We start from the raw sequence: 144,179 nt of genomic DNA, 5'->3' as shown, positions 1-144,179 counted from the left end.
GTTTCTTTCTACCCCCTCAGAAGGAAACAATGCACAGGAATGGGCGTGCAGGGTGTAGAGTGGGGTAAAGTTACTTTTGAGAGATGTCAGGGACATCCTGTTCAAAGTACACACACACATGCACACGCACACACACGCATACACACACAAAGAGGATGTTGGCTGGACAATGGATAGGTCTCAGGAGTGCAAGTATGGAATGGGGCCCTTCCATACCTTGCCTCGCATTCCCTACACACTATTCCCTCAACTGTATTTAAAGCGTTTGTTTCCACCCTCAAAAGCAGTGCAGACATTATTATAACATATGCAGTAATAAAACCACACCAGCTCCCTTGGATTATGTATTTAAATGATTTCCAGATCTTCCAAATGTGTATCCAGCTGAGAACTAGACCTTTCCAGGACAGTTTGAACGCAAATTAGGTGTGCTAGTGTGTGAATGACTCCTTGTAATCTGCGTGGGGAAGCATTGTGGAGCTTGAGTCCAAGGTGCAACTCCGAGGTAAAAAAGTTAATATCAAGAGATCAAGAAAATGAAGAACTGAGGAGGATTAAAAGTAAAATTTAATAGACTGAAACGCTTTTGAAATGTTCAAAACAACAACTCTGTGCAACCTTAGTATCATCACACATAAAATAATATATTTCAATCCTGTTTTTCTTGTAATTTTGATGATTCTGACTCACAATTACAAATGATACAAACTTCAAATTTAGTCTCTGAAAATTAAAATAGTCTGCAATAGGAAACTCCTGGTGTCACACTAATCGGTTAATTAGTTGAAAACACCAACACATTAAAGAGGCCCAACTGAGTATTGAGTTCATAGAAATGTACATAGTGTTCTTAAACATCTGTTTTTGAATGGGATATCCTAATATTAAGAGAAACTGAAATAAGTAAATGAATAAATAAATTACGTTTTGGTCTAGTTACCTTTACTTTAAACATCCAATCCATTGAAGATGATTGACACAACACACACACCCACACACACACACACACAGAGAGAGAGAGAGTTGAGGAGAATGCAGTTTTTCTGAGGGGTGGAGTGATACAAAGAGAGAGAAGGAGCACTGCTCAGTGCTATTGTCCCGTCTGTCAATCTGGAGAAGCAGAACAAAGAAAACTGGTGGGCTGTGGCATATCACATGTCTGCCTCACTCTTTCTGACTCTCTGCTCTGTTATTCGCTCACACACTCAGCACATTTACTCCAGGAGATGTGTGACTCCTCTGCATCTTGTCTTGTCTCCCAACCCCCTTACCTCAGTTTTTCTTACTCTTTATCATTTGCCCGAATCAGCCCTCTCTAGATGCCTCCCGTGTTGACCATCTTCAGATCTGTGGCCCTCTTTCTTTTTTTTTTCAGAAGCAGATGTAGTTTGAGCAGGTGGAAGGTAGGCCAACAGGTAAGCGGAGGAACAAAAGAATGAGAACCCTGGCTATCCCCCGTCAGAGAGGAGGTCACTCTGAGGCCAGCACACCCCACACCTGTCCCTTGGCGCCAGGAGGGAGGATATGACCCACCTGTTCCCTGGGCAACTTGCTGCAGGCAAAAAAAAAAAAAAAAAAAAAAGGGATGAAGTGAAAAACAGGGAGACAAAGGTAAGGACACCCACTTATCCCCTGACCTTTATTGGTATTTGTTCTATTAATGACTATGAAGAATTGAGAAAAATGGAGATCCAGAAAAGGGAAAAACATTTTAAAGTAATTGGAATTCTCTTTGGAAGAGTCTCCCAACTTTTCTTTGCTTTCTTACATTTTCTTGATGAGACAAGTCCCTTACCTGCAGCAGCAGCATCAGTCCAGACACCCGACTGCAGGGAAAAATGAAATGTTTACCTAAATGACTCCATTGTTATGGTAACAGATTGGTGCTGAGAAATTGGACTCCACTAAGTTTATTTCCATGAAATATCCATTGGACTGCTATTATAGTCTTATTAGAATGGAAAAAAAAAAAAAAAACATTTGCTTGACTTTAGTGCCAACCCATTCTGGGGTTAGAGGTCTCTTCTGTGCTTTGCTTATTCTGGGCCATGCACTGAAAGATCTTTGTGGGAGAATTTTTTCCCTGGAAATGTGAGGGAACATTTGTCTCCTTCCAGTTGGAATCCAACAAAAACAGACCTCTGCTTGACTCCCTGCCGTTACATTCATTTGCTTCTCTTATTTCTGTCCATAAATGTCATCTGTCTGAAGAAACCTTTCCATTACAGTATAAAGTATATTTAATATTCAGCCAAAGATACAATAGATACATAGATTCAGCATGGATTTAGAAAATTGATAGAAAAAGAGCTAAAATCTGCTTTCTCTCTCACAAAGTGAGTCAATGTGCACAATGAGCTGCGAACAACAAATATCAAAGTGTGTTTACATCCAAATAAATTCACCAACATAGTTAATGATATGATCAATAAGATGTAAAGAGAAGATATAAGACAGTGGTTTAATTTTGAACAGTTTATTAAATATATCAGTATTTTTTCTCTTGTTTTATTCATAACTAAAGTAACATAGCTGCTGTAATGTTACTTTTTTAACCCTTAATTTGTATGTATGCTCCAGTTTGACATGCTCTGTTTGGATTATTTTCATTTATTTGTCATGAAACAGGAGCAAAATGTGACTTAGTACTACTAAATGTAGCATTGCAGTGCAAAACAAATACACTTTAGTACTCAAACCAAACCAAGATTGTTGTAAGCCACATTAAAAAATTAACACCAATCAATATTAATCAAATGATGGAATTTGTTAAATTCAGTTAAATCTAAAAAACTTCTATACATGTCATGGTGATACTGTACATTTTGACACCACAGGGACACAGGTTCTGCTTGAACGTTCTCTACCTGAGTTCCCTGACTCTTTGGACCATGGGTAAAATCTCCAAGGTGTGACGGAGCCTCATTAATACATTGAGCATCTATGAAGTAGCTCAATACTAGTCATGTGAGGGCTACAGGACTGGCCAAGTGCCAGCCTTACCCTACACAGACTCTGCCTGGTGTGCGTATGACAATGCAGTTGGTGCTGTCGCTGCAGTACAGGAAGCTCTTTCACCCCAACTCTGTAATGATGCTAAAAATAGTAAAGTTGTTTCTGCACAACAATGCTCAAAGCAATGGTCGAGATGCAAACCATGACGATATGGGGATATTTTATATTCAGTGATATGTAATGCATGTGAAGATAAGGTAGACTTGTGATGGGGTGATCAGGAAAGCAGCAAAAAATAATAGTAATAATAATTCAAAGCACCAAAAACTTTGACAAGTTTCAATACAGATGCTTAACTGACCACCAAGACTTCATCACAGGATGAAAAACTTGTAGGGCCACGACTGTTTTCATGCTAAATTCAGTTTATGCAGATCTGCTACATACTTAGTGGAACAACAGGTTTCTTCACTGTAGGGATTCAGGGCACAACTTTTTTTCCTACCATCCGTACATGACATCTCTCCAGGAACATGGGTGAGTTAATGTGAGCTGCTTGAGGATTACTACTCTACTATCTCATCTGTCTTTGAGGATCACAGCAGCTCTTTATCATGTTAATCCAGTAAGCTCTGGCACTCTATTACCAGGGCTGGATCAGAACATACACAAAGAGGGACATCAAGCTCTGCCTGGCTTTGTCAGGCCTTTTGTTAAGCTGACATGTCATGTATTTGATTTAAAAAAAAAAAAAAAAAAAAAAAGGTGCCCAGCAGAGAAATTTCCCTACAAGTCACTGCACACATACAGTATACACTAAATGTGAATAAACCAGGGAGGTATGTAAACAAGATATAGATAGATAGATAGATAGATAGATAGATAGATAGATAGATAGATAGATAGATAGATAGATAGATAGATAGATAGATAGATAGATAGATAGATAGATAGATAGATAGATAGATAGATAGATAGATAGATAGATAGATAGATAGATAGATAGGATTCAGAACAATTAACATTTAGCTTAAAATTAGTACAAGTTGTAATAAAACAGATGTTTCAGGATTATTAACTGTACAAAACATCTTAATTTATTTAACAGCTAGTGAGCCATTTGCTGATTACTTTCTTTTATTATGACTGCAAAATGATTATCGTCAAGAGGGGAATTTACACATTTTCATTATAGTAATTATTGAACGATACATAACAATAAAATTTGGCCTTTGGACGGTCAAGCATCTCTAAAATGGCTTAGAATATCTGTTAAGTATTTGCTTTATGTTATCTTGAAATATTATTATATTTTGAATCTTATTTATTTTTTCTTTATCGAATGACAATTCTTTTTTTATTCTCTTTTGCATTACACGAGTCCTTCAAGTTTTTTCCATGGTTTCTGACATGTTAAACATTTCTATTTGTTGCATATCTTTGTTTTCCAGTTAAAAGGTGAGAGAAAATGTGACTGAGAAATTTTTGTGTTTACCTTTCCTTTCCTCTGCCACAAACCACATGTTCCCACTGCGGTCCAGACACGGCCCGGTTCCATTTGTTCTGTTGTTAATCACATTCTGTTGCCGTTGTGAATGTCGGTTACTTGTCCTGCGGGTGCTTAGTCGACGATGATTTATGCCTGCTTGACACACAAATCCTGTAATGGTGTCAACTATCATAAAACATTCAGAAGTTTGTATAAACACTGTGAGACTTCGACATGTGCAGATGTGCGCTGGAAGGGTTTCACGAAGCCACACAATAAATGAGTATTCTTATTCACCCATCAACTTCATTGTATCTCATTTTTGCTCAAATTTATCTGTCTCGATTCTAATTTCTGCCACTGAAACAAGATGATTGAAGATTATGTCGATGCTCGCACACATAAGACGACTGTCAGAAGGGCTTTTGAGCTTAGTTTGGTAATCTTAGTTTGCAGCATCTTGTTTTTCAGTGTACTTCTTGCTTATATTTTGGATTTAAAAGCAGTACTCCCAAATATGCAGGGTCATGAGCATTGAAATCAGTGTGGATACATCCAGTAAACCATAGGAAGCATGAATGCGATGAATGTGGGAGTATATGATAAGCTGCATAATAAATCACAGAGCTGAAACAGCTCTCTTGAGATCAATGTGTGCCCCAGTATGGGTGCATGCAGGAAATATTAGTGCTCCAATTATTTCTGCTGGGAGTGATTAGCCTGGGAGTGAGACTACAGGAATCCAGGGGTCACATAGGTTAGCACTTCATATGCCCTTATCTCTCCCCAAGTCACCATCTCACACACTTCTGCAAACAAACCCTGTTCTCAACAACTCAAGAGTTTTGTAACTACAAAGTTCTGTTTGGGTTAAAGGAAAACAAAAGCAAAGGGATGAGAGACAGTGCTGTTTCCTGAGCAACTAATCCTCAAGCCTCACCTTGGTAATGTGACTTACGTTTGGGGGAGGTGGTCAGTGGAAGGGTCAACCTTCAGGTTAGCAGGTCCCTGTCCTGTGTGAAGGGATACTGTGAGAGAGGATGATTGAAGCATTGAAGGCATCTCAACTTCCACCAAGACACAGAGAACACTGGGTTGGCACTTTTACAATTACATGAGAAAAGAATCATAAAAGGTTCTGTAAGTGAAAAAAAAATAAATAAATCTAAGCAAACTTAACCAAAAAATGACCTAACCTCAAACATAATCCCAAGCCATCATAGGTCTAAACCAACTAACTTCTGCTCTATAAATTGAAGTGAATAAATCTTAAAATGTATTCACTTCCTGATGAGGGCTTCCCCATTCTGATTTATTTTGGTTTCTAACTAAACTAGCATTTAGACATAGTCTGATAAAGAATCCAAATTCAATGCCACATCGAAATGATTAAAATCAATGTAATGCATTTGCTTTCATATCAAATAGCTATACTGAAAGTGAAATACACTCTATTTCATTGGTATTACATCTCACCCATCTAAACCATTTTAATCAGGTTTATACCAAACTCCAACAAGACCACTCCCAAATCTTTGCTTTGTTTTTTTAACAGAGATTACAGTGAGCATATCTGATCAAACATCTCCATTTATGTGCAAAGACTAATGATTACAAAATTATTTGGAATAATTGAAATATTGGACCACATGACTTGTATTGGGGTGACTCTTTATGGACATGTACAAATATCTATTGACAAGAAATTATAGCAACTGTGAAAGTGAGGCGGGAAGTTTTGAAAAAGCCGGTCATAAATCCATTCTGTGATCTCCTGAGAACTTAATCTCACCTGGATAAAACGAGAGATTATTTACATCCACAGAGATGAACAAAGCTTAAAGCTCGTCTCACATGCATGATGTGATTCCCGGTGTGGAGGAGAAAAGTGGCCTTCCACACTTTACCTCCAGATTGTAGTTCCTTCTCCCTCTTCTTTTCAGTTCAGGCCTCATCTCTCCTGCTCTTTACCTGTAGTGAGAGAGGAGACGTCTCTGAGCCTGTCATGCTGCCATATTAGAAAGGAAAGAGGGGGGAATGTGTACCATAATCCATGAAGTATAGTACATGCGAACGTCATCACAGTTTATCTCATATATGTCGTTCTACAGGATCCAGAAGAAAAAAAATAGACTTCTTTCAAGGGAAAACGGAAAGAAATTCTACCAATCAGGCATCATGGAGGCATTAAAATGTAAGTGATCAGGTCTTTGCAGCAGCATCTTTTCACTACTAATGTTAGAAAAAATGTCCATCTTTCTATAAATATAGACAAAATGTATTATGCTTTCTATATGCCAACCGTTTGCTAGGACAGTAAGTGTCTTTGCTCTTTTACCATCACAAAAGCAAATCTGTAATTTTTGCTAAATGCTACTAAAATTAAAACTTGATTTTTTTTTTTTGGTATCAAACACTTCATTTGGGTTTGAAACCTTGGAAAAGGTTAATAAAATGGAAAAGATGCTGATGTTCACACTATATCAGCTGTTGTTATATTGTGTGATGCTTTTTGGAAATATTAAGATATCTAAAATATAATTTTGAATGGGATAATTATTTTGAATTAATGTCCAAAGCAACAAAGAAATGGTTCATCAGACACACAATAAACCATCTTTCATCTCCTTTTCCAGACCTAATGCTTACAGAACTATATGGTGAGCTGCAGACCAGGACATTTCTCACAAGATGGACAGAGCTAAAAAAAAATATGTCAACATTTAGTTTGTGGTCCAGCATCATTCTGAAATACTGACCGCCATCAGAAATATGAGTGGTGTTGTCCAGCACACCTTAGCTGTGCTCTGCATTAGAATGATGTACATCTCCGTTTTACTTTATAAAAGATTTCAGATGAAAACAAGGAAAAATATCATAATAATTTAAAAAAACATGCTTTGGCATGTTGTTTTTGTTCTACATATGCATTTTAATCTAAATCTCGAGTTCACAGGTGAACAAGCTTCCTGACCTGCTGCTCCAAAATGTCAATCCAAACAATAGACCTCCAGGCGTGTCAGTCAAGCTGTCGCAACCCCGCCCCGTTTCTGAAACCTGATATTTACCTAATTATAGGATCATTTGCAAGAAGACCACCAACACACTGATAAGAAGTTCATGACACCATGGGCAGCATTTCAGGATAAGCTAATTACAACTCAGATATATTTCTGATGTAATATTGTTAGTATTAATGAAATTCTAACTTCTACTCTGTTAGCTTTCATGTTAAAGACTTTTTAGCCCCTAATTGCTGCACCTACTCCACAAAGGGAAAGAAACTCAGTAAATCTGTGAAGAGATATGAGATTTCTACTCACAAAGATTAAAAAAAGGAAAAGTGCTTTGAATCTTATGCAGAAAATTGATTGATTTTCACAGCAGTTTGATGTTTTTTTATTTAAATTTATGCTTTACCGGCAAAAAAAGAACATTCGTCTAACGGTGTGACTCCTTTAGTTTCTTGCCATATCCAACTCCTGTTGGACTGCCAGATCTGAGCAAATAGTTTATTATTTGTTAACTTTTATTAGTGCTGCATGCCGTCATGACCTAATAAGGCCTGTATTGAATCAGGCATCTGGATTTAATCATGAAAGAAGCAGGAAAACAAAAAGTAAAAAGGCAGAGGAGACTTCAGTAGTTAGCCACTTGCAAGAAAACTCCAGGGAGCAGTGGATCAGAGATGAAAAAGAAAACAAACAGGAAAGTTTGAAAAAAAAATGCCAAGGGAAAAGACATAAACTGGTCAAGGTAGAGAAAGACGAGAGTAGCAGGAGAGTTCCCATGATTCAGAGAATGAACTGCTTGTCCTCACATTGTTCCATGTGTGCATTCATGTATTTGTGTGTGTGTGTCACTGGAGTCCCCCTTAGCGCTGAGACCAAAGGGGTCTCACTGTGACACCTATTATGCCCCGAAACATGACACACCACCAGGGAGAGACGCAGAGAAAGAGACGGAGGACTGGAGTCCACGTTTCGCCTGTGAGCCGGCATGCTCACAGGCGTGTGTGTGTGTGTGTGTGTGTGTGTGTGTGTGTGTGTGTGTGTGTGTGTGTGTGTGTGTGTGTGTGTGTGTGTGTGTGTGTGAGTGAGTGAGAGTCTGCTTCTGCATTTACCAGCATCTGCTGTGTGTGTTAATGTGTGCACACTGGCTGAAACTGAGACAGTACTGTATTATGAGTTTATGTCTGAGCATATGAACTCCCCCTGTGCATATTTCTGTGCTCGAAGGTGAAATGTAGCAAATCACTGTGCGCTGCCAGGTGTTTGCCTTGGCCACACTTCTGAGGCCCTGACACAAATTTTACAGAGTCAACGGGAAAATGGTGTAGTAGTTTGAAGGGTGCCTCAAGAGTCTCTCTATGCCGTGTGAGAGCAGTTTAAAGCATTTTTCCTTTGCATGCATTTTTCTTGAGTCATGAAGTCATTGCAAATACTCTAAGTCCCCATTTGCACTCCCATCTTGCTCATTATATGTAATTTCAAAAATTCCGGTACTATTTGAGTTGGCTTTTCCTCTCAGTTATATGAACTTTGCAGATCCGTTTCATGCACATCAGTCTCACCAATCATCCAACAGCTGCACAGAGACCTTTAATGAAGTTCGTACCACAAAATTGTAATGCTCCACGTCAATATGAGAAAAAAGCAACATACCGCTTTAGAAATGTTCAGCTGAAATCACGATCTACTGTAATGTAGCATTGTTTCATTGAGATGTCATTCCTTAAACTCATTGAATGACAACAGCCATATGTTGAACTGTACAGTATTGGTTTATCTGAGATGTGATCTGCTGTTTTTGTACAGTTTCACACAATGATGCATTTTTATTACAAAGTAAAAGAAAAGAAAAGGAAAAAAGATCAAGCAAAAAGTCAACGATTAATGCTCCCAGTGTCATTATTGTAAATATTTTTTTTCTTTTAACAATTTTATTTCATCATTTATCAAAACAGAAATGTTTGGACTATATAATCACTTGCAGCTAAATAATTTGCTATGAGTTTAAAAATAAAGAAAATCATTCAAAGTCAAGTTTAAAGTCATGACCATCCATGTTTTCTCATACAAATTTAGAATGACGGTAAATAAAGTTTGGATAGACATGGAGGGAGGGCAGACAAAGTGGCAGGTCAAGTATATTTCCAAATGCAGAAAGCTTTGGTGAAATATGCCTGAAACACATCCAACTTTAAAGAAACCATAACTAAGGAATGGAGTAATTTAGTCACTGTAGGAGCAGTGTTTCAGTACATAAAGATGCATGAACTGTGAGATCAACTTGCATTAGGGGAAAATGCGAAGCAGTGTTGTCTGGGTCAGGAGGAGGCAAGAGTTAGAGGGTGTTTAGGGTGTCAGAGTGCTCAACAGTTAGGGTAATGTGTGTATATATGTGTTTTGGCGGGATGGTTATAGGGTTGATATATAAGAGAGGGGGTGAGTGTTTTGGGGAAGGGCTACTTGAGACATTTTAAACCCTTGGTCCTTTCTTTCTATAGGCCTTATCAGGTTTCCAAAAAGGCTGCCAGCAACAAAGCAATGCAGAGCCAAAAAGAGATGGTGCGCCAGCAAGGGTGGGAGGGTTCAGAGTGGCTGAAGGGGTACGAGGAAAGGGACTGGAAGAAGGGGGACGAAAGAAAAAGACATTTGAGGTTTAGGAGGAGGGGGCATAAATGGGTGAAGAGCAGGAATCTGTATAGTCAAATAAAGTGAGCTAAGAATTGAGAAAATAAAAAAAAAATAAATGTGGACAATGTGGACACCAGAAACAACAAAGAGCATGAGAGAGAAATCTAAAAAAAAGAAAACAACTCCAAAATGGGGCCCACGACTGAAAGTCAAAGTATAGCCCATTTTTCTGTCTGGTTCTTTCTCTGGGAGCCGTCAAAATAATGGATTGTCACGCTAAATGGCCGGATACAAGAGGGCAAAGGAGCTGCGTGAGAGGAGGAGTTGGGGGAGGAGGGGTAATTGTAGGAGGCTTGTGGGAGGAGGGAAGTTTGGATAGACGTGGAGGGAGGGCAGACAGAGTGGCGAGTCGGGTATATTTCCAAGTCAATTCATTCCCTATTAAGAACCAATGCCAAAATCAACATGGAGAACTGATAATTATTCTGATTTGAGGAGGATTGGGCTTTATTAAATAAACTGTGAAAATGTGTGGTAACCCACACAAACCTCACAGCAGCATTTAGATAACTAGTGAAACCCCCTTTTTTGATTATTGGAAATTAAAATTTGATATATTGCTGCATGTTTTCAGATGTTTAGCAAAGGCTCAAAGTCATGCGATACATTCAGGCAGAGTGAGCATTTTTGTTTTAAATACAAATTCTAAGTAGACGTTTTGTTCATAGGAGTATAATTTGGCCATATTATTTGATGCTTTTGAACATGTAAAAATGTATCTTGGCTGTTGCTGGAGCTTGAGGAGATTTTTCCAGGCCAACCATCACATTGCTCACTTCAATGATTTATGTGGCATCTGGGTAAGAAAGGCTTTGGGGGTAAAGTGCAAAACAACCTTCACAATGCATGCCATCCCCATCAGTTAGAAATTAATCTTATTGTTAGAAAGACAAACAAGCAACTAATTGGTTGAAGATTATTCTCTATTCATTGGCAGTTTTGTGTAAAATTACCAAGGCCTTGCTGTCATTTGGCCAAAGAAAATAAGTATTGTTCACGTTTCAGCCAGTCGGCCATTTATTCATCCTTTCTCCTCTTGCAAGGCTTCTTGTTGGTTTGTCTCTTTGATGTATATTTAATGCTTGTCAATATCCAAACGTCAAAACATCTCTGCTGAAAGCTCACAGAGGGGTGTCTGTATGCATGTCTGCGTGCGTGCGTGTGTGTGGGTGTGTGTGTGTGTGTGTGTGTCACGTGGCTATTTGGGAGCATGCAACTTACAGTGCATTCAGGAGAGAAAGAAATTCAAGAACTGGGACTGTTGAATACCTGCAAACACGGGGAAAAAACACAAACTGCGAGGGTTAATCTATTCTGATGGCAAGTGAGAATATTAAGCTGAAGGGAGCGCTCTCTTGTTGGCCTCGATACTACTCAGTTGACGTTGTGGAAAGGTATGCGGTTAGTAGTTTCTCCTTTCTCCAGCTTCCTCTCATGTAAAAATTATGACCATTTTTGGGGACAGTGCAGGAAAGAAACATGAAATATAAGGGATTTGTGGGCTGAGAGTAGAGTTCTGACAAATTTTGTGTCTCATTGCAATGCCTGTTTATAGGAATCACTCTTGTTTAATTTGCTGTGCAGCAAAAATGACTTGCACAGCCTGAAAAAACAAACTGATCATTATGAACTGAGCAGTTTTTATCATTTGGATTCATGTTCCAGATTTTTTGCTTTCTTTTCTGTTGCCTGACTCTAAATTTTCTGTAATCTCCAACATCTCAGCGACTAAAATTATTTATATGTTGTGCATCGGGTGCAGTTAGAAACATTGGTCAGACATTTTATTTGCATGCACACTGTGAATATATGGCATTCAAAACAGCATTCAATCAAATATTAGTGGATTGCTGTGACTGTTGTACCATGCACGCGTAAAACAATTGGTGTTGTATAATAAACTGAACCTCACTGCATTTAAATGGATCTCAATCTATGATATGATTTTACTGAGATGGAATGAATTATAATACAGACATAAAGTAAAGATTTTTTAAAGGAATTGCATATTAATTAGTTGTGTCTTATAAAACATCATGAGATGACTGTTTGTGAACTGACAGGATGTAATTTATTTTAACTGAATTATCAAGTCAGACAGACTTCTGAGGATCTATTATGTTTTTTTACATTTTGCCAGAGACTTTGAGAGTTTTTATAGACTTCCGCGGTTGATAGAAAATGTTAGAAATGTTTCAGTAGTTGCAAAATCTGAAAAAACTTTTTTGTTTTTTTTTCCTGTTCCTCAATGTGTATTACTAAAAATTGTGCACAGTATGCAAATGTGTCCCCAACGCTTTGGTCAGCTTGACAATAAAGTTTTTATGAGATTTTTGAGCAAATTGTTAATATTTTGAACCCAACGTACGAGCTGCGTTGCCACCAAAAGACAAACTGTCAGAATGGAAAAACAACAGTGGTTTGCTGCAATTGCTGCCAACCTTTATGTCCGAGCATATCTTTGTGATCCTACACAGACACATGTAGGCTTTGTCAAGGAGAAAGGAGGAAACTTAAAGACAGCTTGAAGCTCTGCAGATTCAGTTGTTACACAGTTATGTATTCTATGTATCAGTGATTGACTGATATGTAAGTTCCTGTTGCAGCACAATGCACTGCTGGTGTTTACACACCTGCACTCGTGAATTTCTCTTTGTTTTACACACTGCTTCTCCTGTTCACCAACGTTGGAGGAAATATCTCACGGGAACAATAAAAAATTCTGTTTATAAGTAGACAAAGATCATCAATACTCCCTGGTCCATCGTTAAAAATTCTCTCACAATCTTCCTCCTCTTCCTCGGGGCTTCTGATTCCCCCCCCATCCTTTTGCATGCGATGTGCTTTCGATATACACCCAGTCCCTTGTGAACGTCAGTGTGCATTCTGTGTTTGTTTTTCCTCCGGCCTCAGAATCAATGCCTTCATGTTTGGGCGTATTTTTCTCTGTGCATGTACATTTCTCATCTATTTTCCTCTGGATTGTGAAACAGGAAGGTGAGCCTGACCACTTCTCATTGTGACATGCTTTAACAATGTCTCGTCTGCTTCCAGAAATTTGTCTCACTGGAACTGTTGGGAGGACTGACCAAAAGTGCATCCCATGACATCCTGATGCTCCCCCTCTGCTCAAATCTGAAATAAAAAAGATGCTGCAAGATTATCATACTGGATTGATAGCGCCTGTGGGCCTTTCGACAAACCAAACATGGTCTCTGTGAGGAGTTTCAGACAGAGATTCACTTTTATTTCTGGGCATTTTTTCAAACATGCACTGGCTTTTCCCAGGAAGGTTACAAAGCAGACCCTATTCCTCATCAAGTAAAGGTTAGCTATTATGAAAACCATGTGCAGTTAATAGTTTGCCCAAAGCGAGCCTCAGAGAGTGAACATACATCTCATGAAAAGTCTTACGGGAGGACTTTTTCACATTGTCTTGGAGCTCATCTGCTTTTACACCTGTGAGTTGTTTGCTTTAGAATTTTAGCGTGGCATATTTATTTGTTTTGCACCACCATTCATTTACACTTGCCAAGTTGGAGTATTCAGCAGAAAATAGAAATGTGATTATGTGGAAAATTCCTAAAGACCAAAAGCCAATTTAAAAAAACTGAAATCAAATAAACAAGTAAAACATATTCAAAATCTACTTCATTATATTAATAATATTCCCATTCAATTATTCTAATTAAAAATAACCATCCTTCACATCAGTCTTCAGGCAGTTGGAGCAACTTTTATAATTTTATGATAAGTTCAATTGTGACAAATGACTCAAGAAATTCTTCCCCTCATCAGTGTAAATTTCCGGTCCAAATGGTCGGTTATACAAGAAAGATTTTATACACCAAACTGGTTCATATCGGATTAAATTAAAATTTCTGGCACATGGCAATTAAAACATGACTGTACCTGTTACACTTCATATCATCCATGATTTCATGACCTCTGAGTTTTGATTTCTACTTTTACAATCTTTAGCTATAGTAATACAGACACTTGAACAATTACCTATGCTTTTATGTTGTTGCCATTTTTAGTTTGATGATGCACGACTGATCCCACAGATCTTTCTTCTTTTTAACAATCTTAACCCAAAAACATGTCAAACATAGCTCTATTGTGCAAAAATGTCTCTCGATTTTGCACATTGACTGTGACAAATTGTCTTAATGCAGTGTAGCTAATAAAGGTTTTATACATACAGTTTAGAAGTAAAGAAATACATGTATTATCAGTTTTTTTTTCATGGTTTCAAGTAATGACGAAAAATGTTCAGGTCTTTTGTTTATGTTGCAGTTTGCTTGATGAGTGGTTGTTCTTATCACGGTTTATTTTTTTATTTTTAATAGTTCATTCGCAAGTATGTTTTATGGTCCCTCTCTCTCCCTATTGCTATCCACCAACCAAACAAAGCAGATTTTTTTCCGTCCATGACGTCTACTGCTTCTCCTTGTAAACCTATTCTCCAAACAAACTCGTTAAACTGAAGAAATGACACACCCTATTAAAATGTCACGGTCAGACGGAGGAAAACTGATCAGTGGCTCCGTACTGTATCTAAGCATCTGAAGTATTGCTTTCAAAAATCTGATGGCAGGCAACCGGATTTTGACGTGTTACTTTTATCTGGTAATCTTGTCCAGTTCTCATGCGTGAATTCATTGTTTTCACCACATGGGAATTAAAATCACTAACCCCACTTTTACCCTCACATGCAATACACCTCCTGTTGCGCCAAAAAACACACACATACTCAAGCATTGGCATGTGAGCAAATGCATTAGTTTAGTCATGCAAACATAGGCTTGTGCAGTACAAACAAGTGCAGATCCCCTGTTGGGATAGCACTCTCCCTTGGTTTGGACAAGCACACACACACAGTAACACACGCCCACATGGAAAACATACACACGCATACATGGAGAGAGAGTATTTGTGCCAACCCTGTTCTCTCAGGTCTATTTCTGAGGCGACGAGAAAATGATCAAAGCTATGTGACCAGTCTGCAGGAATGACCTTCTGACTGTCTCAGGTGTCTCTTATTATATACATGCAAAAATATATATATATATATATACACACACACACGCAGCCTCACCATCTTTTACACACAGTCAGTCTTATGTGCAAGACTCATAAAAGTTGACAGAAGCCAATGGAATATCTAACATGCAAAACCAAAATTCTCATGTATCTGTTGACCCTGACTTTTCAAATCTCTCTGCATGTCTGTACAGTTGAGAGAAACTTGAGTGGAACTTGCTGTAGGGACTTGTGGTGTCACATACATCCTGAAAGTGCTCTGTGAAAGCTGTATCTCTTCATATATTTTGTTACTTTCATTCATTTACTTGTGACAGAAGTAAACAAAAATCTTTAAAATTGTTAACTTATCACATTAATTTGTTTTTGAGCATTTATAATTTTTGCAGTGAAAGTGAGTGATTTGAAATGACTAATCTCCAGTGGCAGTAAGTAAATGAAGGGCAACACAGAAAAAAAAAACTACACACAAACATTAACACCTACAGAGAATTTAGAGAAACAAATTAACCTAAGAGTATGATAAGAAAAATGCTGTAAAAATTCACCACACAGAGTTATTGACCATTCATTATTTACAAAGTAAAAGTGTTTTATTAAACAAATTTTGTTCACTGTTCTTTGTAAAGTGAAATTTACTCGCTGCCATATCATATTAGACCAATTTAAATGTTTATCGTGTTGCCAAGGAGCATCTTCTTGCAATTCAAAATATAATCAAGTTGAAAGGTTATGCATTTCATGGGGAGAATATCAGGCATTTCAAATATTTAATATTTGCTGTTTGTTTCGACCTGAGACTCCTGCACAATCTGCACAACACACACAACACACTGATAAATTCAGGTACATGAACTGAAGAGGAAGTAGTTGAGAAAGCAGCCAAGGTCCAAGTAAAATCCTTTGAAGTTCTTCTGAAAATCTGACAGATTGTTGCTAAAGACGGCTCTGCAATATTGCAAGAAATGTGGAATGAGAAATAGAAGTATGGTTTAAAACCTCTGGCCGATACTCTGCAGCAAACAAGAAGTAAAATGTTGCGGCAAACTGTAAACATGGTTACAGGTCGACGTATGAAGCGACCTTTGGTCCTCCTCAACATGTGTTGCAAATACATCTGAATGTCTTTGATGTTCAGCTTTTGAAGAAACTTGAGGCGGCCAAGTATCAGCGGCCAGCTGGGTATCTCACGCAGCAATCCGTCATTCCGATCTCTGTTTCCCGCTCTGTCTCCCCCTCATTCAATCCACCCCTGGGACAGTCAGCTATGATCACCTGTCTGAGCTTTTCAGGCAGCAAAGATGATGTTCAGAGCACAGGTCCCCTTGAATGTGTGCAAACTGAAAGGTCAAATCTTGAGCAGTTCTAAAAATATTCAAAGGAGATGAGATTCTTGTTCGTGTCTGCTCACATTTCGCTCATCTACACATGCACACCCAGCTTTAGATACTGGGTCACAGCCAGGTTTAAAAGACCCTGACCACTGGCATCTATGACAGGGAGGTGTTAATAGTTTAAATGGGCTCTGAGCCAAGTAACATCCCTCTCCCTCACTCTTGCAAAATGGTTCACGTTCTTTCAGGCCTCTGCTAATGGCTGGTGGGTCAGGAAAGCCAAGACCACACATTTACATCAGCAGCCTTTTCATTGTTTGACCATGTTTGGGTGTCTGGTCACAAAGCCAACACAGGATTTTAGCTGTTTCAAAACCCAAGCTGACCTTCTCAGAAATGGTAAATTCTTCTCATGAAAAGTAAATGAATTTTAAGAATCTCATTTGGAAAATATCTCCATATTTGATGGACTGTTAACTCTCAAGCATAAATCTTTCTTTATCTCCTTACTTCCCCCCCCCCCCTCCAACATTTTTTGCTATTTTTCCCTATCTTGTGTGGGAGGCCCGGGGTCAGAAAGCAGCGAGGTGATAAATGCTTCCAGGTCACCTCTCCTGTCTCTGGGGGTCAGGCAGAGGGTTTCTGCAGTGACAGCAACAACGTAATCATTCAGCTGCAGAAGCAGCAGAGCTGAGCCCTGCTGACCTGCCCGGTCCCTCTCTGTCTCCGCTCCATCAGCTCCATTCTGTTTCCTTAAAACAGCATTTGCAAAAAAAAAAAAAAGACATCTGCTGTTATCTAAACAAAGGGACTGCATGTTCTGGCACAGTTCAGATATCTAGAGTAGAACAGAATCTCCTGTCATGTTGGGACATACGGTACATGCAATATGTTGTTTATGTGTTATGAGATTACTGTTGACACCTATAACCTGACCTAAAGTTAAAGATGTTCTTCCCACTGCTCTTTTGTTAGGTATAAACTCTTGTTCCAAATGAACTGTGTTGAAATTGAAGTGAATACTGTTCTATTAAGTAAAACACGATTAGTGAAATTGGACTGAATTGAATCTTATTATTAGGTATTTGTCATAGTTTGAAAGATGAAACATTTTTTTTTGCAATGTTTAGGGATAAATAAGAAATGTGTGAATTAAAATTACAACTCTTAGTCATGTCAGTGGGCTGACCTTATTCTTGTACTTGGTTAAACTTTACGCACATTCATTGTGTAGCTTAGCAAATATTAGAGCCCAGTGGTCTTCAAGCGGATCAGCTCCAACTGTGAATTGATGCTTTGTGCTCCAGCTCCCTGCGCTAAAACTAATCTAGTTGACTTTCATAACTAGTGTAATCTGATTATAAATGCCACACCGAACAGTGTGGCAAAGATCACAAACGTCTTGCTGAGAGGTACCTACAGGACTCCTGTTCTGACTGGAAACATTCTCTCGATGAAGCAGGAGATTATACACCCTGCTACGTCACTGGAAAACACTAAAGTCTGCCAGGGTTGATGCTAATTATTGCAATTCTGACTAGAGTTTGACTGCTTATAAAACATGTGAGACCTCTTCAAGTTAATTACATGGTGTAATGAGTGTGTGTGTTTTAATGAATAAAAAAGGGATTTTTTTGTTTTTGTTCTCGTCCTTCTTTCTCCTGTAGCCCCAAAGTGTGGCTAAACACTTTGGAGATTAGCAGTTTAGACTTCCTCACAATAGCTCCATGTCACATTGAACTTAAAGTGGCTCATTTCCTTTTTCAGTTCCTCAAATTGACTAATGTTTATATTTAAACCAACTCTGACATGTGGTGTGTTTCTCCTGCAGTCACCGCAAAGGAAGGTCCTCCCTGGTTTGTTTGGGTTAGACAGCAGAGGAATGAGAGAGGAGGGAGGACGCAAAGAGGTGAGGGTATGGTGACGGGAGTTGAGGGGGGCGGGGGGGTGGGTGTTAGACAGCTTGGACAATACACTCTGAATATAAAAAGGGGAATAGCTAAAGGCCTGGAGGGGGTGGAGAATTGGAGAAAAGAAAAGAGAAAGGGTGGAAACAGGGGAAAAATATAGGAGCAGATGCGGGGGAGGGAAAGATAATTGACGGAAAGCTTAAACGTGACTTGTGATGAAGCAAGAGGATATTCAGAAGGGAACGGGTGAGTCTATGCAAAGGAAAGGATGGGAAAGATAAGGGGCAGTGGGAGTGAAAAATAAGGAGGAGGAGGGCAGGGACCCTGGGGTTAAATTCCTGAAGTGCAACCAACCTGGTACTGCTCTGCTGCCCAAATGTAAACATGGGACAGAGACATGGACTGACAGCCTGTCACAATGGCTAATGAGAGAAATTCAAACACATAGCTGCGTTCCAAAGAAGCAAAATGTGCAAAAACATATGATGCAACCAGGAAGATGACAAAGAATAAGAAGTCATTGATATGATGACTATCCCTAACTTCTTGTTTCTGCTTCTCCAGTCTCTTCCCTGTACTCAAATGCTTTTATTTCTTTCCTACCATAACTCTGTGACATTATTACCAGATATTATGAACTATGCAGAACTCTTGGTCTTTGAGTTTGTAGTTTCAACCCACTAAAGATTACTATCAATGTTGTCCCTAATGCTAAGGAGGACAAAACTGCTAAGGTATTTTATGCACTACCTTTGTAAAATATTTCCACAGTTCACTCCAACCTTCTGCTAAAGAAGAGTTCGATCGGTTTTCTGAAGCTCTTTTGCTACATCTAGTGGCTTTTGTGTGTCATTGCAGCTCATGAAAGCTCACCCTTCTAAGGCAGATGACACCAAATAAAGTTCTCTTTATTTATGCATTTGAAGTGCATTTCTGTTCTGAAATAATCAAGATTCCTCAAGTCGTCTGTAGCCTGTTTTTTTAGACAATGCTAAAAAAAATTGCAGAGCTGCCTTTTTTTTTTTTAGCATTGTCCTGCCCTTAGCTCCATCTATCTCTGTCTCATTTCCTTTCCCTGACAGACGAAAGCGTTATATACTGTTTCAGAGTAGGCGTTTAGGGAAATTTTCAGTGTTTGGTTTCGCCTGTCCATAGCATTTTTCATCCAGACCATGAGCTTAACTTTGGTGTCATCTGATCAGAGCACCTTCTTCTGCATGTTTGCTGTGGAAGAAGGTACAATTGTATGCAGGATTTTTTGTGAACGTGTGTGTGTGTGTATGTCTGTGATCTTTCAAAAATGGTTTCTCTTTAGTCAATCTTCCATGCAAGGACGATTAGTAGCTATGTGCCACTTCCCATAAGTTTGCCACTTTTTCCTCCTTAACAATTTTAATTGCTTGTCCTGTTTACATATCCAGCTGAGCAGTAAATCTCTGCAGCTCTTCCCAGGTCAGACCATTTGCCTGCTTCTCTGTTGCTCTCCTTGTCCAGCCAGTTAGATTGGGCAGACAATAATGTCATGGCGAATTTGTGGCTGTGACATTATTTTTACTTTTTACATTTTTATATGATAGATTGAGCAGAAGACAATTAAATTTGGAAATTGTTTAATGACTCAACTCACTATAAAACTGCTCTGCGGCTTTTTCCCCAGCCCATCTGCTGCGTTTCTTGGTCATGATGCTGTTGGTTCACTGAAAGGCTGACTATATAATACTTGCACACTGCACATTTCACATTTTTATTTGCTTTTTAATGATGTAATATGTTCATTATGCTTCACAGTTACGCTCTAAATCGTCTAGTTTGGTTACATAAAAATCACAGATTTTTTTTAATTGTGGCACCACAGTAACCTCTTTAGTGTCAGAACGGTGTGCACAAATTTTCTCTCAAAATTCAAAATGATTTCAATAGACATATGCAAATGAAGTACATTTGTTTCCGCAGCACTATTAAAATTTAAATACATAGTTTATTTGTTTCATTGCAAATGTCAATACAAAAAAAATCTCATCACATATAAAAAAAAAAAAAAAACAGAAGTGTCCCTGCAGAGAACTGTGATGCACATTTTAGGGAAATGAAAGCAGCTTTTTGAGGCTGTCTGGTAATTCAGAGCACAGGGGAAAACCAGACAGCTCCTCTCCCTAAACTGTGTAAACAGAGTAAACATTACATTGTATATCATAAAAAAGAGAGACACAATAACTTAAACATCTCATGATAGTCCAACATTAATGGTTACTTTCTTTTACATAAAAACGGGAAGCCAAGAAAATCTCCAAGTTTGTTTAAAAAGAAAAAATATTGCACTTCACTGGAACTGGTACGATAACGTCAAAGTGCACATGACTGTGCAAACGAAATACTGACATCAAGCCGTGAACAGTTCCTTCAGGCTACTAGTCTTGCTGGTACAAGCACACCCTTTTTATAAATAAAAAACTCTTTTTTTTTTCTTTTTGTAGAATGATTTATAAAAGTATAAAATCTTCACTTAAGAGTTCTAGGACATCAGTACATTCAAAACCAGATCTGCAAATGTGAATGTAGAGCAGTCATTCCAGCAAAACACAGTGCAACAAAGGAGTCTTCATGAGGTTTGGTTTTACTTCTCGTCTTTGGTAGAGGTTTCCATTCGGCAATCTTTCGTATTGCACGCTGAGAACACAATGAACCACGCCTCGTCGGAAATGTCATTTCTTTGGAAAGTTAACCACTTTTGTTTGATGACGCACAGTTTTACCAGTTAAATGTAAATACTTCCTTCTGCTGTGAGAGCATACTGTCACTCCCTTGTGCGTCAAAGCCTCGGTGGGCATTCATTCACCGGCTTTAAGTCACATGTGCGTTTGACTCACAAATAGCTTAGGTCCCAAATTCCAGGACATTTGAGCTGCAGTTCAAATGTTCTTAAAGGTATTCATGATCCCATTGGCTCTCCACTTATATTATTTAGAACTACGACCTCCCTGGATGGTAGAAAATACAGCAGAAAGAAAAGGAAGGAAACAAAGAAACATTAGTAAACAGTGAGTCCCATCCTGGCTGGTAGTCAGATCATGTTGCAAATAATGTCATAAGCTTTTTGTCATTAGTATGTCCACTTTGGTACAATTGTTACATATGACCAAATAATTGTATTATGGGTGTATTCAAATAAACCAATACTCACTCAACATTGTTTGGTTCTACTGATCCTAGGGGGGAAAAAACAACAAAAAACAGTAGAACAAACAATGAGTTTCCTTTTTGGATATCATAGCGGATCAAAGAGGTGTATGTACAAATATGTGTTAAACTTTCAAGATTTCATGAGAAATACCTTTGTAAGTACCTGTTGTTCTGTTCCTCAAACACCGAATCAAAACCAGGCCAAGCACCAAAACCAAACAAACAGTTGCACCTATCACAGCAAAACCGAATTTGTTGGGAGGGACCTTAGAAGAACCTTCAGAATAAAACAAACAAATAAATATTAGAGTCTGAAATGTCTTCTGAAAAGACATCTTTAAGTCCAAGTCTGGAACTTTTCTCTTTTTTTTGGCGAATTAGTCAGTTTCCACAAAAAGAGAAAAACATTCCCAGTGTGGGGTTTTTTATGCAAAATATGTCCTGCTTCAAAACCCAAATGTAGGGAGCTTCTATGCTTTTATACAAAACGTAGTGGCAAAAGGAGAGCAGGCCCCCTAATGAAATTAGGAAAGAAAGGATGAGTAAATTGTTGGGTTTCTCTGTGGTGTATTTTTACAGTTACTGGTCTGATACTCTTTTATATTCAGTAATGGTTTTGTCAACACTGAACAGCAGAATCAGTTCTCTGAAAAACCTGTCCATACTGAACTAAAACAAGATCCAATCATGACCTAAACTAGGCTTGCATAAATAAGATCCTTTAGGAGAGAAAGTGTTTTTGACATAGATATCCTAGCTAATCATTTATCTCTATTTTTAAAGAAGAAGGCATATCTTCTCCCAGGTCTGTGATCTGAGAGATCAAAAAACGAACCAGCAGTTTAAACTCAACCAAACTTTAATAAAATGTATAAGATATCTTTCGGAAATCAGACAGAAAAATTGCATACAAAGATTCAGTCAGACCTGGTAGACATTCTGATTTCTCACAATAATATGGATTTAAGCCACACCGTAAGCTGCAAACAAACTGTTCTGAAATATTACTGCTCCACCTGCTAGCATAACTAATGACAGGTTTAACAGTTTCTGTTTTATGAGTCATACTTCCTAATTATGAGTTATTTCAGAGAATTTGCAGCAGAACTTGGAATCGCATTATATCTGATAGCACATTCCTGCGCTGACCAGAGCAGGAATGTGCGCACACAAACCAGAAAAAACATTATATTATTATGACAGATAATACTTAGTTAATCAATATAAGCCTCAATATCTGCTGACCAACATATTGCAATAAAAGAATAAGTGTAATCCCATATAGAAATAAAAGACAAAATGCAATCCCATTGTATTTCTATTGAAGATCCAATTACATCTGAAACTGAAGTGTACTGCATTTATCATGATTATCCAGCATGTTAAACACATATTTGAGCTCTTTTAAGAAAATTTTGTACACTTCAATAGTTTCACACGTTATTCGTTCAAAACAGCTCAAACTCAGTCAGATTGTTTGAAAGTTGTCTGTTGCATCTATCAAGAAATTGATGATTGCATTTTTGACTGGATTTACGTCAGATTGCTGGCCAACCCACTCAATCATATGAGTGTATTTAATCTAAACAAGTCCATTGTATCCACTTTAAGAGTTTTTGTCCATCTCGTCATTTTTTCCTATAGGATGTCCTGAGTTAGGCTCATTCTCATAGTGGCTGATGGTTGTTTTTCATACTCTTACGGAAGCAGTTTTGTCTTGGTAGGGTTGCATTTGTGCCAGACATTTAGTGGGGAAATATTTGCTGGTTTTAGTTTTTGTCTTCAAAGCTGAAATATTCTGTGTTGCATCTATTTAGCATTCTCCAACATAAATCTGTACATATTAGGTTTCACTGCTGAGACAGTCAAACTACCTCCTCCCAGTCCAAAAGAAGACGCCTTTCCAGTAAGATTGTGCTAAAACCTCCTACACATATTCCATAAAAAGTAAAGAAATGTACAGAGGAATTTTTATTGGCTACTCACTTCCTAAAAATTATCAAGTGACTAAAAGTGGAAGACAGGGTAGAGAAAAGAACTCACTGTCCTGTTTCAATTGAGGACTTACACACTGAGACGCTCTCTGAGGTGAACTGGTCCACGGAGCAGGATACCTTCACTTCATCAGCAACGCAGTTAAAATTTGCAGTGCTGGAGATGCTAACCAGTTCTTCTCTCGAATAACTTTCATCATTAAGGAGAATCTTCCACGTTTCCATGCTGATGTTTCCAGGAACATTCCACTTCATCCGTTTTCCTGGTAACCCATTGTGTGAGCGACATGTCACGTTACATTCTGATGGGATGCCACTTTCTTCTTTACACTTGACCGTCATTTCAGGCTTACTGAAGTAAGCTGCAAGAATGGCAGATGATGAAAATGTGAGTTTGTCAAACAAATTAAACCACAGCTTTTGTTTTCTTATGATAAATGTACATTAATTATGAGGATGAAATGTCACAAAATGAAACATTGGAAACACTGGCTTATGTTTTTATGTGAAATGTTTCATAGAGTTTGCATTCAAAGAAAAAAAGAAAAGAAAAAACACAAAAGAAGAGAAAATGAAAGGAAAAGAAAACAAACGCAAGTCCTCTTTAAAACAGACAATTCTCATTTCTCACATAAAAACACATTCCCTACTCCTTTCTAAAGGATAGACAGTAAAATAAAGGCTCAACTATTGTTCCAGGGGTCTGTAGATAACAGTTCACCCATCCTGACACCTGAATGAAACATAATTACATAAAATAAGCAACAGTTGGACAGACATTAATGTTAAAAACTTGCCTACCTGTGACATTAAGATACATCTGGATCTCGTGAGGATCTTCACCTTCAGCATCTTGACACCTATAATAACATTTGTATTCCCCACTGTCAGATAGGTTTAGGTTGTAGATGTGCATACATTTGTGGGTTTGATCCATTTCTGTGTTTGGAAGTATATTTAGAAGAGGTTTTGAAAAATGATATCCATTACAGAAAATGGCTTTTCCATCAACAACTTTTTGAAAGTACAGAAACTCCAGTGCGGATTCCTTTGCTACTGGGCAGTAGAAGGTGATGTTTCCTCCAACCTCCCCAACATACATAGCAGGAGGAGAATGTCCTGAAAAATGAAACAAACAAAAAAGGAAATTATTAAACTTTTTTTTCATAAAACCTCTGCATTTAAAATGATCTGAAAATGTTAAACAATAAAAAGCATTGTCCTGTGAGTAAGCCCTTCTTCATTAAGGTTTTGTGTGGGTGTGGGACATTTTGTCAAAGTTTTGATGACTAATTAGATTAATCTCAGTTGTTCTTAAGTTATTTCTTTTTTTTTTTTTTTTTTAATTCCTGTCCCGGCATTGTCCTCAAAAAGTGTTTCACAAGCTAAAGCTTCCTGAATGGCAAATTGACACATTGTGTCATATGAATGAAAGTTTAAGAGCCATTTTAGATATATATAAAAAAAAACATGATGCTTTTCTCTCTTTAAGACGGTTAAGACATGCTCAACACAGTGTGTTTACAACACCAGTTTAGTATTGAGACTTCGGTTTTGAAAAAAAAAACCCATTGAAGTCGAGCACACTAAACTTCAGCTTCTTCTTGACTAAATCATAGTGAACAAAATGTCTATTGTCACCAGCTGCAGATAGGATTTTTACTCATTAACTCCATAGACCTCACTTCTGCACCCGGTCTATAGTTTCTGTTTAAATATTTTCCCTTTGTACAAATCAACATGCTCCAACTTGTCTGCCACTATTTTGCTGGCACACATGAATTTTCCTACTGATGAAAACTAAAGGTTGCTTCTTTTTTACCTTATGAAATTTTTTAACCAAAGCACCATGACTGTGTCTAATTAGTTTTCCATTTCAATTTATTTTTGGGCTAATCTATTCAAATTATGTCTTTAAAATTATTAACCCTTTTCAACAGTTTTGGAAAACTCTTTACTTATTCATTAACATGTAGTGCTAGTTATTTTGAACTGCCAAGCAACATGTTTTATTTAGATATCCTGAATAAAAAAAATTAATGTCCTAGAGATTAATTAGAATACTCACCACCATCAGCTGATCTGAGTCTGATTATCATCACAGCTAGATGAAGCAGAAGACTTTGTTTTCTAGATATGTACAGAAAATAGACATATGTATTAAAACATTGTAAATATCAAAAGGTAACAAAAAAAATCACAGCTATATTACACGTAAAAATCCTCCCCGTTTTGCAAACGCAAAGACATACAATAGAAGCAGTGAGTCATATTCTTAGAGGTTTCAGATTGTTTCACTACAGGTAACAATGCAAAGTCGTAGTTGGTGAGGCATGAGACAAACACATTAGAACAAGTAATGCATGAATATTTAAAACCACTATTTACTCCCTTGGGACACGTGGGGACTTTTAGTTGTATGTAATGTTATGATTCAGTATCACAAATTTATTTAATGAGGTTTCCCATATAAATGATTTTTCGATGGCCTGTGTTTGAACAATCTGTCAATATTTATATTGAAGTGGAAATTTCTTGAGAGATGTATAACCTTTTTCCATGATGACATAACTTTTGTGTTATACCTTGGTGATAAAAAAGCTTTCATTGGGAAATAATTAACCAGCTGACTTAACTTACACAAGAGGCTTTTCACGACTTCTAACAGCTTTTCTTTGTGTGTTCAGTTCTTATTCTCATTATTATTCTCATTAACAATTCATTTTTGGACTTATTTGCATTGATGTCTTTTTATGTGTTTATTAATTTGCTTATTATTACTAACAAATGGTGCGGATTTAATTTTAACAGGCCAGTTGGAAATGTATTCTCATCCAAAAACTTTTTAAAATACTTTTTCCACTAACAAATGGAACAACATTTATTCACATTACAGCCTCCCTGCCAAAACACTAATCTATACCTGCACATAATCTCTATTTGATTTAAGCCAGGACTCTGGTTGACCCACTTCAGCATGTTCATAATGCTTCAAACTTGAAGATATGTGGTAAATTAAAAGTATGCTTTAAATCTGAATACACCTGGGGTATAAATAATTTTGTGCTTGGATAAAAAGTTAAATGAAGTCAGCACACTAGTGCTTGGAACATAGTAATCCACCAATTAGATGACAAATGCACTGTATTATTAGATTTTAAGCAAACTACAAAAATATTGTGGTAATGAAAAAAACAATTCTACCTAGCTTATTAATTCTAATGTTTTATCACCTCAGCACATCGACAGGACGTTACTATATATTTTCACATGAAGTGATATTTATAGTGGTTTTCTGATCAGACTCTATATTTGCTGTAAATCAGCACTGCGTGTGAGCTTTCATTTACCAGAAACTCTCACTTCTGCGATGACAAATAGCCATTAAAAGTGTTACACCAGAGATCACATTATTTATGATCATTAAGCAATTGTCTGTGTCCGCAATTACATAATCACAGTGACATATTGGTGGAATGTGAGGATGACTTACAGAAGCATGTGCCAAATCCTTGACGCCTGTTGAAACAAAAACACAAGTTAACACCGCAAGATGATGGATTATCTTCTGGTTACAAGCATTTACACAGGACAAGCTGAATCTGGTTATGAACAAACAGGTTGTGTTTGTCTTTGAGCTTTTACAAATTACAATTACTTGAAGTAATGCAAAAATAAATATTGGTTTTTTTCAGGTACATTTATATAGTGATCAGATAGTAACACAAATATATATATATATATATATATATATATATATATATATATATATATATATATATATATATATATATATATATATATATATATATATATATATATATATTTCTGAAATGTATGATTTATCTCTGATGATGCTTATGTGGGAAATTCTGGGATTTTTTGTCTTAGCTGAGCACAAGCCAGCATGTCTTCTGCAAACAACACCCAAAGGGAAATCCCTGGAGTACAGTTTGTTTGAAAGTGCAAAGCCAGAATTACTGGAAATACTTAAGCTGTTGACAACAGTTCAGTGACTCTATTTAATATGCCTATTTTGGCATCTTGCTTCTCTGAAGGAGAAGCAGTGATGTGATCAAGCCTGTAGTTACTTGATAAACTTTCAGTAGAGCTGGAATGTAAAACCGTTGAAGAGGAAATTAAATTTTTCTCCAGCATTTTTCTGGTAGGCACGTTAGCTCAGAAAATTCCCAGGCAGAAAGAAACCTCCTGTTTATTTAGGGTTTAGATTATAAAAACCTGAAGCAGTACAAAAAGATATAAAGTTGAAATCAATTGCTCCCTCTGACATGCATTGAGAACAGATCTTTGTCTAACCACTCTGCTCCAAATGCTTCAAAATACTTACTACACCTGGCATAACAATGCAAAGATAAGCTCCTCGCCTGCTAAACAGAAACCAAGATAAGAGGGAATTCCCAGGTGCGAGATAATTACTCGGTGGGCAGCGTACAATAAATTTAGTATTGGTATAATTGATACCAATTGGAATGTGATAGCAATATTTATATCTAAATATATAACAGGTAAAATTGTTTACATGATTTCACCATGCTAGATATCTAATGTAATTCCAATGTTCTGTCTCTAGGTAGTCCTGGCTATAATGAACACTTTGGTTTCTTTCCAAATTGTATCAATTGTTGCCTTTGTGTTCTCGGTTTTTGATTACACTTTTTATATGGTTTGGTTATTGATTCACACAACTAAGAAATCTTTTTACATGGGCTTTATGTCTAGAGAAAACTGTTTGTTTCAGAAGTTGGTTTCGTTGTGGTTAGAAAAAAATACCTTATGCATTACTTGGCTTTGCCTAGAGATGTTCTCATTAAAGCCATATGAGACTGTGGGTTAAGGCGTGGAGCATGGGCCATATCCGAAAAGGGAAAATGAAACATTGAAGTACTTAAGATGTGATGGCTTTTGTAATAACACACCCCTTGCATTTCTTTTATTTAAAGGAGGTCTAAAGATGCATGTTTTAACGTACAATACAAACTATTGGGATACTTCTTCAAGTTTGTAATGAATCAGTTATGTTCCTACTTTCAGAATTATTATACTTATTTACAATATAAAAAGAAATATTGTTTTTCAACGGGACAGTAGCCATTTCATTTCTTTGTATTGGAAAACTAACTGGGTATGCTGAGTAATCTAACCTAACTCTTATTAAGCTCACTAACTATAGTTGGCAAAACAACAAACCTAATAAGCATCCAAATCAACAATATGGATAGAATATCTCTGAGTCTAACATTAACTATTTGGTCTCAGTGTATTTTCACTGTCATGGCATTTAGTCTTATTTAATGTTGTGATTTTGCCTAATGTTATTTGAGCAATGTGTTTCATGCATTAACTTGCTCTGAAATCCCTCAGCATCATTTGTGCTATTCTAGCTTTTGTGGAATATGAAAGTCAGTAAAGCAAAGAAAGGGTCTTGATCAGTTTTTACCAATTTTGTAAAACACTTTTTTTTATCACCAATAATCTGAAAATATGCAGGTTGAAGATTTTTGAATTGTGCAAGGGTTATAACTAACATATTCTAGTCTGACTCCCTATTCTCTATTGATGAAAACTTTCTCCTCGAGTAAGAGATTACTTATATAAATGTTTAATCAGAGGATAAAGAGTAGAACTGAAGATGAACAAATTAACATAAAGTTTAGGTATAAAGCAATATAATTATACAGTTGATCAACTATCATGGTTTTAAATCTGATAGTACTATTTAAGATTGTGGCTAGTGATCCCTAATAAAGATTAGGCCTAATTAATCTAATGTGTAAGAGAATATGTTTATGACTTCTGCTTTTTTTTGTTACAGAGGAATGACATCATAATGAAACTGTCTGGGAATTTCCACATGGTGCAGGACGTCACCTTGTGCTGAACTGCTTCAGGGTTGACCCTGAAACTGAATCCCACTCAACTAATTCAGTTGAGTGTATTCATGTATTTTTAAGAGGCAGTCAAGCATTTCTAGATAAATGTAAACAGAACAGCAAAAAGTGCAACTTAGTGACTCTGGTGGTTAAAAGTAACAGACTCTACAGGAAATGATCATTAAAATGAGAGTTTATTCTCTCATGTTGAGCAAGTAAAGCTTCATATTAATCACCAACACACATGGATACACACACCGGAAAAGATGAGAAGACACCTTTTTTTTTCTTTTCTCGTGTGTCTTCATCATAATGCAAATCATTCTAGTACAGAAAGTCTGTCAACCATAAAAGCGGCACTTTAGATGGAAGTAGGAGACTGAATCAGGCACAAAATACATTTCTATCAGACTTAATATAAACAGCACAGCTGAAAGATAATCTCTATATCTCCAACAGCTGCCAGTCCGACATGACGTATTTGTTTACAAAGAACTTTATGTTCCAGACTTCCTGTCTTACATCAACATGGAAGGAAGTAATAGTCCTTATCACTAAACACACTTTGTGAGATGCAAAATTAATAAAAGTTTCTCACATTCATTTCAGAGAAGAGAAGACAGACTTACCATGATTTGATCTTGTCTTGTTCGCTGCCTGCCGACGGTCTGTGTGAAGACTGACTCTTCTTCCTTTTATAACATAGCAGGGCGGGGTCAAAAGCTGACTGCTTCCTTTTTGTTGACATATTAACACTATACACATGTTGGAAAGGTTCTGATTTAGTTAGAAATGTGACAATGAATAGGTTTCTCTAGAAGGAATTAGCTATATTTTGAAAAAGATTGTCTATTAGAATAAAGTGTATCTCAATATCTGTATCTGCTTCACTTGCAACAAAGTTCATTGAAGTGAAAAAGATAGTTGAATTAACGCTTTATCAGACTGTGCAATCTTCTCTTTGGCAAAACCACCTTTTCAGTAAACCAGAAAATGAAAATCCAATAAGCCAGAAAATGTTTCTTATACTTTTAACATGCAATAAAATTTGAATTTACTGAAATATTTTTTTTTAAGATTCTTTACATAATCTGACTGTCGTTTATAAATAAACAACATATAATGTTGTCTATTGTTGCGATATTTTCAACAAACATTTCCAATCTTATTTGAAATGTTGAAATAACAACTCGACTCTCAGGGAAGATGAATCTGTGCTTATAAGAATTTGCTTATAAGCAATTTATAAGCAAATTCTTATAATTTGCTAATTATAAGCAGCTGATTAACAGAGATTAATGAGCTGTAATCTCAGTTGATTACAGTTGATCAACCGTAATTAACTGAGAGCTAATTGTAACTCTCAGTTGCAGTAATCAGAAAAACACTTGTTTACACCTCTTGAACATTTTATTAAGTTACACACAAGCTTACTTGTATTTTCTTGAAATTTTATGTGATAAATCAAAACAATGCACCACATAATTTTAAGGACTGAGAAAGCAAAACATGATTATTGCATTGCTTTATGATTAAAGACATGAAAACTGTGGCATGCATTTATATTCAGCTGTAATAATCTTAAATAAAATTCATTGCCATTTTTTCAGATGTCACCTTGCTCCAACAGTTATTTCACCTTTATGTAATTTAATTTTAGCTATTCTGTGAAGCCTGGAGAGGTTTGTTACAGCGCTTTAGTAAGAGTGCAGTTCTAATGGAGACCCACCAAACCATTTATGTCCATCTAAACTGAGAAGCCAGCAAAAAGACACATCATTAAAGCAGATGGGAGGCTCATCATAATGCTGGATGAGCCGTAAGTATCCAAAGCTTAGGTGGGATAGTCTGTCGACTTTAAAACTATTTAAACAAACTTTAAATAGTTTTTTGACTATTTGTGCACTTCAACAAGTCATTGTCAAAGCCTTATAAGAGGTCATCTTGGAGTTCGCTACAGACTGTCTAGGGAACAAAGCAAAACTTTGATCAGACAAGACAACAAAAAGGATCTTTCTTTTTGGTCTGTATGCAAACCACCATGTGTGATGGAAATCTAACTTTGGGAAATTAACCTGAAAACACCATCACCAAAGTTAAATATGTTTCCAGCCACACTGTGTTGTGGGGAGGATTTTCTTCTGCAGTGTTACATAAGTTGGCCTGAACCACTAAAACTGAAGTGGAGACTAGAGTGATGATTCACCATTCAGCAAGACAGTAATATTTAACGATCAGCCTGAACTACTATGAAAGGATTTACATTAAAAAAAAAAACATTCATGCATTAGAACAGATCAGTCAAAGTTCAGGCCTAAATCAAATTGAGAATCTGAAACTAGATAAAATATAAGTAGTATTTTTTAGACGTTACCAATAATATCTGTTTGTGCTTAATCTATTTTGCACAGAAACATTGTTTTTATTTTTAAAGTTGCGTAAATAGTTACAACTGGGATTCTGCAAAGTTCTGACTCCAGAGAGGAGAATATAAATTGCTTGTTTTTATTACACTTAAAATAACTTTCCATGTATTATTTCCCTCTTGCTTCATAATTTTTCCTGATAGTCCTAACACACAATGCAATGAGTTTTGTGACAGTAGCACAAAAATGGTTCAAGAAGATTTACAAGGCATTACATCTCAAACCTTATCGGTGTATTTATTATAAGACTAAATACTTAACTTTCACTTGCTTTATGCTTCCAGAAAGTGAAGGGGATTCTTCCAGTTGATGGTAAATCCTTAAACATTAGGGATGTGTGATTTAGTGTGTGTGTGTGGGGGTGTGTGTGCGTGAAACAGTGTGTAATTGTGTGATGTATTCCCTGAACTTTCGCCTTTACCGCCAGACTGGGATGCCTTTGACATTTACCTCAGTGGTTGAGCAGAAATACTAGATCCTCCCTCAGCTGCCCTGTCATAACTGACCTGTCATAAACCACAGAGTTTCATATTCAGGTCTTGTTCTTTGGTGATTTCTGTGCCATTGAAGAACTTACAACTGTCTTTTATGCAGCTTGCGGTTCTCCACCACCTTTTGTAAAGGGGGTACTTATGTTTAAGTTTGGTCCCCCATATTTAGCTCTGTAGGAATCTTATTGACCCATCTTAGTGTTTTCTTTTCTATTCCAAATTTCCTGTTGGACTAAGGAGGCAAAGGCTTGTCAGCACAAGGGGATTGCCTTGGGATGAGTAGTCACTCTCCTACAGGACCAAGTTGCTGCAGACAAACTTCCCGCAAGGAGTCACATGACCTTTCCAGCACTACTTTGTTTTCTGAAAACATCAGAATGAAGAAACAAGGAATTCCAGGGATTTTCCATAAATGAAAACTCTCTCCAGCACTCCCTGATGGAGAGTAATGGTATTCCTGATATCTCCAACAGCCTGATAACGTAAAAACATCGGAAACCCCTTTTTTTTCTCTTTAGATTATGCAATTCGTCATAAATGAATAAGAAATTTTGCATCCCTGACATTTATGCAGTTTCAAAACAACAACAAGATGACAGTGAGGGATAGCAGGTGAGGTCCTTTTGCTGCCTGCCTAGAGTCACACAATACTTCAAATGCAAGAAATGCATCTATCAGTTTCGCCTGGGTCACTACATACAAGAGGAAGAATTCATCTTAAACAAAATGTTGATGTGTCTCAAGATGGTCATGCAAACCAGCCCTCAATGTAATACAGAGAGGGCTCTGTTACCTTTGGACTTTAAGTACTATATTAAATAAGGGACAGTTAAAATCCAGGGTGAAAGTTAATGGGAAACTGTTTGCAAATGAAACATACCTTGCACAACATTTCTAAGGAGGATTAAATCAATGTTACTAAAACATATTCTGGTGATCATGTTTCTAATACAATGGCTCAGCAAATAGAAAGTAGAGAACTACAGACAGTGTGTGGGTGGAAAGGTCTGATTACATTTACTGTACTTGTACAAGGAAATAGATTCTCACCTTTGAGGAGGGTTTTTTTTGTAGTTGTTTAATTAAGCCCAAAGCCACTGTTCATTTTGTTTTAGTAATGTCCCTAAAATTAAAACCAGGGTTTAGGTGGAGTTTAAAGAAGCACTTGTTGGGGAGGAGGGGTGGAAGCTGCAAGTTCCCTTTTCTAAAACTACAGACACAGTAAATTCAGTAAATTCAATCTGCATGTGGACTTTTCCTACCTTTTATTTAAGATAGGAAACAGCCTTGAAATGCCCTTTAACAATATGTGTGTTTGTCCATTTTTCTTTTCAGAGCACAAATTGAACTTGCTTGCTGGTATAGGCAACATTCACATATGGAGGGATATGATGTTACTACATATCAGTAACTTAGTAAACTGGAGTTGGCTACACAGGCAAATGCATCTCTGTGTTAATGGTGAAATATTCATCTTTTGAGAACTGAAACTGAGTTTATTTTCTATGGAACTTTTTTGTGTACAGCTCAGCACATCCTTCGCATGAGTTTAAAAATAAAATAAACATTTTATTGCACTGACATAATCTAACACTGGACAGATTAGACACAGAAACTTTTAAGTAATTTACTCATTGGGGGTCATGCAGGGATCCAGAAATAAATATTTATAAAAAAAGTGACTGGTGACACAAATAATGGAAGCCAAAGAGTAAATCAAATAAGTGTTGCCTTTTAAAAGCTGATAAAAGTGTCTAGGATGAACACATGTAATAAGTAGTCCATAACATTTTGATTCAAGTGGTTATAAAGATGGATAAAATTAATTTCAACAACCTTATCTATTTCTTTGTTAAGATTAAATCGTGTTCTGTCCAGCCAAACAGAATGGTGAGTCTTTACCAAACCTTACAGCAGGGTTCACTGTAAGGTTTGATATAGACCGCATGTGAGGTGCATGTAGACACGTTATAGCTGCTATGCCAGGGAAGAAACCAAAGGTGCAGGGGAAGCCAGGGGACACCAACAATAGCGGAAAACTGAAAAGAAATGTTTATCTTGTCATTTTGCATGTTGAGGAAGACGGCAAGGGATAGATGACAGAAAACTAAAGTTAGTTTCTGTCCTGTCACCATGAATGTGAACATGTCAATTTTTCTAGAAGTACAGAGACTTTTACTTGTACTTCAGCTGATCAATCGAGGCTCATCAACTAAGTATTTTGGCAACAATTACCCCAGGTGTATCTGACATGAAACAATGAGTGATGCATGTGGAAAGCCCCACATGTCCTCTGTTGATTATGGTTGAAGATCATAGATGCATTGGACTCTTGCAAAGGCCCACAGGTATCTATATCCAACAGACCAATAATATAAAGCCTGATTTTCACTGGTGTTTTAAGAACAGAACATAAAATGGCTCACTATATGCAAAATTAACTGCCTTGAGTATAGTACATGATGCTTTGTCCTAGGTTGTTGGTAATCAAATGTAAAACAGAGAACAAACACTTATTAGCCATCATTAAGTCAATAATTAATTGCTTTGTACCACACATAGTGAATCAGGTGATCACGTGGCAGCAGATCAGTATATTTAGACGTTTGCACATCTCGACAACTTGATGAAATTCAAACAAAGCATCGTAAGGGTGAAGAAAGGAGATGTAAGGGACTTTGACTGTGATTTGATTGTTGGTGCCAGACAGTGTGGTCTGAGTAATACTCTGAAGTTTTTGTGTACAGGACTGCAGAGAGTTGTCCCAGCAGACACTGCTCTGTTTAGGAAAACTGCAACAAACCTCACTCCCTATCAGCAACCAAATAACAATCCAAAATTGTGGTAGAGTGTGTTGATGTAATGCGTAGCTGCATGTGAAGAGGTCCTGAAGAGGGTTAAGAGAAAATATATTTTTATTGTATACAAGACTTGTTCTGATTAAAGACTATAAAACTTCTCAAGCTGCTCCATTAAATTTTATAAACTGATGTCATCATTAAATTTTATAAACTGATGTCATCAGACCAAAAATCCAACTAATCCGACCAAGATTTCTGTTCTAAGCTAGAAAAATACTGAACTGCTGCTGAGACTATGCATTGTGTATTACTGCTTTAATTTGATGTTTTATCAGTTTATTATCCATCCATCCATCCATCCATCCATCCATCCATCCATCCATCCATCCATCCATCCATCCATCCATCCATCCATCCATCCATCCATCCATCCATCCATCCATCCATCCATCCATCCATCCATCCATCCATCCATCCATCCATCCATCCATCAATCCATCAACCAATAAATCATCTTACAAAATTGATGTTGACCAAACTGTTATGGATTGTGTGATCATAAAATGTTTACTTGCATCAAGGTAAATACATTATTGTACAAAAATGAATTGTGATTGTTTTGTTTTTTTACTGAAAAGAAAAAGAAAGCAAATAACCAATGCTGATCAACAAGATTCAGTTCTTCTACCTTTTTCCACATTATTCTCTGGAAATGAAAGTGATATTAAATTAACTACTTTTCTATTTGGTTAGACGAATGTTTGAATCCAATACAGCTTCAAACAAATACATCCTCTATTCACTATTTCTAATTTGTTCTAGAATAGAATGGAATATGTAATTGCAGGATTAAGGCATGTAGGTTTGTAAAAGAAAATAAGTATTTAAAAACAAAAAAACTTGAAACTAATACATTGTGTAGCAAGGACAAGACTATCACATTAAAATACTGCGTAGTGATCAGAATAGAATTTAAAATGTGCTACATGTGCATATTTATGCACTGAATGACAACATATGTGATGAATAAAAACTACAAATAACAGAGATGTCCAATGACAGAAATGCAGGGATCAATAAAACAGTTATTTATTAGAAGTTATAGAGTCACATGAATTATCTGTCTGTAGATGTTTCAATTGAGGAATCTTTTACCTATTTATGACGGCGTTAACTTTGTCCTTTTTGCTGTGCATATTCTGTAAACTCTGTGTTCTGCTGTCAGTCTTGGCCTGCATTCTCTTGCAAAAGAGATCTTTAATCTCAATGAGATTTTCCTGGTGAAATAAAGGTTAAGGATAAGAAGAACAGCTCCTGGAAGGAAGGATCTGCTATGACCTTTCTTTGTGCACTTAGGGTGCAGCGGTCTGTCACAGAAGGAGCTCCCCAGTTCATTAATTGCTTCATACCATGTTCTCCTGCAGAGATATTGGTCATATCAAATCCCATGTCTAATCAGCCATATGCAAGCTACCTCTTTCCCCTTTTCAATGAAGTGTTTCATTTCCTCTGTGAGGCATATCTGCCGTGTTGGCACTTTCCAGTGAACCATGAATATGAGTTGCTTGTTGACAACTTTGTTTTTTAAAGGCCAGGGTATTCCAAATAACCACAACATCCTGCTCAGATGGATTGTGTTACAGTTGAATCTGAATTAATAAAAAAAAAGGCAGCTTAATGAAATTATAATTAAGAAAAGCAGCTAAAGGTCATGCCAAAGCATGACCTTAAAAGTTAAAGTTAATAAATTGCCTATTAAAAGTTGGTCGATCTTAACTCAGATGTCAGAATGTAAATAACTCTCTCACAAGCGAGTGTTACTTTAACTTTTGTCTCTTGACAGAACTACAGATACATTCCATATAATTTGTGGTGCTGTCTGACTTGCCACAAGACACTCTCAAGTATTGTGAAACTTTATTTTATTTTATTTTTTACTTATTATTGTTCTTATCATCATCATATCAATGACTCTTGATTTCCACAACTCATTGTCTTTATTTATCAAGGAGTTTTCATGGGTGACATATCACATTTTACATAATATTAAAGAAATAAACAGCAATGGCCAATAAAACAAACATAAAATTTGGGTGCAAAGCAAATATGGATTAGTTATAAAGATCTACAGTAAACACATGTGACATTTGAAGGTATGAGGAAACACCTTGTTTAATAAAGTATTTTAACTGCAGAAGGGGATTTTACTAATATGTGTGAGTAAAATCACACGTGTGACTAAACAAGCACATGAAAATCACTAAAAACCTTTAGACCTGATTGTCATCATGATTAATTAGTTCCAGCAAATTGCATTGGTAATAATGAGAAGGCACTGAAGACAGGCATTATTATAAACTGCTTTCAATATCTTGAAAAGAATATTATGATTAATATACAAACCAAAAAAAAAGACAGCTAATATATAATAAGTTGCTTACTCGATGTAATAGTATAGAAAAAAATAAATGGGTAAAGCAAAAATGACAACCTTAACAAAGACACAACATCAAGGGTTTTTATTGCCTGCAGGTATGCTTGGAGGTTGTTCACCAGGTGAGAGCCATATGAAAAATATCAAACCAATAGATCTAAAGCAGATGCTTCAGAATTATAGAAATGTGAGTTGTTTTTCATCAAAAAACAACTCCAATTTTATGGATGACAAATAATACATTTCAAGATATGTGCCTAATTATTCATATCACATAAAAGGAGTAAATAAATACTCGGTGTAGATAGCACAGATTTATTACCCAAAGTTAAATAATTGCATACAGATTACAATGGACTGTTCTCATGGAGCTCTGTGGTTAAGTTTGCGGTTTATATTAACGTCTGTCTTTGGTTGGTATTGCCATTTGACCCCTTGTGACCTAATCTCACTTCCTCATTTGATGTGCAATTTAAGTCAGAGCCTGCGTCATAACGCCAGCCTACTGGTGCAGGAAGTTCAGTGAAGACTTTTGAGCCGTAAGTAAACATGGTGGAGTGGATTTGCCCACTGATATGAAACGTCCACAAAGAATGATCACATCCTGAAACAGAAAATAACAGACTACTATGAAACATGCACATTACTCCCACTGCCAGACAGTCAAACAGTGTTAAGAGTGTGAAGCTGATACACATGCATGGTCATTTAATTCATGTTAAATAAACCAGAGGTGAGCAACATATATGTATCTGTTAACCATCTCTAAGGCAGGCATGTGAAACTACTTTTCATTTCTGGCAACATCAAGATCTTGAATGTCCTAAAAAGAGCCAGTTGTGGCAGAATCTATTGATAAAACTACCCTTTAGCACACACATAAATGAATAACAGTCTCTGCATTTAATGAGAGGGCATTGAGTTGCCTTTAAAAGAAGAAAAAAAAAAAGATGGACTTCAACACCATATTTATTTTAAATAATGTCATTTTATGTGATGATTTTATGAATGAGTCTTCTCTAGTGAATGATGCTGAGGATTAGCACACATTTGGTCAGATTGTTAGGTATCATCAATTTAAGATAATTTTCTAATTTATGTTGCTACTGAAAACCAGTAGCAACATAAATTAGAACATACTATAAATAAGAACTACTAAATCAGTAGAGTATATGAAGTGCTTCAGGCTAAAACATCACTGACCTGAGCAATAAAATTTGTTTCAGAGCTTCACTTTGAAATAAATATGACATTCAGCAGTTGTCTGAGGCTGACATACAAGTGGTAGCATAAAAGATTCTGTAGCCAGCAGCTTGGTGACAAGTGAGATATGGCAAGTTAAGAAATTATTTAAATTAATGTGTTTTAACTGCAAACTAAGCTGAATCAGACATTCCAGAACAGCTTCAAGAATTACTAATGACATTCAGGGTCTTTTTCTATCACAGTATACCTGGAAACAGAATTGAGCTGGATTTTTTGAGTCAGTAGCCATTTATATCCCTCTTTTTTCAAATGCTAATCAGCAGGATATCATTAAATGAACAAAATGAATTGTGGCCTTTTGCAGCTCTTTCTGTTTGTTGAACACATAAATAACTTATTGCAAATATAGTAGTTTACGATTGGCTGGTGCCTTGAGATGGTGACTTACTCAGTTTCTATTGTCACTGTTAACTGATTAACTTGATACACCCTTTGTGGCCTTTATTCTACTCTAGCTTGACAGGAGAAGAGCAGAGCGAAAAGAGGAAGACATGCAGCAAGTGGCCCAGGGCCTGGAATCAAACCAGGGACAACTGCATTAAGATCTGTGCACCTGTTCTACCACTGAGCCATCTGGTGCCTCACTTGATTCTTTTTATGAGGACATGCATTTTATGTAACCAGAGTGAGCAATCTGCAGCATAGTGGTAATGCATCCTTTACATTATGTACAAAAGATATTAAGAGTACAGTTTTTGTTTGATTTCAGTGAATTCAGAAACATTAGTCACTCAGCCACATGTGGTTAGAATCTAAAGTCTATTATAGGTCACATCAACAGATCGGGTACAGATGAGGGAAAAACCCACTGTATTTGCCTTTTTTACTTTCTTATTAGTAAAACTCATAATATTGCTGGGAATCAAAATTTGCATCCATGTTTGGATGCCAACATATCACCAAATATGATTGATAACTTATTATTAAAATTAGTTTCTTTAGTTGAATTGGGACACTATTCTAGTTTCCTTGAATCATTAGCCAAACTTATCAGTTTCTTATGAAGGAGGAAATTCAAGGTTGAAAAGAACACATACATTTCTGGGAAAGTAACTTGTGAAGAAATTTAAGGCATAACAAACAAAATAATAATAATAATAATAATAATAATAATAATAATAATAATAATAATAATAATAGTTTGTCCATCTCAGAGAGCAATCCTTAATTTATCTTCCAAACATAATCTGCCAAGACATTATTGTCCACTAAAACTGACAGGGCTGAACTAGAAGAACATTAAAAAGCCCCATAGTAACTCCAGAGGAGTTGCACATCCTGGATTTAGAAGGGAAAATCTTTTGATATGATACCTGTAAATTAAGTACTTCCTAAATCTGACCTTCACAGAGGAAGAAATAATCTATTATTGAAAGAAAGACATGTTCAAAGTTACTAAAAAGATAATAGCATTAAAAGGAAGTCTAGAATATTGTCCGTGCTACTAAAATAAATTGCTCGGACTGCACCCGCAGGTCACGACCAGTAAATGAAAAGAAAAAAAAGGAAAAACAAACCGAAAACGTGCAAGCAGAAAAAGCTCGTATCCTCAGCTGCGCACCCACCCTACGTAAAGGATGTTAGTGAATTTGCTTAGTGTCACGTGGTACAACGTGTCGTAGTTGCTACCTAGCAACCACGCTCGCATTGAGAAAAGCTCCGTTGGCAACGTTGTAGCGCACAGCGTCAAACCAAGAACTGAATTCCCAAAAGCTGCGATAGCGCAACGGTTATAGGTAAAAGGTAAATACAAGTAAAACTTTCTCGTGTTGCTAACAAGTTGCAATTACCCTTGCTTATCGCTACGATGAATGTTTATTTCCTAGAGAACAGCTAACGTTAGCTAGTATTTTGGCGCTAGCTATCCACGCAGAACTATTGCTTTGCCTTAATAATAGCAAAGTGACTTCGTTACCATTTAAACCTTCGGGTGAAAAACATAAAAAAAATCACAGCTTTATAGTACATATTAAAGGTGGAAATTGATTTTCAAGTTGTTAAACAATAATATTTTTGTGCTTCTAATGAAATGAATCATGGTTACTGATTTAACGTATAGACCGTCAGTGCAGTTTGTTTATTTCGAGCTGTGTTTAACCTCGAAGGGTATTACGATGCTTGGACATCTGCTGCGAGATCCATTTTAGTAGTCAGTAGTGTACAGATTTTTAAAATACCCCGAGAAACCCTTGCCCTACATAAAGTGAGTGGATCTGGGATTGATCCTAGATCAATCTAGCAACATCTTTTGCTCTTTTGAACTGTGGTGCCTTTGATGATACCTGGACCAGTACACCATAAGCATGCTTAGATTGACATATTTAGCGACAATATTGGAGTTTTATGTTTTACTAATGTTCTGTTTCCCCTATATAATGTATTATATATTTCACAGGGGATTTCCTAACTAATCACAACCCTGTCTTTTAGATAGCGTGACTGTGTTGTGTTTTTGCGTTGTCTTTATTAGTTCGCAAAATTGAGCTGAAAAATGCACCATGGTCCAGAGGATCCTCGAAAAAAGTTTGTCCTGACCACAGCTGGAAACTTCTATGGTGTAAAACCTTCATCGTCCCTGGCTGACAACCAAGAGCTGAATAACTTCTTGGATGATGGAAATGAATTTATCTTGTCCTTCACCAGAAATAATAATGAGCTTCACTTGTCGAATAAGGTAACACACAAAATGTAGCAGAAAATGTCTACAGAAGTAAAATTTATAAAGCCAACATAGCAACAAACGTTTAATTTGATGTTAGTGAGAAATGCAAAAGTAATTCAGAGACCTCAGTTTTGTTTCATATCTATTTCACTACATGTCTATTCTGTACTTGAAAACGTTCAAATACATTTTTTTTACCAATTTTTTTTAAAATCAGATTGAGGCTTCGGGGAATAGCAAAGAGAAGGTGTTGGTATTCTTCAAATTGCATCCCACTGTGATCACAGAAGACAACCTTCACAGGAGCCTCTTGGTGTCCTCCATGTTGGAATCTCCCATCGCCACCCTCTATCAGGCTGTAAAGCAGGTTTTTGCACCTGTCCTGCTTCAGGTTAGCCTTTTTACATGCATCTTTCAATTAGAAAGATGCATAGACTGTTGCAGGGTAAATTCTTGTTGATGATGCAGTCAGGAAAAACAAATCTCAGCATGCAAAAAAATAATTGTTTGATTGCATTTTGAGACATTTACCATTTAAGAAAATCCTTCCTGGCTGAGCAAAAAATAATCTTTCTGAATGCAAGTACATATATGAGTAAATTTTCTTACATTTTGGTCTTCCGTAGGAGTAGAACTTGGCATGTTTTTTTTCTTACAAATCCTTGTATTCTTCAAGGATGAGCACTGGCGCTCAGCTTTTGACCCTAAGCTTGCAAGTCTGCTCAATGAGCTGGAAGAGGGCCTGGGCTCTGTGGTCCGCCAGTCTGGAGATAAACCTTCTGGCATGAAGGGCTGCACAGAAGATGATGTCCTAGGTATGTTCTCATATAAACTATTTAAAGAAATATAGTGATCAAGGTAACTTTATGGTTAAAGAAAATATCAATTTGTTAATATTAAATTGTTTTGATGATTATTTTTGTTTGATATTTTATTATTTTAACACTTAATGCAGGAATTCTGACCCCCAGTGATGAGTTCCAATTTTGGGCAAATCTTTCTGAGTCCGCAGAGAAGAGCAGTTTGAGAGAAAGGGCATCGTATTTCACAGAACAGTTCAAATCCATACAAAAGGTATGCAGGAGTTTTTTTGTTATCATGCAACATACTTTTTATTAAGGCAGTAAAACAAAACAATTTACAGTTTGCTACATAAAACCATTTTCTTTATGGTGAACATCTTAAAATGTGAATTGTCTGATTTTAGTACACATATATAAACACTGTCATTAATGACTGTTACTAAGATATTTCTTTTATTTACCATTTAAAACGCCAAATGGTATATGTGTGTGTGTCCACCAGGAATACGTGGGTCTTGACAGTTTGTCTATGTCAGATGTCATGGATCTAGTGGAACAGAGCAAAGATACTCTTGATGATGTTTGGAGACAGACAGATTTCCAGCCCTATCCAGAGCTGCGAATGATCCGGCTAATGGACATTATTGGTGGGAGTCTCCCTGACATACATGAACGAAAACAAGGAACTCAAAAAAAAATTTTTGCTGATGTATTATTTTTTTTTTTGTAAAGCATAATGATATCTTAGTGTGTTTATATTTAGTCAAGTGAACCACCCTATATTGTTGAAGTGGAGAGTTTGGAGAACCAAAACTGAGTTTGTTTCCATAAAACAGCTTCATGTACTTAACATTTAATACTGATACATATTTTTTCTTTAAGTATGAAAAGGCTATTATTTTAATAGTGTCATTTACTGTATGTATGTATTAAACTCATAGTGTGATATGCTTAAACGAGTCTTTTTTTTATCTTTGTGGTTGTACCTGTGAAAGGTGGAGCATTAGGAAGGTATGTCCAGAGGAAGTTGAGTGGTCTTAAAATTTTTGAAGAGCCATTTCTATCAGTGAGAGAGAATCTCAGAACAGGGGTCGCCATCTGTGAGCAGTGGGTGGTAGCCTGCGAGCATTTGACTGGACAGGTAGGACAGATCTGTACAAAGATTTTATTCAAATATACAAGTCTGACTCAGAAATATTGTTGGTCACTTTATCAAAAGAAATACAATGAAAGCCAAAATGATGTTTGCCTTTATGTTCTTTCGCAGGTGTGGAAAAGACATGCTCCACATCCTTGGAAAGGAAATAAACACTGTCCACAAACCCTGCACTGCCTTGCAAATCGGCTAAATGAGGTAACTGGTTCTAACATAATTTTGATGCAGGAACATGAAAGAATAAATTTTCAAATGTTTTAAAGCAATCACTGGGTGAAATAAAATGCTTTCACTTTTTTCCACATTTACATGGGATTTGACTTGTTTTTCTACACATAAAAGAGGAACCAACAATGCGCTATTATTGAGAAAAGATTTTCTTTTCTTATGTAGTGTTTTTGTTTTCTCAGAAGAATTTTCAGCCAAAGGGCCTTGTAAATTCCCACTTTTGTGGAATGTAAAACCTACAACTTTTTTTATAATAAAGGGGAATTCAAAAATCTGATCAAATGAACTATATTGTGAATTTGACTGGACATGTCTGAGGTATAGCAAAACACATACAACAGAGTAACTTGAGAAAACAGCAATGTATTGAATTGGAACAGGGATCTTCTTGTCCAATATTGGTGTTTTTTTATGGTTAAAACCATTCTTAACCATTAACATTCTCTCACTCTTGTGCAAAGCCTTCTTTGAAGACTGTAACTTGTTTGCAGTTCTAGGCCGACATAACAAACTGTAAGAGTTAAGGATCAGATGTCATTCAAGTTCATATGCGTCTTAAGACACGAGCAAATATGTTTTGACAATGTACTGAATAGGGTGCTTTTAAAATGTCATTGCTGTTAAATCTTTTTGAGTCTTTTAACAAATTGTGGAAAAGCACACAAACTGAGATACATTTCTTGGAAAATTTTCTCAGTATTTTCTTATCATGACTCCAAATGTTTTCAATCAGTACAACATAACTGAGCTTCTTTTCTCCATTTTGTGCTGCTTAATTTTGACAGGTGGTGACTGTCCGCATGGTTCATGAAAAACTGCTGTGTTTGCTACCAGGAGGAAAGCAGCAGGCCCTGTCTGCTGATCGTGTGTTTGAACCATTTTCTGGACTCAATCCTGTACATTACAATCCCTACACTGAGGTCAGATTTAGAGCACTCTGTCAAAAATTGGTTTCTATAGGCATTTAGTTTTTTTTTTTTTCAATTGCTCATATTAGAAGGTTAGCTAACTCAGTTTTCTGCAACATTTCCTTTTCAATGGACAAAGCAAAATAATTTACATGGCCTATTCTCTTCCATTGCCATAGTCAAATTTCAGATATTGTTTAAGTCTTCAAAAATTATATTGAGTATTTAAGAACTAAACATTATATATGAAAATACAAAACCAGTTCTACTCTAATTTTAAATTCCAGAAACTTAATGTATATTCAATTTAATCCAACTTATCTACAATTTAATTAATGGTAGACAACAAAGGCCTAATTATCTTATGACTCTGCACAGATTAAATTCATTGTCACTTTGCTGAAACTGCAGTCTGGACTTTTTGCTTATCTTGATTTGATGTGGTCATGTTATGATATGTCAGGGACTACAGCTCCTTAGACTCAGTCATTCATAGGCTATAGCAGTAAGATGTAACATGTAATCTCTCCAGTCAGGGAAACCCCCTGCCAAATGTGGAAATTCTATCTCAATCAATCTGTTGTTATTAGGTTATTAAGATGTGCTTAAATTGTTGTGACCAATAGAAGTATAAGTGAAAGTAATAGAAAATCTGAACTGAGTGATAGAGTTCTTTCAGAAAAGCCAATAATAATCCAAAAATTATAAGCCACTCATAATTTTGAGCTTAAATGAGTCTACTCTCTTTGGTATTTTTTATTAACATCCACCTTCTGGTGGTGTTCTCACATACCATTTGTGAGATGATCTCACTATTTCAGTTTTTCTGCAAATAAACTCATGACCCATTTCACACACCCTTCTGTAGTAACAGAATCAAAGAAATTTGGCTTACAAATATGTAAATACAAATATATCTACTTCCCCCATGGTACTGCTCTGTGTTGTACTCCTCATGTGTATTCTCCAAATGGATTCAGTACTTTAAAGACATAAAAAGTTGTGGCGCAGCATCCTCAGGTTTTTATCTGCATCTGATTCTGCTGAGTAACATATTTCTTGGATCAAGCAGCCATGAAAGCCAGTTCATCATGACTCTGTGTTTATTTCTACCGCCAGAGTTTGGTCAGGGTGTAATATTAGAGGTTCTGTTTTAATTGCCATTTCCATCTGGTCCTTTCAGTTGATCATGACGCAAGACATGCATATCATTGAATGAAAATATGTGAAAGCACTGACTTTTTCCTGTGCTCAAGTTGTGACTGTTTTATGTTTATTGTAGCCTCTTTGGCGAGCAGCAGTGGCTCAGTTCGAGCGAATAATAGCTCCATCGGAGCAGGAGGTTGCTTGCAGACTAAAGAGCCACATCGCTGATGTGCAGGACAATCCACAACAGGTATTGAAACTTAACACTTGAACAGATGATTTAAGTGAACATAGGGAGCTTATGTTGTGTGTTTGTTTATTCTGTAGCTTCTGCAGGTATTTCAGAAACATAAGGAGTTAATCAGACGCCCAACAATCAGCAAAGAGCTCCAGTCAGAGAGGGAGAAGCTACTGGCCAAGCTCCTTGACTACAACAAAGGTACATAATTATCATGTAAAATCACTGTTATGGTCTCAGATAAGATGTGATTGTGATTTATTGTGCTTATGCCAGGTAGAAAATCTTAAAAAATATATTCTAAATTTGATCATAATTATTGGATTGTTGGATCTTGTTACATAATTAAAACTATTGCTTCAACTTAAAATTTATGATTTAGTTAGTTAACTGTGTAACCACATATAATTGTGAAGGTTAGAGAACTTTTAGAAAGTTTTATTAGAAAGCAGGGTCAAAAAGAAGTCATATTTGAAAAGGAACATGTGTTAGAGATAATTTTGTGAGAAATACTGTTGTTCTAAATTTCGTTGTCAGACTTTAAACATCGTTTTTCACTAGTGGAACATGCTAATACACACACATTCCTGCCTACCTTGATCTAGAAATGAGTGAGCAAAAAATGAGTGATGGATTGAGACTTTTGTTTTTACAGTGAATACCTTTTACTGGGTCTTTTCTGAAATCCCTAATAAATCCACTCAATCAAAGTATCTGAGTCATAAAATAAGTTTTAGCCGAAAGCTACTCCTTAAAATGGACTAAGTAAAGTGCAGCTTTGCAGTCAGTATTGCTTGTTGTTATTGGCTCGATTCTATGCTATTGATTTTTTTAAGGCCTCAAGAATGATTTTGAGAGCCGTTGCCATGGAGACCCTGGAGACAAGACTGGCCCGCTTGTTGGCAGGAACCTCCCTGAGGTCGTCAACAAAATTGTCTGGGTGCGACATCTCTTACACAAGGTAAAGGAGGATGTTTTATATGAGTTAAGAAACTTCCAGTATTATAAACTAAGACATAAAGAACAGACTCTTTGGTTAAATGGAAAGCAAATAACCACAAGAAAACACCCAAGCCTTTTTTTATATGCTTGCTCTCTTGTGTCAGGTGGAAGACTCTGTCAAGATATCAGAGGCTCTGCTTTCAGACCTGTCTGGCTTCAAGAGTTTTCTGCAGTTCTGTGATGATCTTCTGGAAGTGTTGAGGGCATATGAACAGGAACATTTTGAGGACTGGTCCAGAGAGATACTTTTTGGATTGGCTGACCCAAAATCGGGGATCAGGTTAGAAATATAGAATTTCAAAAGAAGCTTTTAACCTAATTATGCAGAGTTTTGAAATACAGTTCTATTTAACCTACTTCATTTACTACAAGTCATTAAGCAGGGTATTATGGTAACGTATAATGCTTGTAATTTACACGAGTTCAACATTCATAAGTTCAAAGTTAAGTCTTAACTTTAACTCAGTAAAACTTACAGAAACCATGTTTTGTATGATTTTTATGTCACAGATACTAAATCCCAATAATGCTTTGCACATAATCAGCATTGGTATCAAAACGAGGCTTTATTCTATAAGCAATCTCATGTCTCAAAATTGATTCCCTCCATCTGTGTAGTCTTCAAGCCAGTAATCGGGTTATGGAACTGGACCATGTGGATGGCAGGCTGAAGATCCAGTACTCAGACAGGTTGGTCAGTTTGCTCAAGGAGGTCAGGCAGCTTTCAGCTCTGGGTTTTTCCATTCCAGCCAAAATACAGCAGGCTGCTAATACAGCAGACAAATTCTACAAGCAAGCCATCGTCCTAAAACAGGTGAGGCAGCAGGTTAGGATCCATAATCTCTCTTTTCTATGTAAAAATGTATTCTAAATGTAAATGTCCTGTGAACTGTGAACAATATCTCTGTGTTGTAGGTGGCCCATTTCTACAACACAATTGACCAACAAATGATTCCCTGTCAGAAGCCCATGATGCTCAATCTTGCATTGGCTTTTGAGCAGGTCATAAAGGTACAGAGACAAAACACGAGACAAAAGCTTTAAATGTGAAATGTAAAATTATAATATTGTCAGACAGAAGTACTTACTGTATCTTGAACAACAAAGCAGATTGACAGTTTTGAACAGTATCATACAATTTTGTGCTTTTAAATTTGATGTAATATTTTTTTGTCAGAATCATCGTTCCCAGTCAAAGGAGTCAGGTAATAAACTCCAGATCACCTGGGATAATCCCAAAGAGTTGGAGGTATACATCAGCAACCTGCAGTCTGCTGCGGAGAAGCTTTCCACTGAGAACAGAAAGCTACGAAAATGGCACACTGATTTCATCGACAAGGTGATAGCACTGAGATAGAGCAATAGCAATTTGAATTATTGCCGTAAGTCTTTGGAGCCTGATTCTTTCCTCGCTTGATCAGATAGTGATAACTTGAGGTTATGTTTCTGTCCATACCTCTGGGTATACTTTTCAGGTGGTGATGCTTATGAATGTGGACCTACTAAAACATCAGCAGCGATGGAAAGACGGCCTCCAGGATCTCCGCACTGGCTTTGCCACTCTGGAGGCTTTGGTATTTACAAAATTATAGAGTTGCATGTATTTATTTTTAATTTTTTTTATTACAGAACAGATTATATTAAAACAATGTTATTAACCTGATTTTAAATATTAATAGAAACTATAAAAGTACAGTACAAATTTAACTTTAAAGTAGGCAACAACACATTCCTGTTGGGACTTTCCCTCCATCACAGTACCTCCCCCTCCTACCTATATCTGTGCTTGATGAGATTTTCTTGTTTTTACATTTGACTACAGATGCTTTCCAAGCTTGGATACAAGCAGCAGAAATAGCTTTAAATCCTGACTCTATTAAAATAACATTCTTGTTGTACACATTCTTTCAAGGTACAACTGGTACCTTTGTCTCCTAATCTGGTGTACCCAACTTCAGTCATGCCCTGCAACTTCTAGATGAATCTCTTTTGTAACCCTCTTAAACAAATGGCACCTTGCCAGGCCTCTGCATAGCTAAATGACTGAGCTATGCAGTCATTTAGCTGCATAGCTGAATGATGAGGGAATTCAGTCATTTGATCATTCTGTGTTGGAGCAGGAATGAATCTCGAACATAAATGCTTAAGTTCAGTTCTTAAGAACTACCACTGTGCAAATTTTAACACAACACAATGACCTAGAAGTTACAGGATATTAGTTCTTGAGAACTGGATCAGAGCTGGTTAGCCAAAAATTGTAATGAAACTTTTACAAATTTTTACTGAAGTAGAAGTAAAATATCCAATCATTTACTCAAGTAAGAGTAAAAAAACTGTGGAATAACTGACATTAAAATGTGATTTAATATTTTACAATATTATCATCACACATGAAAAAATTAAAAAAAGTTTTGTGCATTCTCTGATATTTTGAAGACAAATAATAATATACATAAAGGACATAATTGCAAAATAAAAAATTCAGGCAAACACTTTAACAAATAACCTTTTTAGCAATAAACTATAAAACAGAAACAATAAACTATATGTATAAAAGACACATAACGAGCCAGGGGTGTATAGACTTCTTCCTCATTTGAGAGATAATAATGAATATATGTGTATTCGCATTTCTCTTTGTGTTTATTTAGGGGTTCAGTTGGGATGACATGCAGGCTTGGCGTCAGCACTGGAACTATCAGCTCTATAAGGCTCTTGAACACCAGTATCAGACTGGTCTGGAAGCTCTGAATAAGAACTTGCCTGACATACATGTTGACCTGATTTTCAAGTAAGTGTACTTTTAGCTAAGAAACAATTTTTCTCTGTTACTTTTGCCTGCCTGTGTTTTTTTTTTTTTTTTTTTTTCCCCACTCATTTTCGCCTTTATATGCAGATCACTAACAAGACTTGTTTGCCTCCCACCACTGAATTTTCACATGACTATCTCATAATTCTTCATTTCCTGTCCAACTCTTCCTCTTTTATGAAAACTTTTTTGTGCTGGTATTCATAATAAATTGTGAGCTCTTTTATATTATTGTGTCCTTCTCAACAGACAGGGCCGTTTACAGTTTCGTCCGCCGTTTGAGGAGGTGCGAGCTCGATATTTCAGGGAGATGAAGCGTTTCATCTCAATCCCAAACCAATTCAAAGGAGTCAGCATCCAGGGGGAGGAGGTTATCTTCAACATAATGATAAACAGAAATGCCTCTGGGTTCCTCACTATTTTCAGCAAAGCTGAGGACCTCTTTAGCCGCCTGCAGGCCACACAGGATAAGTTCAAGGTGAATTACCAGAACAGAATGTGACTTTGAAGACAAGCATAACAGAAAGCTATTGCAGAACATTTTGTCCAGATTGCCTGAATACAAGTGTTAGGACATTTTGTCATTCAGAAATTAGACCAGATTTGAATGTTTAAAAGAAGGTTAACTATTTACTTCCCTGCCACATTTTGCTAAGTGAGATTTTGCTCAGTTCTCTAATTTGTTTTCTTTGAAAGAATGAAACTTTGATCACTCATGCTTCTCCATTTATGTACTGTAGCTCTGTTGTTTTTACTGTCAGCATTTTCCCCCAGGACTACCCCCTAGAGAACATTAAGGAACAGTTTGCTATCTTGTCACTTCTGACACTTAGTCAAGCATATCTAACTCACAGGGGAGAAACCCTCAACCTCATACTTCTCTATTGTCGTCTAGTTTTGTTTTTATTTCGTCATTTGTGCTTCGTGGTAGGACGTTCAGTTTCTGTCACCTTTAACACAAAGCTATTTAAAAATGGGAAATATGCTCTGCGACTAACTGACATTTGTCTGGTTTGTCTAGGAGTGGGTGATGCTGGGCCAGGTGGATTTAGAGAAGTTGGTTGAAACGCATCTCACGTCTGTGCAGGACTGGGAGAGAAATTTCAAGGCCCTCAAAGCCAGAGGGAAAGAGTCAGAACGCCTCCCCAGGTACATGTAACAACAACAGATTTAATCAATTAATAACTCTGATCCAACCATATTAAACAGATACAAATACAACAAAAATGGAAATAGATTTAATAAATACATAGATTTAATCCTTGGTAAATTGTTTGGTGCAGTTCACATTGTTTTAACAGCAGATCTGGTTTTCTCCTCGTCAGCCAGGAGAAGGTAGACTGTATTACAGTCAACTGTGATCCAGTGAAAGCCACCATAGACGACCTGATCCAGAGATTGTTTGACTTGTTGCTCTTGTCACTTAAGAAATCAATACAAGGTAACCTCCTTCACATTTTTCCCTCCAGTCATTTCATTCTTTGCATTTTGTTAAGGCCTTTTTTGGTCTTTTTCTGCTCTAGTGTTAGGCCAAATGAAATCCCCTTTTACAGCCAGTTCATTTTTCAATGTTTATTTTTTTCCCTTAATTTCAGGTCATACACAGGCCATAGAGAGCTTTGTTTCAGAGTCAATGGAAGCACTGGTCACACGACCTGAAAGCATGGAGGAGATTGGTGCAGCTTCTGGAAAATACAACCAGATCGTTGCACGTAAGCCTGAAGTAAGACATAAATACACCTAAAACTTGCTTAACTGGGAAAATAGTGTTAATAAGTTCGACTGTGTAGGGTTTGCTACCTTACTTTACTCGCTTAAGACAGTATAACTATTAGAGACATTAGGTTTTGTCAATATTAAGTCAAATAAAATTTTTATAATTCTTTTTTTATAAATGTATCATATTTCAGACACTTGCATGGCAATTTAATGTAACTCAAATGTTTGCTATATAATATGAAAGATACTGTATTTGATGTCTGTTCCTAGATCTTGCCTCAGTTCCAGTTTGCTGAGGAGAAAAACTGCCTTCTGCGTGCTGTGGCTGGGGCAGGTCTGGACTCATTATCCTCACTGAGGGCCAAATGGGACAAACTGGAACTTGTCATGGAGAGCCATCAGCTAATGATCAAAGACCAGGTGAAGTCAACACATATTAACTTAGAATTACTATTCAGCCACTATTCAGCCAGTAGCAATGCACAATATATCAGCATTAACATCTGTATCGGCTGATGTTAGTGCTGGACCAATATATATTACATATATAACATTGGTAAACATCAAATTTCTGCCATAACAACAGTATTAGTATTGAGTGTTGACATCAGCCCAAATTTTAATATCGGTGCATCCATATCTGCAACCTGTTGCAGATACGGATCCAGAGAAGTATTCACATCTCTGACTTATTTATGTTTTACAACTGCAAACTTCACAAAGCAGTACTTTATGATGATTTGTCAAGGTAAAAACATATTGGAGTTTCATGAGTTCCAAGGACATGAGTGATTTGTTTAAGCTACTTTTTGTCCTAACAAGTGATGTTTTTGCTGCTTCTCTGTTCTTGCTTGTTTGGTTCTTAGGTAGAGGTGATGCGAAATCATGCAGCTGGTCGTATCAGTGCCTACAGAGCAGATTTGGAGCGCTTCAAAGCACGCTGGGACCAACTAAAACCTAAAGATGAGATTCTTGAGACTGGTGATCATGCCGCCCTGCTTGCTTGCCTTCAGATAATAAGAGACAAACAGCAGGAGTTCCAGGATATGGAGCTTGTACGCAATAAACTGCTGTAAGTTTGGTGCAATTTGATGATCTTATATTAAGGGTAGATGGAAGACCAGGCAGGGGGAATTTCTTCTTGTATAGTATATTCCTACATATTCTGCTCTAACAATGGTCTTCACTTCCACCTCAGTTTAGAACAAAGTGAATTTTAATAGAAGAGTAAGCAATATATTTTACATTGCGTTTTGCAGTGAAGACTGCACATATTTTAATCTGGAGCCTCCAGATTTCTCCCTGGCAGAAGACACAAAAAGAGACATGGATGAGCACAGTCAGATGTGGAGTCTGTATGAGGAGTGGCAGCAAGGCTTCACAGAAAAGGCCCAGGAAGATTGGATCACATTCAGGTTTGGCTGCTAAGATAGACACAGAAGATAATAATGTGCTTATCACATCGAATGTATTTTCTCACGTGTTTGTATGCTGGGTTTTACAGGAGTAAAACATATGTGTTTGAGGAGTTTCTCTTTACATGGCAAGACCGATTGAGAAAACTAGAAAAACCAACAGCCATGTCTGTTAAACTCCAAGGAGAAGTGGACAAATACAAGGTATGGACATATAAAAAAAATATCAAATTTTGCTGTGTTGGATTTTTTTGGGGGGACTTTTTTCATTTTTGGAAAAAAAAAACAACAAAAAAACATTTTTTACAAAGGAGCAAAGAGTTATAATTAGAGAGGTTGTATTTTATTGTTTCTTTAGTTGAAACAATCAAATTGAAGGTTAAATACTGCATATTATACTTGTACTGGGAATTTTATATTGATGTACAATTAAATGTCATGAGAGTTAATGTTTACCTTATTACAGTTGAGTCATTTGTGTTTTTGCTGTATCATCCAAAGATTTTCAGGAATTTAGCTTATACATAAAAATAAAAATATTGGTTGCTGCACCTCAGAGGTCAGAAATTGAGCTTTACATCACAATGAGTTTCCATTGTAGATATATTTGGCCAAATATTTTGTGCAATAGTTTTGTGTTTGTGGAGTTATGTTTGTATTTTTCTCTGCTTGGTCAGAACATGGTACCTGTGCTGAAGTATGTTCGTGGGGAGCACCTTTCACAGGACCATTGGTTGGACATGTTTCGTCTGCTGGGTCTTCCCCGAGGGACCACCTTAGAAAGACTTACTTTCAATGACCTCCTGGGAGTAGCAAATACCATCATCGAGAAAGCGTTGGAGCTCAAGGTTTGTAGGAGCATGCGTATGGATGAGAATTACAGATCTGATCAAAGGTAAATGTAAAAATAATTTCAGCTCCCTTGTTATTCAAATGCTGGTAAATCAGGTTAAGATATCATCTAAATATTTCTTGGGATGAGATGTAAGATTTACCCCCTTCATTTTTAATGGTTGATTCGGAGGTTTTTTTTTCATATAATATTAGACAGAGTACTTAAAGAAAATATGAATAAACAAAGTTATTTTTAATGCTAAATTTGTATTTTCAACCAACTTTTCTGTAGAAGTATGTCAATTGTACTTATAATTCGTATTTCTTAAACTAAAATTGTCATGTTGAATCCTTAAAATTGTATGTATTTTATTGAGATTATAAATGCCTATAGGACACATATAGGCATTTATGTGAGCCCCCCACACACAGACACACACACAAATCTAAAATGTATGGCAGGTTTTTGCGTTCACCCTGTCAGAGTCAATACATTGTAGAACCACCTTTTGCTTGAATTGTATCTGCAAATTTTTGGGGGGCATATCTGTTGCAGCAAAAAACTGAAATTTATCCATTCTTCTCTGCAAAAAAGCTGAGGCTCAGTCAGAATGAATGTAGAACAAGTCTTCCAGCAGATTTTTGGGCTATTTGAAAATGCATCAAGCACAGTGATGATGTGAGCCGGCAAGTTTTAATCATCCTTCTAAGAAGCAGTGAGCTCTGAACATGTTGTTGTTTTCACATGTTTTCTTTGTTTACCTCAGGATCTGAATAGTCGTGCTCAGGCAGAAGTGTCAATCAGAGAAGCCCTCAGGGAGCTGGATTTGTGGGGTGCTGCAGCCATTTTCACTCTCACTGAGTACACAGACAGCAGTGGGCGCACACAAAGTCTGATCAAGGACTGGAAAGATATAGTCAACCAGGTGACGTAAAACCTGCTTGTTGATTTATGTGGATGTGTACAAGGTCTATAAAATAAGGATTACTAATTACATGCTGGGACACAGTGATTACAATTTTTTATCATAGAGTTGGAAATAACTTCATTATAGTGAAAATTGATTTAACAGTAACTATATTATCCACTAGTCATAGAGTGAGTGCTAAATTACGTTCAGAGTAACTTACAAGAGTTTGTTTGATTGTTTTGCTTTTATTCTTTGAATAGGTGTCACTTGCATGTTTAATTATCTATTTATTTGCAAATGTCAATAGATTTGGCTGAAATTCTGTCCACTTTCTGCTTCTAAAAAAAGGCTAAACAGTTTAGCATTTAATTAAAAAAGAAGAGAATATTATTATTTAACTAGATAAGCTTTCTTTTTGTTGTATATGTTTTCAGGCTGGTCTTAAACTTAAACCTAAGAACTTACCTTAAATAACTGTTTTAGAGGAAAACATGATGTTCACAAAGATCTGCTGTAGGAAATACAGGCACATTAATATGCACTGAAATGTTACGGCTTAGCAAACACTGGCTTTATCACCATTCTCTGCCCATATAGGTAGGAGATAACCGCTGTTTGCTGCAGTCTTTGAAAGACTCACCCTACTATGGCAACTTCCAGGACAAGGTGAGATCAAATTATTGTAAACTTGAGTTTGTGAATATTTGTTCCTCAGGATTCGACATGTTTACAGATCTTAACATCTTAAGTGGTTTTAGCCAAAATTATAACATTGATGCATTGTCTCTTCAGATCAACCTGTGGGAGGTTCGCCTTTCAGATTTAGATGAGTATCTGCTTAACCTTAATGCTATTCAGAGACGCTGGGTTTACCTGGAGCCTATTTTTGGAAGAGGAGCATTGCCTCGAGAGGAGGCCCGCTTTAAACGAGTGGATGAAGATTTCAGGTATTCTGTACCTTGTACCACATTCCCATCGAAATGATGCCCATACATTCTATTTGCTAGTTATTTTTTCTAAGTGTGTATTTTTTTTATATGACAGTTACACAAAAGACACGAGGATATAGACCACGGGTGCTGAAAGTTGGTTCTCGAGGGCTGTCGTCCTGCATTTTTTAGTTCTCTCCCTGCGGTCGTAACAACCTCCTCAGCTTGCCAATGTTCTTCTTAAACCTTCTAATGAGCCATCATTGGATCCAGATGCGTTAAAAGAGGGAAACAACTAAAACATGCAGGATGCCGGCCCTCGAGGACCGACTTTGATGCCACTGATATAGACAGATAATGATCAATAAAAATGTTTCCACGTATGCAACAGATCTATAATGTCAGACATCCAGAGGGACAACAGAGTTGTTTCTCTGAGCTCACGGGCTGGCATCAGAAACTCCCTGGTCACATTACTGGATCAACTGCAACGCTGCCAGAAGTCATTGAACGAGTTCTTGGAGGTACATTTACAGACTTTGCTCTGTCCAAATATATTTTGCTTATTTCGCTTTCCAGCAAATTGTTAAATTGTTAAAATTGTGTGGTTTTTGCAGGAGAAGCGTTCTGCTTTCCCACGATTCTATTTTATTGGTGACGATGATCTTTTAGAAATTCTGGGACAGGCGACAAACCCGAGTGTCATCCAGACTCACCTGAAAAAACTCTTTGCAGGTCGATCACCTCTTTTGGTTTTCTATCTAGCTGTTTTCATCATCTATGTTGTGCTGATATATCTTGCTTCTTTCCATCTTTTTGTTTCCCTGCCATCCAACTGTGCAGTAATAATTTAAACACTGAAATCTGCATGTTTGTATTGTGCAGGCATCTACAGTGTAGTGTTTGACAAGCCATGCCAGAACATTGTCGCAATGTGTTCTTTGGAGGGAGAAGTAGTCCAGCTAAGAAACGTTGTGCATATCTCCAGTCTTGTTGAGGTATAGAATCTTCTGAAAGTTTTCAGTAGGATGTAGTACATGATGTATACTTGAGGTTTGTGGTAAAAATGTTGTTTCTATTGTCAAGAATTGTATGTTGTGCTGACTGGAGCCAATGCATTAAGTCTTAGAATTTTTCAAGGTTTGGTTAAGTGAGCTGTCCTTGGAAATGAAGGAGACTCTGAAACATCTGCTGAATGAATGTCTGTCTATGGAGAGGAAAGGGGAAGTGGATCCCTCACGCTTCCCTTCTCAGGTACATACACAAACACCTTTACATGCATAAAGTCTGGTGAAACTGGACCACACAACTGTTTCAAATTATTAAATTATGTTTAAGATGACTGAAAGTCTAAATCTAAGTCACTTACTCTAAGAAATACAAATATCTAATTTATTTTATGTGTGACGTAGATTCTCTGCCTGGCTGAACAAATTCAGTTTACTGAAGATGTGGAAAGAGCTATAAAGGAGCAAAGTTTGCATCAGCTGGAGTTGGAGCTTAATAGCAAATTGGAGCACTACACCACAGAGGAAACCAGCTCAGACGACCATCCTAACACAGGTGGGTTGTTGTGGTTTATACTGTCTTTAAACATTTTGTTTTGGCTTTTTTGTTTCATTCCAGAAAATGGAAACAAAACACATTTTTTTCTGACCAATTCAGTTTTTTCAGATAGTAAGTTATTGTCTATTTTTGAAGGTACCCATAAAAATTGTGTGCAAGAGTTGTAATTTATTTTGGAGACAATGATTTGCATTCTGCACTGCAAAACACAAAATTAATCACACTCAGGCTTTCATTAATATCATCTTCTGACCCTACTGTCCTAAAATTAGGGGGTTAGACTTATAACCCACTAGTGGCATGCCCCTTAAGATAAATTATGATTCTGTAATCATTCTTACTATTTACTTTACTCATTATATTTTGTTTTGTGGAAGTTTTTTTTCAGATAAATTACATGTCATTATGATTGTATGGAAATGTTTTGTGGAACCTCTTTGAAATTAATTTCACATTTTCCACCAGTACTCATGTGTTTTATATTTTCTGCACAGTGATGGCCTAGTCAGAAATGTCTCATGATATAGGATAATGAAGTAAAGGATTGTGTGTGTTTGATTGTTACATAGTCAGACAGAAACTGTCTTTTTATGCACTTCACATCCTCTTGCATTGTTAACGATCTCACTGTGATTGAAATGTTTTGTTTTATTCGTACAGGGGACTTTGAGATCAGTTGTTCATGACTGATCTCGTGTGAATTTGTTCATAGGGACAGTACTGTTTAAAACTCCGTAGACAGTTTCTGACTTAAAGCGATAATGACCCAAGGCTTAAAATATGGCTTCACAAAGTGTGACAATTTATTTTTTCTCAGAACTCACATATAAAGAAAGAAAAAGAACTTTTCTATTTTAATGCAGGTTTGTTATTCATGCATGAGATGAAAAGTTTCTCCCTTGCACTTGTAATGGCACCATTTTATGGGACGTTGCTGAAAAATGCTAATCCAGCATGACTTTCAAAAATGCTCGTACTGTAGCAGCATTGCTTATTTCTATACTTTCATCTGTGAAATGTAACTTGGGGCAAATTTTTCTCTCTGTAAGAAATTGGCAAAATGTGACTCCAGGCTTTTAAGCATGATTATAGAGGACCTTTCTGTGTAATTTATTAAAGCATTGCATTGTAGATTAGGCTTATAAGATGTTTACAGATAACAAGGTTCATTCTGAGACTGTTTTGCACTTAAGCCTTAGCTATTCAAATGTAAAATGTTTTCAAGATAGCATCTCATTACATTACGGAATCCCTTAAGTACAACCTGGAGAGGCTGTAGCCTGTTCACAATCATTAAAGCAGCTAACGTAATGCCAGGAGGGAACATCTAATTTCCAGATTTACATAAAAGAGCTGTTAACCAAAAGGAGAAGAGGAACTTCTTTCCTTTGCCACAGAAACAAAACAGGTTGGCAATTTGACAACATATTTGGCTGCGTATTTTATCTGCCCCCATGCACAGGCTTGGATGCATCTCTTTTTAAAATCAGTGAAGTAAATTTGTTATTTTTATCTTGAGATTTTTTTTGCTTACAAAAAGGGTTCATATTGGAGTTTCAGTAGTTTTTTGCTGTACTCTGCTAAATCTTATGTTTGATCGCAAAAATAAATGTGTCCGATAACCTTTGAGTCAGTTGAGAAAATATCAACATGGTATTACTTAGAATTTTTCTGGAAACATTTTAAAATAGGAAGTTGCCTAAGAAAAATGACATTCTGGCACAGCATTTGTCATGTAAGCAAAGTTACTGCTGTAGCTTGGGAACTGTCTTTCATCAGCAATGACTGTTCTGTTTCCATTCTGTATACCAAACATAATACTCATGTGGATGAGTTGGAGACTAGAGTCACTTTCTAAATTGCCTCAAATACAATTTTCAACATTTTATGCTTATATCATCAGGCCCCCCCAAAAAAAACATCATGTTTTTTTTTCTGGTCACTGACCTGTATCAAAAATAATAACTATCAGTCTATTATTGATAGTTATTATTGTGATTTGCTGTGCTTTTTTTGTAGTTAGATAAATATTAGATCTAGGTTAGGGCTTAGAACATGCTTTGATGCTGACTGATGCACATGTAGTTCTTTCGTTGTCTCTTGGATTCAAGCATCTTATCTATTAAACAATTAACATATTTATTTGCCTTTTATGCTGTGCAATCTTTAGAAAGCAACAGTGACTTGTAAAATACCACAATTGGTCTAAAAAAAAATGAAAATTGGCATTGGCCAGAAAATGTCTGATTGTTGCATTTCTAATGAGAGGAGCCTATTTTATAATAGATTAAGAAGTGTCATCTTCTCATCTCCATTCTGTTTTTAGCATGGAGGAGATCCTGGCAGAGTAATCTTATAACCTGAAGATTAGACAAATGAAATTAAAATGAAGGATTTCCCTGTGAACCAAAAATACATTATACATATAATTACATTACACTTTTTCTATTGTGCACTATATTAGATATAATAAGAATTACTGTTTTGCACATGTATCTCTTAATACATGTGAAATAGTTTGACTATCTTTTCATGTGATTAGATTTTGGTTGTTTGCTTAAATTCATGTTGTTAATATTTATGCATGTCCTCCTGTTTAGAGTCCAGTATCCTGCAGCTGAAGCTGAAAGCTTTGATCTTAGATATCATTCACAACATTAGTGTGGTGAAGCAGCTCATGCAGGCAGGCGTCACCAGTTCTGACCACTGGGCCTGGAAGAAACAGCTCCGCTTCTACATGGGAACAGACAAAAGCTGCCGCATACACATGGTGGACGCACAGTTCAGCTACACCTATGAGTACCAGGTGGGACGAAAGCAAATATAAGCATGTCAACCACAAACAAGCTGCATGTTAACTTAAAATAAAGTCTCTTATTCTTCACACCATGCAGGGATTTTCTTATTACCAGAAATGGTAATTCCTCTTTTGACCTTTTGGGGGCACTGTTTATGCACATATCACAAGCTCAGAATAACCTTGCTGCAGAGAACAGCTTTTCCCCCACTGCAGTTCTCAGTAAACGCATGCTATACTCAGTCATACTCTTTAGCTGTATTTTATTTTCTTGTTCTTCAAAGATGCCTCTTTGTTTGCCTTTTAGTTGTTGCTGACGTGTTTTTATACCTTTAGTGCCGTTTTCCAAACAATTTTACTTCTTCTTTTTAACTTATTCCTCTATGTCACCTGTTCTCTCTCTCAGGGGAATGCTCCTAAGTTGGTACACACACCGCTGACTGATAAATGCTACCTGACTCTGACTCAGGCTATGAAAATGGGGCTCGGTGGGAACCCCTATGGGCCTGCTGGCACAGGAAAGACTGAGTCTGTCAAAGCTCTCGGGGGGCTCTTCGGACGACAGGTCTTGGTATTCAACTGTGATGAGGTGCAAAGAAACTTCATACATGCAGGAATAGTTGACTGTTAACTCTTTTTAAAGGGTATTAATGTTTAAAAAGTATTCAAAATTAAATCCTTCAACAAGTAATTTGAAGAACTTGAAAAATGTTTAAGTCAGTTGGATGAGACATATAGTTTTATGATATATTTGCACCTTGTTTATCTTCCTTTGGTCGTAGGACTGACACTGTTTCCGATCTCCATTTAGTTCCCACATGTATTTTTGGGGAACAAATTAGACAAGCATTACTGTTGTATATGAGTTGATTATTCAGTAAAGATTTAGTTATTTATTCCATTATTATTAGGTTCCATTATTTACAATGTTAGTGGCACATGGTGGCTCTCAAAGTTTGACCATTCCTGATAAAATACCAGGTTCTGAGATTCAAAAATTTGCCAATGAATTTGGATGTCAACCACAAACAAGCTGCATGTTAACTTGAAATAAAGTCTCTTTATTTTTAAGTCATGGTTGGATGGATGTTTGACTCATTATTGAAGAAAACGCAACATTCTTTTTTCGCCTCGTTCTTTTCCCAGGGTATAGATGTGAAGTCAATGGGAAGAATATTTGTTGGGTTGGTGAAGTGTGGAGCGTGGGGCTGCTTTGATGAGTTCAACCGTTTAGAAGAAGCTGTGCTATCTGCAGTTTCCATGCAGATTCAGGCCATCCAAGACTCATTGAAACACCACAAAAAAACCTGTGAGCTGCTGGGAAAGGAGGTAAGACAATTAAAAAAGAAGACCCCGACAGATTCGTTTTAAACTACTAAAACACAAAAAGTTAAACAGTTATATTTTGTGTGATTTTGCAAGTTTTTTTGTGATAAAATTGTATATGCTACAGTGCCTTTCACTGACTTTCACCTCAAGTCAAATTCTGTTTTAATTGGTTATTTATTCAGTGTCTATTAGTGTTGCTGTGTCTTTCTCAATCAGTCAGATAAAACAAAAGTGTTAAAATAATATATAAAATAAGTTTTGCTATGGAGAAGAGCTTTTTTGTTTCGTTCTGTTTTCCAGGTGGAATTGGACCCCAACTCTGGGATTTTCATCACTTTAAACCCAGCAGGGAAAGGCTATGGGGGGAGGCAGAAGCTTCCAGATAACCTGAAGCAACTGTTCAGGCCTGTGGCCATGAGTCGGCCAGACAATGAGCTCATTGCTGAAGTCATCCTCTACTCAGAGGGCTTCAAAAATGGAGAAGTACTGGGACGTAAGCTTGTCGCAATCTTTAACCTGGCCAGGTAAAACCATGTGGGGAATTCTTTGTGGTATTGACATTTGTTTTGAAAACTTCCTAAATGTCCAACCTTGAGAGTTACAGTTGGTGCTGAAATTGGTTCTATGTGGAAATAAGCCTCTATTTGTGTATCCAGGGAGTTGTTGACACCCCAGCAGCACTATGACTGGGGTTTGCGAGCGCTGAAGACTGTGCTTAAAGCCTGTGGCAGTCTTCTACAGCAACAGAGGAGAGGTCATAACAAGGAAAGGAGTAAGTCCCCAACTAGCTCTTTTTTCCCCCAATATTTTTCTGAGGCAATTTTACCTGTCCAATCTCAGACCATGACAACAAAATTATAAGGAAATGGTTGCAGCCTTTGCTAATCTCTCAGGAAGTATCCTTTTTTATCCCTAAGCTAAAACACACTTGTGGTACACAAGTGTGTTTCATATTAGAAAAATGTCGCAAAAGCAGAGGGAAATATTTGAAAATCCTATTGAGTGGTATGACCATAAATCCATAACTGCTGAAAGAGAGACATCTTTATTATAGCCAGACCTACAATCAAATGATATGACTGATGCTTTCTTTCCTTCTGAATTTGAAGTGATTCTAATAAAAGAAGTTGTTTGATTTGGAGGATGAATGGAGTTTGGAGGAAAAAAAAACAGTAAAAATGTGTCATGACTTGATGTTTTGACTGATTATACTCCCTAGTCTGAAAATATTAATCTATGCGATGAGAACAAAGTTAAATAGATTGTTTTTCATCAGTGCCTGAAGGCAGAGGTTTGATTATCTGACACAGTAGTATTGTCATGCCGGAATCTAATGTCACTAATATACTGACATTAGATGTTGTGTTAGGAAAATGACTACATTTGTGGCAACTTCAAGAGCATTTTGAAACGGTTTTTCATGCATCCATGCATATTGCAAGGCTTCTTGTGCAGTCTGGAAAGGCGTGTAATTTGATTTCAGGTCTGGATAAGTATGGAAATAGAAAATAAGAATATTAAGAAATATTGATTTTCCACACTCCCATACTTTGCTTTAAGTTGCTTTGTGGTCTGGTGGTAGTTGTGGAAGCCACCTTTAGGGTGGCAGCCCTGTTAAAATGCCAAATGAAGCAAAAATTAGATAGACAAAAACATTTTCTGTGGGAGCTTTAAAAATTTGTAGATCTTTGTTTTAAATTTAGCTGGAATCAGAATACTGTCATTCCTCATATATTTTAATAAAATACAATTTTAGTTTCCAAAGACCTCAAATGTTAAAATTTAACTGCAGTATCTCCTCTCCTGTTCCTCAAACCTATTGTTAGCGGTCTTTTATACCTGGCTGTCATTTTTACTTTTGTTCCACTCACCACTTTCCTAACTTCCTAGTGCTTTCCTCTCTGTCTCTCCTCTAATTCTCTCCTATCCCTTCTCTTTATTTCTTTCCTCCATTCTCTATGAAATCCCAATGGTCCACTACTCACTTTTTATCTGTCCAACATGCAGGCAGACACTCTACAAGTCTCCAAGGTTGTCTTGTTTGTCTCTGTGTTGTGTGTGTGTAAAAAAAAAAAAGAAGAAAAGAATAGAAAAAAAGACAAACCGCAATTGCGCCTGCAGGAAAGACAAATGACTTTGGAGAGAACAAAAGTATTGACAAAAGTATGATAGGTTTTTGCAATTAGCACAGTTTTAACACGGGATGTGTGTAAGAACAAAGTCAATGATGACTTCAGAAATAAACTCTTTTGTCTTTAATTCTACACCAGCCTTGTTTGCTTGTCTTTACAGTTTTCGATTTGCAGCATGTTTTAATGATGTTGGTGTTGTCTCTTTCATTCACAAGCAGTTCAGGAGAGTAATCTGGTGGTGCAGGCACTCAGACTAAACACCATGTCCAAGCTGACATTTGCAGACAGCTCTCGTTTTGACGCCCTGGTCAGAGATGTCTTCTCTGGAGTTAATTTCACTGACGTGGAGGACCAGATCCTGATAGATGCATTAACACAAGTCTACTCGGAGGCACAGCTGGAACTCATACCCAGCCAGGTGTGTGTTGTACATTCAGAATATTCTGGCTAAACAACAAATGTTTTAAAAAAAATTAAGTCAAAGAAGCACTAAAATAGGCTGATTGTTGACTGTTTCAGCTGAAGAAAGCAATGGAGCTGAATGAACAGCTGAGACAACGTATGGGCGTAGTGATTGTGGGGCCAAGCGGAGCTGGCAAGTCTACGCTGTGGAGGATGCTAAGAGCTGCTCTCAACAAGACTGGCAAAGTGGTAAGAAAAAAATGTCCATCTTACATTTTCAGAAATTGGTATGCACTTTCATCTAAATTATTAATAATGGTATTAATAATTGTTATGATACATAATTTTCTGAGAAAATAAATTGTAGGTTTTTATTAACTTTGAGCCATGATCATCAAAATGAACTGAAATAAACAACTTGAAGGATATCACATTTCATATAATGAATCTTAATTTACATAAGTTTCACCTTTTGAGTTAACTGAAAGTTGAGCTTTTTAATGAAATTCAAAACTTTTAGGTGCGGCTATAAGTTTAGCTTGATCAATATTGGATGTTAACTTATTTATGTTGCAATTTATTGTTTAACCTGAAGTAAAATTCTTCATAAACATCCAGATTTACGACTGTTAAAAAATTGGAAGCTTAATAAGAGAGTTAAAAAAGCAAGCTTCCTGAAGCCTGTCACCAAGGTGTGCTTCTTCTGATCTTTTAAGGTGAAACGGTACACAATGAATCCTAAAGCCATGCCCAGGCAGCAGCTCTTGGGACATATAGACATGGACACCAGGGAATGGTCTGATGGTGTTCTCACCCACAGCGCCAGGACTGTGGTCAGAGAACCACAAGGTAATTCACAGATGTGTGCTGCTTATCAAAACATTTTACAGCTGAGATAGAGTTAAATTACTTATTTAAACCATACCTATTAAATTCTATTTAGACATAATGACCCTGACTGGAGTATGGTAAATGCATTGTTCTCCTTTTGTTTTCTAGATGTGAACTCCTGGATAGTGTGTGATGGAGACATTGACCCAGAGTGGGTTGAAAGTCTAAACTCTGTCCTTGATGATAATCGTTTGTTAACCATGCCTAGTGGCGAGCGTATCCAGTTTGGACCCAATGTGAACTTCCTGTTTGAGACCCATGACCTGAGCTGTGCTTCTCCAGCAACCATATCTCGCATGGGGATGATCTTTCTCAGGTCAGGCAGTGTTCAAAGAAAGCTTAAACATGCAGCTGTGCCTGATCTTTTCAATTTCTTAGTTTGTGGGTTCATTTTTTTATGAAGTATTATTTTATTGATTTTGGCTGTGTTAAGTCATTGGTGTGCTGCACTTTGGTGCAATGTTTGCTTCTTTAAAGTGCTGTTGAAACAAAATTAACCTTTCCATTTATCTCTTGTTCTTTGTGCTTGTATCCCTAGTGATGAAGACATTGATATTGGTGCTTTGGTGAAGTCGTGGATAAGGGGTCAGCCTGAAGAGTGTCGCAGTAACCTAGAAAACTGGCTGGGTGACTACTTCCAAAGAGCTCTGGATTGGGTTCTTAAACAGGCAGGTTACTTCCAATAGACCCTGGGTCAAACAAAACAATCTGTGATTGTGGTTAATTCAAAATCTGTTATTTTTTGGGGCGGTTTATTCAATGTTGATAGAATTTCACACACCCAAAAAACTGCAGCCGTATTTGCTAGATATAGGTCAACTCTAGACTTGTCCAAATACAGGTGAATGTATTGACTATGTTAGTTTTAAATAGCTAACATACTAGGACTACTAATCACTTCTTAAAAACCAAGACTCACTTCTTGTTGGCACTTATGTCTTGAGTGAACCTTGTATATCTCAGATTCCATCGTTTTTTCTGACCTCCAGAATGACTTTGTGGTGGAAACTAGCCTGGTGGGAACAGTATTGAATTCTTTGTCCCACCTCAATGCTGTGTCTGAGAGAGGAGAGTTTATTGTTGGTCTTCTAAGGGGCCTTGGAGGAAATCTCAATCTCAAGACACGTCATGAGCTTGCTAAAGAGGTAAGAGCTGTTTTTTTGTTCTTTTAAGTTGTAATCTGTAGGCCTTAAAGTCCTAATTAAGCATTCCTGCGTTTTGATCCCGCAGTTGCTGAGCTGGGCAAGAGAAAGTCCACCAGATGCCAGAAAACCACTTGATACCTTCTATAATTCCGACAGCGGCCACTTAGCAGCTTATACATTTCAACGTCCTGAGGAGCTCACCGTGGAGCATTTTTTTCACACATGTTCTACCTGTAATTGAGACTCCTGGCATGCAGAGAGGTCTGCACGGTTTCTCCCCATGGCTTACAGCTCGGCACAGGCAGCCCTTCATGGTTGTTGGACCAGAGGGCTGCGGAAAGGGGTAGTTACACATGCACTACACAAGTGCACACGAACACAATATGCAGATACGTTTAAGCCATAAAAAACTGTCAAGTGATTCCCACCTTTTAGGTTTAATCTGCAGTTTCCTGCACTTGAAAAGGCACTTAAAATACTACTTAAACAAATAATAATTATCCTTGAAACTAAATATAAAATATCCAGCATTAAGCTGCCCAAAATCAAGTAAACATTAGTTTAGTTAGTTTTAGCTTTTATGTTTTAGATGGTACCATTTAAAATGCACATTTCAACAACACTTTAATATATACAGACCATGTGCAACATGAATTTAAAATTTCCCAATTTTTATCAGATTCAGTTTTTAGTGTAATTTTAGGAGGCAGGTGGAATACTCCACAGTCGAGCACGTATGGTATGAATATTATTAAACACTCCTCCTCGGTTTGGAAACGGGCTTGGGAGTCAGTGCCTGAGGGTACTTACTGTCCCCTGTAGGTCTTAACAGAATAGCACAACAGTACTTCAGGACCTGATGGTTAGAATTCCTCAAATTTGTTTTTCATGGACTCACCAAGAAGCCAGCCATTGGAATATTATGTCACTGATTTCACTTGAAAAATGCTGTGTTGAGTGAAATTATCTGCCAATGGAACTAATACTACTTTTCATCAATATCAAGAAATTACTGACTTAAAACAAGGTAGTAGTATATCTTGCTTAAAAGTTACTTATAAGGTAGTTTTGTCTTATTTCAAGTGTACTAGGTTATTTGCACTAGAAACCAGACCAAAGCGACCAGATTGTGGTTTTGCCAGTGAAAACTGTTTTGAATACAGGCATAGGTTAAGTTCCTTCTTGTATCAATCAATCAATAAATCAATCAAGTGTATTTGTGTAACATATTTCAGCAGCAAGGCAGTTTAGAGTGCTTTACATCATAAAAGCACACACACAAAAAAAATACAAAGTTGTAGAACACACAGTCAACAATATTCAAGTGCCATTGTTACACATCAAAATATTGATTAATTAAGTAGAAAACCTGCATGAAAACTCAAGATTTTTATCTAACATATGAAATCATTTAATTCTGGGATTATTCTAAGGTGACAAAATAATATATTACTGAATAAACTTTTTCTTCAAGATCACATATCCAGTCAAGATCTCATTTAAAAGTTGTTGCTGTCCTATTTTCTTACGTTGTCCTTTTTTGGAAATAAAAGGTTAACACAAGATCACACTGGAGAAGAATTTATTACACTTTAGAGACAGTTGTTTGAATCAACTCAGAGAAATGACAGAACATTCACACAATCAGCAACAAAATCAAAGCAACTTTTATTCAAAACTTGACCTTTCTTATGAAAGCACTGACAGCTCAAAATAAGAATGCAATCTGTGTTTACTGCTCTCAGGTGTGCACGTGTTTACCGGGAGTTGTTCTGTTATAAATAATTGCGTCCTCCACCAGGCACTAAAAGAACAATGGTCACTCAGTTTGCCTTTTACTCTGAAGTTCCGTCTGTTTTTTTTTGTTTTTTTTTCTTATCTTGCTTCCCTCTGTCTAAAAGGTCAGCGTTCCAGCTAGGTCAGTGGGCTTGTCAATTGATTCCTCAGAAAAATAACAAGAATTTTAGTAACAAGCAATATCAGAGGAAAATTTAATCCACTTGTATATATAGTCACTTGCCAGATATTGTCTCATCCTCATAAAATATGTATCCATCCCTTTGGGTCTGCTATTACAAACATTGTCCTAAGATCCAAAGAGACTCTTTTATTAAAAGAAACACAGATGTAGTTCTTCTCATTCTTGTTCACTGTTCTGACACAATCCAAACATAAATGGCACTGAGCTGTGTTAAAAGTAAGCTGTATATTTAAACTGATCTGAACTGGTGCTGCAGTATGTGATCACATCTAGCAATACACAAGTGCTTGAGTGTTTTATTTTGTCCCCTTTTTTGTACATCGCTTGCTATCTAGCATGCTCCTGCGCTACGCCTTTGCTTCACTGCGTTCCACACAAGTTGCTGTGGTTCACTGCAGCGCCCAGACCTCCTCTCGCCACGTCCTCCAGAAGCTCAGCCAGACATGTCTGTTGCTAAGCTCAAACACGGGCCGGGTGTTCAGACCTAAGGACTGTGAGAACTTAGTCCTTTACTTAAAGAATATCAATCTGCCCAAACCAGACAAATGGGGAACCAGTAACCTCATAGCCTTTCTGCAACAGGTAAAGATGATCGCAAATATGGAGATCAGCCAATCACATTAGTAAAGTAAAGCCAGTCTGACATAATCTTACAGTAACATCGCTCTTCAATTTTGATCCAGGTTTTGACATATAAGGGGTTTTATGATGAAAATCTGGAGTGGGTCAGCCTTGAGAATATTCAAGTGGTGGCCTCCATGTCAACAGGAGGTACGGTCGGCACCCATTCACTCACCTCCCGTTTCTCCTCAATCGTACGCATCTGCACCATAGAGTAAGTGTGTAACCACTTCCACAGACCCAAAGATTTGTTAATTCATGTGCTTGAACTGTTCTCTTTTGAACTTTCTATTCTATTTTCCTCTGTTACTTTACTCTGCATCTAGCTATCCAGACAGAGAGCAGCTGCAGACCATCTACTCAGCTTACCTTCAACCAATTCTCCAACATAGTCTGGGGAACCAAGCTGCCTGGGCCAGCACAGGAAAAACACACCAGCTGGCAGGATCTCTTGTGCAAGTCTATGAACAGGTATTGAGGGTATTCCTTTTCAGGGGATGTTTTTTCCTGACTATATGTCAAGTGTACTAGGTTATTTAACCTCTAAGGGGCCTTGGAGGAAATCTCAATCTCAAGACATCAGCCATAGCCATGACATATAGTCATGGCTATGGCTGATTCAGTTTAGATACAAACTAAATTCAGTTTAGATACAAACTAAACTGAATCAGCCATATTCCTTTAGATCTTTAGATAATTTTGGGAAGCAGATTACCTCTTTTGATCAAATATTTCTTCAATGAGTGCAAAACAAAGTGCTTATGTGATTTGCTGTTGATGTTCCCTGAAAAGAACCGGCTTTAGTCTCATGTCATGGATGCAGGAGTGTAGCCAAACCAAAACACTCAGAGTTAATCTCATTTAAATGTCAACTTAAATGGTAACTTTTATGCTTCTCAAATGTACTAAAACTTCCAACTGATGTGGATGTGATCCTTGGAGGATTTCCCATATATTAGATTTTAAAGGTTGTGAACAAAACAGTTCTCCTTACCTCTTGTCTAGATCTGGTTCACTTGGTTTTGTTTTAACATATACTGTTTTTGTTTCTGCCCCTATTAGGTCAGAACAAGGTTTACAGTGGACGACCACAGTCACTACCTGTTCACACCTTGTATCCTCACTGAATGGGTTCTCAGTTTGCTGCGATATGACCTTACTGCAGGTAACTACAGCCAATAGTCATGTTTCACTTAAATCATCATTTGGTCATGTTATGTGTTTTTGTACTTTTTTAATAAAATGTGGTTAAAAAAATTGTTTTGCTTCTTTAAAAAAAAAGTAAATCTTCTATTCTTTTGAAGAAGAAAATACACCATTGATCTTGTTTCTGTAAATAACTTTTATCCATTTTAGATCTAGCGCTTAAGATAAACAAAAAACAAAGTAATTTAATGACACGTATTAAGGCCTTGTAGTCATTTGAGGGGGAAAAAATGCTGTACAAGATGAAGCTTCAATATATGTAATCATAAAAAAATCTCTATCAGGCTTGGTGTTTGGATGTTCTAAATTTTTACCAGCCCCTTTTTGTTCTTTCATTTTTTTCTCCTCTTTGTTCAATTACTTTCTGTCACTTGTCTTGCTATCCTTCTTTGATCCTCTTCTTTCTTCTCTTCTTCTGTTGCTCATTTTCCTCTTTGTTGAATGTATGATAGCTGTGATGGTCTCATTATTTACTTTAAATGTCGCTATACAAAATTCTCTTTTCCGATGATGACCAATTCTTCAACTAACTGCATCTTTCTCCCATTCCCCTATCTTGCTGATTACCTTCTTTCTGGTATGTATAAACTTTCTCTTCTTTTTTCTGAGATTTTTCTTGTGCATTTGTCTTTGCTCATTTGGCATAGTACCATTTTTATTCACTTTTATAACTTTGGTGTTTAAGTCATTACAATGTGACTTTTTGACAGCAAATTTAAGGCACAGAATCATCTTCTCATCTCACTATAACATACCTAGATCTAGCTATATATATGGATATTACATTTAAAACTGCCACCTACGAAAAAAAAACATTTTTCAGAGTAGTCACCCCCACCTACGCACACCTGCCAGAAGGCCTTCCTACAGTGACTTCATGCTCTGAAAAAGAGACAGCTGGGAGCCCTACAATAACTGGTTTGAACATTTTCTAGCACAACCTAATGTGGTACACATAGCCCTCAGACACTCCAAATACCAATTTAATGGGATATGAAGGCATCTGTAGAAGTCCACTCCACCGAGGTACTGGAGCAGTCAGAGCCTAACCAAGACAGCCTCTGTCACCCTGTGAAGTTTGTTTTCTGACTTATCAGAAAACAAACTTTTCTGAGCAAAAGAGGAATCTACTCTTATTAATGATCCATTATTATTTTTAGTTCTTATTAATGTCGCCACATTTTTATGTCAATTTCCAAGTATGAATTGGGTTTTTCTTTAGAACTTAGAGAGTTTTATTTTACTTATTTTTACTCAGATAGCTGTCACAGAAACTCAGTTGGTTAATACTTATGTTAAAATGTCATACTATTGAGCAAAGCCACAGTTATGGAAACAATGGTATAGTATTATTTTCTTTTCCATTTATTTCATTTTACTAAAAAATGGGGAATAGAAGTTCATAGTTTTAATGTTCATAGCAAATCTATATCTTTTTTGTAAGTCAAAGTGTGAAAGTGCCTTTATTTGTGTATCCTCTTCCTTTTCAGCTCAATCTAATTTAACAGACAGCATCTTTGAAGTGGTTGCTTATGAGGGCAGGAGGCTTTTCAGAGACCGGCTGGTTTCTTCTAAAGACATTCACAACTTCGACAACATTCTCTCCTCCATCATTCAGGGAGACTGGGGCTCTGCTGCTCTGGACAACATGAGTGGTATGAAGCAGCTCTCACTTAGCTAAATCATCAGCCGTTATGTTTATTCATAGCAAAAATATGTTTTATGCTGGAGATAATTTGCTTGGAGCTGTGAATATCATGTACATTTACCAAATGCCACTCATGCCTGAAGAATAGCGGTAATGTATAACCTCAGAGCTAGTTTGACAGTTTTGCATCTGGCAGCTTTTCTGCTAATGGTCTTTCCACGTTCTGCGAACCTGCAGCAAATTAATCATTTCTTTCTTTTTCCCAGTTGGTTCCGTTTCTTTAAATCACATGACTAACACACACATTGTATGATTAGTGAAGCATTTCATTCACTGATTGTATAAGAATGCCCCCCAGTGGTGATAAAATCTAATTTATATCTACATGTTGCAGTTTGGAGATGTCAGGAATTGGTTATGAACTGGGATTGTAGATGGCAAAGTCTCAAATATACTTTGCTTGAACCTTTTAGAATAAAAATAGATCAAATCATATATGAATTAAGAATTCCATCTCTTAGTTCCTATGCTGTACAGATAATCAAAAACAGTGTCAATGTATTAAAAATTGTGCTTATACCATTTCAGTAACACGTGTAGATATGTTATATTAATTGTATGGACTATTTCTTTCCCTTTCTGAAGATGGTTTCTATGTAACATGGGGATCCTCTGAAGGGCAGGTCATGACTCCAGGCCAGCCTCTGCCTCCACACGGAAAACAGCTTGGTTGTCTGGGTTCTGCTGATTTGAAACAGGTTATACTGAAGGTATGAACAGAGAAAAACTAAATATTTTCTGTATCGGCTTGACTGTGCATAAATATGGATTTACATACTCAATCACATTTTTAGGCCTTAATTGTACACACTGTTATGTGCTGCCACTCTACTCTTGTGGGTTACATGCTTGTTTTTTGTCGTTTTCTTTGTTCATCACATTTTTCATTCATTTTATTGTTTGGTTTCTTGCTTTCTCTTCTAATAGGGAGTTACACTGTACAGTCGTGACAACAAAGAACTCGACCTTCTACTGTTCTGGGAAGTGTGTGACTTTGTGTCCAGAGTGGATCGGGTCCTGAGTCGACCTGGTGGGTCTCTGCTTCTGGCAGGAAGGAGCGGAGTGGGCCGGCACACCGCCACGTGCCTGGTGTCACACATGCACGGATACACCTTGTTCACACCTAAAATCTCCCGTGGATATACGCTTAAAAATTTCAGCAATGATCTTAAGATGGTGAGAAAGGCCTAATTGCCTTGCCTGCTTTATATGAATGTCAAGCAGTTGCATAAATTTTTACAGAATGCTTGTAGAGTTTCTCACAAAATAGCTACAAATGGCTTGTGGTTCATTTAAAACTTTTTTTTTTTTTTTGTCTTTTCACAGTAATTAACAGCAACTGTTTAAGCATAAAGAAAAACAGTTATTATTAGCCATAACCAATTTTGTCTGCATGCAACTGTTGTATTTTTCCTGACCTTTTTTTATGTATCAGGTAAAACAAATATGTTTGTGTACTTGATATTTAGGTGATGCAAATGGCCGGTTTGGAAGGTCAGCAGGTGGTTCTCCTGTTGGAGGATTATCAGTTTGTCCATCCAGCTTTTTTAGAGATGGTAAACAGCCTGCTGTCTTCAGGTTTGTATTACATAATCTGCCTGATCCTTCAAATTACATTTTATTTTTTCTGAAAATGCTATTTGTGGCATTTAAGGAACTTGGGATGCTTTTTATTAAAGATTAAAAACAAATCTTAAAAATGGTTATGGCCACACATTCAAAAAGCTGAGAAGAAGGGGAATTAAAGGGGAAAACTTTACAGAAAACTGAAGAATTTTAATACCACTGCATAGGCTTGTACATTATTCCAGTGTTTGATGAGCGATGAAAAGTGATAAAAAGAAAGAATTTACAAAAATGTGGGATTCATGTTTGAACTCCAGCTCCATTGCTGAAACACTAAATCATTTTGATTTCCCTGCATTCACAATTTTAAGCTTGCATTGAAAATACCTGGTAAATTTAAGTCAGGTAAAGTCATGTACTTTGGCATTAAAAATGTATAGGAAGCCTTGTTCTGCTCTTTTTATTTGAAGCAAACCGTTCTGCATTTAGGTGAAGTTCCAGGTCTGTATACCCCAGAGGAACTCGAGCCTTTGCTTTCATCACTCAAGGATGCAGCATCCCAGGACGGCTTCACCAGACCTCTCTACGACTACTTTTCTCACAGTGAGTACAGGATAAGGATTACAATAATATTTCATATATGCTCATATTTTTTAAATTTATTTCAGTAGGCGCTCATCTGTGAAGTATAGACTGCACACTCAACCTCCTTTCTCTGCCAATCTTTGTTACATGTGTTATTTCCTATCACAACTTGTTCTTGCCTTTGATTTTATCTGACTCTGGTCTTCTGTGTCCCCGCTGTGCAGCGGTGTGCGCTGTAGATACAGTGCTGTGCCACCGAGGCTGAGGTTACTATGAGAGAATCAAATCAATAGCTCTATTATTGTCACATCTAACCCCCTAAAAAGCTCCCTGCTCAATTTCACTTTCCACCTCTGCTGCAGCAATATACACTGGAAAAAAATGATCTTAGACACAAAGCTAGTTTCTGTCTGTACCCTTTCTGATACAACATCCAATATTCATGTTATTCAGGAATTCAACAGAACCTCCACATTGTCCTGATAATGGACTGCTCCAATTCTAACTTCACAATCAACTGTGAAAGTAACCCAGCTTTCTACCGCAAGTGCTCTGTGCAGTGGATGGAAGGATGGTCGGAGAGCAGCATGAAGAAGGTCAATTAATGCTGCTGAGTTTGTATGCATTTCTATAATTGATTTTGAACTATAAAATGTAAAAAGCAATACACAGACAACATTTCATTGTTTGCTTAATACGAGATTTATATATTAGAAACAACAGATATTTAAATGAAAGTCGTTTCCAAACCAGAAGCCTTATCCAGTTTCTCACACATCCCTCATTAAGAGGTGCTCTGATGGAGAGCCATCAAAACAGCATCATTAAAACACTGCAGTGAAGATTAGGCACAGGGAACATGTCTCATGAACAAATTATTGGATAAAACATAATCTGACTTTATAAATACACCTATAGATCTTCTGACCTAATGAGCTAAAATTACCTTTAAATGAAACAAATAGTATAGCTACTACTGACATTAGCAGTGCTTTGTCAGACTTCCTCTCCCATAGTCAGTGCTTGTGGATGAGGGTTTTGTGTTTTTATTGTTTGCTTTTTGTCTTCTCAGAAATTATTCACGTTCTTGCTCAGTATGATGAATCTAGTCAGTGACTAAATTCATAAAAATATATTGTTTTAAATTCACATAAAACTAACATGCTTTATCTATGACTCCAAAAGAACAGATTCATCATTGCTTTCTATGAAAATCTAACATTCCCTATTTTGGATTAGATTCCTGAGTTAGTGTTGGCGAAAACAGAACCAGGAGATGAGAATGAAAAAAACAAGGCAGCCACCAAAAGGAGAAGCTCAGGTAGGAGCGTATGGACAAAAATGCAAATGTAATATTTTTAAATGATTCAGAATATGGTTCTATCTTTGTGTATGTATTAATTATTTTTTTAGGGGCTATTGTGTCATTTCCTTTTATAAGTTCATCAATGCATGTGCTTCAATTTTTTTTAAAAATGTATCTGACACAACCTTAATGTATTGCTCGCTTTCTTAATGATCCAAAAATAAATTTGTGTTTTTCAGGGTAAAGTGCTTGTAACAGCTGCACCCATGCGTGCAATAAAAAGATTACTGAACATATGTCTTGCTAGATATTATTCTTTCATGTTTTATTTATGTATTGTTTTGTTCTAAATCTCTCTTTAAAATAACACTGCAGAGGTTCGATTAAGTCCAAGTCTAGGTTGATGCATAAGTAAGAGCTAAAAACAAATTATGATAAGAAGTTTATGATTAAAACCATTTTTATCCTTGAATATCAGCAGGGTCAGAACCAGGAGATCTGGGTCGTTTGTTCCTAATGGTCCATGAATCATGCAAAGAAAATGGCGCGACGCCAAGCCAGTACATGGCCTTCCTGCACGTGTACACGACACTTCACAGCCGGAAGCAAAACCAGCTTACGACAAGACAGCAGCATCTACAGGTAAGTATCAGCCATGCATCGTGCACCAAATGGTTTTCCCATCTTTGCATCCTTTTCTTTAAGAAATATTTTTTCTGCTATTATCCACTTTCTTGGGACGTTTGAGAATTTAATATTTTTGTATTACAATATTTCAAATTGTAAACACATACTTCGATTTTTTTTATTGGAATTTGATGTGATATATGGAAACCAAATGATGAATATTGTATATGTACATTACAGTTAAAGATGATGAAACTGAAAGACTTGCTTTTTATTCAATCACCTGAAGTAATACTAGAAGCGCCAGCTTTTCAGATTTGTTATAAAAATAGCATAAACGATAATGATGTTCAAAACAGTTAAAGTAACAAAATGTTGTTTTGATCAAATGGAGAGTACTTTCCCTAGTCAATGATTAAAACAGATTAATGCAATTTCTTTTTTATTTGCTAGAGGATTTGGGATTATGTAAGTTTGAACAATTAGATTTTTGTTAAGACATTCATCTTAAACGTTGACAAGTGAGTGTTTTTTTTGTAAGATGCCACATGTTCCCAATTTGCATAAATCCTTGTGTCTTCAGGCAGGTGTGTCCAAGCTGAACGAGGCCAAAGCATTGGTTGATGATTTAAAGAGGCGGGCTGCCGAGCAGAGCGCGCTGCTGAAAACCAAACAACAGGAGGCAGATGCTGCCCTGCAGGAAATCACCTCCTCCATGCAGGTGTGTTTGTGTGTACATGTATGTTTGTGACAATCGCTGCTAAGCCGGGCAATTCTCCTCCAGGCTTTCATGTCTTTTGCAACCCACCTCTTCTCATAATGCACCAAACTTTTCCTGGATTTCCCCTGGCTGTGCCTTCCTGTAGTGAAAACTTTTTATTTACCTTATGAGCATATATGTGCACTTGTTTGTTTTGTTTCTTCTCATCTCTTGATACTTGTTTCCATTTTGGTTTCTGGGTTCTGTCTTGAGGACAGACAGCTGAATGTAAGGACTGATAAAAAGGAAGCTGAAATTCTTCAGTATTCACTCTGTGGGGAATGTGCATTTTCATTTTGATGGAGTTAGGAGGGAGAAAAGTGAAAAAGTAAAACAACAAATGTCAGTGGAACCAGTTTGCAGAGAGATAATTAACCACTACACTCGTCCCCTTGGACTGTAGCAGGGAGGCTGCCTGGGGAGAGCAAGACAGCAGGAGAGAAAAAAATGAGCTGAGACAACAAGACGAAAGCTGGAAACGCACATCTTTTGAGGCTTAATCATAATGGGAACATTCAATCCTTTTGACTTTGGAGGCGTTCAATAAATTGGATCGATTGTGGCTGATAAGTGTATCGCAATATAAGCATTTAATTTCAGTCAATATCAATAGTTATCTATTAACTGTTTTGTTGTAACTATCTGAAATGCTGCCAAACATCCCTTTCTGTTTCATCCACAGTTTTTACTGTTCTCCATTGTTTGTTTTAAGCAGCTACGAGGCACAGTGGCAAAAACTTAAATTGTTGTTGTGCAAGTTACACAATAAGTTGTTGCTATGTAACCAGAGTGAGTGAATTAGTTGATGCCAGTCGCCATGCTTAGCTGCTCGTAAGAGGTTGAGTGGCTATTTCTCGTCCTTTGGTAATTCCAAAACTGGATCCATAAGAAAGGCTTGTAAAAATTAAAAATTAAAATTTTCCATTTACTCAGCATGGCATCTAAATTCTGGGCATTTTCAGATAACCAATTATTTTAATTTTAATTCTAGCAATTCTCCCAAGAAGAGTGTTTAATAAGCTAGGATTATCACAGAAACTTTTTTGCTTCAGATTGTGAATTTGAGGTGCATCTTAAGGGACTGTTAATCTGATATTAGTTAATTTAATATTAGATTAGATTAACTAATATCAAATTAGTTAATCTGATATTTCTGATTTTATATCAGCAAAATGCATAATTAATTCAAACTTGAGCACTCAATTTTTGCTTTTGTGATTCAAATAAAAATTTTTGAAAAATAAGCCTTTACTGAATGACGAAACCTTCACAAGAACTGCACCAGTAATAAGTTGAATTTCAAAATATTAAATATTCCCTTTTTTCTCAAGCACCTTGATATTTTGGAGTTTGTTTTGTACTCTACTTTGGGTTATCAAAGTGTGTCATTTTAATTTAGAGCAAATTCTTTTTTTAACAATCCAGAATGCCAGTGACCAGAAGACAGAAATGGAAAAAATCAAAGAAAAAATGGCTCAGGAAATGTCCAAGATTGAAGAGAGAAAAGCCAAAATAGATGACGAGTTGAAGGAGGTTCAAGTAAGATCTTGGCACGACTGCCTTACCCATTTCTAGAAAAGCATGCCTTACATTTTCAGTGCTAGCAATCTTATCTGCATTATCGCTCACTTAACCATGCTGCCCTGCAGCCTTTGGTAGATGAAGCCAAGCGTGCCGTTGGAAACATCAAGCCTGAAGCTCTGTCTGAGATCCGCTCTCTCCGCATGCCCCCTGATGTCATTAGAGACATCCTTGAGGGAGTACTGAGACTTATGGGTGTCTTTGATACCACCTGGGTCAGCATGAAAAGGTAACTTTTCAACTCCTTACTGACTTCTCTGATACTAGAGTGTTCTCTCTTACTTATCTTTAACTTTGTGGTTTTCCGCAGCTTTCTGGCTAAGCGTGGTGTGAGGGAGGATATTGCTACGTTTGATGCTCGAAACATCACCCCAGAGATCCGCCAGAGTGTGGAAGAGCTCCTCAACAGGAACAAGGCTTCTTTCGACCCTAAGGTCAGACAGCCGTAGTTGCAGCTGAATGAGATATAAATGTGTTTTTGGTAGATGTTAGTATTCTCTTGATGCTGTTCTGTTTCTGGGGCGTGGAGGTGACACTGTGACTGCTGCGTCTGAGTTGTTTCTGACAGTAGGTGCTGTTTTTGCTCTCAGAATGCAAAACGTGCAAGTGCAGCAGCTGCTCCTCTGGCTGCCTGGGTCAAAGCAAACGTCCAATACTCCTTTGTACTGGAGAGAATCGAGCCATTGGAAAGAGAACAAGCTGGACTTTTGGAGTAGGAGGCAAACACACCTCAGAAAAACACCTGATATAAGTTTAATGGTGTGCTTCGACAGAAGCACACCATCAAACACCTGCTTGAAAATATTATATTATACACATACAGAATGCATAGCCTCTGTCAATCCTAAGAAAAACAAATGTATGATTGTGTGTGTTTGTGTATCTCATCAGAAATCTTAAAAAAACAGAAAGTAGGAAGAATAACCTAGAGGATCAGCTCAACAATGTTGGAGCCAAAGTCAACAAGTTGAAAGAGAAGTATGCCCTTTGTTGTCTTCCATCCATTTTTATTTTCTGTTAATTCTTTTATTTTTGTTTATCCTCAAGAAACCTTGTGGGACTTATGGTTACCTATTTTGCCTCTGTAGTCTGAATCTAGCCAGAGGTTTCTTGCTTTTATTACAAGAGCATAAAAAGAATAATTTTAGAGAACACCCTGGATGAGTTTTTATATATATATATATATATATATATATATATATATAATATATATATATATATATATATATATATATATATATATATATATATATATATATATATATATATAATTATTATTTTTTGAGTGCTTGTGCCTCCTCCCTAACAAAAAACTTAATGAAAAACTATCTAGAAATTTCTGTGTCTATCTCTGTCTGTTCTTTAAATAAAAAAAGATGGTCAGTAGAGAAACTGAAAATAACGTAGTTTTTCACAAGGGTTCGTGCAAATTAAATAATAAAAATAATAATATGTACAACTACTAAGATAATTCAATTCCAAACTTATTGTTTTAGCCACAAAAATTCTTCCACACATCATCTTCTCCACACAATCTTCATTCTCCAGGTTTCAGCGTCACACTGCTGAGGCTGCAAAACTGGAGGCTGAGGTGACTAAAGCTCAGGACACGATCACTGCAGCCCAGCAGCTCATATCACAGCTGGACGGAGAACACACACGTTGGAATGCACAGGTAGCTTGATGCATGGGTGTGCTGACATGCGCGCTGCTGTGGGGGGGTTTACAAATGTACTCGAAAAGGGGCTCGTTTACAATGTAAGAAGCAACAGGAGTCGTCAGTGTGAGTGTGCGTGAGGGAGAGAGACATAGAGGAATGGATCCCGCTGCCTTGGGTCCCCTCTGGCTGTTTTTACTCCTCTCCACAGCATCTGTCTGCGCCTTAATTAAAACACTCAATCTCAGGCTGACACACTCACTCACACGCACACACACTCCCACACTCTCATGGCCCTTTTCAAGGCAGCAACTTAACTTTCTGAGCACGTATTTCTATACAGTCTCGCTTAAACATATGCACATCGGCACTTTTTTTTTTGCACACTCATCACTAGCCACATGTTAATTTGTTGAAGCTATTTAACTTTTTTCCAAAGAAAGGAGACCTGTACTCAATTAGCCTAATTTTATCCTCCATTATTATTTGGCATACCAACAAAGTACTTTAAAGGAATCCTGATCAAAACAGAAGTGTGTTGCTGTCATTTAACTGTCATTGCTTATTCTCTTCTTTCATTCTTACCTTTCTCTACAGTCTTTCCTCTGATTTCTCTCGAATCCCAATTGTGCCCGTGTTTCATACTTTATTAACCTGCTCCTCCGTCTGCTCAGCAATCTTCTCTGTCTTGTTCGTTTTTGTTTCAGATGTCTGAGATACAGAATGAGTTGGACACACTTCCTCTCAGGGCTCTGCTTGCTGCAGCCTTCATCACCTACCTGTCTTCTGCTTCTGAAGATCGAAGGAGACACTGCCTGGATACGTGGATGGCTCAATCTGGATTACAGAGTAAAATACAGAAACTGTGCCTTTAGCATACTGTGACCACCATATATATGAATCGGGTGCTTACAATTCGCACAAACGCTTCTCCACCCACACATGGCCTAGTGCCTTGTGTTGATACATATTGTGAAAATACTTACGATTCCTCCACTTGTTTAATAATTTAGGTAAGAAGAACCTTTTTTATTTGTCAAATTTGAATGATTTTGTATTATTTTTTTAAAGTTGCCTTCTTATTCTGTTTTATAACTGCTGTCTTTATCACTTACACGAGATACTCATTCAAGCATTCTCACATCCTTTTTTTTTATAATGAATTATAGTACCCAAGACTAATTATACTCATAGCTCAAGCACTTCTGTAAAATATCAGGACCAGAGTGACTGTAAATGAACATTGACAATTACAGTAGAGTGTCTTACTTGTTTGAATTGATTAATGTTCATTCTGTTTTCAATCTTGTGTGGTTGAAAAAAAGGTTAAAACCTTTGAAAGAGTGAATGAAGAGAATGAGGAGAGAATAATGCAGTTAAACACACATCGCTAAAAAATGTTTATTGATACGTTCATTGATGAAGTAATCGATTTTCCTTTGCTTTCTGGATGAAAAACAAACGAAGGTAATTTAAGAAATAATACATGGTATATTATGCAAACTTGACATTAGTGAGTTTAATATTATTTCATACTTTTACTACCTCATCAAAACCACACATGGAGTGTTACTTTGATGTTGATTTTGTTCTTGCAAGTATGAGAAATCCTTGAAACTCCACTGGGTGCCTAAATGTGTGCTCGTACAATACAAAGCCTATTTACCCTAAACCTCTGCATTGGAGCTGCAGTCCCCAGCTGAGATTCCACCTCACAGAGCATACCTCCCCTGAGCCTCCCCCACTCAGCGCCACCAGACTAGCACTTGGCAAACGCCTGGTGGAACTGCAGGTCTGCTGAGCTTTTCGTGCAAACTACATTACCCCTAAGAATGATTGTAAACAGAATGGAGGAGCATTATTGTGATGACCTGCTCAAGGGGGGTGTTGGGAAGGGTAGGAGGTTCTTAAAGAGACAGAGGCTAATTTTAAGGCATTTGATAAGGCTTGATCTAGAGTCAATTTCTTTTTAAGATGTACTTGATAATTACAGCATTTTTATAACTAAAGGTAATATAGCTGCTGGTCTGTGTTATAAAATGACCCTGTGTGTGTAGAAAATACTTAATAATGCCCTTTTATAACAACAATAGCATGAAGGTTTAAACAGAACCAAAACACACAAACTATAGCGGACCATCTCTATTTGTATCTGTTTATCAGAGTTTGACTTGCGATCGTTCCTGTGCTCGGAGAGTGAACAGTTGATATGGAAGAGTCAAGGGCTGCCATCAGATGATCTCTCCATGGAGAATGCACTGGTTATTCTACAGGTAAGACAAATACCCCACCATGTTCTACAGGCTTTAGGTTTAATAAAATAATCTGTGAATTTTTATGTCTCAAACATCAACAGCAACAATAGTCATAAACTATGTTGTCTCTGAATGTTTATTTGTTTTCTGTGAGGGTATCATTAGAAAAAAATTAAATCTAAGAATTAAGCATAAATAAAAATGTAAAGTTGTGTCACAGTCAGGCTTCTATTAAGAAGTTGGATTTGTTCCCTCAATCTAAGAGGGAACCAATATGGACTTGTGAGATTAGTGTTGTGACAGATTTATATTTATCTATACACAAACTGGAGAACTTAACAGCGTTTATATTCTTTGCAAAAAGGAATGCTTTCATCATTGCCTTTCATCTGTCCTCCATTTGTATGTATTTATTTTGTGTCTTGTTTCTACCATCCATTGCTGCTTTCAGATTAATACTCTCAAGTTACAGGTAAGAAGTTGTCCCCTCATTGACCCCCATTGTTCACATCTGTGTTTTCTTTTGCCTTTCATCTTTTTGTCACCATTAGAAACAGGTCTTTTTTTGCTCTTTATGAGGTGAAATATTGTGTGTAATGTAAGAAAGGGAGGAAATTTTAGTTTCATTCAACATGAATCTCAACTGATGTAAATTTCTGTATTTAATGTTGATATTTATTGATGTTTTTGGGGACACTTGATGCTTTCTTCATTGCAGTTACTAAATCCCCTTCTGATTAAGCCTGTTTTGGTACTCAGAGCTAAAAGTACTATAGTTATATTTTCCGTTTGTTCAAAGTTTTCTTTTGAGTGTTATCATCTGCTGTCAAATCTGTGTTAGCAGCACTGTTTTGTCAAAAAAAAAATGCATATGAAAGTAATTAAAGTATGGCAATATTTAATTTATCTTTATGAGACTTAAACAATCTTTTGTTGTGTCAAATTACAGTTTTTCTTTTTTCTCACCTTTTTATTTGGTTATGTCAGAAAAAGAAAAGAGACAGCTGGAGTCCAGAACAAATATTTGTGATAGTTTACAGAATCCCTTAAGAGGCATAACATTGCAGAACTGAGAACATAAGAACATTGACCTTTTCTGACTTGATGATTGTGATGACATTCAAATAGGATGGCAGCACTGTAACAACATTATTCATGAATTCACAATTAAATAACCCTTTTCCAAATAATTTTGCCTTATCATAAAACTTGGTGTTTTATGTTTTTTTCTTGTCAGAGTGTTGCTTGTCCATTCCTGATTGACCCATCGTCCAGAGCCACAGAGTGGTTACGCACACATCTTAAAGACCAGAGGCTTGAGGTTATTAACCAGGAGGTAAAAATTCACCAAGTGATTCAGTTAATCCTCATTTTGTTTAGTTTTTTTTTTCCTCCTCACTTCATCTTTCCAGGTTAGTCTTTATATTTAGGATATAAGTTGCTATATTTTATGTAACTTGAGGTATCGAACACTTTTGTTGCACAACAACAACAAAAAAGAATAATGAAATAATTTTGAACTCTATTTCTTTTACTAATTGAAAATAAAAACAATTAGTGTTTTATTCAGATTTTTGAGTGGTAAAGCGTGTTCCCCTCATTTACAGCAGGTTTAGTTCTTGATGCAGTTGTCCTGGATTCCTGGCCTTGATGCCTTTGCATCAGGGCAAAGGCATCTTCTCCCCCTCTCTACCTTCTCTCTGCCCATTTTCTGTCTGATAACTCTTATTAAAGGCTACGAGTGGTTTCAATGTTTATGTGTCTGCTTTTCCAGGACAACAACTTCATAACATCAGTGGAGCTGGCAGTAAGATTTGGTAAAACACTTATCATCCAGGAGATGGATGGTGTTGAACCTGTGCTCTATCCGCTCTTGAGGAAAGACCTCATAGCTCAAGGTATTCACATCCACACACTGATACGTTTCTACGATGTCTCCTTCACAATCTTCCTGTAAGTACATGCTGCTTATGCCTGTTAAAGGGATCAGCTTTAATCAATCAGTCAATCAAGTTTATTTGTATAGCAAAGCAGTTTAAAGTGCTTCACATCATGAAAACAAAAATGAAAAATCATAACAATGAACAGTTACCAATTGAAAAATTAGTGACATACATTACATTACTAACCTTTAACCTATGGTCTGGCAGTCACCGAATTAAATTGTAGTTAAAACATCCTTGAATGCAGTAAAGAAACTTAAAATGCATGTCTAAATCTATCAAAACCCTGTTGTCTGTCAGAGTTCATTAATGGCTGCTGATCAGCTCTGTTCTTGCTGTCTGATGTAGATCGATGCATTAAATTTTGGGATTTTGCAGAACTTGACGCTAATCTCTTGAGCTGGGGGCAAGAACGGGTGGCAAAAAATAATTATTGGATTCCAAAGTTGTTGATACGAAGAAAATGAAACTGAGGTTGGTTACTGACTGAAACCAAAGAAAATCCAATATTTGGAAGAGCTCTAAAAAAAATGTTTCCAACCTAACAAACTAAAGAGCCAGACTTGTGTGTTCCGATGAGTGGGGCAAAGAGCTTTTATATAACAGACACAAATCCGGCACTTCGGGTGTGAGATGGCACACCTCCTCCTTGCTCCCCAGTCAGAGAAAGCTGTTTTTCAGAGATAAAACTGCAGTTCTCAATACACACCTCAAGCATAGGACCACAGAGAAATGCTTAGAACTGTGCTGACAAGATGTTTGTCAAACCAAACTCTGGATTGCTTGGCTGACATGCTTCAGCACGTCGTCAACACTGCTGCTAAACACGGCCAGTTCAATCTGAAGGACATTCTGCCTTATCCAATAACTGTATGAAGGCATGTTGGGAGAAAAGGAGCAGAGGTTTAGTTGTTTGTGGCAACAGAAACAAAACCCTCTCAGTTAAAATTAGAATTTATGATTTAATATTGAGATTTTTGTTGACTGTTAAATTTTGATGGTTGTGCTCATGTTCACCTGAAATAAAACTTTCAGTGAATATACATTTATTTAAATATACAGCCTATCAACTAATATGTCAATGATGGTGCAGGTGAGGCTGTATATAAGTTTTGTTGGAGAAGGCAGGAGTGTCTGAAATAGATAGCTAGAGAGGTAATGGTCAGAAAATGGTCAGAAATTCAGCAGAATTGCAAAAGATCAAGGGGAATTTTGAAGGATAGTCTCGTGCTTGGCTCTGTTCTCAGATAAACACAAAAGCACATTTTCCAGTGTTTTTTTTTTCTTTTTATAAAAACTTTGTGTTTTAGAAAATTTTGCTGAAATAATTAAAATACAAGTTTTTATTGTTAGTGCTAATTTGTTAATGGAAAAATATACAAATCCTAACCTTGGTATACCTTCAACCTTTGACAATTGAAATGTTAAATTCCCAGTGTCAAATTTATCAAAGAAGGGGGTTTTGAAGGAATTTAAAACAATGTTTTGAAGTAGCCTATCACAAAATTAAATAGGTGAATGTCTTCATAGCATGTGAATAAATAGCACATATTAAAGAAGACATGAAGTGTGTCACATTGATGCTGCTGTTTCTTAAAGTAATTACTTTAGTTTATTAGAAAACATGCTCTTTGCCTGTCAATTTCCATTATTTCCACAATCCAAGAATAAGGGCATCACCTCCCACAAGTGGCTGGTTTTCTTAGCTCCTGAAAAAATGTCTTTATGGTCTAGAGATTTTAATAAAAGAGGCCTCTGAATATACATATAGTGATAAAGATACAAGTATATATGTCTTCATATACATTCATTAAATAGATTGTATGTATTATTTGATCTGTTTAATTTATCAAAACAGTCTAGAAACTAATATGACTAAAAAAAAATAATCTTGTTTTCTATTTGATTGTTTTGGATTCTGTGACATATTTATAAGTTCTTGGTTTACTTGTAGGTGATTGCATACCGATCACATACATATAACTCCGACTGGAAGCCTTACCTGTGAAAATGAGCATGACTCATAAGGCTCTGAATCATCCAGAGAAAGGAGGTTGTCAATTTGAAGCTAAATTAGAATGAGTGGAGACAGAAGAACTATGTGAAAGGGCAAGTTATCCACTCAGATTTGATGCTTAACAAGGTGGAAAAAAGAGTGAGGACATAGACCTGAAAATGCTGCACTGCAGAAACCAGAAGACAAAAAGCAGAGGACAAAATATGAGAATAGACAAGTTTTTAAGTGGCCATTATAGGCACACTTGCATGTCTGAATAGAACAGTATGTTATGAAGCACCTTAATGTTGACACATACACACATACCTGCAGGTCCCAGATATGTGGTGCAAATCGGGGACAAAGTTATTGATTACAACGAGGACTTCCGTCTCTTCCTGGCAACGCGGAATCCCAGTCCCATCATTCCCCCCGATGCCGCTTCAGTGGTCACAGAGGTCAACTTCACCACAACCAGGGCTGGTCTGCGAGGACAGGTATCCGAGCTGACACAAACACTCAAGCAAAAGCTCATCAGCTACATATTTTAACAACCCTGTTGGGAAATAAAGCCGAGGTACTGAATGTGCTGCCTGTGTATGATTTTTTTTTTTCCAAGATGCACTTTGACTTCATGATTTAACAGCAAATGAGCAAAATCTATAGAACTTTTAAGTGGAATATTAGAATTGATTTGTCTGAGTAGCAATTGCTTTGTATCTCATCTTGCCTGTGTGTTTGTGTGAATGTTTTAGTTGCTCGCCTTGACCATCCAGCATGAGAAGCCAGAACTGGAGACTGAGAAAACACGACTGCTGCAACAAGAAGAGGAAAAGAAGATACAGCTGGCACAACTGGAAGAATCTTTGCTAGAGGTAGACATTACACAATATTAACAAGCCATACATGTTTGACAATTTAAAATCTTTGTTTTTATGCATATCTAATTATTAACCTGCGTACCAAAAAGAAATATTTTCGGACAGATGGACAGACTGTGTTCTTTTGTTTCTGGAATCATAGCTTTTGTTTGTGGAATAATGACTGTCCAGTGCACTGCAGATATTGAAGTTGCTAAGTTCCACTGCTAGTGTGACGAAAGTGGACTAGACTTTGTAAGGCTTTGTGTATAGGCGAATCAGGAGCAGTGAGTAGTGCTGCAATCACTATACCTGTCCATTGTATCAGATGAAGGTAGAAACAACCAGTCCTCACTATTGATCCTATGTTTCTATGTTGCAGTAAGAGGGCTTTTTCTACTGCACCACCCATCCTCCTTAATCAGTGGGTGCCTCAGGGGGGCTTTAATGGCTGTGCTTTTCATTTTGTTCATTTTACTTCTCTGTATTATTTTGAAATATACATATTAAACACCGTGTAATAATTTCACAACAATATATTAGGTGGAACCATCTAAAATTGCATTATGTGGCATGTAGATTCTATCATGATGTTTCTGCCTCAGCACATAATCAGAAAGTTATCATTTGCAGTCTAATACCATAATAGTGCCTTTTTGTAACCACAACAGATTAATGCTGATGTACTTTCACATTTGAAGTTGCTCACCATTCTGATGGACATGGCTTGGAAATACAGCATAAAAATAATTTTTTGTGTGGTCAAAGAGACATTTGGAAACTCATACACAGAGAGAATTAATGCCAATAGCCAGATGTCGGTGCTTCAGTGGTATTAGACATGTAATTATTCTTGAATCGTAGGAGCATATTCGACTTGACATTTCCATGCTCTGCTGGTTTCTCATCTATTTTACTTGAATTTATTTGAATACATTTTATCACTTCGTTTCAGAGAGTTGGTTCCACAGAGCTGAGTGGGAGAGTTTCAGAACTTGAACACTTATTTTAAGAGTTTGAAATTTCTTACACAAGGCTGTTGAGGCCCTAGCATCACTACTTCTTGTAACTTTTATCAGATTACCGACTTGAGATAAAATCACAGAAATCTAACAGCATACTCGCTCTCTCTCCCATCCCTCTGTTTTTCTCATCTCTCCCACTCATCTGTTACAACCTGTCCATCTGTCTGTTTTTCTTTGCATCAGACTTTGGCTACAGCTCAAGGTAATATTCTTGAGAACAGGGAGCTGATTGACAGCTTAAACCAAACCAAGGCAAGCAGTGCCCTCATCCAGGAGTCATTGGTGGAATCACACAGGCTGCAGGTGTCTTTGGACCAGGTACTGTAAGTTATTTGTGTTCAAAAATCACAAGAAAAAGAAAAAATGCAATCTACTCTTTTACATGTATTGGTAACGCTGATGCTTGCTTTTTTTATAAACACACACATATGCAGTGTCTTTTTCTCTTGACAGAAACTTTGCATTGACTTCTATTCATTTCTAACCTCATAGTGGTATTATCTGTTTGTAAACACAGCAGATGCATGAGCAACTTCACTGCACAAAGAGTAGGCTTTTACCCAGACTGGTTAACATGTTGTCAACATACTACAAGTCTTTATCACAGTGTGATAAAATAAGTTATGCTATCAAATTGACATTAGTGAGCCATAAATAACCCAAACACATCACATGCAGGTTATTGGATAAATGGCCCAAACCTTAGTGGACAGACATTACTTACCAGCAGTGTTAAGGCAACTTTGTTCACAGTATGATTATTAACTTTCAATGAGTTTCCCTAAGCAAGACAAGCATATCCGTGGTTGAAGGGCACTGGAATACAGTTTTCCTAAAATGTAAGTTTCCATTAAAAAACAAGAAAACAAAAGAATAAATTAAATTCATATTGAAAGGTGAATGCGCCTTTAACCTCAGCAAGAAACCCCAGTGGAGCTGCGCCCTCTCCATTATTGGAAGATAAGCACATTTGGTCAGCAGGTCTTACTGCCATTTGCACTGTACTATGACTGCTGGGAAAGACAAGTGTTTTGTTATCGACTTGTATTCAGAAATGTCTTCATTCTTGATGGTTGTGTTCTCTGACTCTGATCAAAAATGTATGGCTATACAATTGCGCATCTGTTGAAGCCCTATTAAAGCTCATTCGAGCTCAAAATAGACAGAATGGAGTGAGTTAAATCTTAGTATCTTAGAAGGATTTTGTGCAATAAGTAAAAAACATGTAAGAAGTAAAATCATGTAAAGAACATGTTTTACCATATTGCCCATTAACCTATCCTAACTTATTTAAATGGAAGCACAATAGGTCCCATTTAAATATGAGGTTTTTTTTTGTGTTTTTTTTTCTCTAGAACATCCAAACTTTGGAAAATTGTATTGAAGGGGATAGTTAGACCGAAAATATCGTGTAGCTAACAGCTAAACCTTGTCTAAATAACTACAGTACATGCAGTACTGCTGACCAAGGGAACACAGGTTTGGAAGCATATGTGCTGAAGGTGCATTACCAGATAATCCTTTAGGGAGCAGTGTTACACCAGAACCGATGCTTGCCTTTTCTCCCAGTTGTTTTTGTTGATGCATTATTCTCTCCTCTCATTTTATTTTATGCATGTCCTGTTTTTTTCTCACATTCCATATCCCATCACACCTCAAGCTTCCCTCTCTTTCCTCCCATCCTTTATTTTTTTAAAATAAAAAAAACCTATTGGCTTTCTGCTTATCATCTACATGTCAGTTCTGTTGTCCATCAGCAATGTGTTGTGTTTTATGTAACTTGTTACAATTTGTAAAATTTCTTTTTTTACTGTTTCTTGGTTTCATCTTTTCTCCTGTCTTTTTTGACATGTTTTTTCCTGCTCTAGGAGAGAGATGCCTACCTGCCCTTTGCGGAGAGTGCCAGCAAGATGTATTTTGTTATCACAGACCTGTCAAAGATCAACAACATGTACTGCTTCAGTCTTGCTTCCTTTTTGCGCCTATTCCAAAGGGCTCTTCAGGCCAAGAAGGTAAAAGGATAACATTTGTACTGCTTTGATACCTCTCCCATTTTTACCTACATCGAAACACTCTTAAATCTTTCACCGCATATTGAAACTCTACATATAATAAAACTTGAAAAATTATAACAGTCAAAATGAACTCGAATAAAGCAAGTTCTTATTACTGTTCAGGAATTTTGCAAATTTTGAGACTCAAATGGCCCTTAACAGAAACACAAAGACCCCTTGATGTGCTGATACAGCCAAACCTGGATTACATAATGCTGAGAACTAAAGCTGTTGTATAGAAACCTCATTTTTTTCTTTAGTTTAATGGTTTTTGTAATATTGCACTGGAATAAGCTCTAATTGGACATGAACTGACCCAATCTCCAGTTGTTCTTCATGTCTGACTGCCAGGCCTTTTTTGTAAGAACTACAATAATACAATAATAACACATTTAATTTAGAATTGCCTTTCAAGACTTTCAAGATAGTCAAGAAAGTATGCAGAGCAGATGGATGTTATATATATGAACTGTGAAATGTAGGTTTCTCTTAAGGATGACACCAAGGCCCTTGACCAGCCGGGAAGGGAGGACAGTAAAATTGTCAATGGAGAAAGAAAATAATCCATATTTGTAAATTGTGGTATTTTTTGCTGATAAGAAATATTTGAGTTTTATTTGCATTACTTTTGAGAAAATATAACACCTGAAAGACAGAAAAGAAATTCTTGTGTGTTCTAGAATCCAAGAAAAAAAACAGGAATCATATGCAACAGAGCGCTGGTCACTAACTTTTGTCAGAATTTTATGAAGTCAGTGAATGTTCAATGTCTTTATAAACTGAAATCTATGAAAAGGAGAAAAATATGTGTAACCAATTGAGGAAAAATTGTCTGATTGTGATCTCTATCCAATCAATATGGGCATCTCTGTTTGTAATCCATCTTTTCCAAAATGTGACAAAAGTGTAAACTATTCTTCTGCTGGCTTAATATATCTGACAACATGATGAATGATGCTGTATTCATTCATCATCTAGCACCAGACTTTCTTCATTGAGAAACCAGGTAACTTTAATTTAGGTGGTTAAATATGGAGTTTTTTTTTTTTTCAGATGAAAGTGGCATTGTTATTTGTGTTATTAAAACAGAGTTGGTCCAGCTTTGTGGGATGGCATGACATTTATGAAAATTAAGTTATGCTAAGCTTGTTTTTTGGGATTTTTGGGGAGCTTAGAAGAATCACTCAACAGCAGAAGAAGTCGCTGGCTTCTCTTAGTCAAGTGGTAACAAAAAAACACTGCAGCTCCCTGATTAACATCTTATGTCTTGCAGAAGCCCTTACTAGTTGCCTGGCAACAGTTCAGACACAATGCGTAGTCCAACAGCACTTCTCCAAACCTCTCATACTTCATTTCTCAATACCTTTCATCCAATGTCAAACTGTTGCTTTGAAAATCTGTGTACTTTTGGCTGGCAGAAGGTCATTGATTACTTGTATTTTAAAGGAAGTGATGAACTATTGCTGCTGTCTTCCAAGGATTTTTTTTTTTTACTTTGCAAAAAAGCAGACAGCCTTGATGCTGATGTTGTGTTCTTTATCTATCACAACTTTATTGCAAGAACATGTAGCTATTCTTGAGTTAAAACGCAGCAGAACAAGTACTTTTATGTGGCCTGAAGCTTTGATATTAGGCTAAACTGTAATGCTTACATGGCTTAACAGGAAAGAATATTTTACATAGAATTTCCATAAAGTACAACTGTAAAATAAAACTTGAGCAAAGAGTGAAAATAATTGAATGAATAGGAGGCATCACAAAAAAAAAAGAAATCAAGAGATGAGGTTAAAACTAAGGTCAGCCAGAGAGCAACACAGACTGTCACACTGCTGTTTTCGAACTGAGCTTAAAACACAGCGATAATGAGAGCCCACACCCACACACATGCAGGTATGCAAAGAGATAGAGAGCACTAATTTCTGACATCCTGTGTGGGTTGTCACAGCCAGCGCTGTCATCCAAAAGTATCACCTGACGGCAGAAGCTTGCCATTGCTGTTGGGTGTGGGTCCGTGTATGTGTGTATGCGTGTGTGTGTGTGTGTGTGCATGCAGGCCTGTGGACACTGTCAGCAACTGTGATCGTAATAGGTGCACTGATTTACAGAGTCTAATTCACTTTGTGTTGTTCATTTGTTTAGTGTAGTGAGTGAGCATTTTTAATTTGCCAAGTGCTGCATGTGGTTCCTGAGATCTGGAAGAGGACTTTACCTTGTAATGGCTGATTTAACACACTGTTGTGTTCATACGTATACAACACATCCTGCTTTGCAAAGTAGGATGTAGCAGTGAGGAAAGAAAGGTGATGTGGATTTTATGTTTTACACAAAAAAGAAAAAGAAAGTTCTTGTATTTTGCCTCCTAACCCCTAAATGAAATCCACTGAAAGCAGTTACCTTCAAGCGTCACCTAACGGGGGAGTAGTAAACTCTACTCTTTGAAACCATTCATTAAATTATGAATGTGGCTGATTTGTGAAGGCATTAGAGGTTTCTTATTGAACAAACTTCATAGTAGAGACCAAGGAATACATTGTACAGGTCAGGTTTTGAAGGGGGTTAAAGTAAGTTTACATTTACGACAGTATCCTAAGCTTTTAACTAAGCTCAGTTTAATCCACAATCAACAGCTGCATCTTATAAAAACTAGAATAGTTACTAAAACTGACAGACAAGAAAACCATTGTTACTGGATCTCCAAATGACATTGTCCCTGCACACATCAGAGCAGCAGCAAAGAGCCCAGTGGTAACTCCAGAGGAGATGCAGAGACTCATAGCTTTGTTGACAGGATGTCCAACTCCTACATTCTACGACTGGTCTTTATGGAAGAGTGGTGTTGAGAAAACCACTTTTGAAAGAATGCTACAGGAATTTTTGCCATAAGATAATAAAAATAAAAATGCTTAATTAGTTTCTTTTCACATCACAGAAATGCAGTTCTTGATCTGTCGACGTATAATGTGACAAAATGTGAAACTGTTCAAGGGATTTGAAACTGGAGTCACAACACATAAACAAACACACATATGGAAGCTCCTTTCCTGTCGGTATACGTTTATGATTTTTCTATGAAGTCATAATTTGTAGTCAAAACGTCAATTTATGTGAAATATGTTCTTTTCTGTATATGTAGACATATTTTGTTTTGTCTGTTTGTCCATTAGAGGAATACGTAATGAAATGATTTGAAAGTAGAGGGAGGCAAGACAAATACACATTTAAAAAGCAATACCATCATTAAAATTTTTCTTAGGCTGCTGCTCAAACTCGGTGTAAAGCACTTAATTCAAAAGAACTGAAACAAACTTATCTGTCGCTTTTTAAAATTCATTCTGATAAAAATCCTCATTATATAATCAATACCCACAAAATATTTCTCTGTACATTTTAGGAGGACCTAAATACCGAAGACAGGATTTCTGCCCTGGAGAACAACTTGAAGATTATGGTGTATGAATATGTCTGCCGGTCACTTTTCAAGGTAAAATACATTCATGTGAGCAAATGGAATTTCTGAGGATTAATGAAAATATCTCAAATCAGGTCTATTTGTTCAGGTGATGAATGGTAGTGACAAAGTAATGCTTCCTACTGGTTGCAATTTGTGAACATTGTGTTCTTTGGCAAATTGATTTCAAATTAAGGATAAGCAGTTGATCCAAAATATAAAAAGCAGTCAACAAATCATATTTTCACAAAATCTACTCCCTTTGTCTCTATTAGCTACAGAGCTATCTTTTCTTCTCGAGATTAGATTCATACACTCTTTTATATTCTAAACAGAAATGTGGACTGATATAAAGTGCTTTGATTAGAACTACGACGTCTTATTCTTACCTTGACAAAAACCCTGATTTTTTTTTTAGCAGTTTAATTAGATGTACATTAATCTCAAACAGCGTTTTTATGGATCCTGTAGGTCAAAGACGCCATCACATAACCTTAGATATTAACTCCCTTCTGCAGTGTGACCTTTGAATCCAACACACTAACAAAGTGTCACAAGGGTAACAACAGGGTTATTGATTAGGCGGTGGATGTTAATTCTAATGTTTGTGCTCTGTTGATGTATAACCTGTGGGATTGTGGGACTTTCAAGCACTGCAGGTGGAGGATAATATATGTATATTTAGTTAACACACATCTATGATCAGCAGCAGTTCATCTACTACCTGAGAGAAAACAACTGAATCTTTTCCTCTTCACTCAGGGTGGCATGTGTGCAGCTCATGTGAGGAAGTGTGGAAAAGAGATATAGCAGGTTCAAATTAATAAATAGAGTTAGCACTCAAACATTTAAATGAAAAGTTTCCCAATTTGTCTCCAAAGCAATTTTTTCCCCTCAGATTTAGTAAGCTTATACTAACCTTTATCAAACTCTTAAATGGCAGCATTTATGTATGCAAATAGATATTAAGCTCCTATATGTACTTGGTTCACACATAAGGGAGATCCGACTGAAGCTAAGTGATTAGATCAACAAGGTCTCTTAACTCTGCCACTTTACAAAGCACAGCGTCGACATATATTACTCTTGTATTGTAATTCTAATTCAGCTGTCCTTGCGAGCCAGTTGTTAAGTGCATAAAAATTAGATTTACATAAATTTGCATGTCAACCACTGAGGCATTATGCCTGTATTTCATTGTGGGTGTAAATAGGGGCACAATTTCCATGTTTTGTTGTTACACAGGAAAGAAAATTGATACTGTCACTCCAGTGACCAGTGTTCATTTATAAAGTCCTATCTCCACTCTTTTTATAACATGGACTCAAAATATAATTCTCAGATATTTAGGAAAACACATACTGGATTAACTGGGTTTGTGTTAACAGTTAAAATCTCTTGGCAACTGTCTCTCTGTTTCTCTCTGTGTGGGAGCAGGATAAGCATCTAGATTAATGGCTGTATCCATTATCTTTATTCTAATTCACTAGCAGATGTGAAAGACAGTAGGGTAGGTACACCAGAGGACTGTTAGTGTTTAAGGATGATTCAGCAGCCCATGCAGTACTTTCAGTCTTTGGAGAGCTTTTTTCTGTCTCTTATGAGCTTTTACAAATTTGCCAGACTGTGCTCTGCACCAACAATATCCTCTTTTTCAGTGAACATACTGTTTGGTCAGTTTTACATCCATTACTACTAATCTATTATTTTTGTTATACAGAAGACAGTTACTCTGAATGCATAGAATTGACTTTATTACTGAGTCTCATCTCCCTGTTGTTCTCTCAGGCTGACCAACTAATGTTTGCAATGCATTTTGTGAAAGGGATGTACTCTGAACTCTTCAAGGAAAATGTGAGTACATTTTTGCTTTTTTGTCTGAAGTCAGTGACAGTTTGATTCCATAAATTCTAGTTTTGCCCAGGTGCAACTTTTGATGGAGCTGTTTGTTGCAGGAATGGGAAGTGTTAATTGGATCCATTGTTGGAGAAATGTTTAAAAAAGAGGTAAGCATGCTTATTTGTTCATTTGCACCACAAAACAAATATTTCTGTCTCTAACATTCTTCTTTTTTCATCAGGAATTCCCTTCTTGGATTGATCAGGAGAGGCATGGCGCACTGGCCATTTTGAAGGTATGGGCACTAAAATATTATTTAACAGGTTACTTTATTTAAAAAGGAGATCAAACATTAAAACAGAACTCTAGATATTTAATTCAGCTTGAGATGTCGGTAGTATAATATGGGATCAATCAACATTTGATGGTAAGTTTGTCAGTAAACAAATCTTTCCCCATCTGAAGATTAGATCTGCTTCTCTAATGTAATAACTTTCATCCTTGTGATTTTTAACCACCTCTTGCTTTGCAGGCTACTTTCCCAGCTCTGTACCAGACTCTGTGTTTGAGTGACTCAGACCTTTGGGTGTCCTTCTTGCAAAGCTCACAGTGTGAACAGGAAATCCCATCTTCCATCACCAGAAAGATTAGTCTCTTCCAGCAGGTCAGTTTCCATTCAGCTTTTAGCTGTGAAGTAATGAAACTAAATGAGATTTTCCCAGCTGTTTGATTAACGCTGGCTTTCTGTTTTGGCCAGCGAAATCTTTCTTATTTCTGTCATAACAGCAAGCCGTCAATCTCTTTTTATTTCTGACGAACTAATAATTTTAACAAATATTTGTAAAGTGAATAAATTATAGAAAACATAAGGAAGTGTTAAATTTCCTAAATTATTCAATAAATAATAACTATTTCTTCTGAATATTTTCAAATATGTCAATTTATTTCTGTACCTCAATAAAAAACTCATATAGATTCATTACACAATGAGTTATCCACTTACAGGTGTTTCTTTACTTCATTTTGGTTGATTATAGCCTAGAGCTCATGGAATTAAAAAATATGTTTCTCTGACATTTTATGTCTTAGAAACGTTTTATGTCATTTATGTGATATAGAATCCCTTTTCAACAATATGTCATGCTACTGATCACTTAAAAGTTTTGAGATGCAAGTTTTGAGGTTTTATTTGCTCTGAGTTATATTAACCTAATGTTTGGAAATTGATCTGTATGTGTAGCGTAAACAATAAAGAAGTGTCTCTTGTTGCTGAAATAAATTAATCTTTATATTATATTTGGATATACTGAGAATCACCTGAATATGTCAAAACTTAGAAATGGCATAAAGTGCATTATTTTTACAATGACTGAACCAGTTGTATGTTGAAGTCCAACTGTTTAACTGTTTAATTCAACCTTTTTTGCAGAGTGTTATTTTCTGATTTTATTTTGTTGTTTTATTTTGTTGTATGTACTCTACCATATATGCAGCTGCTGTTAATTCAGGCAGTGAGACCTGACCGTCTTCAGAGCGCCATGACAGCCTTTGCCTCTCAAGCTCTTGGTAAGAGTTTCACATTTTTTGTTTAACTTTCAAAGGTTTTGTGGGGTCCATACTTTATCAGACAAATGCATTTGCACTTCTTAATTATTTCACCTAAATGTTTATTGCAGATGTTGGATGACATATAATTTGATTAAATAACATAGCAAGAAAAGAATAACCTTTTTTGAAAGAAATTTAGATAAATGTTTTCTGTGTTTTCAAAATTTACACTTAAATAAAATTGGTTGTGATTTAAAAATGAGCTATAAACAGAATATAATAGGGGCAATTTTGCTAGATTGGCAGAACACAGTAATGGCCACAAAAAGTGTTCCAAATACAGGAGCATCACACTCCGAAGTCGACCTGATAAGGAACCGATTGGAGGCACTGATTTTCAGCAAGGTGAAGATCAGGGCCTCCAAATGTGAGACCATAGTTTTGAGTTTTAAAAGGATAGCGTGCCTTCTTCGGGTCCGAGAAGATGCCCTGCCTCAACTGGAGGAATTGTAAGTATCTTACTAGCCATTTGCAGCAGCTTGGGCATCTAGATAGGATGCCTACTATATGGCTCCCTGGTGAAGTTTTCTGGCCATTTTGCAATGATAGGATGGATACCCAGAGGAAGTGGAGAACTATTTTATTCGACTGACCTTGGTATTCTCCTGGATGAGCAGGCCGCAGTGGCGGGGCTTCCCTCATTAGATTGTTGCCTCCGCAACCCAATCAAGGATTGGGTGAAAGATAATGGATGGATGGGTTTTATCTCTCAGTGTCTATCTAAGTTATTTATGACCATCCTCTGGTGGAAGACAAACCTGAGGATGTAGGTCCCTTTTTAACTAAAAGTGTAGCAGCAGCGCTTTACAACGTGCATCATCAGTGTCTTTGAAATATCTACAATTTCCACCCTAATGGGGCAGGAGAGGTAGGGGAAGAGGGTAATTATGTATAAAAGATTTGAATGGGTGGCTTTGAGGAAAAAATAATGCTGCCACACAAATCAGCAAAGAGTAGTAATTCACCCAAAATGATGGCAGTATTAAGATATAATCGCTGCTAATAAAAGATATATAGGCTTGCATAATTTGGTAATGAGATAAATGGAGATGACGGTCTGCATTAGCCAAGTTACTGATCAGTGTTCTTACCTCCTTTATACACAATACAGCCTTTACATTCAATGAACCCTACAATTTGTCATGTTTTTAGTGTTCTATAGCTATGCTGCCTCTTTCCTACTGCTGCTCTGTGTCATTGAGGCTCTGCATGGTTTGAAGAACATGCCCATATTCTTCCTGATACTGACATTTATGTTTTTTTTTTTCCTCACTCTGGAAGAGTGTTGCTGTGACTGTGGGGAGAATATTAACTGGAGACTTGTGACCCTCACCTACATTGAATATATTTAGTCATTCACTTTCTTGCTCTGACATGAATCAAGGCTCACTGACCAATGAAAAAACATTACACTAACATATTCATTTGTTTTCTCAGAGGTTACACCCTTCTACATCTGTTATTATTCACTTCCATATGGTTTTTGTTTAATAAAATTGCCATTGCATGAATATTTGCATCATAATTTTAGTCATAGGAAATAAACACTAATATTCTTATAATCGCTGAGGAATAAAATATATCCTTGTCCGAATGATTCGCAAAATATTCCAAAAGTGATGATGAAAAAGTCCTTTTACGAGTCTGACTAAAATCTTGTCTTCCAAAATTGAAAAATTATTTAGCAATAATTTGATAGAGGATAGAAATTCCAATTTTCAGATTTGAAGAATTTATAAAAATATTCCCTGTTGGAAATCCAGCCCTTCGTAGCCTAAATCTGTTTTGGTATGTAATGAACACACCCACTGTTTACTGGCACATTTATTTCTTTTGATTATATTAAATTTGTCATCTTATAATTTTTGTAATGCAGAGAAGTACACTACTACCTTCTTTATGTTAACAGGGTAACTAAGCATATCAGTTAGCAAGTTTTTTTTTTTTTACTTTTTTAAAATGTGAAACAATTTACTGGTTTGACATTATTTCCAGATGCAGATTCTAACACTCGAGGTAATTAGTGCACAACCACAACAAGTTTTGGATCCAGCAAACATTAACGTGGGTGAACAGCTAACATTTTTTAAAGTTAGTGCTTATTAGTTAGTGCTTATTATGTCTTTCTTTATTAATTATCAAACAATCGCAACACAAGTTTTTTTGAAGAACCATTGTAAAACCAGCAGTATTTGTTTCCTAGACTGAATGGATTTATATAACATTGGAGCAACAAAGACAGACATTAACATTTGGAATAATCTTTTTAAATTATTCCAAATAAAAATAGACTGTTGCATCCAAAAAGTAAGTTTTTACCTTGAAATAAAACATTGATCTGCTTGTGTTTTTGACAAATGTGTTTTTGGAATAATTTGTCTTGTGTGAATATCAAACTCACGAATAATGAGACGATTCCACTAACATGCCTTGGATGATGTTTGTGCAATGCCCAGTTAAATTAATCATCACACTTATTTAGCTTGAAAAGCTTGGACTCTCTGCTCTCACATCGATCATACTGTGTTCACGCAATATGAATAAGGATAACTCTTTTATTCCTAAATATTTGCCATCCACATTGTGATACTTTTCTCTCTAGCATTTTATTGTATTTATCTGATTTTAAATGTATAGTTTACATTTGATAAAGTTTTACATATATGTAAAAGTTTGTACATGTATGTACAAACTATAACACTATTGCACTGGGAGCTGCAGCAACCAAAGGACAAATCCTTTGTATGTGTGAACATACCTGACAAACAAACGCTTGATTATGATTAGTTGTAATATTTTGGCTCCAGACTTTATAATGACAACTGAAACTGTGATCAAATTCTTATGCTTAGTTTATTTTCATTTTTTGGAGGATTATATAAGGCTGTGTTTTAAGTATTTGGGCCAACTGTACCAACAAAACAAAATGACCTTAAAAACAACAGTGTCAGTGATGCCATTTGAACATTTATTCTCAGTAGCAGTGTAAAGTATCATTCTTTTCATGTAGATTGCTGGTTTCTACCATAGTATGCTGTAGTATTATTATACCATCTCTTTTAAAAGAGATGGTATAATAATACTATTTTCAAATTTGCTTTTATATGTTCTTCAATATCTTTAGAATCCTCTTTCTTTCTTTTCTTGTTTGTTTGTTGGAAATTGAATTAAAATGCTAACTTAATCATGACACAGTGATAGTCCTCAAACTCCCAGTGAACTCATTCAGTGAGTGGATAATGCATGAGATGGATACGATTGCGCATGGTTTTGAATTTGGGGGGAAAAACATGCAAGACAGAGGGATGAAACATCAGAACAGGACGGCGGAAGAGTTTTTTGTGTATGCGTATGTGTTTTTGGCAGTAAATCAGTATGCTAATGAGGCATGGTCTGTAATCCTCTTACAGCTAATCTCACTCAATCCCTCCAGTCCAGGCCTGGGCACTGCTCTCTGTTCACACACACACACAGGCATGCCTCAGTGAACACAACACACACATATGCAGGACTTTTCAAAAAGTACTAAATCTTTTGCACTTATATATACAGAGTGACTTTGGTAGAGAACTTAAATAATATATTTTATTGAATCTATGTCTTGGCCTTTACAGCAGCCTTAGTGAGACTTGTGCTGTTCTCTTCTTCACTTATATTCACCCTGTTTTCTGTTCTGAGTTATGGGGTCCAAGGTGAACTTTTCCATTCAAAGGCAGAGGATGCGGTGCTGTAGTGCGAATACTGATTATCTGACCATGTCAAAGCCAGTTGTGTATGAATTTTTGTTAGCAGGTCTTATGCAAATGCTTCATTTTTGGCAGACAAACATCTGTTTTTCTTCATTCAGCTCATCCTCCCAAGACTTTGTGCATGTTCCACTGTGCAAGCGATAGTAAATCACTTTGAATTTGGTAGCACAGACCAAGTTCATGTTTTGGCTTGGTTTTTCACCTCAATAAAAGTGGACAGCATTTTGCTCAAGTGTATGGGTGTGTTCACATTAATACATCTTTTAATATATCCCCAAGTAACATCCCATCGGAATTTCCAGGACAGACTCTGGTGCTGTGTGGGCATGCATTTCGCTGTTGACTCATACCTCACCATCAAAATCAATATATCACAGGAGCATAAAGGTTTCAGTAAAGCAACGCAGACTCAATTACACACTTAGAGTTACACCCACATATAAGAGGCTGTTCTCCAAACACCAGCTGGCTGACGAGGTATTCTTTTGCTGCGTGGTGATTTCTGCTGCCGCAATCCTACCTCTCAATATGCATGGCACGTCACCCTCCCAACCCCTCACTCTGTCTTTCTTAGTGTCTTCCTTTTATGCCCTCTCCCCTTCCCCATCGTTGCCTTCCCTTTAGCCTCCCCATCTTTCTCACATTTTCTCTCCCAACATGTCTGCGTAAATTACTATATTCATAGTTTTTCTTTATTTTATGTTTGCCAATAAACTTCCATATCTTAGCACACCTAAAGTGCACCAAATCTGTCTAAGCTCTACTGTGTTTCCATTTGCCTCCAATTTTGTAACCACTGATTTCTTTGTCCATCTAGCACATGGACAATGTTACTTTGACACTCATTATTAAATTATCTTCACACATTAAGGTCTAGGATGTTGAAACGCCAATGTTCCATTCTGAGGGTTTAATTAGTTAGTTCACTTTATTAAAGACACAGGGGTCTATAGCAAAATGGGGGAGGAGAAAATATTTAAAGACATTTGACATATATCAGATATATCTTTCACGCTCCTCATCATTTAATATGTCTCCTCTTCTGCAGGTATGAAAGAGCTTTCTCCTCCTCCTCTGAATTTGCGACGTCTCTACACTGAGACAATGGAGTGGGAGCCGGTGTTAATCATCATTTCTCCAGGGGCAGACCCATCCCAGGAGCTTGCAGAACTAGCAGCAGAAACTATTGGCAGGGACAATTACCATGAGGTAGGGAACAGCAGAATACAAATATAGAACACACAGGAGATTAACAAGGGCAAGAGGGTTTTTGACAGACTAGCACAATCACATCCACAGACTAGTGTGGCATAGCTTGTTGAATGTTTTTGTCTATCACAGTTTTAACATAAATCCTGTGTCATTGTTCTATCAATAAGGTTTTCCAAAACATCAACTAAGAAAAAGTGGTGTTAATTTTTTTTTTTTTATTCCTCAAGTTACTTAGCATTAAATTAAGACAAGAAAGTCAAGTTTTATAGAGTACTATGGCTAAACAGTGTATGTAAGTAATCAAATAAGTATTATCCACTTTATGCCACTGGCCTTAAATGAGAAAATACTGACTGAAGACTTAGGTGAATTAAAATATTAGGCAAAAGTTAAGCTCTCTAATTTTGCAAGAGAGCACTGGACTGAAAGACAGAACATATTTTTTTCCCCACTGATTCCATTTGTCTCCACCTGTTCCCAATCCATCATCTCTACCTGTTTAGATCTCCATGGGTCAGGGACAGGCTGATGTGGCCCTGGCCACACTTAGAGAATGTTCTCGTAATGGAGACTGGCTTTGCTTGAAAAATCTTCACCTTGTCACAGCCTGGCTGCCCCTTCTGGAAAAGGTACGTGCTTTCTGTTTATGCTGTTTTTTGTGGGACATGGCTTTAAGCACTAGATTATATTTGTTTTATATTGTTTTCAGTTAATTCTGTGTTTTGTGGTTTTTGCTATATGACAATGAAAATTAATACACAGAAAGATTATTTTATCAGCAAAATGGATTCAAACTATCCATACTCACTAGGGATGTAGTGTTCAGAGTTTTGTGGGCGATTTTCACAAAATACATAAAAATCAAAAGGAAAGCTTCAACATATTTTTGTCTTTACGTCTTCAGTACCTCCACAATTTCACTTTTTTTTTTGCATACTGCATTATGTGGTGATGTAGAAATTTTGCGATATTTTTTCCTCATTAAAAACCTTCCAATATCTACATATATAGAAGAATGGGCATACTCAAATGTCTCAGGGTTTTGATGTTGATCTGGAAGATGAAAGAATTGGAATTACAAGTGCCAGTTCAGCCAAAGTTTTGAATTTGGGAAACATTTTTCCAACTGAAGCAATCAGAAGTCAGAAAAACTCTGTGAATGAGGAGCAGCGGGAGGAAATCCCTCAACATATGTGCTCCTTCTGGTGCACCAGACGTACTCCTGTCCATAATCCTGCTGCGCTCTGTCAGCTTACGGATAGCGAGATGCATTGAATCCAGGTCAGAGCTGATACTCAGATGAAATTTTTTTATTGAGTTAGTTATCTGTACTCTGAGTTGAATGTTGGGATATCTGCACCTCGTGGTCAGCGTTGTGAATTGTAATTTGTTAAAATGACAGATGGCCTTCAGATTTTTCTGTCACCATTTTACGATTCAGTCAGATGAAAAATATTTAATTAATGCAACTCAGGGCAGAAATAACAAACACTATCATCAGTGAGTGAGAGTTAGCAGTCACATAAAACCAATGTTTTTATTGTGAATGTATAACAGCACTGACAGTATTAGTGCTGTCAATTGATTAAAGATTTTTATTATTTTTTTTAGAATAATCACACTCAAGCACTGTGGTTCTTGTGGAAATGGTGCCCTGAGCAAGCCTGTCCTGACGCACCCCAATTAAAATTCAAATAATTATCAGTTGTTGTTTAGTTGCAGAAAGCAGATAATGTAGTCTCCCAGTACTCAACACCAACTGTGGAGGAAGTGAGTAAATTTGCAGTGGAGGCTTTCTTCACTACACATACATGCAAATAGTAGCAAACTTACATAAAATATATATTTTATAACGCACTGTCTGTGGGAGAGAAGCTTCAGTGGTAGTAGTTTGATCAGTCTGTGCTATGTAATATTAACATGTAAACATGTATGTAAGTGTTTTGTGGTTTGTTTGTTTGTTTGTTTTTTCACTCTTCACAATAAGATCAATGTGGTATACTGAATAAAATGTTGTGGTAAACTGAAACAAAGCTTAGTAAAATATGGCACTGGTTCACAACACGAATGGAGAGAAAACTCTGTTTCAATTTACTGAGTTTAGACAAACCTGCCTCTCAAAGGAAGTGTGGAACTGAAGACATAAAATCCATCTGTTATGGAGCCAATTCAGAGAGAAATATATTTCTCGAAGGCCATCAATTAAAAAAAAAAGGCACATTGGACTATTCAGCTTATTACAAGTCTACTTAATTCTGAAATCTGTTCCCTGCTCAGAAACATGAAAGAACAAGGGACTATTAGATTTTGTAGAAAAGTCTCCACATATGTGCAGTTGAGGTAAAGCAACTTTATAGCATATTTTGGCCAAAGTCAATTTGAAGTTATGTATATGTTGTCATAATTGGAATTAATAATAACATAAATAAAACACATCAAAATAGACTTAGATTAAACAGATTTAAAAATAAAATAATAAGATCAGGCAACAGAGAATAAAAACGTTTTAACCTTGTTTTAAAGGAGCTCAGTATGGCTGCAGTCCTGAATTGCACAGGAAGTTCATTACAATTGTTTGGTGCATAAAACCTTTAGGCTTTTCAGAATGTTTGCTTCTGACTTTTGGTATAGTGAGTAGGTTTCTAGCTTTGTCGAAGATTTTTAAACTGACAGACTGAAATCACTGATTTTAGTCTATACTGTTTTGGTCCAAACACTAAACCAGCAATGAATTTGTTCAATTCATTTAATGAGAAAGGGAGACCACAGAATTGCTGTTGGTGCAAGAACAAGATAGTGCCTTAGAGAATATAGATATATAGTGTACCTTAACTCTGATATTTGCAGAAGTCAGCAAAAGTCAGCCATCTTGTGATGGGATCATTTCAGTGCTAGACCCCAAAACAGTTTGCTATATGGACAGAGCTATAGCCTAGTCAATTTCTTGTCTTCCAGAGTGATGGCTGTCCTGGCATCGAAGCTTCCTGTTTTAGTTGGGATTAGGGTTAAAAGTCAGTGGAAAGTATAGCCTGGAGGATGTTTTGTCCTAATGCTGCATATGTGTCCCTTGCTTCATCCCAGCTAATTAGTGTTTATCTGTAATAGTACACTGCCACATGCACAAACACACATCCTTGCATGCGCATCCTGCTGCCTGCCCAAATTATCATATCTAAAATTACCTTCTGTCCTTTGCTTTCTCATGCACATTTTGCATTCCACCTGTCAGGACATATTAGTGGCTTTGGAGGTGTGTGTGTGTTTCCTGCCTTCGACGATATACATGTAGTTTTGTGGGGTTTTTTGAATGACATTGGTTGGAGTCTATTTTTCGGGGGGAGGAAATATTGAATTTTGGGTGAATTTATCTTTTCCCTGCAATTTTTTAGATTTTGTTTGTGCTCCCTGGTTTTCCTGGGGCTCTGTTTTAATGTTGTATCAAAGTAGTAGGTCATTTCTCACTGGGAGACACAACTGTTGGTCATAATTGGTCTGTGTGTGTCTGTATGATTGCATTTATGTGTGCTCTCGCCTATGTGGGCGTGTGGACCAGAGATCCCCTTCTGTTCAGGACGCTCTCATGTGGTGGCTTAAAAGACGACTTATTACATTCATTCATCCATCTCACCTTTCTCACCTCTCTGTCTCTTTGTGCGTCCTCTGTATCCACTTCCTTCCACTTCTGTACTTGTTACTCTTCAACTTTCATTGCCAATTTTATTTCTTCAATTGCAAGACATAAACTACTCATCTCATTTTTGCACATTCACTCATAAAACTGAGGTATCAACTTAAAATGAAAAAGCTACACAATCTAAATGATTAATAGTGGTAATAGGTTGAAGAAAGAAGGAACAAAGCAGTGAAGAGATGAGGGGTAATGAATAGTGAGATGCTCTTTGTAGGGGAAAATCTGCAATGGGAATATTATGTTTGAGCATCTCTCTGTATTTCAGTATCTATGTCCCTCTGGTCAGTCTTACTATGTCTTCATGATCTTGCATCTTTTCACCATCTGTCTTTGTTGAGCTCACCTCGTTCTCTTTAGCAGTTGGCTCATTAACGAGAGCAGGAAGAGGAAAGATGGTATGTATTCATAATTTAAGTTGACAGTACAGATGTCATCTCATTCTCATTTGCTCATAATCATTCCTTTTTTTTTACATCCCTATTCTCTCTATCTACACCTCTAACACTACTGAATTGTTTTGGTAATCCAAATACTGGGTTAATGTGGTCATAACTTAAGTTGAGTACCGTTAACCAAACAATTGGGTTAAAAACTGTGACCCACTTTATTAGATCAGAGAAGACAGACTGCAGTTATGAAATGCACAGCACCTTTGTCAGACTTCTGTGAACCTTTTCCGCAGTATTAGATGAGAACTGTTTAGATCAGTGTTGACCATTTCGCTTTCTTAACGTTCCACTTGAGTAAATATGATTGTTATTGATTTGATGTCGGAGAATATTAGAAGAGGGCTTGCCTCTTGATTTTAGTCCTTCATTTGTTCTTGTCACCATTTTCATTTCTATTTTTTATCAATGGTCTGAGAAGCATATTGTGAAATCATTTTTCACATGAAAATCAAGATTCCAGCATGTATAAATCACCACTTCCCATTGTTATTGTTTCTGTACATGTTCTTTTGTGGTTGTACATGTTCTGTACATGTTCTTTTTCATAGTTGCCCCTTGATAGACTGATGGTTGTGCACACAATCACCAGTCTATTACTAATTACTAAATTCACCACCCCTCATAAACCTGCAAACAGAAGGCAAGTATCGTAAACTGAAGGATTTAATAGAAGTCTTCTGTATATTTAAAACTCTTATAACTTATCAAATCGAGGGTATATTTTCATTTCAGCCCACTCGTTAGGCTTAATATTGAACTTAAGTCACTTTAAGCTTGTTTTCTATTGAAAATGCTAAGTCAAACTTATAACCCCACTCTCTCTCTCTCTTACTTTGTGTTTGATCAATCTGTAGCTGGCTCCCACCAGCAAGGGACATTTGATCCTTGACTAGATTATGCAGATGAGGTTGTTTGTGACCTAGAAGGTTTTAGAACAAACTGATCTTTCCAACAGTCTGTTTGTAAATGTTTGTGTATTTTAAATTACAGTGACATTATGAGTGATCTGTGTTTGTTGCAGTGACAATCACCATTTAGTATGTGGTGATTTGTTTCTTATCACTGTTCCAAATAGGGTGTCACAGTCTTATCATGAGTTTCTACATGTAATAATTTGTATCTCTGGTGTGCATTTGCAAAGCCTGTTGGCTTGAAATATATCCTTATCTATTTTTGGCTAAATGGTTTGGCTTTCTGTCTCTTAACTGCTTGAATAAATTCTAGCAATTACACGTTTTTATGTCCAGATACTAGAAGAGATTGACTTTTACTTCCAACTCTATTTGCCCTTCATACATCTTTTTTCTTTGTCGTCTTGTATTTTTTGCCGCAGCCATTGTTTCTTCAAGTGGAATTGCGATTAAAAACAAATCACAGAAAAACGCACATGCAAGTACAACAAGGGTATGAAGAGTTTCCTTTGAGGGCTGTCACTTCTCGTGTTCTTTGATTATCTGTGATCACGTGTGCTTCCACAAGAATGAATTAGGCGCCAAATGATGCAGAAACACATTGATTACAGTTCATTGTGTGTGCCCTTGTGTTCGAGTACCCAATCTGATGACACAAGACCCTGAGCTGCCAGGAGGCTATTTTTAACCGCCTTTGAGTAACACAGAGAGAGGTGGGGGATGTGAGGGATGGCTGAAAGTGAAGTTTGAAGGAAAAAAAAACGCAGAAAACTCAAGGACAACAATGAAGACTGTGAAAAGAGAGGAAAGTGTGATAGAAATTATGTATAAAAGTAGGTGAATGTTTTGTAATTGTGGAGAATTAGTCACAGTTCAAGGCTTTAAAGAGATTAGAATCAGTGGAGACAAAAGATGAATGGCAGAAATGAAGAAAGTCATTAAAATTCGTTATGATTAGCTTCTACTTTGTTGTGTTCTCGTGAAAAAAGTTAGTGCTCTTTTTCTCATTATATACAATTATACAGTAAAATATGGTTAGCACATTTATTTATTTATTTGCTTGCCTGTCTGTTTGTTTAGCTCCATGTTTGGTTTTTAGTGGCAATCAGATTTTATGCAAAGCAACTAATTGACAGAATTACAACATAAAATCAGCTGTGCTCTGTATAGTCCATTCATCCATCTATTAATTCTTTGGCTTCTGCTTTTGTGAAACTGGTCAGTCCAGAAATCACTATCCCCAGTGACACTTCTGCTCATTCTGGTCGTCCCCGAATCCTCTGTCCACCTCCTTGGACTCTCCTTTAGGAAGCTCATTCTATCTATCTGGAGTTGCTCTTCCATTCGTGACCATAGATGGGGGTTGAAACATTGATGGATGTGGAAGTCAAGTTCTTTGCTTTTCACTCAACTGTGTTCTCAACCTGCATTATTTCAGATGAAACCCCAATCCCTCTATTAATTTGTACACATACAGAACAAGCAGAACTTGATGGCCCGAAGATGCCAACAGAACCACATCATCTGGATTAGGGAGAGATGAGACCATGAGGTTCCTAAAGTAGACTCGCTCGTCTCCACATCCACAACATTATATCATGACCATGAACAGCACAAAAAGAATCATAAACAAGGGACAGCTCCGACAAAGTCCAGCCCACACTGATAACAAGTTTTACTTTATGTCAAGGATAAAGGAACAGCTCTTGCTTTGGTTATGTAAGGACTGAATCCTCAAGGCTATGCAGACCTGTTGTTCCAGAACCATATGTGGTTCCTTAAGACTATCATTCTTAATAATTCTGACACAAAAACAATATCCAAAAGAGCATTATGTCTTGAAATAAATATCACAAAATGACTAATGGTACTTCCACATATATGAATATTTATGAAATATACTCTCATTCTACTCCTAAAATATTGAAGGGTTTTTCTTTTGTTTAAATCTAAAAAGAGAAAATTAAAATGTAGTTCTCTAATGACAACTTAAAACTGATTTTGTTTTTAATTTACTAGCTATTAATCAAGCTCGTGGAGCGCATGTCTTGTTTCCGAAAATTAGTTTAGGTTTTGCTGCTCTTAACAAAGTTTATTTAGTAGGCTCATCCCTACCACTCCATAGTCATGTAACACTTCCAACAAAAAGTCTCAGGGAACAGAGTTTTAAGCCATTTCTACATGCATGAAAGACATGTTAATTGGACACCAATATCCCTTCAGTTATTTTGTGAGAGTAATTCGCTGCTGGTCCAGCTTGCCAAGTAAGGATGTAAATCCAAACTGAGAGAACACAGTCTAGCAATAGTCTCTCTGAGCTCTTGGTGTCTTAAATTTATCTAATTTCTCCTCTCATTTCCCTTCACAGGAACTAAATGTCCTGCATCCTAAAGCAAACTTCCGTCTTTGGCTGACAGCAGAAGTCCACCCAAGATTTCCCCCAATTTTACTGCAATCCAGCCTTAAGATCACTTATGAGGTTGGTGACAATCCAGACAATTTTCTGTGTCAGTTTCTATGTATCTATGCTAATATGTCTCCACGCATCCTCCAGATTGAAATGTGAACAGCATTCACATGTCTCTCTTCTGCTGTTTATACTGTGTAGGGATATGCAGAATTGCACAGCTTGTATGTGATGCATGCTTTAGTGCTCAGTGTGTTGTTGATGGGAGCCATGCTCATGGGGTTAGCTGCTTCAGCAGCCAAGCATGCTGCACCAACAGCCTCTGTCTGTCTGCTTTCTCTTTATAAGTCAGACCACTTTCTATTTCCTCAGGCAAGCTCCTAGTATTTCATGGCCAAGCTTACAGACATAGTACATATTTGCACAGATTTTTGAGTTTATCTCACTGCCAACCAACATATCAGACACATTGTTTCTTGGCTGCAAGGCAGCCGTCAGCCTTATCATTTAAAACTTAAAATTAATACTGTAAATTCTGCTTATTGACATTGCAGAATTTACAAGCTTTGTGGTATTAGGTTGCTTTTCAAGATGTGAGGTCAACCTGATGACGCTCAGTTAACCTACTGGCTTAACAAAATATATCCAGCAAATCTTAGCAAATTTAGTAGACGCATTAGTGTTTGTGTGTATTATCACAACCTCCAAATGCTCAACAAGGATGATAATACATGAACAAATGTCATTGTGTACTCCCTACTTTTGTTATAAATTGAACATACTGTTGGGAGATACGTCAAACATTTAAAGAGCCCATTCTAATGGCCAGTTAATATAAACTGCCAAATATCAAAACTCCTAGTTTTAAACAGAACCAAAATGATTCTGCATTCCAGGTCTCCCTGTGGTAAATACTGTGAGGCATCCAACAGTGACAACCTTGCATATTTATTGCTTCACTTGATGTTGGTATTATTTTCTGATCTCGATAAAATTGATGGTTGGTAACAAATTACTATGACAGCTGGGTATCTGTTGATAGTAGAAACATTTTTAAGCCCTTTTGGTATCTTATTTAGTGACCTTGTTCAGAGGATGTGTCTTCCTCTGTGTTTATGTTTCGCCTTTTCTTTACAGTTACCAAATCAGAAAAAATATGTATGTTTTCACTTATTTTATGTCATATCATATTATAGTCCCAATATTTGATTTGTGTAGAAACTCAGAATTGTATTTATTATGAGGTAAAGAAAAATGTATTTTCTGTCAGTAACTATGTTATTTAATTGCTTTTTTGCCATCTGCAGGCTCCCCCAGGGCTGAAAAAGAATCTGCTGAGAACATATGAGTCCTGGACTCCTGAGCAGATCAGTAAAGGTTGTTTCCTGTCCGTCACTCTCTTCACTTCACTTCTCAAATAATACAAAGCAAAAACTAAACAGCACTAAACAGTAATCCAGCTAGTCAAAGCCATACTCTTTGTGTCCCTTCTTATGTTTTGTTGTTATGTAACCACAGAACAGTGCCTGCCCTTTTGTTATACAATACACTCTGCAACAATATAACAACTTGATTGTTAAAATTTGGGTAGATATGACTGGGCATTGTATTTGTTTTGACTGTGAGATGCTGATGATTTTTTTATGTGTAGGAGGCAATCTGGCCAGAGCCCAATCTCTGTTCTGTCTGGCTTGGTTCCATGCTGTCTGTCAAGAGAGACGGAACTACATCCCCCAGGTAAAACACACAAACCCAGCAGTATGTATTGGAAAGAAAAAAAATCTTTCCTCTTTTGTTAAAATGCCAGGCATTTCTGACATAACAAATCGAGACTGTGATGAATCATTTAAAACAATTTTTTGTTGGTTTTTAGTATGTGCGTTCCATCTGAAAATAAATCCAGGGTGGAATTACAAAATAAAAATGAAATAGATTTTTTCACCTGGTTGCATAAATGTCCACAGCCTTTGCAAATATCTTAATTATCCCACACTTAGATTTAATTTAGGAATTAAATCTTCTTTCATTTACACATATTGTCCGTCCCACAAGCACTTACGCTAAATAGTTAAAGACCCAGAGGTCAGTTTTGTTTTCCTCACTGACTTCTGTAATCGTATTTAACGTTGTTCTGGGCCTCAGGCTTCGGGGAATGTTTCTCTGTATATGGCCTTGTGTATGAATGTATAAGCTTTTATAGAAAGGCTGTCTGCTGGCCAGACGGCACACCACACAATTTAAAACTGCGCCCACTTTAAGAATTTAGAGCAGCTTGTTGACCTCATACTTTTCGTTCATGCTGCAGGTAGACTAATGGATCAATACAACTGAATTAATGCTTTTGGTCCCTGAGTTGTCAGACAGTGGAAATGTTGGTTCCCCAACTTACATAAAGTCAGAAATTGTCAAGGGATTTTCAGAAGGTACATGCTGTAAAAATGCAGTCACTTGATGGCAAGTGATGGTAGTTGAGCAAGTATCAATAATGACATTTTGTGACAAAAAATAAAATAAAAAGAAAGTACAGTAATTTAAGAAGCACCAGGCCAGAATCTACAAGACCCTCCCTTCACATAGATATTATATAATTTTTATGTTTTCTGAGAAACCACTGTTCTAATCTCTCTCTCTCTTTCTCTCTCTCTGTCTCTCTCTTATATATATATAATTTTACATCACATTTTTAGCCTTTATTCTTGTATATTATTGTGTGAAGTAATCATTGTGTTCTACAACTTGCATTTAGCCTTCATTATTATCCATATTTAATTTTATTTTGATATTTGTCACTTTACTAAACTTATTTTTTTATGTTCTTGTTGCATTCTCCTGAAATGTATCTCAGTTCCTATCATCCTGTTCCAGAATAACCCTCTAATTATTCAAATGCACTTACACTTTTATTTATTTATTTCCCTGTCTGCTTTTCATCCTTTGTTCCATATTTCTTCTTCTAATAAAATTGTGCAGAAAACACTTCATATCAAACGAAAGTTTTACTGAAACAATAAAAGGTATAAAAAGTGGAGATAAGTTTCTTGATATAGATACCCTTATTGAGGTATCTATATCTTTACCAGTCAAATAAATAAGCAGCCAGTGATATATAAACAGAATTAATGCAACTGTGAGCACATTTATCAAATGTGATACAGACTAGTCCCATCACTTCAAATGAATGTAAACTGAAGCTCAAAATTATTGTAAAACAGTGTACACTTCATCATTCACAGAGTTATTAAAAGTACTCTCAAAGGTTTGCTCCACTGCCTTTCCAACTACAGCATCAGTAAACAGATTACATCTGCTGACGGAATCGCTGTGAAGTGCATTAAACACATAAATGCAACCTGAGAGCGCCCTCACACTCCGTTACATTTTAACATCTCTGTTGATTTTCTGAAATGATCAGCACTAAGTAATTGCTTTTTTTGTCTAAGCATGTTCTTATGCCTGATCATCTGAGTTGGCTGAGATTGGTCCTTGACTGTTCAACCCTGAAACTCACCTTTACTTCTCAATACTTCAGAACACAGTGTAGCATATTCCTGTTTTTATGTCATCAGAAGTTTGTGCAAAAAGTCGTCCCAGTCCAATACTAAAACATAGACTACTGGCTTTACTTGAATCAAAGTTCAAAATACCAAAATAAACCATGCGCATGGGATGTAGTTCACAGATGAGCAGCAGTTGTTCTTTTGTACGACTCTTCTTTGTCGTTTGTTAGTAAAACAAGATGGATTTCAGGGGTGAATCATAAATTATACTCAAATGTGATAGACGTGATAGAACTTGATGTTCCACAAGCTCAGCTAATTGATGTTTGGATCCAAGTGAAATGTATTTCCAGATATTCACATATTTAACAGATATTTAACTTGTGCTACTTTTTGCAACTGTGTGTTGAGTTTGGTTTTTAAAATGATGATTAAGAATGGTATGTTTAACAGGTCATGCCAAAGTAAATCTTGCAATATTTATAAATAATTGTCTCACAAATTAGAGGCAGTGAAACATAATAGCACTATATGTATGAGTATCCAGTTCCAAATAAAAAAACACAATTTATATTTTATCTTTTCAGCTTTAAGTTCTTGCAATGTGAAAGTGTTTTACTTTCAGGGATGGACAAAATTCTATGAGTTTTCCCTCTCTGACCTCCGTGCTGGCTTTGAGATCATCGACAGGCTCTTTGAAGGTAGGGGCTTTGCACACTGGACAGCTGTAGGTATCTGCAGAAAATGAATAACTGGAAAATATGAAGACTCCTCATAAATGAGTATTTGTTGAAAATATCACACGTGGATGGCAAATATGAATCAACTTGCCTTTCATGGTAAATGGAAAGAATTTGTAAAGAATTTTTTTTGCCACACCTTTATTCAAAGTGTTTTTTACAAATTTGTAATCAGAAACTAGCTGTCTCAGAAATTAGAAAATGTCTCCAACAAATAGCTGCAAGGCTGAAAATATACATAATTCCTTGAACCACATGTATCCTCATTGAATGTGACTTCACAGGCAGATGTATGGTCATTTAATAGATTTAATAGTGTTAAAGTGCAGCATTCAAATACATCATGTTTTCATCTTTTTTTTAATAGAATTTATTCCTGAGTTTAGTCTGTTTAGTGGGTGATAGGTTTGAACTTCATCATTTTAACAGATGCTTTAACCAAAAGTATGAACTGAATAATGCTCTTTACAATGGGATGTGTCCTCAATGGGTTAAAAAGTGAATCTTGCAGTTTCACTTTATGATCTCGGGTCATTGGGCTTTTATCTAAAACAGATTTGATGGATATTTGTTTTAACGTTGGAGCTCATCTGACCTTTAAGACCTTTTTTAGCTGAACTACAACCAAGCAGTGTTCTTGGCTTTTCTTAGTATGATTTTAGCCATTTGGACACCTTTCTAAATTTTACAGCCCTCATTCACTGTGTAATACAATCAATGAGCAAATCACAGTGTGCGCTGTTCCAACAAATGAAGTGGCTCTGTTCACTTTATTCCCACAAAATGTTCTTTTGAACAAATTATTTGGGAACAATGCAACCCAGGCAGGGTTGTTTTCCATTTGAGTGAACTCACTCCACATTTTTATAGCTTACATTTTTCTGTTTATATTCTTGATGTCAAAGGTGGTAAAATTTTCCAATGGGAGTTTGTCCATGGCCTGTTGGAGAGCGCCATCTATGGTGGACGAATAGACAACCCCTCTGATCTCCGCATCTTGCGCTCTTACCTTGAACAGTTCTTCTCTGCAAGACTCCTTTCATCCACCCACTCTGGTGGACAAAGGAGGAGTAAAGGCCGCATTTTTCCATCTCAAATCAGTCTCCCAAACTCCTGCTCCATCATGGTAAGTTGCTAAAATGACACAGATGATACAAACAAATTTAACACTGCAGTAATAAGTAGTTTAGTGCTTGGAGTGTGTGACTGAATACAATTAATGCAGCATGGTATGATTTTTGTGGAAGGGACAGCTAAATTTTAAAATTGCTTCCCAAGCGAGCAAAAAAACACATGTTAACCTAATGATTGTTCTGACTTAATATCGGAACCCTTTGGTAGTCGTTTAATATTGTTATCCACATATAAATTTCAGGTTATAGATACAAAGCAGTTCCTTTCACCAACAGCTGTACTGTGATAATAGAATAAAGCATTAATTCCCACTGCAAGATTTTGCAAACATGCAAAGTTTTCAATAAAGCTTCCTTATAAAAGCACAGTTCCCATCTTCTAATTTCTTCCTCTTTGTTTGGGTTAGTTGCATCTTGCGAGGCAACAATATCTGACAGTAGCCACAGAGATTTAAAGTGATCAGATGGCTGTTGCAGATATTTTGAAGTACTAGCACCATTTGACTTGTTCCAATATAGACTCTTAAGCTTTTTAAACTAATCTGCTTGACTTTTTCTCTGATGACTGCAGCTCAGATTTATAATCATGCTATATATGAAGGGATTATGGCAACTCTAAAAATAATAAAACATAGCTTTTCCTTTCTGTCCTTGCTTCTGCAGGAATAACTTTCTTTTTTATTCTTTTCCAAAAAATTTCTGAAATCCATGCACACGTAATTCATGTATTAGTCTGCAGCTACACAAAATTTGTTAATACTACAGAATAAGATGTAAAATAAGATGTGAAAAAAAAAATTAAATAAAAAATACTAGTGAACACAGCCATAGGAACTCTAATTAATGGTGACATTAACAGAGGTTAACAGATATAATAAAGAATATAATTTTTTAGCTACTCCCAAGTTTTGACATGTATTTTTTTATTTATATTTTAGAAAATCATTGATATTTTTGTATGGACAGTGTGTTATTCTTTGTTAAAGAGTAAGACAGAATATTACTATATCAGCTAACTATATTGTTAGCTTTTCTAAGCCATATCACAAACTGTTAAGTAATTTTGTTTCTCAAACGTATTACTTAAAATGCAGTTGTATGCTTTATTATAAAATAATTAAAACAAATTTACCAGCACTCTACAAGATTTAGCTTAAGCTAAGCGAAGTTTAAAGAAAATGACTTATAATAATAGGAACTCAGCAGGTTTTTTCTTTCTCTTTCAATACCATGGCTATGTGTGTGAAATGATGTGTCCTCTCAGGATTACCGTAGTGTGGTGGAGAATCTCCCAGAGGATGACAGACCTGCATTCTTCGGTCTACCTGCCAACATAGAGCGATCCTCACAGAGAATCATCAGCTCCCAGGTTCACTCACACACCACCATTCAGCCCCCTCCTTCTTCATTCGCTCACACATCCCCATCAGCACCACACCTTTCCTGAAGACACTTAACGGTGTAGATCTTTATAGTTTTCAATAGAAATAAAGTATATGGATCTTTACACACAGGGATCCAAAATCTAACCACAAGTTAAGAGGCTTTTTCTGAAATTAGATTTTCTATTACAACATTACTTGTCAGTATTTCAATGAGCTTCTTTTGATGTCAGAAGTGCTTGGCTTTCTTGCCTCTAAGGTTTCCTCATAGAAGTTCAGTGGGGCTGAGGTCTGGGGCCCAAAAAGGAAAGTATGTAAAAGTCAACTTTTCATGGTCAACTTTGATCTTTGAGTTGTTTTTGCATACCTTTGAGGTGTCCTCAGGGCAAATATATTCTGTTGCATCATGAACTCTTCTCCACAAAAATGGAAACCGGAAGGTGTGTAGCTAGTTTCTGATGAACTGAGTAGTATGTCTCCTTGATCAGGGTAAACTCACTGTCTTCACATGTCTAGCCCTGGAAAATTACAAGTAGGGTAGGCAGATATAAATTTACACCTACTATTTTTTACTGTGATGTATCAAGGATGTCCAAATCAGTTTTTTTTTTTTTTTTGTTACCTGATACTGATACAAGTTTTATATTTAGACTCTCTCACAAGATCCGGTCCAGCGTATCATTAAAGTTAATAAAATCAATGCCAAGTACATACTTGAAATCTTGGCAGCTTCAAAGTGCAGTAAAATAACTCTACATTTCATCAGTGTTACATTGATACACTCACTACAGTCTCTTGTCCAGTTTTTTTTTCTTTTTTTACCAACAGATATTTTGTCCCACCAGCTTCTCCAGTTTCCTCTCAACATGGTGGTCTAAGTTTACGAGTAAATAGAAGTGGAACTAATTTTAATCTAATAAACAATTAATCATAACTTGAATGTTTGCATCCCTAAAAAGAATAGACTAATTTAGTTCTTGTGCATCCTTGTTTATTTGTAGTTATCTTCTGTCTTTGTCTGGTGATCACCAGTTTAATTCGTGTAGCACTTACAAGGTCCTTGTAAGTGCTACTTGTGCATACACACAAGATCTGCTTGTGTGTATGTGTGTGTTCCTGAATTTCTTTCTTCACCTGTCCTCCACATATGATACTGTCTCCCCTCCTGCTGTCATCTGTCACTAACACTTTCATGCGTTCTCTTTTTAATTCTCTCTTTTCCACTAATATACTCTCTCTACTCCCCAAAGGACCAATGTTGCTGTCTGTGGGCTATGCAACTCACCTCACACACCCACACGCACATGCGGTAATTTTAGAGCATGCCGTTAAAAAATTAAAGTCAAACTCTTGTGGGACTGACCGAGCTCAGGTCACAGTGGCTGAAGTGAAAGTTAGCTTTCCTTTAGTTTACTGTCGCTGATTAATAATTTTCCTCAGTATTTTAGCTGCCAGGTAAATTAATGTCAGTTTTTGTCAACTTAATTGCCAGATTATGACATATACTTTCTGTTGAAAGAAATGACAGCTAAGAAGCTATCCTGGTACGTACACTACAGCTTAAAAGGAACAAAAAGGATTTTTCCCAGTCCTGCAAAATTTCTACAGAATAGATCGTCACCAATGCCCAGTTTACTTATGTCTAGGCCTCCATTTCCAATACAAATTGTCCTTTGTCAGGTCTTTTGTAAAATCCAAAAAAAGGTTTCAAAAGGTTGCATGTAATTCAGTTTTACATGAAACACACTTATTAGAGACACATAAATGAAAATATCCCTGTTTGCACATTTGCTTGACTTTTTAATGCTTTTTTGTAGGTAATTTCACAATTGCGTGTGCTCAGCCGCTCAGTGGCAACAGGCTCCAAATTTGATCGGGAGCTGTGGTCAAACGGACTTTCACCTGTTCTCAACTTATGGAAGAAACTGAACCAGGTCAGTTTATCCTTTTAAATTATTTTTGGTTTTCTGAATTTCATATTGGTTTTAGTGCAGACTTCTTATTAAAGCAAACAGCAGGAACGTTGTAATTCTGCTTCGGTATTTTAAAATATCTGTGATTTCTCTGTATTGGAGAGTGCAGCGTGCGATAATAGAAAATGTGTGAATTCCCCAGCATTTTGCGGCGGCGCTAATATCAAAGCAAGTAGCCAAGAGATAATTGTAAATTAGTCGTCAGCGACAGTCACAGTATAATAGATCCTAGATTGCCCAGTCAGCCAGCGCTCGTGTTGCTAGGAGACAGGCACCTTTTTCTTTTTTAAGTCAAACGGACGCGTACCTTTATATTAAATAATTTAGCTTCCATATTCCCGTCCTCTTGCTCTGCTTCTTTTATTCACTCCAGCACTATAAAGCACACATCTCTCCTTGCTCCTTTACTTTGCTCAGCCTCGCAGCTTCTCATTGCTCTCTTAGTTCATTTTAACCAGAGTTGTTTTTACCTTCAGAGGAACAGAGCATCTCTGACTCATTCATTACAGAACTGACAAACTTAGTTCTGAATCTGCTGCTGTATGCGTTCAGTTAACCGCTTATCAGTCATGAGTTGGCCTACAGTGTTTGACCATCAGAGCATATGTGCCTCAGAGTGTGACTTGCATTGTTAAGTTCATTATGTCTGTCTGCTGCTGAAGTGTATCTTGTAAAACAAGCACTTTTGAGCATACAAACTATTTGTTCACTGTTAAAATGTTTGTTGTTGAGGGAGAAATGAGAGAAGCTAAACAAAATTGAGAATGTTTTATGTGGTTATTAGATTATATTTTTGAACACACAGTGGGACCGCAGCTTTGTTTCGTCTCACTCTTCAACGTCCACATTCATGCAGCTCACAGCGCTAGCTGTGAGTTTGTACAATAAACGTGCAGAACATCACATATAAGAAGTGTGCACTCTTCATTAAAGTGGTGGCATCATGTAAAATTGGTGTTGTTAAACTTTACATCATGTCATAATGTCATTCCCTCATCAAAGACTTACCTGGAGTGTTGCCTTGATTCTTTCAAGAATGTTTGAGAAGTTTTTTCAAACATGCTTGAACACCTTTCCATGGAACCCATCAGCAGTGGAAAACACCTGGGTGGAACTAGCCCCGCCTTCGAGGCGCAGCTTCTAGCTTCCGAACTTCTGCTTCTCAGAGAATCGCTCCCCCACAACTCTGACGCTCAGCTCCTTCAGACTAGTCAGCAATTATTGGCAAACACCTGGTGGTACTGAGCTACTTCTCAATAAAAAGAACTTTGAGAAAGGTGGAGTTTGAGAAAGAACTGGAGTTTTTAAAGAGACAAAGGCCCACTTTCAAATCATTACATTACTATGTCAAATTTATTTTATGTCATATTTGAGATTTGTAGCACTTTTAAATATGTTAACTAAGGTTAACATAGTTACTTGATTGTGCTATAAAATGGCACCATGTGTCTGGAAAACATATAATACTTCCTCATTAAAATAAATCTAAACATCTCAGTTTGTTGCCTCATTTACTCATCTCATATCTTCTTTATTCTATGCATTAGATTTGTTATTTTTAAATGTTTACATCTGGTGTTTTACCAGTGATGCACATACTCTTAGTCTAACTGCACTGCAGAAAAATGTTTTGTTCTTGATGTATACCATGCAGTTCTGAAAGCTGATGGTGTCTTTGTCTGCTTTCTATCAGGGCTCTACGCTGATCCATCAGAAGGTTGAGCCACCTACAGAAGGCCAGAAGTCACCAATCCTATCGTTTATTGCTCTGGAGCAGTTTAATGCCATCCGCCTGGTCCAGGTGTGTGTCTGTGACAAAACTACTTCCTCATTCTGTTTAAATGGTGATTTATGTGTGTATTGCGTATGTTTGTGAAAAGGATTTCATTAAAGAGCACAGGGTTTCAACATAAATGCCATTGACACAATAAACTTTTAAATCAATTATTGATTGGCAAGCTTTGCCTCACATACAGTGCCTTACAAAAGCATTCATAACGCTTGAACTTTTCAACATTTTTTCATGTTGCAGCTACACATACATACACAATTCATATACATGGTTTTCAATTATTTTTAAATTGAAATCTGACAAGTGTGACTTGCATTTGTATTCACTCCACTTTACTTTGATACCTCCACATAATGCACTAAAGACAGTTGTCATCAGAAGTCACCTATTAAGTTATTTGACTTTGTTTAACTGATTACTAATATAATTACAGCGATCTGTAAAAGCCACAGAGGTTTGCTGGAAAACAGTAGTGAACAGAAAGTATGGACACCAAAGTGCGAAGTTTTTGAGAACATTAAGCTGGTTAGGTTTTACAAACAGTAATAGTAATAGCTTAGGCATTATACAGAGCTCTCGCAAAGACATCACCTAAAAATGGCCAAAAATGACAAGGTACTGTGACGTTGCTGTTCATTTAAACATGCTGGGATTTCTTCCATTTACTTGGATTTCTACTGGGCCTATCAGCGAACAGAAGCATAAGTTGTGAAAGATGTCATTGACTTTATGCACCATTTTAGAATGGTAGTGTGCCTGTAGTTTCAGCAATAGCAGGAGAGGAACTGAATGAAGCCATTCAGTCCACGTTGGCCATTCTTCCAAATATTGAATTAACACTAACGCCTGTCTCGTTCGACTCAGCACTTCTCGTTTTTGCAGAAGAGAATGGTTGTTAACTGTGCACACCGTTTCTTGTAAGCTTCATGGCATCAAGCTGGCACATTTCACAGACGCAGCCAAACACTAGTGATTGGGTAACATTTAAAACATCAGCAGAGCCTCAGCCTTCAGGAAGCAGTTATTTCTCAATAGGCGAGACCCCAGACCCTCTGTATGAAGCAAAGCACAGTACAAGAAAGCTGTTTTTTACTAAGCTATGAAAAGGACCTTCTGTGTCTTTAAAAGTTGACTCAGTTCATTTTTCTCATGTAAAACATTTTTCAAATTCAAGTTTAAAAAGAAATCTAACTGAGTGAAAATCAAAAAGAAGTCTGTTATGCTGTGCACAGTTATTATGGGCAATGTATCTAGAGTAAAACTTTTGGTGAGCAGCTGTACAGTTTGTGTTAAGGACAGGATGTCCTGTATTTAAAATGTTCTTTTTGTCACAGAGTATTCACCAGTCTCTCGCTGCACTGAGTAAGGTCATCAGAGGAACCCAACTGTTAACCCCTGAGGTTCAGAAACTGGCCACTGCCTTGCTAAATCAAGAGGTAAGAAAAAGATTCCCAGAAGGGGTTACACTGAGATACACAGAGGTGACATAAAGTAAGACCACCAACTATAAAACTAGTTTAGTCTTGCTGAGAAATTGTCTATTCAGGTACAGATTTTGTTTTTCTTGGTGATTATAAAATGGCCAGTAATAAGATGCTGCCTCACATTTTCCCTGAAGGAGTTCCCTTTCACTTGCTGAAAAAATAAATCACTGAGATTTAACATGTTTTCCACAGAAAGATTTAGACATTACTTTTAAATATTTATATATATGTGTCTTCCTCCACTGTTGTATATCATAACACCCTCCTTTCCCTGAATTGTTTTAGAGTTATTGCAAAAAACTTTGTGGAGAAATCAAGACCATGGTAGCATACAGAACAGAGTATACTGCTCTGACATGTAGATATCTTACAAACACAATCTGTATCTGTGTATATCTTAAGGCTGAATTGAGGACAAAAGGGAAAAGATCATGTGGAAGGGAACAGACGCCCAGTTCCCATCTCATTTCTTTTGTGTTTATAATCCCCTGAGTGAAGCCTTGGGCCAAAACCCTTGTTCACTACATTTCTCCTCTCTTTTTTTGTAATAATCAGCAGGTATTAAGTTCATCTCTACCCCCAACCATTTCTACTTTATCATTCTCTAGTTTACAGCAACTTCATAATGCTTTCTATCTTTCCCTGCTTCAATCTATTACCCTTCTACTGTTTTTTCTATGATTTATGTCCCTATAATCCTAAATTAGGCCATGTTTTTAAAATTAGGATAAAATTGTACCACTGACAAATTAGCCATAATTTTGCATGTGTGCAAAATAACTCAGAATAATTGTTTTAGTTTTTAAATAATTGATTACATCTACCAAAAGTGAACAAAAGGGACATGATCAGCTATAACAATGTTCACCACAAAATAAAGGAAGCAGATGAAAATAAATGTTATAGTTTTTATAGCTAATTGGGATACATACTCTGAATATGAGAAATTTAAGAATTTGTCAAGAGTGGAATAAATAGATCATTGTGTTCATTGGTCTATCTGGTGTATCCCTCCTGTTGTAAACAGGGTTAAAGGTCTGAAATTAGTGGTCGCCACCCCATGTCTCATAGGACAGCATAAGACATCCCAACATATTTCTAACTAGAAGGATTTAAATCTGAACTCATCTGTCAACATGATTGTTTTTAAACTTCGAAGTCTAGCTCTAAAGACATCTAAAAATTTCTAAAGTAAGTTCTCAAGTGCATTTTATTCCAAACATTTTTTAAAGATCCCTAGATTAAGATTTAGAATACAAGCCTTGCACAGTTGTTGAACTTTTTCTGTGGTTTTAGTGATCACATGGACCTGTATACCTGTTGTTTTTTTCATTTATTTTATTTATTTTTTGACATTTAATTTTTTCAATTAAATTTCCACCTTTTGAACATCCAATGTAGATCCCAAATACAGATACAGTATATTGTATAAGAAGATAAAAAATAAAAAGAAGTGGCAAACCTAAAAACAAAAAATTATATGGTGAACTTATGATTTAATAAATGACTCAAATGATTCAACACCATATTTGATTTGTTTTTATTTGGACATTGTTTCTGTTTCAAGGTTTTAAGTAGATCTAATTTTGCACAATTTTTGTTTGCACCATTGCTAATGTTTGAAATCATATAATTTATGCCACAATAAGTGTCACTGTTTTGTCTGGCCTTATGTAGCATAATGTATGGTACCTCTTTGTCATTATCAAAATAGTCAGGAAATGGTTATGAAAACGTAATTGTGAGTAATATCGATGTTAATCACTCTTGTTAATGGAGAAATAATTGAGTAGGAGTGAAAAGATCTTCCACGGGATCTGTACCCACACTGCTGCGTGTCTGCCTATCATTTCAAGAAGCAAGAAGACACAATGTCGTAGGGGATTGATTGGTTGATTGATTGATTAATCGGTTGGAAATTAAAACTCTGGCATTGCTTTACTACACATTTGCTTCTATGCTGTTCATCATGATTTCTCCAGTGTCTGTTTAATGAAAAGAAACTGTGTGTCAAACATGCAGTACACAGAGATGCTATCTGTGTTTTTGCTTTGAATCCCAACCCAGCTGGCCACATAGTCTCTGTAAACACTGTCACACTGTGGAGCTGCAACGACAAGCTACCATTTTAGAAGCCAGCTGGTACACAGCTGTGACTTCTTGCTAGGTAAATTTGAGGTGTGAAGTAGTGATAGGTCGACTTCAACTCCCCCCTTGCACCTTGATCTTTTCACACAACACATGGAGCCAGCATAAGTGCGTCTTTATGTCACAGTGCTTTTTGAAAGGGGCTTACTTTAGCACACAATTTGACCAGACTGTCCCAGATTTTTTTGGACGTGTCCTCATGCTGCAGTCATTTTTGATCACGGCTTTCACAAGCCAAGATGTACCTCACATGTGCCTCACTGCAACAGAATTGACTCAAAGGCTTCTCAAACATTGCAGCAATGATATAAAAATAGTGTTACACACTTGCTTTTTAATGTAGATACTCAATTTGACTTGCTGGATATATGAGGACATTGCTTGGTGTTCCACAAAATTTCTGTTTCCATTTTCTCATGTACAAACCTACAGAACAGCTGTTTTTCAAAATGTCAGCATGCATGGCAAGACCAGAACCAACTTCATAACAGCTTTTGCGTTAAAACATTTCCAAATGGAAGTTAACTATTTATTTACTGTTTATATTCTGGTGGCTGGACAGATTGCAGTGGATAAAGAACAGTTTGTTAACATCAGGTATTTCTCAGGTAGTAAGTTTGTATAGCTAAGCTGCACATTTATGAGCACTGATGGTTAAAGTAGCATTACCCTGTTTGCTGGCTAAGCCTGTTTTGTGATATCTACATCGATCAGTCACATTTTGACAACACTTATCCTAACAGTTTTTGAGAAAATGAAAGCAGTGGTCTTAAACGCTCCTCCCCAAGGACCAGCATCCTCAAATTTTAGCCTTGTTTCTGCTTCAGCAGACCTCACTCTAATTTTTTAGAACTTTGTAGAGATTTGATGCATAGTTAAGACATATTTTTGATTCATCAGGTATGTAGGACTAAGCTCTCATCTAAAAGTTTGAGACCCCTGTACTAATCTGCTCATATGTACAAGTCTTCAGCCAGAGCACAACGAGTCACCAGAAGGTCAAGTGCCCAAAATTCTAATGAGATTTGTGTCAAACTCTACTTAAACTGAAAACCCACAAAAGTTCAAAAGTCTCCCGCCGATGTTCCTATTACAAGACACTATTGGGTAATTTTAAGTGTTTTGTTTTATTAATCAGAAGGGGTATGCATTTTTCCATGGCAAATAAAAAACTCATGACTGATTTGTGTACATGTACATGTCACTGTATCAAACACATAGTGAGAGGTGTCAAAAAAAGGGTTTCTAAAGCTTCAGAGGAACAGCAGTGACTTTCATCTTTGATTATGCTTTTCTGAATTGCCAGGCCCGGGCATTTTAGATGAAAACTACATTTATTTGCTGCCAGTTTTTTTTTTTTTTTTATCAAACATCTGATGACTTTTGTAGCCACATTTGGCAATGCATTAGACATCACTGTTGTAAGCCAATGTTCCTCCAGCAGTACAAAGAGGACACACAGTGACACAGTGAAATGAAGTCACCCAATGCAAATAATTGTTTTATAGCTATGCTGACTTTGGTGCCTCTGCATGGCTTGTTTTTCTCAGAACCGTTTAAGTTAAGGTTACTGATAAAACCAAACAAAATGAGTTTGTTTGGTTTTTATGACATTCTGAGCTAAAAGACATGAAGCAGTACTTTCTCAACTAATACTTCAAAAATGCCTAGTTACATCAAATATGTATCTAGTTATCAGATGGTGGTTGCCACTGCGTCAGAAAGCCTGTTTGTAAATGAACTGTGGAGACTTTTCAGAAAACATTATGATGCATAACTGTCAGATCACCGGCTTCAACCAGGCGTCACTGATTGGGCCATTTTCTACTAGGGGAAGAGGATCAGAATGAGCGGGAGAGGTGATTTATCTATTTGGAAAATGGACCGTTTGGGGTTGTAATAATGTAAAAGTATGGTATGAATAGCTGTGAGAGATCAGCTCCACTGCCCCTCTGCTCAGCTGTGCAGTAAAACATAATTAGTTGCTTGGAAAGTGGCCAAGATACCCATCAGAGGAGAGTGGTAAGCAGTACTGCAAAACAGAAATAAATATCTGCACTGCCTTTAGTTAGGGTAAAGATCATTAATATGAAGATGTGATTCTGGTCAGACATTTCTTTATTAGAAGTTAAGCAGTATTTAGCATCTTTGAGCTTTTCAGTACCAGCTGTAATTACAAGAATATCAATATTTTCTGGGCAAACTTAGGTTCTTGAATAAGTTAAAAAATTATTCATCAAATTATCAAACAATTTAGTTTGTACCACCCTTTTTTTGGTTATTGTTGTTTTTTGGCATGGTTCTCCTTTCAAAATGATGAATGACTGTAGAACATTTTTAAATCCCTTGCTGTACCTTAAACATGACACAGACTAAATGTTAGCTTCTACTTTCAAAGTGTCATCTTAATTAGTTTATGATATTGATCCTTGGATTATTCCAAATTCACAATCTTTAGTCTCATAATTGTTTTATATATTTGTATAAGTGTCAGGCATTTCTTTGCTTTTCTTAGTTTACAGTAAGTACTGCAGGATGCTTTAGCTGTTTGAGACATAAATGTTGTTTCTCATTTAGTTTAAATAGATGGAAATGGAATCAAGTCACTAACTCTTTAATTAAAAATGTGAACATTGTAGAATATTTTAGTCTGTAGAACAGTTTAATCGTTTTCTATATCAGAGAAGAAAGGTCTCAAATCTCAAACTGTTTTTTTTTTTTATTATTTTCTTAATCTGTGTTCATTTAGAATATTTTAGTTTAGTATTTTAGCTTCTGAAGAAGAGATATCTGAATACCTCCCATACTTATTAAAGATACCCTTTAATTTCGTGCAGCTTGGAACCTACAAATGAGATGCCAACTTTTATACCGTCAGCAGTAAACAGTTAGCTAACCTGGTACTCACAGTGCTTCCAAACCAACTTGTCTGACACTGTCACTGTTTCTTTTTGTGATGAGTACCCACAATGCTGCTACACTAATGTAAAAGTAGCTGCGGCTTCTTCAATGGTTTTTGCAAATGAGTGGTCTCAACCAGTGTAATAAGAAGTAACATTAACTCAAGGACTGCTTGCTTATCAACCAACATGACAACAGTTACATCTGTCTGTGCCTTTACACTGCTTTTCAAGTCACACATTGAAAGGAAATTATTGAGTTATTATCTAATAATGTCATAATCATGATGCAGCAACATTTTAAACTCTGCTTTAGCAGTATGATTAAAATATATTATATTTTAATAGAATGTCTCATGCATTATGTATACACATCATGAACTTGATATGACTTGAGTTGATGATTAATTGAGGTGCATTATTATTATGTTTTTAATGTGGGGAGATTTCTGCATTATATCATCTAAGGTCTAATTTTCTGTCTTTCTCTATGTGTTCACCAATGCGCCAGTGTCCTATAACATGGCAGAATAAGTGGGAAGGACCAGAGGAGCCCATGCAGTACCTCAGAGCTGTTGTAACTCGAGCTCTCGCCACACAGGTAGGGCGACAGTGTGCATACATGGAATGAATGCTCTCTTAGAAACTGCAAGCTTTTTATAAAGCATTTAAAGTTTCTTACATCACATGCTTTTGTATTTTATTTTTCATTCATCCAAAAATGCTGTGGATGAGGGTTTTAAAGTCTGATTTATAGATGTGCTTATTAATTAGTACACCGGAGAAATTATTTCACAGTTTTCTACATTATCTGAAAGCAGAATGCTGTAGGAAGTCTCACTCTTAGGTCAGCGACGGAAAATAAGGGTTCTCCTCTCAGCTGTGTCTGACTGCACGCCTACCTCAATATGCTCCAACAGACTACTACACACACAGACACTCAGGCGTCTGAAAACAATTCATTTCTGTGTGGATGCATTTCATTATTGGAGCGCATCGCAAAGCATTGTGCTCGTTCCTGTTTGCAGGCCTGCTTGTCCTTCTCTGTGCATATGTCTTCCTGACGCTTCTCTTTTTTTAATCCTTTATTCTAGCCTCACTGTCTACCTGAACTCTATCTGTCTTCATGTGTGTCTGTCTGGAGGCTGCAGTGTCCTTCACTGTCTCTTTCAGCTCATCAGTGCTGAGTGATAACTGCGTTAGCAGCTTTTCTGTATTCTCCCAGCTAATCAAGGCAGAGCCTTCCAGAGCTGCTAAAGAACCAATAGCCAGCAGCAGAGTGTCCCCAGACATAGGAGTCAACCTTGGCAATAAGCAAGCTCAGATGTTTTAACTCCACCCCAAGTAACCTGTGTATAATTTTATTTTAAAGAAAAAAGAAAAGGATTCTCTGTATAACTGCGTAAATGCCATGTTTTTAAAATGTCCCAAGTATCAATAATTTTTTTTCAGAAGAAAAAAATTAGCACACACTGCCAAGCTTTAGCACATATTCCTTGAAGTTAGAGCTGTACCAATAAGAGAATTTGTGACAAAAACCTACTGTCTGTTTTTTTTTATAGAGCCCTGATCTACTAATCTTTAATTTAGACAAATCACAACTTTGATGTGATATTTTCAATCTTCCTTTGATCTTCTCCCTGTTGTTGCAGAATCTCTCTAGAAATTACAGGTCTACACATTTCTAGCAATTTTTGTGCTGAGTCTGATTTGCTCAGTATGCTTAAAATTGTAAACAGAGGGGCACACATACACAGATATTTGCTGGTGCTGAATGTAAGAAAACTTGAGTTTGTGCATCTTTGTAATTCTGTAAGTTGAAGGTGAGGGAGATCTGCTTCTGAAATATCTTCAACAAGCAAAGAGCGTCCACTCTGATATATTGCTTTGCACTGTTTTCGGGGAAAATGTAAGGTGGAGAAGTTATTGTAAGAAGCGTACCACACTGAATAGGTCATTCTCACAGCCCTGATTCGAACACAGTGTCTATACGCTCGCTGTTCTTCATGTTGGATTTTTTTATGCCTGATTTAAACTCCATGATGAAGCCAATGCAGTTGCTTAAACACAATCGTTTAAAGGAAGAGAGAGTAGACATTGATTCTTAAATCTTTCTGCTTTTGTTGTCCATGCATGAATGAAAAGATGCTTTGCTCTAAGAATAAAAGATGCGCTCAAGTGACTTCACTTCTGAAGTTTTGCAGTATTTTCCCCAAAACATGAATGTAACTAAAAAAAGATGCAAAAAAGCAGGACAATGTTCTACCCGATGAGTTGTCCTGGGGACAAAACTAAATGGTTTTCGCAGTGACACAGAAGGAAGCTGCTTATCTAATCGAAGCAGATGCTGATCTGATGCCCTAGATCACCATCATGGATGAAGCTCATTGGCCTCTTATCTCTGGCTCTTATCTCTGGCTATGCAAATATTCACAACATACTGGTTATTTCTCTTTTTCCTTCAATCCCTTTCTCTCCATTTATGTATTTTTTTGTACAAACAATTTCTACTCTGCCTGTCTGTAGCTCCCTGAGTGCTATGCTTACTGGGTCCTGCCGTAGCGATGCAAATTGAAATGCCTACCTATTTTCTTTCTTTCTGGGGATGACTGTCACATGACATTGATTGCTAAAAATAAAAAAAATGATTATTTTGATTAAAAGCAGGTTAATATTTCTAGTTGTGCATTATATTCTCATTAGTGGGTTATTGTGTTTGTGATAACACAATAACCTTTAGCTTGTTGTGTGGTGATACAAAATTCAAGGAAAGTTGGAGTAGTTTATTAATCATACATTTTTATTAAACATTCAATTTTATTAATTTAAATTTCTGATGTACTGTCTGACTCAGACATGGATTGTCAGGTTGCAGATTAGCTCATTTTTAACATTTTTATGGCCAAATAATACCGTTAAACTTGTTCAGTGGTATTTTTTTTTTTGAGTCAAGCAATTTCATTGGTATAAGTATATTATAAATATTCTCATCTTAAAATCACCTGTAATTTTTTTTCTGACTTGAACAAAATTGTTGTAATGCTGGAATTATATATTATCTGAGTCTGTTTATTTTTCAAAAGATTTCTAGATCTGTGTGCCTCTTGGTATATCTTTTACACAGAGTTGGGTGGAACGTGCGACCAGACAGGCTCTCCTCTCTGACATCCTTGATCTGTCAGAGCTCTTCCACCCTGATACCTTCCTGAACGCCCTCAGACAAGAAACGGCCAGGTGGGAATGAAAGTTTGTGTGTTTATGAGAGCCAATCACAATTTAAAGCATTACTTTTTTTTTTTTTTTTTTTTTTCCAGATCCGCTGGCTGTTCCATGGATAGTTTGGTGTTTGTCTCTTCCTGGAGGAGTCCAATTGCTCAGGCCAAGCTACAAGTCAAGGTAGAGTTTATATAGCAGCTGGCAGCCAATTTAAATGACTTTATTTAAGAAGGTCATGCTCAGTTGCTTTTACACATTATGTAAATTGCACATGAGTATTGATTCTAAGGAATCAGTAAAACTGTGACTCAGATACATCAGCAATGACCAAAAGTAATAATTTATTTTCTCCTTCTATCCTATGCAGATTTTTCACTTGTTTCTGGAGGTTGAATTCTTCAAACTAACAGCAAAACTTAAAAACTCCTCACAGTTTGATTTGATCATCTATGATTTATGTGGCCACTTGGGGGCTTTGGCAGAGTACAAACAACACGACAGTGATGTTAAAGAAAGTAACACACCTGGTTATAACGCAACAGGACACTGAAATTTCTCCCCACTAAATACTTCACAGGATTTACATGCCACATAATCTTCTCCCTTACAATTTTCTGATGCCAATCCTAATTTTCAATAAACATTTCAGGGAGAGAATTGGAGAAGGAAACAGAACCATCAGTTCTGGAGAAGGATTGTCTAATTAAAACGGTTTGAGGGTTAGGGTTAAACCTACCTGTAATCTGATTGGATTGGGAAAATTGTGATTGACTTGAATAGGAGACGATTTGTACTTGCAGGTTAAAACTCACACACAAAGGAGGGAACTTGAGCAAAGTTTTACATATATTGTTTTTTAATTTATCTACGTGGAAAGACCTTAGAGGAAACTGTAACTTGTGAGATAATTTGACAATTCTTCTCAACGGATTCACAAAGATAAAATTCGTCGGCCTTTTTATTTTACAACGCTAGAAAAACCAATTCAGAACTACACCTCCACATTTGCAAGGACAAAATATTTATGACTGCCGTTTGTCCCCACACAGGTATCAGGCTGCAGGTCTGAGGGAGAGCTGAACTTTGATGTTTAAGTGTAACTATGTGCTGTGCATTAAATTACCCTGCAGATAATGTGTGCCAACAGTAGAACCTACTATTGGGTCACAGAAAACTGGTGTTTGGTAGAATGATGGATAATTACAAAATAACTGAACAAAAGACAATAAGCAGGAATTTCAAAGACTGAAGCAGAAACTGAAAAGAAAATAGAATCAGATGGTTTTCTGCACAATAATTCAGAGACAGACATGTGTGGTGTCTTTGAAAGCTGTCTTGACTGATTTAGAAATTTGACAGGCAGGAATATTTAAGATTAAAAAAGGGTGTGACAGAGGTTGATGTAATTTCATTGTCTTTTATCCTCTAAAGTAAGGTTTCATTTCTAGTCATGCCAATAGAACTTGGCATGACTTAAGATGCACTTTGTTAAACTCCACAAAGAAAGAGAGGAAGGGTGGAGTCTGCAGCTGCAGGGAGGGAAAGGACATAAACATCACACAAAAAGAGAGAGAGGATAATTGTTGAGCTTTCTTACGCACAGATAAATGCATCCACACAATGATCTCTCCTCTGTCTCTCCCTCACTCCCTGGTTTTCTTTTCTTTTTCTTCCTCCGATTATAGTGATTTAGAGTTTTAGTCGTCTGTGCTTGTCAGATTTGGTGCCAAGGTTTCTTTTGTCTGGCCTTCTGTGGAAAATCCCTGAGTCACTCAAACAGTGTCTCTCATGTAATCTGTTTGCGACTTCTTTATCAAGAACCTCGCTGTTCGTCACCCTTTCATAGTTCATATTGGCTCCATGGGGCCATTTTAATGCATGAGCCCCAACTACGCTGCTCTCATTGCTCTTCTCTTTGACAGTGTTTCTCCTCTTCATCATCACAGTCAGATTCGTTTTATTTCCCGTTGGATGTGTAGGTCGGTGGCCTCCAGTTGGAGGGGTGTCGTTTCGACGGGATCCACTTAAGTGAGAACCAACACGATTCTCCCAGCGTCTCAGCTGTCCCAGTATGCTACATGGCCTGGGCCCCACAGGTACACTGGCTCGGTGTTGTCAAACTTTCTGACGTTTACAAACCTGGCAAGGTTTTCTGTGACTTGGCTGGACTTTGATATCAATTCACTTCACCTTTGTTTGACATTCTAACTTGTAAAAAAAGAATCGCTCACATTGAGTACATTTCAGAGGCAATTTTTTTTTTTTTAATCTAAATGTAGTAGTCAAAGTGATTTGCTTTAAAAAGACTAAACACACATTTAAGAGTTCATTTTAACGTTACCGCTGAGGTGCACCCTTTATTTGAACAATCTCCTCTTTCCACAATTCCGTCAGCAGTTTTATAGGTCAAGCGAAAACCTTGTTAATTCACTGGCTTTGCCTGTGCAAATTGAGTGGACTTGCATTCTGTGTCTACCTCATTTTCATCAGGATCAGTGTGGAAACAGGAGAGGAAGGCGGTTATAGTCTACTTTAATCTGAGACGTTTAAATGCCATTACAGATATCGCCACTAATTACTTTTCAACACAATAAATCTACCAGCTAATGCATAATTTCACAGATTAAATCATTTTTAAAATAGCTCTACAATCGAAGCTATTTTGCATGGTGACGTCCCGTGATTTCAGCTTTAAAAGTCACACGTGAATCCCTTCGACCACGTTTAAAAATCACATGTGGGACACACAAATTAAAGTCGCTTAAGTCACAGAAAAAGCACAAGTAGTCAACCTGCGAGAGGCAGGGCTTGCACATGCAGTATATATTCGTATAGATGTTGCACTTTTTATCTTTTATTCCAGATCTCTGCAACTGACTCCACTGATTCAGAGGAGAGCATCTGGCTGCCGCTGTACACCAGCGCAGAGAGAGTGAAGGTGGTCACTCACATCTCCTTGCCCTGTGGACCAAACCCCAACCAGTGGATACAGACCGGAGCTGCTCTTTTTCTCAAACAACAGTGAAAGGGTGTCATCGTCATAACGAGGTCAAGCACAGAAAGATAGAGGAAAAAAAAAAAAAAAAACGTCTTCAGTCTCCAGTTCTGGTTCTCATTTTGTTTAGAGCCACAAGAAGTAACCCGACTTGGAAGACAAAACCTTTAACTTCTCTGGTTGGCATCTTAATACAATAAAAGCATTGTGATTGTTCAGTTCTTATGTCACAGATGAATTTATATGCATTTGCTTAACTTCTGTTGGTTTGATGAAGGAATGAAGGAATTCTTATTTATTCACCAGAAACTCTTTGGTTATGTCATATTCCAAAGAAAGGCTTCGGTTCTGAATGTTTGCTTCAAAATGTTTTGTTACGTTTATTGTTAATTTATAGACCCTATTTATCGAAAAATAAACCCATAACAAAAATTCATGTGTTATGTATTTAACTGAGTTTTGTCATGGTTTAGGTTCTGCAAAATGAGAATTGGTACGTTTATTAGCCCTTGGATAATTTTCAGTGTATTTCAGAGAGCAGCTCATCCTCTGTTTCTCAGTGTCAGTGGGCTGAATTTTTCCACAGTAAACAATACAGATCACCAGGAAAAGCCAGCAGATTGTGATCCTCTCTCAAATACACACACACACAAGTCAGTCCCTAACCTTTGTGTGATTGGTTGTGAGTCGAGGTTGAATGGAGTCAGTGAAGCTGTGATGAACGTCCACAGAGCAACACGGGAGAGTGTGAGGTGGATGTGTGTGTGTGTTTCTGTGTGTCCAAATCCAACCAAGAGCTCTAAATTTGATTGATGGATTAATTAGGTCTTCTTCTTTCTCTGTTGGCCAATGTTTCAATCGTGTTAATGCAGTTGTACAAATGTTTGTTGATATGTCAGCCCATATGTTTGTGCTCGTGTTTGTCCGGGACCGTGTGTGTTTGTGCGGGGACAGAGAGAGGAGCTGAAACCCGGGAGGAGTGGGGTTTTGTGTGCGCACTGCAGTGTGACAAAATGGGAGCGGAATGGAACAGCGGGTTTAAAAAAGTGAGAGGATTGGATTTCTGTGAAACGAGGCCCTCTGGGTCAGATGGGGGAAAAGAGACATGGGGATGGAGGCAGAGGGAAACAAAATAGATCATGTAGGCAACAGGAAAAAGTAATAAAAGGCCATAACAGCTGAGTGAAACAGGAAGGTAAGGGTGGCACAGTTGACATAATTTAAGAGAAAAAGAGCAGCTAAAGGGACAGATAGGTAGGACTAGTGGTGAGTGATTTGTATTAAAATTAAGGAAGGGAGCATCAAAGACAAAAAGTAAAACTGTCATTACTTTATGTGTCAGGAAGTCCAGCTTTAATCTCTTTGTTCAAACATACTTGTGCATATTTACCACATTATGCTTGAATAAGTGTTGGTCAGGCTAAGTTTGCTTTCACATCACTGATATTTGCTACATTGTAACTATGAAACGAGACATCAATAATCTATTCAAGGTCAGATCTTCTGATTTTTTAAAAATAATAATTTGTGGATAGATGAGGGTTGGCTTGAGACCTCAGAATATTAAAGCCCCTCAATATTTATGTTTTTGGGCAAGTCTGTGCTATTCAGTGGCATTTAGCATGTGACCTCTTCTGGTACATGTATCAAAAGTGTGTGTCTGTGTTTCTACAAATACAGGTATAATATCTAACATTATTGTTGAATAATTTAACCCAGAATATTTTTTCTTTGGACTTCTCATACTGTCATTTGTCCCAGATCATCAGTGCCGCGACGCCCTGGTAGTGAGCAGCGTCAGCGTCTGTCTGTCAGTCGTAAGCTGAAGTTACAGTGTTTGCACACTATAACATATTTACCTGCTTGAAAGTTTAATAAAATCTAATGTTTTAAAGAGACAGAAGATCTAGAGTCTGTTATCACCTCAACAACTTGTTCAAATTGTTGTTGACGAGGTTTTGAAACAAAAGCGACTTGTGAATAAGAGCGCGGACCGAACTACGAGTCTGAATCACTTCTAGATGTTTGATATTTCACCTGCGTCATTTATTTGTCTTCTAAAAGCTTTTCAGAAATTCAGAAACTACTTAAAACAGCAGCTGCTGTTTTAAGGTTTGTTTCTTATTCTCTGAGGACTAATCCTGCAAGCAGAGGTGGAAAATTGACATTAAGCAAACAGAAAATAATTTACCAAGGTGATGTGTTCAGAGGGTTTGTCCTTAAAACAAATGAGAGATGCATATTTAAAGAAAAACAAAGAACTACTGCGAAGTGGTTTTTAGTTTTAGTGGTCAGCACCTGCTTTAGTGAGTCAGTTTGATTTTGTTTGTAAGCCACAGAAGCGTCTTAGGACGAAATTCAAATGCAGCACCCACCAGCTGACGAAATTATAATTTACATCTGCAAATTGGCAAAATTGGTCTTAAATCAGTCTTACATAGACAACAAGACGCATACCCATTACAATCATTTCTCACTTTGCCTCTATTTTTGATTGATCTCTTTTCTTTGAGACTCTTTCTTCATTCTTCTTGAACTTCCCCTCTTCGTTCTGCTCTGACGTTTCGCCATTCTCACTGTGTTTGGGGCTGTAAACACCGAGACAATACGCTGCTTATGTTTGCATTGGATGTCAGACATAAACATTTTCTTTCTCGTGTGCATATCTGATATACACATCTTTCAAACCACAAAAGTGACTAAATACAAAAAATAAAATAAAAATAACTTAGAACTTTTCATTCGTTTGCCTTCAGTGCAGATCTATTCTGCTGTTATTGGGGTCGGATTAATTCACCGCATCACATTTATTATTTATTCCTCAATAAAATATCCACGCCTTGGTATCTTAGCCTGTGGCAGACAACACTTTAGTATGTGTTTAGTATGTAAATGTAATATGGCAAATGTAAAAACTTCAATGCAGGAACCCTTAAGGTAGGCAAAAATTCAACTTTTTCCTGGTTCTCAAAGAAGATACACACTTGAACTGATACAAAAACATCTGATCGAAATACTAATTAAATTAGTAACCAATCACTGCAGACATTTTTAAGCATGTTTACCCATAAATCTATCAGAAGCATGGAATTGTTTCTTAGCATCTGAGCTAAATAAATGACAGCTTGTTCTTTTTTTAATATTTTGGTTTCTCTTTCAGCCTGTAAACCAACTTATCACTTGTCCTTCACCGGGTTTGACAGATTGTGTACTCAGATTTGACAGCTACATTGCTTTCGTGCTGGTAAACCCTCAAAGTAAAACACACAGAAAGGCATATTGACAGACAGACAGTCAGTGACTACAAACCTAAACGCAGTTGAAAAAAGATTGTTCACACCCAGGTTTGCTCCTGTTAAAAGTCACGTTGTTTGTTTCAGACCCTGGCGTGAGAGAAAAACTTCATCATTCTGTCTCACATGGCACATGCAGTGGTGTCCTGACTGGAAAGTTAATAAACCGGCATGGGACGCGCGTGCAGCCAGAGATATGGCGCCGGTCTCAGCGTTGGTGACCTGAGGTGTCCACACAGAGGCCACAGGACACTAAAAGACAAACCTGCCACAGCCTGGTCGCCCTGCTGCCCTCTGGCAAGGCATGCACAAGTATCTGCTGCTGTACCGGCAGGCTGCAGAGCGGCCTCTTCCCTCAGGCTGTGAGGCTTCAGAGTTCATATCTGGACTAAAGCGCAATAATAGTTTTATTTCGTCTAACTTCATAACTCATTCATTCGTACATACAAAACCCATCGTGGTAAGTTTCAGCGAATAATCTCTGGATGAATAACTTTAATAGAATTGAATCTTGACTCATGAATTCTTAACCGTTACTTCCTGAATTATGGCATTACTTTAATGGCTTTTTTCCATTCCGTAGAAGAGAGCACAGATTATGCTTAAAACACTAAAAGCCCCTTCTCTAAAAATTTGCTCCTTGTCAGGTATAAAAATAAAATGTTGTAGGACTTTCTTTCATACATAAAGGATCTCATTGTGTCAAATAAATGCATTTCTGTGACCAAAGAAAGCGTTCAGTTTTTTTTTTTTTTTTTTTTTCTGATAACTTTGTGCAGACGTTAGATGGTTCAACATGTAGCATTCGAATTGCACATAGAGAAGAAGAAATGTCAAATAGACATCTGGAAGAGATGGAGCTAAACATTCGAAATTGAAATTATGCACGTTGGAAAATAATTAGAGGTCCAGGGAGAAAGACAGCTCTGCCCTTTGGCTTTTTCTTCCTTGCAGCAGCAGGTGCAGCTCCCAGGATTCAGGTGGAAGGGAGGAAACTTTGCCTGCAGCATTTTGTGCTGTGAATAGAAGCAGTGTTAGTGAGTGTTTTTCATAAGAAAACATCAACCATTTTAATCAAATCAATACATTTTGTTTTCTTTTTGGGGGGCTAGAAAGTTGAAACCATACACTATATCAACTTGTACTCGTTTTCTCACTTCTTGACAATAAATCAGGCTGTGTCGTGTTTCAGCTCACATTACTAAAATAATCAATCTATGATAAATTCTTGAAACATGCCAGGGTTTTTCAGATGACACTGTCTATTTATTGAAAGTCACATACTTACACACAAAGCTTCCTGTAGCGTTCAGCCGTCCAGGAAGGCTCCGGTGATTTATTCACAACATCTGAGTTAATAGGGGGCAACACCTCAAATATTCTGCTAACTTGTTCACAGTTTTCCTCAGCCACTTTGGTGTGTTTCTCACATCGCCATTAACACGACATTTAGTTCACTTTTCAAAACAGTTAAGTGCAAACCGCAAAACCCAGTTGATAACCTGCAAAAGTGTCACTTGCTCGAAAATGAACAGTTCATAGAAAGTGTCAGTTTCATCAAAATGAAAATCCTGACTCCGTATTTCTGAAGAATATAGTGAAAAGGCTTCGTAATGTGACGCCTCAGCCTGGAAGTGTTTTCTAATGGAAACAAGTCCAATCTCGGCAACAAGTACACCTGGAAATGCTGAAGACAGTCATGTGAAATCTACAGTGAGATAAATGGGTCCCTAACACTGAATACACACTGCATCCTTCACTTTATTACTCTGCTATTCAGTTTGGGGGTTTTTTTCACAGCGTTATGCAAACCAAAAGTGCAAACCTGTTTGGAAGAAAAGGGAAACAAAAAACCTTTGGGTGAAGCTGTGGAGAACAACATCATCAGATTCACCTGATAAAAATTGTTCAGTCAGGGAAGCACAAATAAGAAATGCATAAAATTGACAGATTTGGACATCAAGTTCAACATTTATGTTTGCAATGATTAAAGACAATTTACTCAAGAGTGATAGACTATTCAGCGATTCTTGCGTATAAACCATTTTGACTGACAGGACATAACCATTTCTAGAAACATCCATCATAATTACTTGAATTGAATTTTTTTTTATTTACTTATTGGTTTTATTTAAAGTCCAGTTTTCCATTCAGCAGCCCAGTTCTACCCAGTAAGGCAGTCAGTAAGTTGTTTTCTTTGGGTTTGCCAAATCTTTCTTGCCATAACTTATTTTATTTCTTTCTTTCTTTATTTTTCGGTTGGTTTGCTAAAACTTATTCAGCTCAAAAAGACCTTGATCGACTGACCTTGAACTTGCTGCTTGTGGAATTTGTTGATTTTTTCTCACAACATTTCCAACTGACAGATGGCATTGCAATCCTAGAGAAGCCCATTAGATGTGGTTATAAATGCTATCTGTCTGGGGTGAGCCGTGTCCTTCTGCTCAGTATTTAATTTAGAACATCTCGATCAAAACATGTTCACATTTTCTTCTCATGTGTCACGAATGAGATACTGTGCATATGTCAAAGTAGCTGACAAGTCGAATAAAGTTCAAAGGACGTCAGCGAGTGAAAACCCTTTATGTTGCAATTAGGGAACATTTTGAGGGAGAGCGGCGGTCGTTTCCGTGTGGAAAACAAATTCTGCGTGCCGCAGGAAGTGACCTCATGCCTTCGCTATCTGCATGCGTGGAGGTGTGAATGAGGAGGTGTGAGGAACACATATGTTCTCCTCGGTGTGCTCTGCAATGGTTTTTGTGCTCAAAGGTGTTGTGTATTGGTGGGTAAAAAATGTTTTCTTTCCCCTTTGAGAGATATTGGGCCTCCAGCTGAGTCAGAGGGGATGACAGATGACTACAAGGTCACTTGCTCTCAAATCTGTGATCCTCTCTGGAGACGCAGACGCACTTCAGGGGAATGTCTGACTTTTTTTTTTTTTTCCCCTCACTGCACTGACTCATCTCTATTCTCTCCATCTCTACATGCTGTCTTTCTACCATTTCCTCTTAAATCATTTTTATACTTGGTTGATATATTGTTTCCTCTCCGACTGATAGGGTCAATTGTAAATATCCCACTAAATCCCCCTGTGAACTTACTAAAGGAACTACTTGTTCCTTTAATAGTGCTAATTTAAACAAATAGAAGCTAGAAAATTAAGAGTAAACTCTTTTGTTTAATTTTACCATCTAGCTTCACATTGCTTCTACTTATCAAACATCACAAATGAGATCAAAATCTATTGAAAACGTATCAATCGTCTGATCTATATAATAAAACTATCCCAACAGTTTTATGAGGAATTATTGTAGAAGAGAAAAACTAAACTAGAGCTCATCTGCTCTGACAGAAAATACACAAAAAAGCATAATTGTTCTAACCAATGATGACAGATATGTTTCTGAGTCTCCTAATGAGACGAGCTGGAACTTGATTCAATGGGACCAGCTCAGTCCAGCTGTTACTGTGGCAATGTGAAAGTCCATAATAGTTTTGGACAGGAGGAAGCTAATAGGGACACAAAACCACCGCTTTCAATAGTGTGAGTTAAAATAAAAAAAAACATTTGGGAAAATTGTTTGCAGGTTTACGATGCATTGATACAGCATTCCTCCCAATCTGAAATGTGTGTTTGAATTATTAATGAGAACGTAATAAGCTCTATTGCAGGAGGGCTTCCAGGGCACATGTGTCTCTCTTTCAACACACCTGAGTCAAATAATGAGGTCATTAGCAGGACTCTGACCGCAAGCAGAGGACGTCATTCAGCCACTCGACTGCACATGTGCTGGACCAGAGACAGATCTACAAGTTGCAGGACACCGGCGCCTGAGGCTCGGATTTTAAGACCACTGATGTGATTCTTCAGTTATTTTATTTTTTCAGTCTTTCGCCAAATTCAGATTATTACGACTTCTACACACCAGAGGTAATTTATTGACTAATAGACAGGAATTTAAAGAGATCGAGTTTTTGTTTAGACTCATTGTGAAAACTCATACACATGCACACACACACACATATATATATATATAGTTCTTTCAATATCCTGTGATCTGTGTTTTGAGCTTTTAAAATTCAGACAGTATTTAGGAGGTAAGTTCAGTAGTGTTATGTGTCCACATAAAACCTTGGCTTTGTTGGCGTTTCCCATAGAAGCTTAAAAACTTTGGGTTATTAAACTTTTCCAAACATGTTTTCAGAAGGACATTTTTTTCCCCCAGATCTTCAAAGCTATTTCCATTCAGTGCAGATGCTCAACAGATGGCCTGAGCACCTAAGATCAATCTGTATTTGTGAAGTTGCTGTTTGGCAAAAACCTGTTTTGTAAAAAAAAACAAGAATGATCAACAAATATAACACCAAACAGACATTTAGCACCGTAATTCTGTCTGTACAACAAAATGGTAAATAGGAGCATTATTACAACTTTCAGTACTTTCATTTTAGATTTTCCTCTACAACCTTTTTCACAATAATAATCCAACAAATTAGATATTAAAGATTGTGGTAAATATACATTTTTAAATGAATTAGTCACGGACTGAAAGATCGGGAAAGATCAAGAGAGAATCCTTAAACGCTCAATAGGACGAATGGTTTCAAAATATTAAAAAGGTTAAATTGGGAGGCAGGACAAAGACGTGTTGAGCCCAGTTTGGCTCTGGTGATCGTCTGGCCTCCATCTAATATTGAAGAATGCTTCAGATTAGAGAGCTGACAGCAGCTAACTGTCCAGCTGCAGTAACCCCTCCCCTCTGCCGTCACAGCCAATGGACCGGCGTAGATTAATCACCCCTCAGGACCTCGGCCAATTACAAAAGTCGCCACTCATCTCCAGCCAGGGATGCCCTTGAGAAAACACACACATACACACGCCAGCAGGGGACACACACAAATTTACCCTCTCACCACTTAATTCAGCCTTCTGAGGGCAGCGGACCCGCTCAGTGCTGATGTTTATGGTCTCTATGAAGCTGTAAATCACTGTGGTAATCGCCAGGCAGATTTATGGCCACAGATCGACCAGCCCTTAGACAAACTGTGGACCACTTGCTCACACGCTTGTGCACCCCAGAGTGAAGGTGATTCTGCCTGAAGGCTGCTTGTGGTAGCTATTTTACTTCCCATAACTTGTACAGGGGGCTGCACAGTTGGTAGCGCTGTTGCCTTGCAGCAAGAAGGTCCTGGGTTCAATTCCCGGCCCGGGGACTTTCTGCACAGAGTTTGTGTGTTCTCCCTGTGTATGGGTTCTCTCCGGGTACTCCGGCTTCCTCCCACAGTCCAAAACCATGTCTGTCAGGTTGATTGGTCTCTCTAAATTCTCCCTAGGTGTGAGTGTGTGTGTGCATGGTTGTTTGTCCCGCATGTCTCCGTGTTGCCCGGGGGCAGACTGGCGACCTGTCCAGGGTGACCCCGGTTCTCAACCAGAATGTTGGCGGGAGAGATACCAGCACCTCCTGACCCCGCCAGGAACAAGGGTGTTACAAAATGGATAGATGGAACTGATACAGTATAAGTGATGAATCACATTAGCATCCCAATGTAGGGTTTAAAGTTTATTTCTTAAAACATAAAAATACAGAAACCGAGTGAACATTATTGTAAATATGAACATTTTTCCCAGTTGGCTAATTTCCAGCTGTAATCTCTGAAGCTCGTGACACAGGCACTGTTTTCTTTTTCTCACCTGTGTCCCTTTCACATTTTGGATGCGTCATTATGACCTTGGCGCTGTCAGCAGGGCGGCGCCGTCAGGAACTGTCCAAACCAATCAAGCTGTGAAGGCCTGCCGATTCAGAGCATCCGTGTGCTGACGTTGGCAAATCAGACATCATCAAATGGTGAAAAAAGTACCACTAGTCCATCCAATCCAACAAAGGGTTGTGTGTTTTTGTAATTCATCAGTGGTCAGAATAATAAGTATGCTTTTTTTTTTTTTTCTTTTACACAATCCTGTCCAATGTTGGCTTCTAATATATGAAGGTTTTTGAAACCTTCTCATCACTTCAGCACAGAGTGACAATGTTTGGAGAATCTGTTGCCACGTAACTCTCTTCAAGTGCAATGATCCTCCAATCTCCTAGCTACTGTTGTCTTAGTCTCCGTTCAGGTAAATGACAATTAATCCCTTTGCTTCTTCCCTCAACAGAAGATTATCTTCAGAGATAAGAAAACTTCCCCAAAGAGGAGCTAAATAAACTGAAAATAATTAAAGTACTCACCAGGGATATATTTAGACCATAAAGTCGGAGTCCACATGGAAATGTAATCCTGGCCCAGCCGCAGCTATCAGTGCACTGGTGGAGAGGTGGATAAAGCCTTGAAATAAAGGAATGTGTAATGCAGCTCCATAAACTCAAAACAATGTTTTTCTTTTTTGTATTTTTTTTTAATTCCAACTTTTTAGTTTTCAGTACATTTATTCAGTTATGTGGGGATGGAATAAAATTCCCATTTTAAGAAATAATTAGTTTCACATATTTTAACTTGCATCAACTTTTATGCATAGATATATAAATTGATATGATTTGTTTATAGATCTAAAACATATACTTATATTTCTAGAAATGTGTGTCTGTATAATTAGACCACTGAGGGTAAAGCATTTTTTTGTTTTATGTTTTTTTTCAAGTTAAAGTCTCTGAGGACCTCTAATGAAGACCGTTTTGAGATGTGCAAAAATTTGCATAAATAATATACCACTGTAAGTTCTGTGTAGCTTCATAAGTCTTTCTATGTTTGTGTGTGTGAGTGTGTGTGTGCTTGAATGGAGTAGCGGAGTTGTCTTTCTTCCTTATCGTCATCGTTGCATCAGCAGAGTGTTACTGAACCCTGTCCCAAAGTAGTTCTCCTCAGCTCTCCTCTGCCCAAGGAATCAAAAGCAGACTGCTGCATCCATGGCATGCATTGAAGTTCTTTTTATTTTTGTTTCAACAAATTGTCCTTCACATATATTTAGTTTATTAAACCTTTGTTAAGAAAAAGTCTTAACAAAGGTTCATTTATTCCTTCTTATTCTGACAAAACAAATCTCATTTTCTCCTGTGAGATTCACTTTCAGAGCAGCAGCTGCAACACAACAGCGCTCTTGTGCCTTATGCTCTTCCAGAAACCACTTGGTCTGTGTATTTGTTTGTGTGATTCTGCGAGGAGCTGCAGCCAGGGACTGATCAGCTCGGCGTCTCTGCTACTAACATGCTTCATTAGTGGAGACAAATGCAGCCAAGCCGGCAGACGGATGCAGTCTGACCAAGCAGATGGACCAGTGGAGACCATTCAGAAAGATGAGTGGAGACAGTTGGGAAAAGAGGGGTGGGTCAAGGTCATGGGATTTTCAGCACCTATATTTAATTATATTTCCACAACAAAATACAGATGGATCAAACAATGAAACACCATTCATGGTTAGTCAAGGTGAAAGATAAAAATATATCTTTTTTTAACAACTTTGTGCAGATGTGACAAAGTTGTTAAAATTTGTTTTTTACAAACATATAGTGCCATTCTAAAGCAGTTAAATGACTATGTCACCTTCAGCTGTTATAGAAATCCTATATGTATCAAACATAACATAAAAACAAATTGGACTTTCTAAATTGACACCTTGAAATTGAGCCTCCGTCTCTTCAAGAAGCTCCTGCTCTTCCGGACATGCCACCTTTTGCAGATCATCACAAGAACACTCCTCTGTTAAGCTTTTTCTTTGGAGTGTTGGACTGAAAAGTATTGATAAGCTCAGCTGATGGACAGTTCCAACAGGTGTTTGCTAATAGCCACTGCCACTAGTCTGTAGGAGCTGAGTGGGGGAGTTGCAGGAAGGGGTGCTCTGTGGGGTGGAAGCTTCACTTGGAGACTGCAGTTCAGAGAAGCTGCGTGAAAAAGGCGACACTATATGAGGCCAAGCGTTTTGCCCACCCGAACTGCTGCCAGCTCAGATTAAAGGATTTCTTAAACATGAATGTTTTTGATGATGGAATAACATTGTAACATCATGTAAAGCTCAAAAAAGTTGATTTCACATCATTTTGCTTCCTTAAAAAACTCACAGCTGTGTGAGCTTCTTCTACCTGAAGAAGAAATTTGTTTAGATTAATTTAGATAACTCAATTTTAGAGTCTTGTTTGTAAAGAACCATGAATTTCAGAGACTTATTTTAGCATTTTTGCATCCTGCTTTTGGGGTGAACTTCAGTGGAAAGCAGGACTTGCGCATGTTGCAAACTTTTCCCCATGTCCTCCCTTTGTAGATCGTTTTCCAAACAGTGGGGCGGTTCGGTTTACATTAGTTTGAGACCTATTTAATTTTCTCACCAAAGGTTTTAGACAGTTTTTTGGATCTTCCATGGAGTTCACTCTCACTTCAACAGAGAGGAGCACATGAAACTGAATATTTGAAGTTTAAACAGCACAACCCTGGGTAATGATCACCTAATCATGTCCTCCTCATCTGTGTATGTCTCTTGAACTGGATTTTTTCAGCGTTATTATAACTGATATCTAATACTCTCAAATATATTGAAACATAACCCATACGGGCTGTAGCAGGGTGTCTGGATTTTCTTGGTGCTTGTCCACCTTAGAGTGACAGAATGAGAGGGAAACACAGGGGTCCTCTGGGGGAAATGACAACTTCTTTAAA

The 144,179-nt window shown here is 37.0% G+C and overlaps 2 protein-coding genes across 2 annotated transcripts; one reads left to right on the top strand and one right to left on the bottom strand.

Moving 5' to 3' along the window:
• Positions 1-20,086: 20,086 nt before the first annotated feature.
• On the bottom strand, positions 20,087-30,170 carry LOC129358786 (uncharacterized). Its single transcript, XM_055027927.1, has 8 exons — positions 30,128-30,170; positions 27,101-27,126; positions 25,676-25,737; positions 24,409-24,726; positions 23,682-23,969; positions 21,777-21,890; positions 21,615-21,639; positions 20,087-21,411 (listed from the first exon to the last, which is right to left on the bottom strand). The coding sequence occupies exons 1-8, from the start codon at positions 30,128-30,130 to the stop codon at positions 21,363-21,365; spliced, it is 885 nt and encodes a 294-aa protein (XP_054883902.1). The 5' UTR covers positions 30,131-30,170; the 3' UTR covers positions 20,087-21,362.
• Positions 30,171-40,568: 10,398 nt separating this feature from the next.
• Positions 40,569-132,461, top strand: LOC129358785 (cytoplasmic dynein 2 heavy chain 1). The gene is given in 98 exon segments (XM_055027926.1): positions 40,569-40,659; positions 41,387-41,590; positions 41,796-41,969; positions 42,255-42,393; positions 42,534-42,652; positions 42,884-43,028; positions 43,377-43,522; positions 43,649-43,735; positions 44,551-44,685; positions 45,956-46,069; positions 46,147-46,258; positions 46,894-47,018; positions 47,164-47,339; positions 47,678-47,873; positions 47,975-48,070; positions 48,237-48,398; positions 48,535-48,633; positions 49,711-49,850; positions 50,118-50,346; positions 50,890-51,017; positions 51,194-51,309; positions 51,464-51,591; positions 51,858-52,007; positions 52,454-52,659; positions 52,847-53,002; positions 53,092-53,206; positions 53,680-53,850; positions 54,604-54,762; positions 55,345-55,413; positions 55,540-55,694; positions 56,068-56,200; positions 56,294-56,411; positions 56,562-56,674; positions 56,817-56,930; positions 57,089-57,239; positions 59,843-60,048; positions 60,446-60,628; positions 61,186-61,368; positions 61,669-61,892; positions 62,025-62,140; positions 63,719-63,918; positions 64,020-64,151; positions 64,619-64,751; positions 64,902-65,109; positions 65,332-65,461; positions 65,783-65,938; positions 66,024-66,160; positions 66,162-66,281; positions 68,255-68,501; positions 68,603-68,754; positions 68,867-69,011; positions 69,603-69,705; positions 71,237-71,401; positions 72,040-72,164; positions 72,382-72,630; positions 72,924-73,032; positions 73,510-73,623; positions 74,059-74,201; positions 74,845-74,926; positions 75,390-75,553; positions 76,122-76,259; positions 77,724-77,837; positions 77,948-78,108; positions 78,190-78,313; positions 78,470-78,591; positions 78,771-78,857; positions 79,428-79,554; positions 80,244-80,385; positions 81,700-81,809; positions 82,243-82,263; positions 83,029-83,127; positions 83,566-83,689; positions 86,064-86,227; positions 86,486-86,605; positions 87,799-87,933; positions 89,484-89,627; positions 93,061-93,150; positions 94,906-94,971; positions 95,073-95,123; positions 95,198-95,251; positions 95,489-95,620; positions 96,450-96,522; positions 101,362-101,522; positions 102,029-102,154; positions 108,945-109,055; positions 110,291-110,360; positions 110,635-110,720; positions 113,106-113,181; positions 114,126-114,346; positions 115,618-115,722; positions 117,553-117,669; positions 119,402-119,509; positions 120,835-120,936; positions 126,544-126,633; positions 129,157-129,266; positions 129,347-129,428; positions 131,228-131,344; positions 132,112-132,461. Coding segments are annotated over 97 exon segments (12,927 nt in total). The 5' UTR covers positions 40,569-40,659; positions 41,387-41,407; the 3' UTR covers positions 132,274-132,461.
• Positions 132,462-144,179: the final 11,718 nt, after the last annotated feature.

This window comes from Poeciliopsis prolifica, unplaced genomic scaffold (assembly GCF_027474105.1).
Source record: "Poeciliopsis prolifica strain line A6 unplaced genomic scaffold, Auburn_PproV2 SCAFFOLD004, whole genome shotgun sequence".
Taxonomy (NCBI): Eukaryota; Metazoa; Chordata; class Actinopteri; order Cyprinodontiformes; family Poeciliidae; genus Poeciliopsis; species Poeciliopsis prolifica.
The sequence above is the reverse complement of the archived record's forward strand: the minus strand, read 5'-3'. Positions and strand labels throughout refer to the sequence as shown.

What these genes read in the sequence shown, in the direction of transcription:
- LOC129358786 (XM_055027927.1), bottom strand. An exon ending in CTCAGAGAGCGTCTCAGTGT is followed by an intron (nt 21,891 to 23,681) that starts GTAAGTCCTCAA and finishes TTTATTCTGAAG; the next exon opens with GTTCTTCTAAGGTCCCTCCC. An exon ending in GTAGAACCAAACAATGTTGA is followed by an intron (nt 21,412 to 21,614) that starts GTGAGTATTGGT and finishes TCTACCATCCAG; the next exon opens with GGAGGTCGTAGTTCTAAATA.